Raw genomic sequence first — 127469 nt, forward strand, 5'->3', positions numbered from 1 at the left:
TGTAGTGTTCACACAAAAATATGAAAATCAAGATCTACCAGTGCCATTTGCCTCCTCACTGACACAGAGTGCAGAACTAAAGTATAACTGGTTTTAAAAAATCATGTTGGCAGTATACTGGACCAATATCAAGCACAAATACTTGGTCAGAGGCCAAAAAATGTTTATTGTTAGTCACCATACCCCACTTAAGGTACTGCTAGAGAGGAAAGGATCAGCTGGTCAAGTAAGCAACGAGAGAATTCAGAAACAGATTCTGGCTTTGCAAGGAGAAAATGTAGAGGCTGAAAAAGCCAACGACAAACTGCAAAAAACTGCATAAAAATGCCACATAAATGTAAAGGTAGCTCCTCTCGCACCCAGTATCCAATCTTTAAATGACTACATGCCAACAAAGTTAAATAAGATGAGCATATTTGGTATACAAATGGCAGTAGTCTCTATGTACAAGGATAAAGGAAAGGAAGTCTGACAGCAGTAAAACTAAGGGACAGAATAGTCAAATACTTTACAGTATAAGTGTGGAAGTAAGTCAGCTCAGTATGCAAAATTGGAAGCAGTTATCAGTGTGCTAATAAAATAAATCTCATTCTAAGTTTACCATAGTTCTAGACTCAGGCCAGGTCTACACTACAGATTGAAATTGGTATAAATATGTCACTCAGGGGTGTGAAAAATCCATACCCCTTACTGATGTAGTTATACGAACCTAGCCCCTTGTGTGGACAGCACTATGTTGATTGGAGAGCTTCTCCTGTCGACATAGTTACCTCCTCTCAGGGAGGTGGATTAACTATGATGATAGGAGAAGCTCTCTCATCAGCATAGTAGCGTCTTCACTAAAGCACTACAGCAGTGCAGCTGCACTGCTATATGTGAAGACAAGCCCTCAGATTGAGTAGTTAGGGAAGCCGGGTTAATGCTAGTCTGCTAGTATTGAGCTACTAATGGAGAAGAGATCAGATTCAGTACTATGTGGCAGATGCTGGATGATATTGCCAGTTTGACAAAATAAACAAAATTAATACTTGGGCACACCGAAAAAAAGGGTCCCTAGTAAAAGAAAATCAGTCAAAAATGCAGCAGTTACTGGACTGCTCTAGCCATAGAAAACTGCTTTAAAAGCTATCCCAGTAGCAATTCTCACTCAAAGTCAGAAACAATCACAATAAGCTGGAGCAGAGTGGATGCAAAGCATTCAAAAAACAGCATTTGGAGTTAAAAGTGCTTTAAAAGCAAGCCTGTAACCAGGAAGTAAATGTAAATAATCAAAACTCACTTAGTAATAAAGCAAAAACTCTTATGTGTAATATCAGAAGATGGTGTGGCATGGATATTATCACAACATATGAGGAGGAAAAACTGCTATTATGGGTGCATGGGTCCACTGTGGGTGGTCACCTCAAGCAGGCAGAGGCCAAAAAGAGGTTGGCAAAAATGGGGTAGTGGCACAACTGGGAAAGAGACCTAAACAAGCATCTTAATGCTTGCTTAATCTGAGCCAGACACAATCCAGCTAACAGAAAACAGAGGAGCTCTGATAAAACAGAAACTCAAAGGTCCACAGAAACAAATTCAAATCAGCTATACTGGGGAGTTGCCCTTAACACCAAAAGGTGACAAATATATGCTGGTTGTTATAAATCTTTTTTCACATTGGGTGAAGGCCTTCCCCATTAAAATATGACTGTCCTAACTACAGCAAAACAATTGGTGTACATTCTGTTCTGCAGATGGGGAGTGCCTAAAATTATTGACTCAGACAACAAGAGAAAATTTTTGGCGGGGGACAGTTGTCGAAAGCATGCACCCTGCTTGGACATCAATCAGAAGTTTCACATTCCCCATCATCCAGTGGCAGTAGGACAGGTTGAGAAAATAAACAGCACCATCAAATACTACCTACAAAGGGGTGAATGATTTAGTACAAAGGAAAATAAAGCGATGGGTGCCCATTGCCACACTAATAGCTGAGCAACAGAAAATTGGGGACCATACTGTACAGGCAATGAAAACACCCTGGTGGCCTGTACCAGAGGAGATAAGCTTGCACCCCCGGGGTCACATTTTAAGCCTAAATTAATGGTGGCTCAAATGTCTACAACTACTGTAGTCTTGGGAGTGTGGTGCTGGGAAATAAAGTTAAAAAAGAAAGCACAGAAAGATAGGAATATGGTGCAAATGAAACAAATGCTAATATTAAAAAGAAAAACAAAGGCAATGGGCTATGGGCCTAGTTTGACATGAGTAATTTAAATGACATGGGAGGCTTCGTTTCTTGGCAGACAGGAATAGAGAGGCAAATAGATCAGCAGGCTGAAAACAGGAGCTTTGTGTTAACTAAGATATGTAAATGGGTCAGTGAGCTAAAAGACAGAATGTCTGAACTAGCTAAGATTAGGGGAGGGAACCCCCTGGGAAACATTTACAAAGAAGAAGATAACAATGGACAAGATAAGTCGGGAATGTAAAGATGAGGGAAAAAAGTAGGTCGAACATGGACAGTGCATGGACAGAGGATTGGTTCCTATGAAGTAACCAAGCCAATCCCAAAATGTGTTATCCAATGTGTAGTAAATGCAGTGAGATGTGTAAATGTATATATAGGGTGAGGGTTTCTGTTTAACTTTGAATCTGTGATGTATCCTGCACCCACCCCCTGTGTTTGAGTCTGGCAACTAAATGTAGCATTGCTGTATGCCAGATAAAGATATCTACGTGACAATGTCTGGAGTTGAACTGAGTTCTTGGGAAGCCAAGTGGAAAGAGGTCTCAGAGGGAATCCCAACATTTAGAAGTCAGAGCTTTCCCATCTGCAAATTAATCCTGTTTTATTCCTAGCCATCCCATCTAATTCTGCCTCTCAGATTAATATTAAACTCTTCTGCCAAAGCTATAAATCCTCCAATTACTCTTGTGGTAATATTGTTCAGAGGAACTCCTTTCTTCTTGGGTAGAATTAGCAGACAATAATTTATCTGCTCGTATTATAAACTTAGAACTTTTGCCACACAAATTCTTATTTAGGTTAAAAAATAAACCATCATTAAATTATGCAGAATCCCTGACTTTTTCTGAGATAGTTCTTAATCTAGGTATAAACTATAGCTAGAAAGTTAAAGTTGCTACTTGGCATCAGCCATATTAAACACTATGCCACATAATACAGATCAGGAGGAGATAAGCAACACTTGGATTCTGGTCCACTGGCAGTAAAGAAGCAATGCTTTCACTTTCTAGTCAGACACTGAGGGCGTGGCTACACTTGCAGATGTAGAGCGCTGTGAGTTAAACCAGCCCTTGGAGACCACAGTAGGGAAAGCGCAGCAGTGTGTTCACACTGTCAGCTGCAACTGCACTGGCGTGGCCACATTTGTGGCACTTGCAGCGGCATTGGGAACGGTGCATTATGGGCAGCTATCTCACAGAGCAGCTCTACCCATTCTGGCGCTGTGGCTTGTGGGAAGGGGGAGAGAGGGTGTGGGGCATTCTGGGTCCTGTCCCAACACCCCGTGATGCATCGCTTCGCATATGTCAGGGTTTCGTCCCCACTCTGAACTCTGGGGTATAGATGTGGGGATCCGCATGAAAGACCCCCTAAGCTTATTTCTATAAGCTTAGGTTAAAAACTTTCCCAAGGCACAAATCCTTCCCTGTCTTTGGATGAGTACTGCTGCCACCACCAAGTGAGTTAGACAAAGATTCAGGAGAAGGACCACTTGGTGTTCCTGTTTCCCCCAAAATATTCCCCCAAGCCCCCTTTCCTGGGGAGGCTTGAGAATAGTCTACCAACCAGATAGATAAACAAGGTGAGCACAGACCAGACCCTTGGGTTTTTAGGACACTAAAAACCAATCAGATTCTTAAAAAACAGAACTTTATTATAAAGAAAAAAAAAGTCAAAGAAACTCCTCTGTAAAATCAGGATGGAAGGTAATTTTACAGGGTAATAAGATTTAAAACATAGATGACTCCCCTCTAGGCAAAACTTCAAAGTTACAAAAAACAGGGACAAACCTCCCGCTTAGCACAGGGAAAATTCACAAGCTAAAACAAAAGATACTCTAACGTATTTCCTTGCTATTACTTACTATTCCTGTAAATTTAGATGTATCATTCAGTAGGAGCTGGATTACTTGCTTGGTCTTGCTCTGTCTTCAGAGAGAACACAAAAAACCCAAAACAAAAACCTTCCCCCACAGATGTGAAAGTATCTTCTCCCCTTATTGGTCCTTTTGGTCAGGTGCCAACCAGGTTATCTGAGCTTCTTAACCCTTTATAGGTAAAGGAGGGATTTTATGCTACCCTTAGCTGTATGTTTATGACAGCATGCCAGCAATCCCTGTGCTTCCATCCACATTTGGTGCCATCTTTCAACATTTTTTGTACTTCATGCTCTGTCTTCCCTTTCAGTCTGTGGAATGGATCCCGAAGTGCTGAGGAATATGCTGATGGGTCTCGCCAGCACATCACAAATGGCAGTCGAGTTACTCCTTAAGCTACAAACTGACAGTGAGGAGTCCGACGATGATGTCGACTCGCATAACACATATGACACACATTCACGGACATGCTCACCACAGTGGAACGCTGCTTTGGGCTCAGGAAACAAGCACTGAGTGGTGGGATCACATCGTCATGCAAGTCTGGGATGACGAGCCATGGCTGCAGAACTTTTAGATGAGAAAAGCCACTTTCATGGGACTGTGTGATGAGCTTGCCCCCACCCTGTGGTGCAAGGACATGAGATTGAGAGCTGCCCTGCCAGTGGAGAAATGGGTGGCTATTGCAATCTGGAAGCTGGCAACTTCAGACAGCTAACGATCGGTCGCTAACCAGTTTGGAGTGGGAAAGTCGACTGCTGGAATCATGTTGATGCAAGTTTGCAGGGCCATTAATTGCATCCTACTCAGAAGAACCGTGACTCTGGATAACATGCATGACATTGTGGCTGGCTTTGCACAAATGAGTTTCCCTAACTGCTGAGGGGCGATAGATGGTATGCATATTCCAATTCTGGCACCAGTCCACCTAGCCTCTGAATACATTAATCAGAAGGGGTATTTCTCTAAGGTTCTCCAGGCACTTGTGGATCACCGTGGGCATTTCATTGACATTAACGCAGGCTGGTCTGGAAAGGTGCATGATGCACGCATCTTTTGGAACTCAGGCCTGTTCAGGAAGCTGCAAACTGGGACTTTCTTCCCAGACCATAATATCACTGTAGGGGAAGTCAAAATGTCCATTGTGATCCTTGGAGACCCCGCTTACCCTTTAATGCTGTGGCTCATGAAACTCTACACAGCGAGCCTTGCCAGCAGCAAGGAGCAGTTCAACAACAGGCTGAGCCAGTGAAGAATGACTGTGGAGTGTGCTTTTGGTCAATTAAAGGGCCGCTAGCGCTGTCTGTATGGGAAGCGGGACCTGGCCGATGAGAACATCCTCACGGTTATATCCGCCTACTGTACCCTCCACAACATTTGTGAAGGGAAGGGTGAAAGATTCACTCAGGCATGGACCTCAGAGGTTCAACACCTGGAGGCTGAATTTGAACAGGCAGAGACCAGGGCTATTAGAGGGGCCCAGCATGGGGCTGCAAGGATTAGGGTTGCCTTGAGGGAGCAATCTGAGGCTGAAAGCCACCAGTAATGTTTGGTGCCCTGCACGGGAGTGAAGTGCAGTGGTTCTAATGTTAGTAGGAAACCGTTTGCGCTACACTGACTTGCAGTGCCTGTTGCTTTCTTTGGCTAAGGTATCTTTTACTTAATGCAATAATAAAGAATATTTTCAAAGCCAAAATATCCATTTATTGAAAAGAAAATACGTTTATTGAAAAGAAACACAACTGCTTGGAAAACAGAAAGGGCAAGGGGGTGGGGTGGGGAATGGTACAATCAAAGATTTGTGTATGTCCTGTTATCATACTCAGCCTTCCTGTCTGTAGTGCTGTGCAATGAGTGCTGCACTTCTGGCTGGCTAAAATGCATGGTGATGGGGGTTGAGTGCAGTGGGTAAGGGTCGTAGTTTGCAGGGCTAGGTGGGAAAGCTACAGGTGTTGGAGGCAGCTGGTGGTGATAAGAACCCAGATGTTGGGGAAAGTGGCTTGGAGGTGACATGGGGGCACAAGGGAAAAAGTTTTGCGACAAGGGCTGCGGGGCCGGGGGTGGGCGCGAAAGTTCTCCGCCTGCCTTGCTATGAGCGCCTGTATCGAGTCCACTTCGCGCTCCATAACACTTAGCAGCCGCTCTGTGCTTTAGGGCCAGCGATCTGCATTCTGCTGGCAGACCCTCCTTTCACTCTCCCACCACTTCTGCACTTTTTGATTTTCATTAAGGGACTGCTGCTTCCTAATTCTTTGGAGTCTTTCAGCCGGTGATAACAAGGACGGCTGAGATCTCAAGGTTCCATCTGTAAAGCCAAAATGCAACACTTACAGAGGCAGCATTGTCCACACCAGACAGAGCACTGATTCGGCCATACTTAAAGTAGACACGCACAGTCTTCACAAAAGCAGAAATTGCCCATCCCAAAGCGAGCACACATAACCCACAGGAGCCCCAAAATGGTGAGTAAACACAGAGGCAAGGGGGACTTATTGTTTCACGGCCGTACTGTCCTCTGGGTTTCTGTGCCTTGGGGAGAGCCAACAGCTGCAGGGGGCCCCTATACTGAACACTGTCCCCACATTTTCAACCGGAGTTTGTCCTGGAAGATATCTTGCTGCTGAGGGTGACCTGGGAAGCAAGGGAGGGTCTTCTACTTCAATGCTGCTTCCGCTCTGGCCCATATGCAGCTTGCTTGTATGCAGCAATGGTCCCACACGGTACAGTGGCATGGACATGTTAGCCTTACTGGGACAAGGAGCACAGTAGCTCTGTCAAGGAACCTGCGCAAGTGGATTGCCCAGCTTCTGCATGAGACCTTTGAAGAGATCACTGAGGCCGATTACCGCGAAGTGAGAGAGCACATCAACGCCCTATTCCGCATCTAGGCATGCATGCAGCCCTAGCCCTCCTCACCCCAAGAGCCTGCACTGAACAACTTCCTTCCCAAAATAAAAGCCGCCTACCAGCCACCTCCTCTGGTGTTTGTTCTTCCCCAAGCACCAGCCGCTGTGACTGGCTACCTTCCTCCTGGCTTGCAAACAGCTCCTGGCTCATGCATCTAAGGATGCCGGGCTGTCCCCCTCCCCCTCAGCACCCTCGCTCCCGCTTTCCTCCTCCTCCTGCCTTGTTGAACTGGTCTCTGAAGTGTCCATGGTGGTCTTCGGGGTAGAGGTGGGGTCGCACCCAAGTATCATGTCCGGCTCTTTGTAGAAACGGCAGGTTGCGGGGGCAGCATGGGAGCAGCGGTTTGCCTCGCAGGCTTTGCGGTAGGCATTCCACAGCTCCTTCACTTTAACCCTGCACTGCAGTGCATCCTGGTCATGGCCCCTTTCCATCACGTCCCTTGGTACCTGCCCAAAGGTATCATAATTCCTATGGCTGGAGCACAGCTGGGACTGGACAGCTTCCTCCCCCCAAACACTGATAAGGTCCACCATTGCTCCATACTAGGGATTGCCTGGCGCGTGGAGGCATGGTCACCTGGAAAGATTCTCTGAGAGCACTCCACACCTTGCTGATCAAACAGGAAGGGGATTTTCAAAATTCCCAGAGAATTTAAAGGGCGGGTCTGACGGTTGGTCACCTGAGGGCAGGGCAGTAGAGTTCAAAGTGATGACCAGAGTGGCTAGAACAGGCATTGTGGAACACTTCTGGAGGCCAAACAGAGCACATTAATAGACGAGGGCGTCCACACTGTCACCACGGTGCTCCACTTCTCGTCGAGGTCGATTACCAGGAGTGCTCCAGCTGCGGAGTCCGGGCGCTCTACATGCCTTGCCAGTGTGGACGCCTCATGAGTTAGGGCGGCTGGGTATGCTTTAATGCACTGTAACTCGCAAGTGTAGCCATGCCCTGAGACTCACCCAACACAAGACTGAGAAACATCCACTTAAAATTGCCTGTGAATGTGAGCTACTCTGAAAAACTTAGAGAGGTGAAAGGTAATTCTACAAGGTTAGTGGCATTCTCCAGATAACTTCCTTTGGGTGGTTGGGGGATAAGATGTACTTCATCATGAAACAGAGGATTCAATACTCTAAATTCCTGGACCTGAGCATGGAATATATTCCAGAATAAAGGCCCTACACATAGCCTCCTGACCCTACCCATCACCTCCTTGGCAATGTCTGGCTCAATTAGTTATATATGGTTAAAATACAGCTGGGTTGCCAGGGATTCATCAGCGGTTGTTGCCCACAGAACCCATTCTTGTTGAGTCCACATTACAGAAGGAGGGTGTAAGTTAATGTTGACTAAGATCTTTGTTTTTGCCTTTTAATGCTTACATATTGACTAGATCTGTTCCTTCAGGAGTCATGGTCTTTAGGTTAGGAATTCCATTATGGACCTTCCAATGAAGATCTAGTTTACTTATGCAGCACTTAGATATTACACTGGTGTGGAATGTAAAAAATTCCCTTGGCTAGGTAACCAGAAATGATCATGGAAATATGGGTTTTGCAACAAGCTAACAGTGTAGACTGACTCCAAAGGTGGCTCACTATTAGAGCTGGTCAGAAAAAACTTTGATGGAAAAACTTTCTAACGGAGAATGGAGTTGCATCAAAATCAAATGCTTTGTGAAATCATGTCAATTTGCCAAAATGATCAGAGGAAAAAAAACACAAACAGTTCTAATAATGTTGAAAAGCATGTGTCTGACATTTTCTAAAGGACACATTTTGATTTTCTGTTTATAACAACTTTGTTTCAAAATTATAATATAAAACTTAAATTTTAACCAAATATTGAAACCAAATATTTCAACTGAGCTGAATTTTCTTTCATTCCTAATTGCTAATATCATTACAAAACTTTCACTCCTAATTGAAATTAAAGCACAATTTCTCAGTTTCAAAACCTCCATGAAACGGAATGAAATGAAACAGAATTTCCATTTTCTGTACAACTCTGATCACTGTGGACATTCATTCACAAGTTCATGCTTTATAATACTTTCAACAAATACATTTCAAAACTTTTGCAGGTTACATCTCTATCCCAACCACCAAGAACGAACATTCCCCTTATAGGGGGTCACAGATTTACAGAATCTGTGCTATGCCCCAGCCTACAGATAGTCTCCTGGGAGCACCCTTTTAATGTGCCAGATGCCCCAAGAGGTCAAACTTTTCCTCAAGGGTTGGCCACATGGCTTCAATGCCTCCAAGACTGCATTCCTGTTTCTCACTGTTAGCTTTGCCCAGTGGAGTCCAGCTAAGGAAAACTACTGTTCAGAGACTTTTACCCCTTTCAGGGATCAACACTTGTCAAGTTCAGGCAGCAACTCCATGCATCCTTTTCAAAACAGAGTAGGGTTTATTACTCCTTAGGTTATCAAAGAGAAGCTAAAGTTAAGAGAGAGTTCAGACTGGCAGCAGCTAAATCCCCAACCAAGCCCCACTGCTGTAGAATCCATTTTGGCTCTGTCTCCCTCTCACTCTGTACATTTGTCAGTCCCAACTGAGAGCTGTTGTGCCTCTGTGAGGCCAGTTTTTACTACAGTCTCTTGTCACCTCCAATCTATCATCCTCCTGCTCCAAGGCCATGCTGAGTTCACATGTTCTGCCTGCCAGGAGCCACCCATTGTTAAGTGTCAATTGTTCAGTCACTGGGGTCCCATTGTCTTTCTAGATCCTCCACTGAGAAGTTTTATGACCCATTCATACCATCCTAGACACTTAGGGGGCACAGACAACTCATGTCTCCTGCTCCAGAAGCAGCATTTTAACCCTTCTGCACCCACTCAATAGTGATAGGGTTACCAGGCATCTGATTTTTGACTGGAACGCCTGTTCAAAAAGGGACCCTGGCGGCTCCAGTCAGCACCACTGACCGGGCCATTAAAAGTGTGGTCGACAGTGCTGTGGGGCTAAGACAGGCTCGCTGACTACTCTGGCTCTGAGTGACTCCCAAAAGTGACCGGCATGTCCCTGCAGACCCTAGGAGCATGGGTGATCATGAAAGCTCTGCACACTGCTCCCGCCTCGAGCACTGGTTCCACAGCTCCCATTGGCCGGGAACCACGGCCAATGGGAGTGGCGGGAGCAGTGCCTGTAGATGAGGACAGTGCATGGAGCCACCTGGCCACACCTCCACCTAGGGAGATGGACATGCCGCCACTTCCGGATCCGCGCAGAGCCAGGGCAGGCTGGGAGCCTGCCTTAGCCCCACTGTGCTCTTGACCAGGACCTGCCTGACATAAGCACTGCCAGGCTGGAGCCTGCATCCCAAACCCCCTCCTGCACCCCAACCCCCTGTCCCAGGTCAGAACTCCCTCCCACACGCAAACTTTCTCCTGGAACCTGCACTCAAACCCCCTCCTGCACCCCAACCACTTGCCCCAGCCCTGAGCCTGCTCCCTCACTCTGAATCTCTTGGCTCCAGCCCAGAGCCCCTCCTGCATCCAAAACCCCTCATTCCCAACCCCACCCCAGACACCACACCCCAATCGAAGCCCTCACTCTCTCCCGCACTCCAGCCCCCTGCCCAAGCCTGCTCCCGCACTCTGAACCCCTCATTTCTGGCCCCACCCCAAAGCCCACACCCCCTTCCACAGCCCGACCCCCTGCCCCAGTGAAAACGAGTGAGGGTGGGAGAGAGCGAGTGAGGGAGGGAGGGGGGATGGAGTCAGTGGGGTGCGGGGTCTTGGGAAGGGGTGGGGCAGGGCAAGGGTGTTCAGTTTGTGCAATTGGAAAGTTGGCAACCCTAGATAGCAATTCCAAGTCATATGAATCACTCCTACGCATATGTTTCATAATAATAATATAGACAATTCCCAATTCTGTCACACAGGATCTGCCTTTAAAATTGTCTTGCATTACTCAGATGTGTGTACTGGGCCCAGGCACTTATTCATATGGTTGTGATGTGATCTGTTGTGCAGTGCAGTGTTTCTATGCCAGAAATGAAAGTACAGATATTTGTGACGGGGGGGGGGGGGGAGGAAAGACAGAAGTAGGAGAGAAGCTAGAAGCCTGATAAAATGAGTCCAGCAAGGACCAGGTTTAAAGGAAGGTTGTAAGGAAGAAGCTGGTTAAGATGGACAGAGGTGATGTAGGGATGGTGCATGGTTAATTAACCTAGAAAAGTCAGGCCCAGGAAAGGAGATTAGGTATTAACTATACTTAATTGAAAGTAACTTCAAGATAGGTCTGGAGATCTGAATCAGGCCCGTAATCCTTCTAGTTTTAGTTTAAATATCAACTGTGTAAATTCAGTTATATTTTTTCCTTTCCCATGCAATTCCTTTTTCACTTATTTCTTTGGCATAACTATGGCTATGGGAGCTCCCCTGAAAATAATAAGTAACAGAGCTTTGATATCTCCCGGTAAGAGATTACCTGCTTTATTCTTTACAGCAAACATTTTCTGAAGTTCTCTCCCCTTTCCTTAAGTCTCTTCCCTGGCTGATTGCCTCTGTCATGAACAGGCTTGCCAATTAATACGAACATTCTTAATGCTAGGTGAGGACCTCAGTGGTACTCACTAATTAGTCAAATACTCCAGACATCATTGGCAGTCACCTAGCATAATTCACTGACAGATAGTAGATGCACTATATATTTCAGCAAGGTATTAGACTACACCATGGTAATGCCAGAATACAGGATGGAGTAGAAAAGCACACAATGCTTAAGCCGCATTCCACAGCCACTGAGAAAGAAGACTACTGTCCTCAAGAGGACTACTGAATCCTATCTCAGTATGCATGGAGTACAGTGAAAACAGACATTAACAGCTGTACTGTAGGCTCCCCTTTTAGTAACCTGAAACATAAACAGTACTAAAATCCTTGTGTGGCAATGAGTCAAGCCACATGCTCCCTGCAAGACATACACTGTATATAGATGGTAGTGCAGTAAAGCCACACAAATCCCCAACAGGATGCTTGGCAATGCTCAATCTGGGAGTCAGGTCACTGTGTGATCCCTCCAGAAACAAAGGAGAAGCTACAATGGATTTCCTATTCTAATGGGGACATTACTTGAATGTTAACCTCCCCTTGGTATGCATTCCAAACCTAACAGAGAAAGTCAATAATATAGAATGTCAGTGCTCATGGAAGTAACTGAGAGGCCAAAAGAAGAGTTGAGAGTAACACTGAGGAATGCAACACATATGCCCTGAGCTCCTCAGAGGTTTGGAAATCTTTACCCCTCAATTTGTGGCTTTATGCACAGCCTGGGGACATATCCATGATTCCGTCAGACAAGTCATCTATACTATAAAATCACTGTGGCAATGTGCATGTGACCATCAAAAGCTTCAGATAAGTTTCTCTTTTTTCTCCATAAAACAGAAGCATACAGCCAAAGTGACTGCACAGTACTTTATGCACAAGTATAAATGATTTCATGCACTTCATAAGCAATATCTCTATTTAGAATTTTTAATATACAGTATTTCAAAACAACCTGAGAGTTGGTTGTAGGCTAAGAAGAAAATGAAGAGCTTGGTATAAGTTTTATGGAGGAAAAGTGGCCATTTGTTACGAGGATGGGTTGAGATAGAGAGGATAGATATGGCAGCAGAGCAAAAGAGTAGCTCCCCCGATCATGGAGACATGAACATAAGCATACTTCCAGCATAATGAAAGCTATATAACAACTTCCCATACAAAAAATTAAAACATTACAATTTAAGAAAGAAATCAGATTACTGGGGGGGGGGGAAGAGATTATAGTAGTTACCACACCCAAGGAGAGAACAAAACAACTGTGAAAGTCCAAACTAAATCTTTGCTCCTTTAGTGTCCAGACTGTTAATAATCACAGCCACATAGTAATAAGCTATGTTCTGTTTCCACTCCTGTTTTGATTCCCTGATTCAGGTGTTGCAATTGCAGGAACTTCTTCATTTTGTGAAGTATGGTAGCACGACAAACTCTCTAAACACAGAAAATAAACAAAGATCAAGGTGGTATTAAACTCCAAGGTTTTTTGGATGAATTATTATTCATAGAACAGAACACACTAACAACAAATATATTCTTATAAATAATAGCAGAATTTAAGGAGTTTAATACCACCTTGATCTGTGTTTAGAGAGTTTGTCGTGCTACCATACTTCACAAAATGAAGAAGTTCCTGCAATTTCAACACGTGAATCAGGGAATCAAAACAGTAGTGGAAACAGAAAATTAAAGCCCGCTCTTGCATAGTGCTGAGTGAACTATGCTCACAGATAGAATGAAGGGCACTCAGTATTTGAAAAGATGTTTCCAGCACCTGGAAGATTTGTGCTCCAGGGGACATATTAACAATTCTGATACATCTTTGTCATGAACACAAGATAAGAAAAGAGGAAATGGCATAATGCTAATTCATTCTGATTAAGATTACAAAAGCAACACAGAAAAGACACTACGTAGTGGCACAATGTGAATCCTTTCTTCATGACAGTGATTATTACCAGGATGAGAAATAATACACTCAGTCTTCATCTAGACTTGTGGTGAATCCCACAGTTAATTCACAATCATTTAGCCTATTTAATAGAATTCTTACACATTCATTCAGAGAAAGTATTGCTCATGCTTTTCCACACGAAAACATGTTATTCTGATTCATTAAACTCCTCGCCTCACCCAAGTGTGTACACCCACACGCACCCTTTAACTGTGCACAAATGTTGCGTGAAATGTTTCTTGAGACCAACCATCTAGATTTCTTAGAATCATCAGCATCAGATAACTTGACTTTAACTAGAAATCACTAAGTGACAGTATATTCCTGAAGAAACAGGACAGAAATTTCTTTAACCAAAATGTTCAGCAACACTATGAAAATATGCAACACTAGAACTGGTTGAATAGTTTTTATGAGTAAATTTGGCATGTTTCATTCTGCTATTATTTATAAGGATATATTTGTTATTAGTGGGTTCTGTTCTATGAATAATAATTCATCCAAAAAATCATTTTCAGCAATTTTCTATTCTTCATTTGCTATTCCCCTGTTCAGCTACCCTATGAGAGAGCAGAAACAATGCAAGAGTTAAATTTAGAAGACCATTCATATATTACAAGTAACAAAATGGACAGTCTGAAACTAGATCCACAGGTGAAATCTGATTGCACAAGCCATATGGTAAATACCAATTAATAGTCAATACGTTAGTAGAATTCAGAGTTGATTTGTGAATGATTCACAAACAGAAAGAAGGTCTAAAGCTGTCAAATAATTTGTTTGAAATGAATAATTCAACAAACTCTATAAAATATTTATTTTAAACATATTATACCACTAGAGACAATGTGTTCCGCATATCATAACATTCAAAAAGCCAGGGTCCTTTAGAAGCAGACAATATCAGAATATCTCTTGCTGGATATAATGCTGCCTTTACATCACTGAGTCATGGTCTGCTTGTTGAGATAAATGGATAAACTGCATCTCTTCACCTTTAAAGCAACGCATGGGGGAAAAAATCTCTGCCACTATGCTACGGTTCAAATCTTTGGGGAGTTCCTAAGAACTGGGAAGTAATGGACTGTTTCTGAATCCAATAAGCTTGCCATATAGCTGTTGGCTGTTTTCAGCTCATCAATAAAAAGATGAAACCATTAATGATTTTCCTTAATTTCTATGATATTAAGGGCCAAATTCTAAGTGCATGTAAATCAGCCTAGCTTTGTTGAAGGCAGAAGAACTAGGTTAATTTACTCCTAAATATTTATACCAAAATGATAACCAAAGCTGCACCCAACAAGTCTTCTTTCCAGCAAAGGTCATCAGAAATATTTAACCTTCCAAAAACAGCGCACATTCCAGATTACCTCCACAATATCAAATAAACCATTTTTACTACTCAGAAATACAGCATTGTCTTACTTTTACCAATAACACCTTAAATGGGAGGAGAGAGAAGTGTTTGTGCACCATATGCATGTAGAAAACATGCACTAACATTTTTATTCATAAAGTATGAAATTCATTAATAGTGTTATCGCAGGCATCACCAGATGGCGCTGTTACACATAGCCTTCCAAAGTTCTTTTTCTTAGCGCACAACCAAGGTTTCAGTCTTGGAAGAAATACTTGTGGTGTTAGCTCTTGGTTATACAAGATTCTGGGTAGAAGAAGCTGTGTGAAAGATTCCTGACAAAAGGGGAGATGGTTATGAGCAACAACCATTTCAGGACTGATGTATAAAGTGTAAATAAAGTAATTTATGCTTAGACTGTCCCCACCCACTCCACATCACTGATGTCTCCTCCATTGGGAAGTGAACTTGTAAGGTCCCCAAGACATCTGCTACTGCTCCGTAGAGGGGGAAGAATGGGGCACTGGTGTATGAAGCTGTACAAGGTGCCAGGACACAAAATGTTGAGCCCTTAGCCTAAGTTTTCCAAATGAGTGAATCTGGATGCCCAACTTGAATCTTTAAAAGGTCCAGTTTTCAGATGGGTTCTTTGCTGAATTGGAACAATAACATCTTTTTCAGTTTGCAGGCACTGTAAAAAAATTGTTCTGATGAAACCAAATCTGAAAATTCCAAATAATTTTGGTGATTCAAAAAAGTTTGTTTCTGGTCAAACAAAACATGTTATTCGACCCAAAGAAGAGGAGGTGCTGCTTCTGCTGCCACCACTACTGCCCACCTTATAACTTTTACCCACTCACCTGGTATGTGGCAGACCCAAGTTTGAATTCCCACTCTGGAAAAAGGATTTGAACCCATGTCTCCCCACTCCCAGGTGAATGACCTAACCATTAGGCTATAGCAGGGATCGGCAACCTTTGGGTACACAGCTTGTCAGGGAAATCCGCTGGTGAACCGGGGTGGTTTGTTTATCTGCAGCATCCGCAGGTTTGGCCGATCGCAGCTCCCACTGGCTGCGGTTTGCTGTTCTAGGCCAATGAGGGCTGCGGGAAGCAGTGGCCAGCACATCCCTTGGCCCGCGCCACTTCCCGCAGCCCCCATTGGCCTTGAACGGCGAACTGTGGCCAGTGGGAGCTGCAATCATCTGAACCTGCGGATGCTGCAGGTAAACAAACTGTTCCGGCCCGCCAGCGGATCTCCCTGAAGGGCCACATGCCAAAGGTTGACGATCCCTGGGCTATAGGTTATTTTGGAATGGGTTTTAATTTCTCTTATTGAAGCTGCTCCACTTTGTATCAAATACTTGATTAGACACTGGAGCAGGGATTTTTGGGGTCTTTCGTTCCCATGTGAGTGTCCTAACCACCACACTATAGAGTCAGTCTCACTTTCTCAGGCCCAATGACTGTTCAAGGATTTGAAGCTGTTCCATGGTGCATAAAATACTGGAATAGTCTTTAGGCCAGAGAGATTGTGAATGACTTTATAGCCTGACGGTTAAGGCACTCACATGGGAGAGGAGAGACCCAAATTCAAATCCCTGCTCCAATGACTTGTCAAATATTTTACAAAAAATTGAACAGCTTCAAAAGGAAAGCTTGAGAGAGACTCACCCCAACAGCTTGGTAGTTAGGGCACGCAAGTAGGAGGGGGGAGACTGGTTCACATCCCTGGTCCAAACCCTTGGACTGAAGGCACTCTATAGCCATAAGACTAAAACAAGATCAGAATAGTTATACAATAAGAACTGAATCTATCAGCATAGGAGTTTGTAGAGTAATAAGAAATACAGGAGGGTAACATAAGTGACCCAATCTTGGAGGCTACTTTATGATTGTCAGTGCTAATTTTCAGAAATGTTGAGCGCCCACAACTCCAATTGAAGTTGCAGTGCTTGCCTCCTCTGAAAAATCAGGCCTATTAATCTTATGGCTGACTTAAATGCAAAGGCACATACTTGTACTGCACTCCACAAAAAGACACATTTGTTTTGTTAATCTCTGCTCGGTGTAACAGTAAACCTCTTGTTCGTGCATTTGTTTTTGAGACTTTCCCTCTCAATGGAAGAGCAGTGTGCTCTCATCATTAACTTGGAGCATTCAGAGTTTACTGCCTCAGACTTCACTCCTTCCTCTCATCCCTTATGCTGCCACATGTTCCATGACAATTCATCTGGGCCCATGCATCACTATCATGATGCCTAATGCTACAAGGGCAGCAAGCCCAAATCATTACAGTGTGCATCATGTAAAGCTCCTCTCCTTTGTTATTAGTTTTTCAGTCTAAGATTGAAAGTATAAGAGCACAATCAAATTCCACAGTAAAGCCAGTGCTTACAGATTTACTGTATACTCAACTAGGAAAATGTTGAAAAAGGTTAAAGGGAAAATTGTGTTCTTACCTCAGCTGTCTTTGAAGAATACCTTAAGCAGTAAATAAAGGCGAGAAGTCTGAAAATGAATGATAAAAGTCCCAAGAAGAATTTCCAGGTGGATGTTCATATATGAAGAGTAAGCAATTTACTCTTTTCAGCTGCAATGTATCTAATAGCCTATGTGATTTGAATCCCTGCATTGAATAAATATGCACTCCTAAACCAGCACTCACTCTTTAGGGGTGTTTGATTCATAGCACTTATATTTTCATTGGGGTTCATTAAACACATAATTTATTGGTTATTAAAATGCCCTGCAGTATTTTTTCCATTATAGACAATATTAAAGTAATTTATGCAGCTCATGTGTAAATTGACACATTTTATAAAGACAAAACTTGTCATTTGTTTTAGAACAAAACATCTTTACCATCAGAAGTAACTGAGAAATAGTCTCAGCTATCTGAAGCATAATCACAGCTAAAACTGTGTATTACAATGGATTGCTCTAGACACCAAGGACTCCCTTCTCAAAATATACTGATCTGGAAAAAATCACCTATTAATCTTTTAGCCTTTGCTCAGTGTCCATACCTATTCAGATTGATACACAGAAAATAGACGGCAACCTTTTGTTGATCTGTCTATGTGATGCCACCTATTTCACGCTTTATTTCCCAATAGTCATTTCAAGTAGCACTTACGACAAGACTTCACTTTTATCTGAGGAGTGGTCAAAGATGAAGGACAAAATTAAATGAAAATAAAGGACAAACATGACATTATATTTAAGAGGAAACTCTTCTATATTTTAGGTATTGATCATGAACAAATTCAAAGCCCACTCCAAATAGTCATACTATAGTCTTGAATCCTTGGATTTGACTTGTTCTACATTACAGAAATACACTGAACTGTACTGCCAAACATTGCATTTTAACAGTCATTTTACTAGTTCTTCCTCATTTTAAAATCTTCCACTCTGGAATCAGTAAAAAGGTCAAGTATTGTTACAAGTTCCATTAACTATTAATGACTTTTTGAATCTTATTACCCCGTTTCCCCAGAACATCCCTGGTTTTAGCATTTTCCTTCCCTGCTATGTTGAGATTAGTGATACACAGTGATTACAAGATAAGTATGTAAATTGTAATTTCAAACAAGTGACTAAGATGGTTTTATGCATTCAGCTATACAATCCAGTAATTTGTTGTGCTTTTGCAGTAGAGAAACTTTGTAGGGATAATTTAACATGGTTTGTTCCATTATCACCAAGAAACACTAACAATGTTACAGATACTACAAATTCAACTACTTCTGAATGGATTCATAAAACTATTCACTTTGCTCATGTTAACTGGGTTGAATTAATGAAGCTGTGGCACTCAGTAAAAATATGAAAGTATACAGAGTCAGGAATCCAAAAATTCAATAGCAAATTATTTCGGCTGACCAGTATCTGTATCAAACTTTGCATATTTCAAAAACTTTTTATTTTCAAAAGAATGTCACTCTCAAGCACCATTTTATGCAGACAAGAAATCTCAATATCTATTTCTTGGGGAATCTTCAAAGATTTGCAGTAGGCAGCTGTTCTCAGTTTTTTATATCAAAGTAAATTGCTTTTCTCTGAATTCCCTCTTACTATTGTTTTTCAGCATACCTTTACTGTATTACTCAGGTAATAAAATGAATCATCCAAAATATAAGAAAAAAACACAGCAAATATGAACAATTAAAATCTGGGTTAAGAGACTCTAAGGGAAGTTAGGCAAGAGGCAAACATTTTAACTTTGTTTATGGTCATTAAGCATTTCCCATGAATACTTAGGATTTATACCAAGAGACGTACCCTATGGGAGAGGTCCACTTAGTCCATATTCTTTTTTACTGAAAGTCCCAAGAGGGTTAGAATCCAGACACCTTTCTTCACTACATTTCCTTAGAGGTAGATTGTTTCAAAAAGGCAAAACAACTTGTGTAAACTTCCAAGACAAGGCATCAAATTACAAAGAAACAAACAAATAAAAAAGACTTAAATTATGTCTAATCTTAAACTTCTCAAAGACTAGGTGGAGCAGTACTATTTGTATTATTACTCAGAACAAATATTTTAAATTTCTCAAGTGCCCAGCCCCACCCTTTACTGTTCCCTTGTTCTTCCTCTGACTTCAGCTTCGTAGCCTCTCAGACACAGGCCAAAACACTCAGACTTGGTGGCTAAATCCATATGTAGGCTTCTAAATTTAAGTAGCCTACTTCTCAGCAGCACTAAGCATCTGCAGTTTCAATTCAATAGGATGGCACAGCAGCTATGAAAATGAGGCCACTTAAACTGGGTGCCAAATATGGCTTTACAAATCTTAATCTAGGCACCCATGTTTGATAATTTCAGTTTCAAGACTGATTCTCTCCTCACCCTTTCATGTCCCTAGAATCCCTGTTATCTCTCAAATACAAAGGTATTCCCACAGTCTGGGGAGGATATCAATCTTCTTCCGACCCCCAATCTCCACATCCCTTTCTGCATAGTGGGGTGAGTGGAACTGAAGAAAGAAGGTCAAGTTTCAGGAGGGACCTAGACTGTTGAAGTATTAGAGGCTCAGGAATGAAAGCCTGTGGCTGGCTCCTGGGAGACAAACAGAAAGTAAGCATGTAATATTAGCTTCTTAGCATGTTTAATAAAGCTCTGTTTCTTACATCTGTGCCTGTTTTCCACATCTTTTTCTGCTTATGAAACATTCAGTATTGTATTCACTGCTTTGGACAAACAGCTTAGGTTCCTGTCTTTCTTGTATCACTTTTACAATTTAGAGCCTTTTATAACGTGAACACATACGCAAATAGTCATCTCATTTCCTCTTTCAAGGGCCATCTGCTCTGTTCTACTCCACAAATCTTGCTTTAGAATTTTAATTGTCCAAGTTGGAGGCAACCACCTGAATTCAGCTCACTGTCTTTTAGGCAACAGAGCTCCTATTTTCTTATTAATTCTCTTTAACTTTCTGTTGGCCGGGGAAGGGAGAGCTCATTCAGACCCTGCTTAAATAAGTTTTTAATCCTGCTTCCCTGACAAGTTTCAGGGATCACAACCATTCTCCCTTTCTCAATGGCTAGATGGGACAGGGTCCCAAAACTGTTCTCTGTTGCACAGTGGGATCATTATATGGAAAAGGTTGAGAATCATTGTTCTATTGTCATACCAACACCAGTCTGTTACTTCTGAATAGAACTAACCATGTATTTTACTGAGAAATGATGGGTGCAAATGATGCTGTGGAGATCTCACACTTAGATGAAGTGAGCTGTAGCTCACGAAAGCTTATGCTCAAATAAATTGGTTAGTCTAAGGTGCCACTAGTACTCCTTTTCTTTTTGCGAATACAGACTAACACGGCTGCTACTCTGAAACCACGCTTACATAATAATTTCTATATCAGATGTGCTTGTGAAGCAGTTTTGTTTTCTAACTGCCATTCTTGCAAACTCAACCAGGAAACTGGAAGTTGAGCTGGGCTCTTTCCATTTTGTGCTTTGTCACTAGTAAGCTTAGTATATGCTTAATTATGCCCTCAGTGCAACCTTTGCAACCCCACTGCCTTCCTTGGGCTTACCCAAGAGAAGCTGAATAGCATTTAGGGTCTGTCTACACTACAAAATTAGGTTGAATTTATAGAAGTTGATTTTTAGGAAGCAATTTTATACAGTCGATTGTGTGTGTCCCCACGAAGTTGGCAGAGTGCGTCCACAATACCATGGCTAGCGTTGACTTTCAGAGCGTTACACTGTGGGTGGCTATCCCACAGTTCCCGCAGTCTCTGCTGCCCATTGGAATTCTGAGTTGAGCTCCCAATGCCTGATGGGGCAAAAACATTGTTGTGGGTGGTTTTGGGTACATGTCATCAGTCGCCCCTCCCTCCATGAAAGCAACGGCAGACAATCATTTCACGCCTTTTTTCCATGCAGACGCCATACTGCTGTCAGCAGACGGTGCAGTAGGACTGCTAACCATCATCGTCATCCACTGCTTCCACTGCAACTCTGCTCTCCTGGTGTCATGAATCCACCTCGCAGGTCCTCTCGTCGTTCTGTATAAATATCTATTCTCGTGGCATCCGTCATCATCCACCGCTTCCGCTGCAACTCTGTTCTCCTGCTCTCCTGTAGATGACATACCATGGCAAGCATGGAGCCCGCTCAGCTCAACACTGCTGTTGTGAGCATTGTATATACCTTGTGCATTATCCTGCCGTATGTGCAGAACCTGCAAAAGCAGGTGAGGAAGTGACAACAGCGCAATCACGATAGTGATGAGGACATGGACACAGACTTCTCTCAAAGCACAGGTCCCTATCTTGGGACTGGACCACCTTGGCAGCCAGTACATAAACCGCAAGGGGTACTTTTCAATGGTGCTTCAAGCACTGGTGGATCACAAGGGACGTTTCGCCGACATCAAAGTGGGATGGCCGGGAAAGGTGCATGACGCTCGCATCTTCAGGAACTCTGGTCTGTTTGAACAGCTGCAGGAAGGAATTTTCTTCCCAGACCAGAAAATTACCACTGGGGATGTTGAAATGCCTATAGTTATCCTTGGGGACCCAGTCTACCCCTTAATGCCATGGCTCATGAAGCCATACACAGGCACCCTGGACAGTAGTAAGGAGCAATTCAACTATAGGCTAAGCAAGTGCAGAATGGTGGTAGAATGTGCATTTGGATGTTTAAAAGCTCACTGGCACTGTTTGCTGACTAGGTCAGACCTCAGCGCAACCAACATTCCCATTGTTATTGCTGCTTCCTGTGTGCTCCACAATATCTGTGAGAGTAAGGAGGAGACATTTATGACGGGGTGGGAGGATGAGGTAAATCACCTGGTGGCTGATTACATGCCGCCAGACACCAGGGCGATTAGAAGAGCACAGCTGGGCGCAGTGCACATCAGAGAAGCTTTGATAACCAGTTTCATGACTGGCCAGGCTACGGTCTGACAGTTCTGTTTGTTTCTCCTTCAGGAAAACCCGCCCCCTTGGTTGACTCTACTTCCCTGTAAGCCAACTGACCTCCCACCTTCGATGACCACTTTCAGAGGCAATAAAGTCATTGTTGTTTCAAAACCATGCATACTTTATTAATTCATCACACAAATAGGGGGAAAACTCGCAAGGTAGCCCGGGAGGGCTGGGTGAGGAGGGAAGCACCGGGTGGGGTGGTGGATGAGGGGAGGAGGGAAGGACAAGGCCACACTACAGTTCAAAACTTATTGAGTGCCAGCCTTCTGTTGCTTGGGCAATCCTCTGGGGTGGAGTAGCTGTGTGCCCGTAGCCTCTCCCCCTCATTCTTGGGCGTCTGGGTGAGGAGGATATGGAACTTGGGGAGGAGAGCAGGCGCTTATACAGGGGCTGCAGTGGCAGTCTGTGTTCCTGCTGCCTTTCCTGCAGCTCCACCAGATGCCTGAGCATGTCAGTTTGCTCCCACATTAGCCTCAGTATTGCATCCTGCCTCCTCTCATTGCACTCCTCCCCTCCTCTCATCATGTTCATTTAATGCTTTCCTGGACTCTGCCATTGTTTGCCTCCACAAATTCTGCTGAGCTCTTTCAGTACGGGAGGACTGCATGAGTTCTGAGAACTTGTCATCGCGAGGGCATTTTTTTTGCCTTCTAATCTGCGCTAGCCTCTGGGACGGAGATGATAGGGGGAGCGTAGAAACATTTGCAGCTGCGGGAGGAAAAAAGGGAAAGTGGTATTTAAAAAGATACATCTTAGAGAACAAAGGGAAGACTATTTCACACTGAATCAAGCAATTCACATTACATAGCACATGTGCTTTTGGTACAAGGTGGCATTTTGCCTCTTATATTGAGTGCCTGCTGGTTTTGTGCGAGACATCACAGACACTCAACTGGACAACAGAATTCGGCTTGCAGGCAGCCATGGTAAGGCAAAGGGTTTTGGCTCCTTCAACCTTCATAACATGTGGGAATGGTTCAAACAGCAGTGCCCTCCTTTCCCATACCAAGCAAAGCCCATTGGCCATTTAAAAGGAGGGGCTGCAGTTTTAGGGTGAATGTGCAGCACAACCCAATTCTCTGGGATGATCGCTTCACCCCCACACACACACTCCATGTGGCTAGTATCAGGGAAGATCCCTGTCAGCCAAACGCGAATAGGTCAGCATGAACAGGCCTCCCTGCACTGCATGGCTAACAGTGGGGATGATTTCTTTTCAGCCAAAGGCAAACAGCCCAGCAGGAATGGGAACCTCTGAATGTCCCCTTGGCGTGGTAAAGTGTGCTACCATGAAGGACAGAATAAGGCTGCCCTCCCCAGAAACCTTCTGCAAAGGCTTTTAGAGTACCTCCAGGAGAGCTTCATGGAGATGTCCCTGGAGGATTTCCGCTCCATCCCCAGACACGTTAACAGACTTTTCCAGTAGCTGTACTGGCCGCGAATGTATCCCAAGTCTTCAGGGCAAATTACTCATTAAACACGCTTGCTTTTAAACCCTGTATTATACTTACATAGGTACATTCACCAGAGCTGCCTTCTCCAGCTTCATGGTCCGGGAGCCCGCCTTGGGAGGGTTGGGAGGCTGATGAACAGTTCCTGGCTGCCGGGGAGAAGAGATTGTCCGCTTGCCTGCTGTGTGCTATCATCTTCCTGTGAGTCTTCCTCCTCATCCACAAAATCCTCATCCCTGTTGCGTGAGACTCCACCCTTGCAGGTGTCCACGGCCGCTGGAGCCCAAGGCGGCAAGGGCCAGGCGGTGCAGATGGGCTGGCTGGGGGAGGCCCACCTCCAGCCCCGCCCCTTCCACCTGATACCCTGGCCCTTCCAGGACCCAAAGCCAGGCCCCCAGACTGGTAAGTCTTCTGTGATACTTTCACCCCTGATGTATTCATAAAAGAAATTTTAAGTCTCATTAGTTGTGGGTTTCAGACACACACAGTGATCCAGTTGCAGTTGACTGCAAGATTTTGAGCCATATTCAGGCCGAGGCAAGTCTGGCTACAGGCAGGATGATCCAAGAAGCAGAATTGATAGTGTCAACAAGTCCATGTGGAGGATGAATTACAGTCATACAAGACATGTAGAAACCACCCCTTAGCCAGGAGATCTGCAGCCCATTCACTAGTGCTAAGCAGGAAATAGTTTTTCCATCCCACAAAACACTGAGATGTCCCCAATTTCCCCAAGATCTTTTTCACTGAAAAACTTCTAAACAAGAGACTCATGCACAGAATAGTAAACAGTCTGGTGGTTAGGCACTCACCCAGGATGTGGGAGATCTAAGTTGAAGTGGCTGTTCTGTCTGATTCAGATCAAGGATTTGAAGCTGGGTATCTCTCATTGCAGGTGAATGCCCTAATCACCAAGCCATTGGATATTCTGGGAGAGGAGGGGTTCGTTGGTGTCTCTTTCTGCCCTGCTCCCTCCCCCCTCCCAAATCCATCCTGGACCCAAGAAACATTTTCTGAACAAATTGTGATCAAAACCAACCCTTGTACAGGAAAAGTTTTTCCAACAAAAAAGGTAGTCAAATTTCCTGACCAGCTCATGAAAGAAATGGATGCATCAATGAAGTGGGTTCTAGCCTATGAAATCTTATGCCCAGATGAATCTGTTAGTCTTTACCGGACTCCTTGTTTTTGTGTAAATACTGTCTGCCCTCTCCTGCTGCTGAATCCCTTCTAGCTCAGAGAAAGCCCCATTGGCTCAGTAAGGTAATCCCCATTCCCAAATCCCAAAATATGAATAAGGTCTTTGTTTACATACTTAAATTAGTCACTTCACTTTTATCATTTGTTGGAAGCCCACTCTACCCAGCAGTGCAAGTAGAAATAATTTCTTGCTGGTATGCTGCATGCACAGGAGGGACACAAAAGGGGGTGGCCCGTGACCTCCATACGTGACCCCCCCATGCCTCCAGCCCAGGGCCCCCACGCTCTCCCCATCCCTTCCCCATGATCCACATCCATCCCACGTTACCTGGGGGAGGCTCTGTCCTCCTTCCTCTGCACCGGAGACTTCTGCAGTACAGACTCCAGGCAGGAGAACTCAGGAGACGCAATTGAGTAGAAGGGCTGGGGTGGAGGAGTCGCTGGCGCTGAAGGAGTTGCCGGCATAGGGCCGCTAAACCACAGAGCTCTCTTGGGAACTGCAGCAGTTAAAAGAGCAGAACGTGGGGCCACCAGGCACCCCACACTGGCAGCTCCTTGGTGCAGCAGCTGTACTGTCCCCAGCCCTGCCCTGTCCTCCAGCGGTGCTGCTGTACAGACCCCAGGCAGGAGGACTCAGGAGACAGCTGCATGGCAGGCTGGGGGCGGAGCTGGAGGTGGGCTCCTCTGGTGTCTTTCCGGAATGCCATACTAGCTACAAATATCTTACTGGTATGGTGTACCCTACCATAGCACCGTACTTGCACAACTGACTCTACCCAAATTTGCTCTGCACCAACTCCGTGCCAGTTGCCCCATCAATCCTGCTCACTGATACTGGAACCAAGCTGTCAGGTATCTGCAAGCTGGTGCTCATTTCTGAGCTCATATCATCATCATCCTCAAAGGGACTGTATAGCAAGGAAGGGAGAAGCACAAATTTAACACTGAATATTAGCTTGTGTATGGCTTCCTAATGGGGGTGTGTAGGAAAAAGATATGCATCCTGGCCAGCACTCTTCTCAGGCAAAGTCCAAAAAAAAAAACATTTTAAAAAATCAAAATGTGGGGGTTTTGGTACACTTACCTTCTGGATAAGCACTTTCACCTGTATGACTTCCATGGCACTTCAGAGAAGTCTGCCCCAGGGACAAAAAGCTTGATCGTACAATGAGCTGTGCACAGGTGGACCCCTGCAGCCACACAGATCCAATTGTAGAAAAGGGTCTTAATTACAGCCCCAATAAAAACAAAGCTAGAATACTATACATGTTAACTTATTAGGGAAAAAAGACTAAGGCAACTATCCAAATAAGAACAAACAAACAAAGGCTAAAAAGTGGTCTGCACACTCCGAGAAGGAGTTATTACTGCGCTCTCAATCTCAACTTCAGACCTTGAAACTCTATTAGCCATTTTCACTAGGAAAATTATCATATTTGTCTGTGTAGCACAAAATACAGATTAAATGCATTAAAGCAATTTTCAGATGTTATATTGATGGGAAAATAAAGTTGAACCTAATCACCTCTCATGTACTTTATTGAACTATATTGCAGCAGGTAATATACAAGGGAAAAAATATGCTGAATAGACCAAGTGTTAATTTCAGTCTCCCAAACAAAATCAGCAGGTAAGTAAATGCTACCACAATGAAACAATTCCACAGCAGGAAAATTTGGGGGTAGGGTGGCAATAACCTATTATTTTAAGCACAGAGACAAAGACTTTAAGGATACTCATTAATATGACTTTTTTTAGTGCCATCATTTTATTATATTCACACACACAATGAAATGTTAGCTGCAGCTTTGGTATACAGTCACTAAAGGTGGGAGCTAGTTAGATGAACCACATTACTCAGTAATTGGCACAAGCTGTTCTGTTTAAGGGAGATTTAGCACCTGTGTTAAGTAATCATTTACCATTCACTGAAGAATGCTGGTCTAATCTGAACACTTAGGAAGCAGGGAGAGAAACCAAGATTTTGATATAATCAAATTAAATATTAAGACTGTATTCTATAATTGTATCCCTTCATGAACCAAGCCTAAATTGGTCAGTCTTTTCATATTTATGCTGTGGATTCAAAAATCCCCGTTAAACATTGTCTACTTTTAGAGGTATTTGAAACAAGACAGCTATTTCTTTTCCTGTGGAGTTTAAAGCCAAGAGACCAACATTCCTATTGGAGCTATATGACATTTGTTAACCAACAGTTCTACTTTTAAGGATTACTGCATAACTTGTGCCAAAGAACAAGAAACCAAGATTCACTAGGATTTTAAGGGTGAGTGAACTCCTCAAAACTATTGCTAGAGCACTGGGTACTTGACTATGCACACTAACTGCCAATTTGTCTTGAATTTTGTATTTGGGGATACTTTATCATTTGTGTCATATTTCAGACCAGCTTCTTAAAGCAGGTTTAATGAGTTTACATACAGACTGACAAAGATAATTGTATGTAAACTGGTTTATATGTAACTGAAAGAAAGAAATGTCACCAAATCCACTAGTCATCCAATGTTTTCAATAGCTTTAATTTATGCTTTAGATGGTCAAAACTCATGATGAGACTGGTTGGGTAATGGACATGCCAGCAATATTGATATTTTATTCACACACACAACTGGATATTAGATACAAGCTGCTATGATATAAAAGGTTAATAGTTAAGGTAATTTAACTCCCTTTGTATTTTTGCTGATAAAATAATTGACATATTGTAATGCATTCTTGTGTTTTTAAAAAACAAGAAAGGAAACGGCAGACTGCTTGTGCTGCTCTGTGAGAGATGTGATTAAGGCCATCTGAGAACTTTCTCTCAGCAAGATGGTAGAGACAAGTAATGCCAAGTTTGAGCCAACTCAGCTCCTAGAGGAAAAGGAGGTCTTTGTGATGATTAAGTTAGGAAAGACACAAAATAAATATTCTTTCCTTTTAAATGAAATGGTTTGGTAATTGGAAGTGCCCTTCTCTGGATCACTACTTACAGCAATATTGCTCTCACATAACCAAGGGAGTTAGGAGAGGGCAGTGTGAAGCGGCAGAGAAAGATATTCAGAAAAGTCTGTTTCTGCAGAGGATTTTCCAGAACTAATACCTTACAGATGCTATTAGTGTTAAGCATATCTGTGAATCCTAGAGCTGGAAGATGTAAAAGGAAAAGAAGTTTTGTGTTCCTCTGTAAGAGAAAAGAATAGCTAGCTAGCTCTGGAGGCTTAATTTACATGAGCTATAGCTCTGCCCCAAAGCATTTCTGTACAGGGTTTTGCCATGTTGTTGTTTGGGTTTTCTTTTTGGAAGTTATATGGTACATGTACTTATGAAAGGGTGGAGAAAATGTGAAACATTATAACTGGGGAAAATGGATCACTCTAAGCTGACATATTGTGGATGCCAATTGGATAGGGAATTCAAAACAAGGAGATTTGAAGGTCACTGTCTGAATGGCCAGGGTCTCTGACCTATTATGCTAAATTTCTCTGGGTTTCCCACCCAGAGATTCTGAATCTCTTATAGAGCAAACTTTGTGAACTGGACTGCTAGCGGTGCTATAGCTGACCTTCAGAGAGAGGCTAGGGAGTACCAATGCACCCTGGTCCCACCTATTCTCTGCCTGTGGCATATAATAGTCTAGTCTCCTATACATGTATAAGATATTGTTACTTTCCTCTATTAAGGGCTTGTCCACATCATGCATAAGTCCACGCAGTGGGGTGTAAAGTCTAACTCGCACCAGCATATTGTGCGCCAACTGTCTGGTGTGAATAGCGCTGCGGCACATAAAGTTTTCTAGTGCAAGTTACTCCTGGTTCAAACAGTACTACACTAACACGCACAAGGGAACTTTTAGAACTTGTCAGCAGGGTCCACATGGGCCAGTTAGTGAGCAGCATGCTGGTATACATTTAGTTTATACCTCATTGGTACAGACTAACACGCTGTGTAGATAAACCGGTGTGTGTTTTGGCCACTGTTAATATTCACAATGTGCCTTTGCAAATAGAGAGTATTATCACAGTATTCCTTCAATTTAGTACCTAGGCATTATCACATACCTCAGTAAAGTCAGTGTCTTGCAAAGGCGTTATTTTTAATGGTATGTAAGGTGTGAAAACCTGTGAGAAAACCCTATTCAATTTAGGTTTTAATGGTGACCAATTATCACCACAACCACAGATGTAATCTTATATTATCCATTTAATCCAGATTTTATTCATAATTTTGGCATTGAATATCCTAGAGTTCTAGCAGAGTATAGGATATCGGGTTTAAAATTGGGGGCCAAAATTTTCCAAGTTTGGTTGCCTAAAACTAGGAGCTTAAACAGATTTAAGTACCTAAGTGCTTCTATTTTCCCAAGGCACTGAGCACCTACACCTTCACATTAATTTCAGTAGGAGCTTTGGAAGGTCAGTACATCTGAAAAATAAAAGCACAGTTAGGTGTCTAGCATTTGCACCGAAGTTGGAAAACTTGGGTCAAGGTGCCTGAGCTGTGAGTTTTGCAAGTACCATATCTTAGAAGACTGTAGTATGTGAGAACTTCACTGAAAGTAAAGAATTTACACTATTCTTTAGGCCCTGGTAAACAACAGTTACAAATACAAGGTCCAACACTGCTGGAGAAATCTTTTTGGTTTCCCTGCTGATATTATCAGACTACCCTTGTAGAATGTCAATGGCTAAACATATTCCATCTCCTGACCAGTATAGAACTGAGAAATTGACTTTGCCATCTGGCTTTCTTGCATTATCATCAGGTCTTTTTAATTAGGTTCAAATTGGTAATCTCCACCTTTCCTCAGCTTCTACCTTTTTCAGTAACATTAAGACTGAACTCATTTCCAGTGCACTGCAGGGTGCTCAAGTGGAACTTAAATTGAATAGGATTTTCCCACAGGTTTTCACACCGTACATATGCTAGCAAAAGTCATGTCATGCTTGCCCAGTAGTGCATATAATTCAATTTTTGTTTTATTAAGATATGAAGATGACCATTATATTAAATAGCCAAGCAACCTTAAAAACCCTAAATGGAAAAAATGGACCCATAGTTGAAGAAGTTAAAGACCTCTGGCAAGAGAGGTGGAAGGTTAAGGCACTGTGATTGTTTTTTCGATATTTTATTTCCAAAAGCAGTACAGCCTTATTTGTAAGTTTGCTTTTTCACTTTTGCAGCAATGTTTAAGGAAATCTTGTCGGGCTCTAGGTCTAGAACAGGTTAAAAATAGCTAAACACTGCTGAATGGTTATATAAAGGCTTAAGGGCGGCAGAGTCAATAAATTTCGGTCTCCTTAAAGCAGAAGCCCCTGCAAGACCACACAAACAATGCATACTTTTCTCCCCAGCTTGTACAGCCTGGCAATGAAACTGTATAGTAACTCTGAATCTGATCATGTGTTTAAAAAAAATTATATAAAATAAGCACTTAACAGAATAAGTCCATAGGGATTTTTTTTCATAGGAAAAAATCTGACCATTTAAAACATTAAGGAAAAACCCTACACAGATTGAAATCATCTTTAATTGGGACTTCCCAGAGAGTTTAGTTCCAGATTTGAACTTCCCAGCAGTTTAAGGGGTTTAGAGATGATTAAGGCCTTCTCTAGTCCTGGTAAAAGAAAATACTGATTTTATAAATTGGAGATATTTAACTCCAATATTTTCAATTTTCATTTCAATTCACAAGATATAGCATATAAATCCCTACCCACTGAAATGAGCAAACCATTCAAAATCCTTAAAAAGAGGAGGGTCTGGGGGAGATTTAAACTGAGTCCTTTTGTGTTTTTGCAAGTTCTTCAGACAGGAGTTAGACTGGTAGAAAGGGCACAAGCAATGTACTTTTTCAAGCTGCACACACACGAGACAATACCCAGGGTACACTGTGTAATCATTCAAGAAATATTCACATGCTACTGTGCTCATGAGGGTCATTTGCCTGCTGCACTGGAGTGCAACAAAATCTAGAGAACCTTGACACAGAAGTTAGGTCAGCTTTCTGCAGAGCACACAGGAACTCAACTATAGAGCTAAGCAAGAAACTTTTCCATTCAGTGGCTGAAAAATGAAGCTGGCGGGGGGATTTCAAATTTCAGGTCCATTTGAAATAAAAACTTTTTTTTTTAAACTGGCAAAACAAAAGAGCATCCCCAAATTGGTTTTGGTCCAACAACAAAGAAACAAACTTTTTCATTGACCAGAAACTAACTGTTTTGTTTTGGGTTTTGCAGTGATTTAAACTTTTTCAATGTTTGTTCAATAAAATTGAAGTAAATTCCAAAACCAAACATTTTTCTGAAACAAACAGCTTAGACATTTCTGAATTTTTTCAACTGGAAAAATTCACCATAATCAACCCAAATCTGCTTTTTTCAGTAAATAAGTTATTCCAATAAAAAAATTTCACCCAGCTCTACTCAACTATTGTCACTGTTCAAACCACTTTGGAATCAGTTTAAGTGGTCCTAAAACAACGTGTGAATACACTTTCAGACTCTCCTCTGAAGGTGGTTGAGCGAACTGTAAATGAAGTTTTATCCTATTTCTCCTTTTTTTTAAAACACGCTTTTTTTTTTTTTTGCTGTAGTTGTGCTTAAACCCTTCACCAATGGATGTAGGTTCCCACAGTATAAGATGGGAGTTGCAGAGCTTTTAGATTAGAATAAAGAGGTAAAATAATACTTAGATTCCGTGTGTTTAAAGAAACAAGTTCTTCTCGCCTAATTCCTAGTGGAACAAAATTGGCAAATTGACATAAGATAGAATTCATTCTAAAATACCACTTTTACCCAGACATCACGGTGTGCTTTACAAAAGACAGGAATAATCACTTACAGTTTTTTACAGTGGTGAGAAAATGAGGTACAGAAAGGTTAAGTAACTTGTCCAAATTGGCAAGTCACTGGCATAGCCATGACTAGAACCCGGCTTAGAGTTCCTATTCTGTGCCCTACCATTAATTCTGCAACTCATAAGCTCTTAATGCATCTTCCTCCTTTCCTTACAGTCTTTCCTTGTCTATGTATTATAGTATAAACAAGACAGAAAAGTTAACTTTAGTATAATCCAATACCACTTATGTACTGGATCTGAGCCCCCAAGAATTCGATTTTTTCTAAACCTCCTCTGTTATAAATATTCTTCCTGAAAGAAACTGTAACTCTGTGTATGTGATTAACTAGTCATTTAGACTTAGAAATCTGTGCCAGTGAAGGGTGTATTCCTGTCTGGATGTATATGGAAATCCCAAGCATGTTAGGATAGAAAAACCAGACATCATCGTCTGTGTCAGCACTTCCCATTACGCTATTTTCAACTCACTTAACCACAGTGTAAAAATACATGATGGCCACAACCCGAACCACATCACAATTTCACGCGGAATTCACTTTTCCCTTATCCTTTTTAAAGTAAGCTTAGCACTGGTGAAAAATGAAAATTTGACAGCTGTTGGGACTGAAATCCATAATTTATCCACAGAACAGTTGCAACTAACATACCTGAATGCTGTTCTTGACCAAGCAAACCTCGGGTAGTTACACCTGCCTATTCGGTGCTTGGTTTCCCTGCTGAAACTTCCAGCAATATTGCCGGTGGTACCAGCTCTGCCAATGAAGAACTTCAGTCTCCAAAGCTGTCAGGCTAATACCTTTCACGCAAAGAAAAACAAAACTCCCACATAAAGCGGCAAGTTGTTGCAAACTGTATCAGTCTTTGTTGTCATATTGTGGCCGAATGAGGTAAGTAAAGTGCTTAAAACGGTCTTATATTCATCCATCAGAGGTGTGCAGCCATGTTCATGCCCCAAACACAGGCATAAGCAGCAAGTTCCTGCTTTCACTTTCACAATTTGCAGAGTCAATGCTTCAGTGTAAAACTGGATTCAAATTCTGCAACCTCTAATACATCAAAACACAGTAGTAGTCATCCTCAACTGTTTTAATTCCCCAGTAATTCCAACTCCTGCTACATATACCCTAACATTCCCCTTTGCAGTCTTCAGAAGAATCATTTGCTTTTTTATACAATATGCCCTCTTTCTTCAAAAACACTCTAAATTACCTGCTTTCTTATCCCTCCCTACATCCAGCACTTTGGAAGGCTTCCCATTATGTCGCAGTTCTAATAGCAATAGTACTTGACACCTGACCAGTAACCACCTCCACTGAAGCCCTCCCAGTTAAATATTTATTTCCAAATTACAGCTGGAGAAATTGAGGCACAGGAAGGTCAAGGCCAACATTTTCAAACTCATCCATATAATGTCATACCAATAATATTCATAATTTTTCTCCATTTTCTTTGTCAGAACTTCGATAAGATTTAAATGAAACTTCAGTGTTTTGACCAGCTGTAGAAAAGACATTGCACTGTTGCATACCGTGACAGATTCAGAGGAAAAGTTTGCTTTCTATGGTTGTATGAGTGATTTGTTTGGAGAATTGTACGAAGGGAAGAAAAATTGAGAAATGTATAGTGGTTGTGGAGGGTATGGACCTTTTTCCTTATGTAGGGGCTCTGGTTTAGGAATACTTCTCCTAAATAGTTATACTTAGCCTCTTTGTTCCCTGTAGATCTTAAAGCACTCTACAAACACTGAGAGCTAAGCATTAGTAGAACTGTGTGAGATGGTAGAGTATGGCACCTAGCCCATCCTTATTTGTTTTCCTGTTTTCAGACCCTAATAGATTGCTTCCTGCTTGTGAGGTTTGCCAGACTGCACAGAAATACTTCATCTAGCTGAATGACCTCATGGCAATTGATCAGGGATTTTACCATTGATTTGTGGTTATGGCGGACTATTTTCCTCCACTTCACTCTATGGCAATAAAACTGAAATAGACACTGGCTATCCAAACTTCAAGCAGTGGTCTAGGAATTTCTATCACAGGAGATAGCTATACTTACAAGTTAGAATGATGCTACTGGTACAGAGTCAGAGGCCAACAATTTTTCCCGATTAGTTGGCTCCTCAAACTGAAAAGGGATAGTTGTAAGCCATCTCACATGGATATATGAGGTGAGACAGGGTTCAGTGCAGAGGAAACTGCTTCTCAAGGAAAAAGACTGATGATCATAGGCCAACTACATTTATTAGACTAACCTTTGGAAATGCTTTATACACAGCTCTCAAGGAAGACTTATGGCTATGCAGATGTACAGCCCTGCAAAGAGATGGGAGAGGGCTTCTGTCAGCCATTTCCTGGGGTATGGGCCTGATGGAGTCCAGGGAATAGCCAAGACAAGATGCTGTCTCAGACACATACCTAACAGATCCAGAATGTCTCAGAACACTGCCAGAAGCAGGGGCTCTTCTGGAAGGCAGGCAGATGCAGAGCTAGGTCTACATTTATTAGGGGCCCTCAGCACCAAGGTATTCCCTAGGGTGGCATGATGGAGCTTGCTTTCCAGCTGTTTTAGGTCAACTTCTGCTTTTCCTATGCTGTAGTCTAATTGGCTCTTGTCTACTATACCATGTTTAACTCCCCCACTCTGTCCTCATTTCCTCTGCAGGCTTCTTTACATGTGAGAGGCAACCTCATTCCTCTACTTCCCCAAACTCCTCTGATACGGACTCTTCCTCAAACCCCAGCCTTTATCTCCACAGACCACACCCGCTCTTTCCCATCCCTTTCCCCAAACTTATCTCATTCTGTCCCTCATCCTCTCACACAAACTGCCTCTCAACCGAGTCTTTCTTTTCTCACTTAGTTCTATTTTCTCTCCCCACATAGCTCTTAGGAGTTCCCCTTGTACCTGTCTTCTCCAGCTGCATACCAGCATTAACAATGTGTGGGGAAATGTGCTGCCCCAGCAATACGTCTCCAGCTCTGCAGATCCACAGAACCAGCAAGAGAACCCATGCAAGGAAACCTCTATGGATTCCCTAGGTAACCCATTCCAGTGCTTCACCACCCTCCTAGTGAAATAGTGTTTCCTAATATCCAACTTAGATCTCCCACACTGCAACTTGAGACCATTGCTCCTTGTTCTGTCATCTGCCACCACTGAGAACAGCCTAGCTCCATCCTCTTTGTAACCCTGTCCTTCAGGTAGTTGAAGGCTGCTATCAAATCCCCCCTCGCTCTTCTCTTCTTCAGACTAAATAAGCCCCGGTCCCTCAGCGTCTCCTCATAAATCATGTGCCCCAGCCCCTAATCGCTTTTGTTTCCCTCCACTGGACTCTCTCTCTCTCATTTGTCCATATCCTTTTTGTAGTGAGAGGCCCAAAACTGGACACAATACTCCAGATGTGGCCTCACCAGTGCCGAATAGAGGGGAATAGTCACTTCCCTCAATCTTCTCGCAATGCTCCTATAATGCAGCCCAATATGCTGTTAGCCTTCTTGGCAACAAGGGCACACTGTTGATGAGAAGCTGTATATGAATCCACTGTAATCCCCAGGTCCTTTTCTGCAGAACTGCCATTTAGCCAGTCGGTCCCCAGCCTGTAGCAGTGTATGGGATTCTTCCGACTGTGCACTTCTCCTTGTTGAACCTCATCAGATTTCTTTTGGCCCAATCCTCCAATTTGTCTAGGTCAGTCTGGACCCTATCCCTACCCTCCAGCGTATCTGCCTCTTCCCCCAGCTTAGTGATATCCACAAACTTGCTGAGGGTGCAATCCACCCCATCATCCAGATCATTAATGCCAGTAAGGAGGGAGGAACAGACGGCTCTATGCTGCTGCAAAAAGTACCCTCTGTTGCCTTCTCACAACCAGCCTAAAGCTGGAGGATGAGGAATCATGGTTGCATCCCAGGCTGAGCATGTTGAGTGGGGTGTGCCATTCCTCCTCCTCCCTATTATCATGCTGGCAATGGAGGGAAGGAACAGTTGAAGTTAATATGCATATCCATACCTCCCTGAAATGTGTTAGGCATCAACTATTTGGTCTGTCTCCACCTTCATTTCGTATTAATTGTATCACAGAAATATCTAATTAGAATCAAACCCCATTGTGCTAGGCTGTGTACAAAGACACCAAAATAGACTCTGCCCCTAAAGTGTTTACAATCCAACTTTAAGTCAACTTATTGCAAAGGCTCTGACCAAAACAATCCCTCAGTCAGGCTACTCAGGGAGGGAAAGATTATGGGACTTAACAATTTACAGGATATGCAAAAGAATAGCCCAGGCTAAACAGGGATGGTGGAGCTTTGCTCTAGCTCTAAGTGATGTTTAATGGTGAGGGAAATCAAATTCCACATTACAACAAAAAAGAGGGACCAAAGAAAAGTCTTGCTGAGATAATTATGTAATTGCATAGGCCTGCTAGTACACAGCTTGGTCAGTCAATTTCAGCCTGGTTTATGTTTAAGATAAACTCTTTTAAAAAAAATTGACAGGTTTCAGAGTAGCAGCCATGTTAGTCTGTACCCGCAAAAAGAACAGGAGTACTTTTGGCACCTTAGAGACTAACAAATTTAGGCAGTCTCAAAGGTGCCACAAGTACTCCTGTTCTTTTTTCTAAAAAAAATTGTAGTTCAACACTCTACCCTTGCCAGTTTCTTTTTAAAATAAGAGCATAAGACTACCGCATCTCTTACCTGTTTTTTATCCCTGCCTATATCCATTTGCTGCTTTACCGCCTCAGTCGAGCGCCCATTGCCAGAAAACGTAACCACAAGCAGTTGCTGACACCGATGGAGATGTGTACCCTGCTGTTCCTCCCTGGGAGACCTAGTGCAGTGCATGGGCATTCCTTGTGAGCATGGGTAGTGCTCCAGTCCCATATAGTTGGCCATATTGTCAAGCCACATTCCTTCCTAGAAGTGGTTGGGAAGCTTATAATAAAAGTCCTGGAAAATGCCGATTTGTCAAAAGCTAAACTTTTTGTGGGACCGTATGAGTTTTGATGAAATTTTAGTCCGGAAAAGTTTCTCAGATCCAGGACAGAACTGTTTGTCAAAGAGAGAGAAAGATCCACCATACCCCTGAGTAGCCAATAGCCCAATGACCAGGACATTCCCTGAGGATGAGACACAGATTCAAGTCCCTGCTCCACCTGATTCAGACCAGGAACTTAAACCTGAACTTCCCACACCTCAGAGGAGTGCCCTAACCACCAGGCTATTGGCTGTTCTGGATGGGGGTCAGGATGTGTGTCTGGTTTTTTCATTGGGGGTGGGGGAAGGATCTAAAAGGTCTGCTTCATCCCAATCAGGAATGGGACATTTTTCAAAATCTCAAAAGTTTTCACAGAATAGGAAAGCCATTTCCTGGCCAGCTCTATGCCTTTCCCAGACAGTCTGTATTGGATAATGTGGTGAGGTGTGGTGTCCATATGCTGTCCACCTTTTCAGGCCATTGAGGAACAGATGGTCTCCGATTAGCTAGTGATGAGGTGCTAACATAACTGACCTGTCACTTAAATTTCTATTTTTTCCTTTGTTATTGCAAACAGCTTGTATTAGAAATAGCGTAAGAGAAAAATCCGGTACTTTCAAACAGAGTAAGAGTTTTTGTTACCTCTAACTGTGGCAAATACAAATAGGCCTGGACAGCATGCTCCCTTGCTCACATCTGGGAGACACCATGTGAATATTTAGCTTTATGCAAATAGGATAAAGCCATTGCAAGGACAGCCTGCACACCTCTGGATCAGATGTTGAAGAGGAGTGAATAGATGATCATAATGATCCTTCTTGCCAACAGCTTCCTTAACCTTTAAGCCAGCTGTTAATCACAGTATAATTTACTTTATCTGTTCTCTGAATCCACAGATTCTTCACTACGTACAAATTTCTATTACAAAAGGCTTCCTTCCTGTTAGAAAATGTAATAAAAAGATGTATCTTTTTCTGCTTTGGGAAAGAAGAGACATTTGCATAACTACGTTATTGGATACAAAATTACCTCAGTCTTCAGATAGGCTTTGATAAACTCTCTTAGAGTATTGTGAACGCTATTTCATTTTTATTTTAATTACAATGAAGTACCTGTTAAATGAAAAAAAATCTTACAATAGGAGACTCGCAGACCAAGCTCTTTCCCTTCAGGAACCAGTTTATAGCCAATCCAATTTTATACAGCCCAAGCCCTTTTTATTAGCATATTATCTGTGCAGGTTATTCAGTCAGTCAGCTGTGCACTTTCCAGAGATAAAGTGACATCATTTCTCCTGTTGTGGATGCTATACTGCTTCCAATTTTTGTATAGATAAAAGCAGGTCGGAGGGGAGGGATCATGAAGCTGTATTTTCATCTTTGACTATATTAATGTCACAAATTTAGATTCTTAAGATCTTTTATGGGATTTTCTGACAGTCTGGAATACGTTCTACATAAAGGCATAGAGCTGAGTTACCAAAAATGCATAAGTATTTGGAAAGATTTAGATACATGAATAAACTAACTGAACTAGAACTGCCGAGCATTTTATTACTACTTACAAAGAAAGCTTATGTTTATTATAAGGACTTCCTTTAATGTATGGCAGTTTAACTGTTTCATAAGATTTTAAAGCAAGCAAGACCAAAGTAACTTGTTGCCACAAATCTGAGTAAACCACAGTACGCTGGAACCTATCAGACTTTGACAGGCACACAAGAACATATTGCTTGTCAATCCGAAAAAGTAAGTTGGCGTCACTGTTCCCTTTCCTTTCACACACTGAAATAAAAAACTTAAATTTTAAGTTCTACCCTCTCACCCAAAGTCCTGAGGCATGAAACATGGTAAATATTGGATAGAATGATGCACAAACAAAAACTGCTTTTTAATCTTTTATATCCAAAATTACAGACTGTTGGAGACAATCTTGTTAAATGCTGGATGAGCGCGATTTCCCAATTTCAGCATTGCTTAGGACCACCTGTCACTGAACTGAAAACCAAGAACTAAAAATAGTAGCCAAACTAAAAGCTATTGGTCATACTCTTCTCCCTGCTGTGACCTCCCCTGAAAGTTGGTGTCCTAAGTTGCTAGACATTTTTTTAAGACAAAATTACAACCCTTCCTTTGATAATGGCGTGTGCTGCATCTAGCTCTGAAAACATCTTGCAATTGGCTATGTATTGTGTAACTTTTCTCCAACCATTCTTGTCAACAGGAAGCCAGTAATAAGGTGGATTGCTGTTGGAGATTGGCAAAGCCACTTGAATATCACCAGCACGGTCCAGACCTCTGGCTTAAACTCTAACTCTAAGCTAAAATTGTTATTCTATATGAAATTCACATTAGTTTTATTTTTGCACATCTTTCCACCCCCTTGTTTGGAAATAGAAATGCAAAATATACCATGAAAGGTTTCGGGGAGATTCAATACAATATTGTAGAGTTTGGAAGCTCAGATACTTCAATTTAGCTGTTTGCTGCTGCTTAATTGTGAAGCTCTGGAGGCTCACCCATCGATCACTAGTGAGTAAACAAGTCTCAGCTACTCTGAGTTCTGAAGTTCTCTCTGTCCTTTGAGTTCTGAGGTTAGTTGGGATTTCTTGTACTGTGTTCAAACACACAATTCTGATGTGTCCTCTCCAGCACCAGGTACTGAATATCTAATTAATCCGCTTCCCAACTCCTGCTAACTGCAGGTATTTGGTTCCCCTTTAATGACTGAGTTATTGGCAGCAATTATTTTACTACCTACTTAAAACATTTCTGGTTCACCCAAAAAATACCACTGCTATTTTATCTATAAATACTATAAATGGCAGCCATGTTGAGATAGACTAGAGGTATTAATCCTTAGGCTGTCACGAATGTCTACAAAGTGCTTTCAATAATATTGATTTGGCTGTCAAAATGGGAAAAATGTCAACATCTCAAACTATCCAATTATAGTCTAGAAACCACACTACTTCTTGCAGGGGAAACAAAAGGTCGGTTTCTTACCAACTCTAACATAACTCACTGTTGTGTGCTGAAGTGAATACATTAGATAGAGATGCAGCTCAATCCAATGTCACCTGATTCAGGCAGGAAAAAAGTTCCTGGGGTAAGAAAATGCCAGTGGTGTTCAACATAACAGAAGGAATCCTCTCTGGCATCTTTGAAGTACATTCAAGCATTGCAACAGATTTTCCCTCTGAACAGTCTTTGAGAATATGTCTACACTGCATCTGGGAGGGAGCAGGAGCAGGGGTGAAAGTAATGGGGTACGGGCTGGTACGGTGTACCGGTAAAAGGTAGCCGCCAGGACCAGCCCATACCACTGAATTTAAAGCTGCCACTGACGGTGGGGGGGCAAAAGAAGTAGCTGCCCTGGGGCCACGATTTAAAAGGGCCCGGGGCTCTGGTCGCCTCTGCCGCTACCGAGGCTGTGCCAGCCAGAGCCCTGGGCCCTTTTAGTCACCGCTGGAGCCACGGGCGGCGCGGCCCAGGGAGCACAGATGGACTGGCTGGGGGATGCTGACCCCCGCCCCGAGTCCCACCCCTTCTGCCTGAGGCCATGCCCCTTTTGGGGGTCCAGAGCGGCCCCATACTGGTAAAATCTGCATTTTACTTTCACCCCTGAGCAGGAGGCTTGTTTTAGCAGGGCTCTCACTAGTGTGCTAAAAATAACTGTGTAGGTGCTATTTTGACATTGCATCTCCGGTTGGAGCTCAGGCTCCCAGGCATCAGGGAAGAGGAGGGGTGGGAAGTGAGCTAGCTCTACAACAATAGGCATTATGTTGCACTGCTAACAATGACTGAAGTTTGAGTCTCAAGGTGAATCCTGAGCGTACAGTACCAAGAATGTAAATAGTATCTATGGCGGGGGACTGCTTAGCACTGATCTCTGATTGTCTTTCCTTAACAGACAGACAAAGCAGTATGACTAAGGTCCAGAGAAACTGCGTACAGACCTCCATCATTAGGAAAGACCCTGTGATGGAAGAAAGGAGGAGGGGGTGGTGGCAGTGGGGAAATGAGTTCCTTGCCTCTAATTTCCCCCACTACAAATGTGTTTTCATAAATACATTTTTGTATTCCTTCTGACCTTCTCGGTCTATTGTATGGACAGGCAAACCTGAAGATATTTTGCTTCAGGCTTTGCTGTTGACAAAAATGTTGTAAATGATGTCTATAATTTACAAAAAGTTCAGCCAATGGAATATTAACATATATTCACATATCAAAGAAATGCGTCCAAATCTCACAAACCATGTTAGCCTCTGCCAAGCATGGCATAACCACTTAAATCACTTTAAATGAGGGCTATAAAAATTAGTCAATGCTTAATAAGTGTATTCAACCCATGTTAAGAAAAATAGCTACTTGAGTCTATTTACAAATATAATCCCATTTCAAGGTCTCTGTCATGGCCCTTGGATTTCTCCTTTTAAAAGGGTCTACTCAAACCAATTTATTTTGATAACTAACTTGCCCCATATTTTCAGTCACTAACATTCTTTGGTCAGTTACTATGATGCATTTCCAGCAGTGTTCTAAATGACCACTTACTGTTATGGCTCTAGGGTGACCAGGCAGCAAATGTGAAAAATCGGGATGGGGAGAGGGGTAATAGGAGCCTATATAAGAAAAAGATCCCAAAATTGGGACTGTCCCTATAAAATCAGGACATCTGGTCACCCTAGAGGGCTCAGGCAGGTGATAGTGCCTTTAATGTAAAGATCACTAGCTCACTTCTGCCCCTTCAGTAAAGGCTGAAAGTCATGGCTACCCAATGGCTGCTTCGTACTCTATGTGAAATGAATTGATGGTTTCAGTCCAGTTCCTAGTGGTTATATCCACATCACAAACCTTCAACAAAGTTGGCATTGTTAAAGGCATTCTCAGAAGATGATTAAGGAATGAATTGGCACAGAGAATGAATTGCCCTGTCACACCTAGAAATCAAGAGTGCAACTCGGTGGCAGGCTGATATGGAAAAACCTTGTCCTGATGTCCCTTTCCTGTATATGCTCTAAGAATACACTAGGAACAGTTTTCCAGGCCCATCAAACCAACACTTCTCAGCAGCACTACATTCTCTTCATTAATTTTAAAAATCTCATCTTTGTGAGATCTTCCTCCAGTAAGTAAAGATTCATCACTGGCACCTACAGGAGTTCCATAAAGAGGGGTGTGCGTGGGGGGGGGGGAGTGGATGCCAGAATAGACAGCACTGTTGATCATGCATCAGGAGTCTATCAGTGAACTGCCTGGCTTGCAATGAAAGTGTGTGACTGATCTGAATGGAGACTTATGCCAGAAAAACCTATAGAGGTGTCCCGCAGGCTCGTCCACTGTGAGCTGCAGGGGGCCGTGCCGTGCCTGCGGACGGTCAACATAAACAAAATGTCTCGCAGCCCACCAGTGGATTACCCTGATGGGCCACATGCTGAAGGTTGCTAACCCCTGTTCCAGCTGATGACACAATGCCTCTGCAGCAAAAAAAATTCTTTTTTCCTACTTCCACACCACACTAGAGAACTTTGTTCTCCATTGCCACTCCTCGGGTCTGAATCAGCATCACTCCTTTCTTAGAATCTGCATCTCATTAACAGTCTGTGTTCTGAATTATTTTCTCCCTCAGTATCTGAGCTTATTTTCCCAGGCAGAATCTTTTATTACCTGACCATTTTTCTAAATCTTTTCTATTATTTCTGTGTATTCACTTGTATCTGCCACACTGTGAATTTAATTAATGTGCTGTTTACCTCTTCTTCCAGATCATTAATAAAGATGTTAAATAAGACTGGGGCTACTCTGATGTATCATGGAAGTAGGGGTGGACAACTTCCCCTTTTCAGCTTAATACATTGCCATTTATCATTACTTTGTTTATAGTTCTTCAGCCTGTTTTCTTTCCATGTGACAGTGTCTGCAAGAACTGCCCTCCTTTTCATGGTCACTAACAGATGATTCCTGAGTACTTGTTTCTTTGTCAGATTCTACAGCACTGTCACTGTGGCAAATGTAGCAGTTTCCCCTACAGGCAGTATTTACTGCAGCTCTTGCTTTTTCTGCCACATGATGCTAGTTTGGAAGGCAGTTCCCTGACCAACTCCCTCCCCCCCCCCAATTATTTCTTTATTTCCTATGCTGAATATGGAATCTTCCAGACCGTCTTTTTATCTGGTCTCTCTCTGTCTAATACACAGAGCTTTGTGCATCTCCAGGAGATACTTCCACTTGGGAGGAAGTTAAACTGATTCTCCACACCGCTTGCTAATGCCAAATTGAAACCCAAGTCAATTCCTTACAAAATTATAGCTGATTAAGAAAAAAAAGCACAGAGTCCTCTATCCTCACTGAAGTGAGGGTAGTACCCTTTCACTACCACTTCTGGCATATCCTCTCATGAAGGCTACTTTCTATGTTGTTGTAGCTGTGTCAGTTCCCAGATATTGGGAAGGGAAGTCATACCTTTTATTGGACAAACTTGTGTTGGTGAGAGAGACAAAGTTTCAAGCTTCTCCTCAGGTCTGGGAAAAGTACTCACTGTCACAACTAAATACTAAAGAAAACCCAAACAAAAAGTTTAGCATGACTACTTCCCAGGAAGCATAAATCATTGAAAACCTAGGTTTCATTGAGATGGGCTTGAATTTTCATCCAGCTCTCATCAGTTAAATTAAAAATGTAGACATATTAAAGTTGAGAAGACTATGCTGTAGGGTGGAAAAGGGCCTGGTGACACCAACTCAGCAGATCCATGATGGAATGTCTTTGGGAGCCTTTGCAGGTACCAGAGTCTTGTGTTGGCAGCTCCTCCAGGGTGGCAGATTTCAGAGTTAAGATACAGAGGATCAGTTCAAACCTCTTAAGATATTGTTTCAGGCTGTGTGCACACAGGCAGTTGTACTCCGGTCACATTTTCAAACTTCCTTCTCAGCCATAAAGGATACAAACCATTTAAAAAAATAAAAGTTGAGATTGATTTAATAGAAGCTTGTCAATTTTGAGACAGTCTGAATTAATGATAGCCTTTGAGTGCTTTTAATATATCTTTATAAGTTTGTGCTAACGTATTTGTAGCAGACATAGTAGTCTTTTTAAATTCAAATACTTACAGGCTCTGCAACAAGAACAGGATTAGTCTTCCATCTTTGCTCATAAAATGCCGTCTACCTAGTGTAATATGTGAGTGAAGGTTTGAAGCCATTAGAAGGAAGTAATCTCAGAGAAGATCCCTAGTTTCTGCACTATACCCTTTTGGGAAAGATTGTCCATCTTTCTGCCTTGACAGTAGCACTAATTAAAGCATCATGAAAGTGAACTTTATGTTTAAGAAGGCATTTTTATTCTAACTTCCAGATTTACATCTTCAGTTTTTAAGAAGAATGAGCTCTTGGTTTGCAACATCTCTTACTGTGCTCTTTCAAAAATGTTGCAGCTGAAGTCCAGGGACTTAGGATACAGAAGTCTCTCCAGCTGTTTTGTGTGAATAAAAAATAGTGTTTGCACGTTTAGAACCAAATTATGGTCCTATTTAAAAGCAGTGGACAGTTGATGACGGTGGGACTAGATGTGTCCCTGAGAAAGCTGTTCTTTTGCTTGTTTGCCCTCTGACTCAGATGTTCTTGTTCCGGAAGTTCTCAGTGAGGACCATATGTTTTGCACATGTGTGAAAAGGATTGAGAAAGTTGATGGAAAGTGAATACAATTTAGGGATAAACTGGCTCTGCCACAATCCATGCATTTGAAGTGGCATAAAACTGTGCTTCCCCAGGAACAGCTCATATGTGGAATGTGTGCCTCTAACCATATGTCTGTATAGCAGTCACAGGATGTGACTGCAGCTCAAGAAGAAGTATCTGAGCAAGCTAGATCAAATCTAGCTCAAGTACCGGAGCAGTGAAGCCACAATAGTGCACGTTTCAAGGCAAGCAAGTCCACCTGGGACCCTCGGTACAGTCCATACTGAAGGCCGTGCTGCCACAGCTGCACTGCTCTAGTACCTGAGCTAGCAAGAGTAAAGCTTCCTCAGGTCTGTCTCCTTGAGCTGCAAATCACTCCACATGACAGAAGTCTAGATATACCCTTAGAGGTACAATTACCTCTGCTTCTCTACCTTTCTCTGCTTCTCTCTTGCTCTCGGAGGGGAGGCCTATATTCACAGCAAATTATGCCCCCACCACCTCAGCTTCTTGCTCACCTGCTGTTTTCAGCATGATGATGGTGGCTAAGCCATGATCCTGTTCTCTGGGTAAAGGGTTAGCAATTCAATAGTGGGTGCACATGGCTCTCTTACTGCTATGGAACCAGCCACAAGTCCAAGTAGCCCATGCACAGGCACTGGTAGTTCTTACCCCACCTTATGCCCATTGTACAAACAATACAACAGTGATGCAGAATGCTGCCCACACCTCCATCAAGTTCAGGCTGTAACTGAGCTAGCTAGTACCTCAGCTGTGCAGCAAATCCTTCCAAACCTCTGGCTAATAAAAAATTAACCAAAATACAAACTACTTTATAAAAAAAAAAAAACACCCTCAAATGAGAGATTGTTTAAAGATACCCATATGACATTTAACACGTTCCCGCTATGAACTCGGAGTCCACCAAGAAAACACAATATCATCCAGAAAAGCCAACTCGCCCCAACACTACTTTTCCTCAGTCCTTGTGACGGTCTATGGGAATGAGGAGCTCTCCAGTCTTCCTAATTACCATCCGTCATGGGACAAATCAAGAGCAATCATGGACAGTGACTGGAGCCTGGCAGCAGGTCACAAGATGTCCACTAAAACCCTGTTTTCTCAGAGCCATTGTTAACAGAGACCCTCCCCTCAGATGCTGGTCTCCAGCCCCCTCCCCCCCCCCCACACACACCAGTTTTCTCCAACTGCCATGGAATCTTGACTCCACACAACTGAGCATGCTTTCTGTATTGTGCAGGTTCATTCTGTCCCACTGTCTGTCCCTTTCCCTACAGCTCAGCAGGGGAAGGGGGTTTCACAGATGTAAATCCAAGTTACAATCTAGTCATTACTCTGTATATGTTTGGTATATTTTTCCTTACCCAGTTAGGAGACATACTGTGATTTGTGGAAAGCAGGAGGAAACCAGGCACTGTCCCTTCCACCACTCTTTTTCTTTTCCTCCCCAGAGAGGCCTGCCACAGTTATCTCATACTAGTGCCCTCCAAGGTAGCTAAGGGAAAAAAGAAGTGCAGGATGTCCCTAGTCGCAGCAAAGTTAGACAGCAGAAGGAAGCTCATGCTGAATGTCTAATCTGCCACCAATTTAGGCCATAGATTGGGCCCTGAGTGATAGCTGTAAGTGTGCTGGGACTTGTGTAGCTTTAAGGCTATAGTGCTGTCGGGTTTATGCTGCATTCTGCATTTTCTTACAGCAATCAGTCAACTTTGGTGCTGCCTTTACTGCTGCATAACTATCTAAAATGTATTAACATTTCAATCAGATTAATAAAAAAAATTGTAGAGCTCTTCCCCACAGCTTACTGTAACCTATATGAAAGAGTTATTTAAATTGTTCATTGGTAATGGCAGAAATATTAAGATAAATGGACATACTAAAATGTCTAATCATGCTCTCTTTTATGGGCACTATGTTGATCTTGACAGTATCAATAAATGTCTCGATGGGTACAGTTGTACCTAATGTTCAGCAGATACTTTTTTGGAAACAACTGGGAAAAAATCAAATCTACGAGCACAAAGAGGCTGATTAAATGTAAGCGAAAACTAAGTTTTAGAAAATAACATTGAATGTCTATAATTGAATGATTGATTGTAAACCACTAGCTTCTCAGTTCCTTCAGAGCCGGGATGAAATTGCACCTTTCAGAAATATTAGGAAGTTAACCAATCTGTTTATTTGAAAAAAATACGGGATACATGAAAGCATTACTACATTATTTAAATCTAATTTTAAAAGATAATTTATATGACAAGACCTGCTATTTGTTAATCAGATTCATTGTTGTGGAACTGCTTTAACACAGTATATTTTTATATAATTTAGTTTTTTGTCTTAGGAAATGAATTCTTCTATCTCCAAATTACAAGTTTTTATTTGAGAGAGAAAGCTAACTTTCTCCCTTTCAGAGGCTACCCAGAAATCTTTTGTAAAGGGAGGGTAGAAGGCAGTTCTCCACATTGCCTTCTATTTGCATTTCCACTTCACGTATTCTTCTTCTCTGCATTATTCCAGTACCTGTTTTTGACACCTTTACAATGCAGTGAGATAAGTGCCAAAAGAAAAGAGGTGGAATGGAAAGTTTTTCCAGGCTGCTACCCATCCAATGTCTGTGTGTCAGAAAATTCAGTCAACCTCCCCCAGTTTCCTACAAAGCAAATTCCCTTCTCATCACCAAGGAGAACTTAGGGCAGCACAAACAAGATATGCAACCGGGGCAGGGGGAGTGGATGATAGAGGGGAGACTGCGCAAACTAAACAATCATTTGTTGGTATCAATGCTTGACAGAATGAAATTGGGTGGATTAGCCAAGTCAAAGTTTATAGTTTTATGAATCAATTTAGGTGAAGATGAATGAGCCAGACCGCTTCATTGCAATCATTTCTTCTTAACGGGGATATTTTTCCTTCAGTCATCATAAAAATTCAGTCTTAATACTTATACCCAATCTTCTTCTTTGTGAAATTGTAGCAAGCAGGATTTTCAGTTGAGGAAAGGCTAAAAAAGTATGTAATTTAAATCCAGTAGCACTGTTCTCTTGCTATCACTGGCTATTTAGTCTCTAAATAACAAAGACTGGGTATATTCCATTCTGCCAAACCAAATTATTTGACCCTGTATTTGTTTAGAATAGATTATCTGTACAGATATTTACTGAACTGGTACAATTCAGTGTCATAATAAAATATTACTGCTAAGTGTCAGCCATTAGAGTGACAGAAAGGACACTGTTTAAATGAATTACTGCATTGTGTTTTTGTTTTATTTAAAAATACTATGTAAAGCTAGACAGGGAGGCATAAGAATAGGCTTATGGATGCTACCGAATTGAAACTATTTAATCATGTCATTCTAACATCTGGTAGCTGACATGGAGAGTGTTTGAAAAATCAGTGAGCTTGATATTAATTGATATGGATATTAGCAAAAACTTGGAGGATAACACTCTAGGCACTGTCTTGATTTTATGTCCATGAATAGGTAAAGGGACTTACAGCTTTTGGTTCCATTCAGGTTTTCATTTAGATATTTTAGTTGAAAAGGAATGCAAAAATCCAATAGCACATGTATATTGCAGATAGGGAAAAAATATCTTAGAGTTTAATACAGTTGCCCATCACGAATTATCTGAATGACTTCCACATAAAATCAGTGGTAGCAGGGAAGTCCCTAGTGGACTTATTGAAGTCTCTAGCACTTTTCCCCATTTTCAGAGTCAAGTCTCTGAGTGAAAGGATGAAACAGCCAGGAAAGGATTGAGAATTGCCCTCCTATTCCAAGATTCACATGGGGACTTAAAAGGGGCTTGCCTTCTTAGCAGGATCTGAGAGAAGCAAGGGGCAAGGTGTCTGGGGATTGCAAACCAGTGTTGGTCAGGGAATTGCTTTGTTTTTGTGTAACTGAGTGTCTGAACAATAACGGATGCTGAGCATATACTTGATGTACACACTGGCGTGGTGCTGTCTCTTTCCTGGTCTGATGAGAGACACCACCACCACCCCCAGCTTACACACTCTGGTAGGTTTTTTAGGTGTTTTTTTAAATAAGAATCTTAAATTTCTGTTTCTGAGAGGGGCAGAAGGAGATGGTTGTGTGAAGTGTTATGACAAGGCTTTGTTACAGTAGACAACCATCCTATACATTGGGAAACAAGGAACTTAGAACTCTTCATTCACAAAGTGCTTGATTAGAAGAGAGTTCATGTGGAAAGTTTTGCCATTTTTCCTAAAGATGGTAAGACTCTGGATTAACCCAGTCTCTAGAAGTTTGTTTCATAGCCACATCTTCTCAACCGAGATGATATTAAAGCCCCTACTTCTGCCCCTCTGCATGTGCCCAGACTGCACAATTTGACCCAGAATGAAAATAGTATGAAAGTCATACCAAAATCAATATGCACTAGGTTCAAAAGACTAAAATCTGCTCAAATATTGTAAAATGACTAAGTTGAAGAAAGTAGCAATCTCTACAGAAAAGCCAAGATTGAATAGGCCATGATGACCCTTATGGAGACAGTCCTAAGGCAGTGGGAAGAAGTCGTCTTTGATAGCCAAAGCTTGGAACCAGAAGCAGCACTAATAATGTTTTGAGTGTATGATAGGAATGTCTGATAGCAGCAAGAGCCATTGGATAAGGAAAGTGAAGGGCTGAAGAAACTGGCACCTTCCAAGGCAATTCTCACACTTGAAAATATTTTGAACACCAGCATTCCTCTCTCTCCACATGGATGTGGAGTTCCTCCAGAGCTCCTCTAGATCAGTGTTCAAGTAAATCATGTTGTGTTTTTCCTCAGACACAAGGCATATCATAATCATATAACTGATATCAATCCACATTAATAATTTCAGGATTCAGCAACATAAAGAAGGGAAGAAGCTCCATGAGAGAAAAGATAACCATTCAGGGACTCTCTCTAACATTCTGTATCTAAACTGGTTTCAGAGTAACAGCCGTGTTAGTCTGTATTCGCAAAAAGAAAAGGAGTACTTGTGGCACCTTAGAGAGACTAACCAATTTATTTGAGCATGAGCTTTCATGAGCAACAGCTCACTTCATTGGATGCATAAAGTGGGAAATAGTGAGGATGTTTTTATACACACAAACCATGAAAAAATGGGTGTTTATCACTACAAAAGGTTTTCTCTCCCTCCACCCCACTCTCCTGCTGGTACTAGCTTATCTAAAGTGATCACTCTCCTTACAATGTGTATGATAAACAAGGTGGGCCATTTCCAGCACGAATCCAGGGTTTAACAAGAACGTCTGAGGAACAGTCGGGGGGAATAAACAAGGGGAAATAGGTTACTTTTTATAATGACTCAATCACTCCCAGTCTCTATTCAAGCCTAAGTTAATTGTATCCAATTTGCAAATTAATTCCAATTCAGCAGTCTCTCGTTGGAGTCTGTTTCTGAAGTTTTTCTGTTGTAATATCGCAACTTTCATGTCTGTAATCGTGTGACCAGAGAGATTGAAGTGTTCTCCAACTGGTTTATGAATGTTATAATTCTTGACATCCGATTTGTGTCCATTTTATTCTTTTACGTAGAGACTGTCCAGTTTGACCAATGTACATGGCAAAGGGGCATTGCTGGCACATGATGGCATATATCACATTGGTAGATGTGCAGGTGAACGAGCCGCTGATAGTGTGGTTGATGTTATTAGGCCCTGTGATGGTGTCCCCTGAATAGATATATGGGCACAGTTGGCAACGGGCTTTGTTGCAAGGATAGGTTCCTGGGTTAGTGGTTCTGTTGTGTGGTGTGTGGTTGCTGGTGAGTATTTGCTTCAGGTTGGGGGGCTGTCTGTAGGCAAGGACTGGCCTGTCTCCCAAGATTTGTGAGTGTGATGGGTCGTCCTTCAGGATAGGTTGTAGATTCTTGATGATGCGTTGGAGGGGTTTTAATTGGGGGCTGAAGGTGACGGCTAGTGGCGTTCTGTTATTTTCATTGTTAGGTCTGTCCTGTAGTAGGTGACTTCTGGGTACTCTTCTGGCACAGATTGACAGCATCACTTTTTGTAGTTATGCAGCAACATACAGCACAACTGACAGGATGGTGTGGGACGTTTAAATTACCACAGCATAGACTACAGCAATTTTTATGGCTAACTAGAGGATTTCCACTCTCCAAAGCTGTCAGTCGTGTACTTCAAGTGTTACATTCTCACACAATCTGCTACTGTCATTTAAATTTGTTGATCTGAAAATATAAAAAAAGTAAAACATGTTAATGCAGATGTAGTAATGTAAACAGATGTAAACATTTTAATAAATTGTTCCCATGTATAAAATCACAATCTACAGAAAATACAATTTAAGAAACTTTGGGATGCCTTACACTATATAGTTTAAAGCCCAGACTGTGTTAGATGAGCAGGAATACCATCAAACTAGTATTATGTTCACAGCATATATACAGAAAAGGTAGAGCTTTTATCGTTTTTAAATCTTTCTGGAGGATTGTATATAACACTACTTTATTTCTTAGAATCTAGAACCCTTCCTAGTACACAAGAATCAAAACCAGAGAGACACAAAGCAGGCCACTTCCTAATGCAGACAGGCACTACTCATCCCAGTGTACTCTACTCCGACATCTTGAAGACTGGCTCTTTGCAGACTGAGGACACAGATTGCACACTTTCCTCGGAGTCTACTAGCCAGCAACCAGGAAACCCCTAGGATTCTAAAGGGATAGCTGCTTGTTGTTTTAAACATAGGCTTCAGTAAACCACACAACTAGCAACAAATTCCAGATGAGGGGGAAATGGACTTTTCTGTTGATTAGCTAGTATAATACATGGAGAGGCAAAGTAGGCAATTTGAGATAACTAGGATCCAGCTTCAGATATCCAAGTCAAAGCCTTGCCTCGCATTCAGCATTTTGGCTAACCTTGCTCAACAGATGAGAAGCCACATTCTGCAACCTATACTGTAAGTGATTATGCAGAATTAAAGAGATTTATTATCCATGATTAGGTTTTACACATTTATTTCCAGCACAGCCAATTCAATATGTCTATTGCTAGGTTACTGAGCTAGAACACAAATAATTGCATACAGGTGAAAAATATACATTTCTTGTCTCTATTTTCTGCTGCCCCACCTTCCCCCATGCAAATCAGGACTGATCGCTCTTGTTGGTTAGAGGATTTTAAGCATATGTGGCCTGTGACAACTGTGGAAGAGGCCCTGATCGGACTCCAGAGAACCAGTCATAATATTCCGTCTCCCTTTCTGACAGCATCTCAGATCACCAGTGATTTTGATCTTGCCTCCCCTTGTTACCAGGTGCAAGTGTTTGCTGCTTCATGCAGAGCAACAGCAGCTAGGGCTGTAGTCTTACTAGCCGAGAGCCCAGAACCGGCTCCATGAAGTGAGGCAAGCTAGTACAGACATGTGTGATGCTCTCAGCTGAGAGGAGATGGGCCACAGAGGATGGATAGGGAACAGTGATCTCATTCTGCACAACAGATTGTGTAGAGGAGGGAAGGGCCTTTGATGGTTGGTAGGGGAGTGGGTGTTTGTACCAGGTACAGGAGGTACAGTTTCACATTGAGAAGTATACAGAACAAGAGTTTATTCTTTTCACTCTCTTTAGAATTCCAAGAATTGATGTAACTGGAAAGTATATAACAGAACATGACATTACATGACCTTAGCAGCCAGTATGCTATATTTGGATTGGAAATATGTGAAAGTACACATGATAGTTAGACTCTCTAAAGAAGAGTTTTTGGTAGATGCAGCAGTATTTGCCTACTTGTCATAAATATCCCCTGAGAATTGAATCTTATGCTTTCTAAGTTCATATCCTCATGGGCTATTGTCACCAACAGATCTTGGATTTGGTGCTTAACTATGTAGGAAAAACATGATCCAGTTGTTCATACCTCATTATCTGCCACAAGGACCCCAATAGGTCATCATACCAACAATGACAATCTTTAAAATTTCACTGTTCTTGTCTTACACTGTCTCCATGTCATTTAGTTTCCTCCTAGAAGTTGAACAAAACAACAAATGCTTTTAAATACACATGCGTTGACATTTAGAAACTTGGGACCAAAAAAAAAAAACCTTTAAAAACTAGAACTGTCCAAGCTACTTGTGAAACTAGCTATGGGCAGAGGCTCAGAGCAGCACTGGGAACATAGCACCTATCCTTAACAGTTAAATGGGTTTTAATTGTACATTATTTAGGACACACTCATGATCGAAGTTTCTGGTGATGTCATGATTTAGTATATTAAGCATTTTCATCTATCTATTTATTTATTTGGCATACTATCTCACATACTTTACTACTGCAATATTTTAGGATTCTATTCTGCAAGGAAGAAAGAGTCAGAGTTCAATAGTTTTTGGCTGTGGACTCTGGGCAAGCTCCTATAGCTCACCTGACGTAAAGCCATACCCTAACTCAGGAGGAGCGGATAGCCCTTCCACACTATTCCTGTGGCACAGAGACTTTAGCTTTTGATAGAACCACCTAGACTAGTACAAAGTTGTACCTCTTCCACTCTATGCCTTTATACAGACAGCAGCCAACTTCTCAAATCAAGGGCACAACCTCAGTCTTGGGTGGTTTAGTTTCTCTGTTGCTGCAGTATAAACAGTATTTTCCTATTGAATGTATTGTAAGTTGTCCAAATTGCCAGCTGCACTACAACCAGCCTTTTTTGGCAGCCAAAAATTCTCTTGTTTTCCATGTCTTCCTTTTATCCACCATGAAGGGGCTCTTTTTGCTTTTTGGGCACACAAACAGGGGTACTCAATTGTTAAGAGGCATGAGTCACCAATGCTTCAAGTATGTCACTGAGAAGAGCATTCCAGCTGCAAATGATGCCACTTGCCTAATTATGCAGAGTGCCCATATAAAGCAGTTAGTGCTTGGCATCTTGACCAAAGTGAGATGATCCAACCAACTAATACGCACAGTGCCAAACTAAGATGGACGTGAGTGCAGGAAACCAGAGGGGCATGCATGCACATCAAGTATTTTTCTCATTTAAAGTCTGCTTTCCCAGCGAGAAGCAATCAACTTTTTGCCCTAAGCTGATGCACCTAGTAGTAAGGGATAGTGCTACTCTTATATCTGTTTTCATAACTGGATGATGAAGCACAGTCACTTTCCAGAATGTCAAGATAAACAGTTGCAGAAAGCTTCACAGGATAAAGAGACATCATAAGAGCTTATTTCTGTCTCCATTAGCTTCGGTAAAACTAGGTAAAATAAGTTGCTCATGTTTCAGAGTAACAGACTGTCAAGGTTCAGATCCAAAAGCCTAGTGGGCACTTTTAGTTGTGTGTGAGAAACATGAGGAGACTTGGCGGGGGGGGGGGGGGAGGAGGGACAGGGTGGTGTAGTGAGATATGTTTGCCTTTTATTTCCTAGCTCAGGTCAAATGGCAAGGTTTGTCACCTTCTCTAATACCCCATTTTGTGCTGTTAATCTTCTGCTTTTTAAGAACAGTAAATTTCATTCCAAATGTTTTAAAGGAAAATTCCATACGAATTGAATCTGCACAAAAAAAAATTTTTCCAACTTTTTTTTGAGGGGAAAAGGGATCAGGAGAGCAAGTGGAGAAATCATTGCATTGCTACCAGTAAAACGGGCAAGACACACAGCAGGCCTATTTCTACTCTGTTACATTGATGTAAGAATAATTCCACTGAAGCCCAATACCTCTAACAGGATAAAGCCACTTCAGTGAGTTTTAACCCAGTAATCTAACTAGAGTTAGTTAAAAATGCAAATTTGGAGGGTAGGGGGGACAAAAATCCCTAGCTTTCTGCAAATGTTTTTGGTATGGTCAGTAAAGCTTTTTCACTGAAAAACAAAAACCAAAAAATGTACTTGCTTTTCTAGAACTGCCTTTGAAGAATTTTTAGTTTTTGAAAACTAAAAAGGTAACCAAAGATGTCCAGTTTTCATTAGCAAAATAAAAAAATTGATTTTTTTCATTGTCAAAAAGTCAGTTTTAATTTAAGAGGCTTTCAATGAAAGATTCACCGGCTCAAACCATAGCATTCACTTGAAATGGTAAGTAGATACAATAGCATGCCCGAAACATGATAGGTGCTTGACACACAGGTATGAAGAGATGGTCCTGCTTCAAAGAACTTGCTCTCCAAGGGCTTCCTCACACAGACTTAATGCTCAGCAAGCTAGTGTGTGAATGTACAGCACTCTAGCTTATTGCATGCTAAATTTGCCATGTGGACCATCCTCACTGCACATTAAAAGCTCCATATACACTGATATATTGCAGTTTGAAATAGCAATAAATCAAAGCATGCTACTGTAAGCAGAGTCCACATGATCAGTTAATTCATAGGAGGCAAGTGCCCTGTACATTTACACCACAGCTTGCTGAGCTAATCAGCAGTGTAGACAAGCTTAGTCCTGCTCCTGCAAAAACTTACGGGACAATCCTTAGGTAGTGGAAATTGTCATTGGGCCGTTTAATTCAGTGGGCCTATAACAATTTACACCAACTGAGGATCTTTCCCTTAAGCTTAAAGACATGCTTACAACCTGTAAGTAGCCCCATTGACTTCATTAGACCAGACTTTAGCATGTGGTTAAGTCCTTGCAGGATCTAGAACTAAATGCTGTAATATCTAGTTATAGCATGAAATAAACATGAAGATAAATATCAAATTCAAACACTCGTTAGCTACTGAAGGACACTTGCTTTTGAAAAGCAAACCTCAATAAACACAAAGAAAAGGAGTACTTGTGGCACCTTAGAGACTAACCAATTTATTTGAGCATAAGCTTTCGTGAGCTACAGCTCACTTCATCTGATGCATACTGTGGAAAGTATAGAAGATCTTTTTATACACACAAAGCATGAAAAAATGGGTGTTTACCGCTACAAAAGGTTCTCTCTCCCCCCACCCCACTCTTCTGCTGGTACTAGCTTATCTAAAGTGATCACTCTCCTTACAATGTGTATGATAATCAAGGTGGGCCATTTCCAGCACAAATCCAGGGTTTAAACACATTCTTTCTTCCCAACTCTTTGTGTGTGTGTGTGCACGTGTATGTGAGAGAGAGAGAGAATGAATTAAGATGACACTTTTCACTAGAAAAACAAGCAAACCATGTGTTGCTTCATGAAGTCTCCTGTGTTTTTGTACAGATGGGAGGCAGAATCTATTGTGTGTGTAAAGGCAACTGTTCACCTGGGGGTGATAAAGTTCCCCAAAAAAGGCTAAATTCATGGAGTTGAGGCAAAATAACTTTAATTCTGAAAGTGGTATCTAATTAAAGGTTAGGGTGGTTGGGGGTTGTTTGTTGTTTGTTTGTTTTTTGTAATTACCTGTGAATACATCCAAGCAAGCTATTTAAATACTAATCTGTGGCAAGTACAAAGTTTATTCTATTCTACAGCACCATTAAAAAGCTGTCTTCCCAATCACAACACCTCTTGATGTGTGTTTCTTTTTTAAAGGGGAAATTACATATGTTGTTTCAGTGAAGAAATTGGTTGTAGAGAGTCTGCTCTGGAAAACCAGATTATAGTCTAGACAAAAAAAAGTCAGGATTTATACCACTTTCTATCCTTGAAGATAGAGCATTTTCAAATAGATTTTTCTCAGCATGTGAAAGGTTGTTAGACACACGGTCTATGGGATACCAAATACAGACATGACAATACACTGAGTTACAAAAAAGTATTTTCATCTGTACTGTATTCTAGTATATACAAAGTCTTGTCAGTTATCAGTGGTATCACAAGTGGAAACCACCAATGCATTTTGCACTAATTGGCTGGCTGTCACAGCAGAAAAGCTAACAACTGAACAGGCATGGAAACTGACCTGCACTCTCCCACCTAGTAGTGACCCCTGTAAGATAAGACTAAGGCACATTTTCTTGTTCCTCACACTGTAGAGAGACTTCCAAAGAACAGGTTTAGCACAGTCTTGTAAGTTTAATTGTACTCTGGCAGCATCTAGGGGCTGTAACCAAGGAACATGATGTCCTTTGTTCTATGCACTGTAAAAACATGTTGCAGGCAGACTGTCCGTGCCCCTAAAGAGCTCACAACTTCAGCTTAAGACAAGATCCAACTGTGGATGCCGCAGACGCAGGGAGGTGAGGTGAGGTGGAGGGAGGAAAGGTAAACAGCAAACTAGTGCTTACCTGGTCGAGGATGGAGATTTGTCATCTTTCTCAGTTTTCTTTGTAGCAGATAGGTTAAACTGGTGCTTTAAATCAAAAGTTTTTTTTCTTTTTCAAGGCAACAGAAAGTTTAAGTGGATAGCTATGCCCAATTCTCCATGTTCAAAATTCCTAAATGCCAATTCAGGATATTTTTTTGACCTCCTCAAGCTGAACAATCTTAGGTCCCTCAGTGCAGAGCATTCCATGCTACCTCTCTAGATGTCATTTTAGGCCCTGGCCTCCCTCTACTGTAAACGCCCAGGACTTGAAGTTGTGGGGTAGCCCTCTACCATAAATCAAAAACTGCTCTACTCCACCTCTTCCTTAGTATCTGTTTCTAATCTGGCTTTTTCCTCTGGCTCCCCAACAAACAAACTTCTCCCAAAAATCTTTCTTTAGCTTGTCTCTAGGTCTTCTCTCTCAAGCCCTCCCAGATTGCAGTTATCCTAGATAACTGAGGAAATTTTAACCACAAGTCTAGGGTCTCTAAACCTTTCCTCAGCTCCCTACCTGGAGAAATTACTAACAACCAGCTACCCCCAAGGCTTCTGTCCTGGCTCCCCAACAGACAAACTCTCACAAGTGTTGTCTCAACCCCATATTCTCCTATACTGAGCAAGGAGCTTATATATTCCTCCATCACATGATCTGTCACCTGACACTTTCAATCAGACCTTGCCTGTTCTTGGTCATGTGACTTGGGTGTAAAATAGGTACAGGCAAGAGATGGGACCTAAAAGACCACTCTGACAGAGCACATTTTGCATAGTATGTAGCACCAAAAATGAAGTTGATCAATCTAGGTCTTTTCAGGACCACTTCAGTTTCTATATCCATTTCTTTTGGGGGAAAAAAGAGCATGCAGCAAATCTGGGGGGAAAGTCATATACTACAGATAGGATAATGTTTCAGGGGTTCAGGTCAGATAAGCTGTGAAGAAAATAGCTTTTCCCCCAGTCATTTTTCAACCGTTTCTATACCCTCTCTAATATTTGGATCTCTCTTTTTTATTTGTTTTTGGGCATTTTATACAGTGCTTATTGCCACTGTTCAAATCCCTAGTACAGGGGTCCCCAAAGTGGGTCCCAACCCCATTTTAATGGGGTTGCCAAGGCTGGCTTAAGACTTGCTGGGGCTCATGGCTGATGCCGAAGCCTGAAGGCTTCAGCCCTAGGTGGCAGGGCTCAGGTTAGAGCCCTGCTTCAGCTTTGGCCCCCTGCCAGGGGCGGTGGGGCTCAGGCTTTGGCCCCGCTCCTCCTCTCCCCCAACCCAGGGTGGCAGGGCTCGGGCTTTCCCCCGCTCCTTCCTGGGGTCATGTAGTAATTTTTGGTTTTGGAAGGGGGTCATGGTGTAATGAAGTTTGAGAACCCCTGCCCTAGTATAATCTCTTCTATAGTGTTCCAGTCATAACATGTTAGCGGAGGGACACAAGACAAACATTGAAGCTAAGGAAAATCTTTGAAAGGTAAGTAATTGAACCTGCTTTTGAAGGATTGAAAATGTAAAGCTTGTTCCCATGGCACTAAGGAAATTATGGCTACCATTAATTGCTGAGGAAGCTCAAGGATAAAACAGCAACATGTAACGTAGTGTACTGGACTGGAAGTTGGACCTATTCCTGACTCTACCATTGATCTCCTGTGTTATCTTGGGCAATTAACTTCACTTCTCTATGCCTTGCCTTGGTTCATTTTGACTGTAAGGCCTGGATTTTTAAAGGTATTAGGTGTTGCAACACTGAGGATCACAGCACCCAACTGATTTAGGAGCCTAAATATCATTTGCAAAAGGGATTTAGGCACTTAGACTCCTAAGTGCCTAAATCCCTTTTGCAAATGATATTTAGGCTCCTAAATCAGTTAGGCATTGTGACAATGCCTAAATACCTTTTAAAAATCTGGGCCAAAATTCTTTGGGATGGGACTGTCTCCTACTATGAGTATGTACAGTGCGTTACACAATGGAGCCTTGCCTTCCAGGCACTACTGTAATATCAACAATTTACATGTTACAGGATCAAAAAGCAAAATCATAGTAGTACTAGATTAACAGCCACACTTGGCTGAGAGGTTTCAGGTTTTCCTTAACTCTAATGCTTAGGTTATGGCTGCCTTGGTCAGTATTTAAAACAGCACACTATCTGAGATAACTGCCACATGGCAGTTCTGAACCTATGAATGCACAACACAACATTAATTGCATTGCAGCTGTTTGGTAGTTCTCAACATAAAACTTACTGTGATTGACTTAGGTTTGGATCTCTATATCTCCCTGTGTGTTTGTACAGTATCTAGAAATAGGAGAACTCATTCCTTATAGGGGCCTCTGGACACCACTGCTATAGTTAAGGACTATAGTTAAGGTTGCCTAACACTTTCTGTTATATGTCCCTGTTTACATTTAGTTCTAACTTTGCCAAACTTTAATGCTTTGGGCTGAAATTTCCATGCCAGGTGTCTTCCTCAGGCTGAAATATTTTTAGAAAGTTTTTAGCAAAAACAATTCAGCTGTTTTCAAGAATGAGGTATGAAAAATTAAATGTTTTTTGCTAGTGTTTTAAAAAAAAATAATCCAGTAACCATTTCTACGGAAAGCTTTACCACCTCCATCAGAATTTCCCTGCCTACCTTGCCTGCTTGGCCCAATGTGATAGGCATGCTGAGAAGCCACCTACTGGATCAGCCTGCCCCTCCGCGCCCCCCCCAGTCCAATGATAAGATCAGCGGTTCTAAAACTTCATTGGACCGCGACCCCCGTCTGAGAACAAAAATTACTACATGACCCCAGAAGGGGGAAAAGAAGCCTGAGCCTCACCGCCCCGGGTGGGGAAGCCAAAGCTCAAGCTCCACCACCATGGGTGCGGGGGCCAAAGCCGAAGCCCAAGGGCTTCAGCCTCTGGCAGGGGGCCTGTGATCTGAGCCCCACTGCCCAGGGATGAAGCTGAAGCCTGAGCCCCTCCACCCAGAGCTGAAGCCCTTCATCCCCAGGCAGCAGGCCCTCTCAGAGGTCCAGATAGGCCCAAGCAACTTTCAGCTTTTGAGGCCCCTAGCCGTAATAAAAATAAAAAAGGCACCAAAAAAAGTGAGGCATAATTTCAATTTTTTTATTTAACAAATGCTTTTCTAGCCTTTTTCTGTGCAAGTCAATGCACTAATTATTGAGGAAAAATCTAGCTTTGGTGCAATGTCACAGCTGATATTAAGCATGGCGAGCCCCTTCAACGCTCTTGTCCCATAGTTGAACAGTGATAGTTCTTTACCTGCTTAAACATGTTTAAGGTCCACTCACCTGAAGCCACTGATGCAGGCAAACTGACGAAAATACACAATGCAATTGTGATATTAGGAAACGCCCCAGAGAGTCCAAGTTCGAGTATTTCTTGAAGCAATTCCTTTGGCTTGCAATCCAATTTAAAGTTCATGGAATGCATTTGTTTGAGGAAGATGACCTCATCACTGAGATCTTTTGAGATTTCTTTGTTGTACTGTTGCTGAAACTGTTCAGCTGCAGAAAGTAGATCTTCATTACTCAGTCTGTTGAACTGCCAAAGAAACCCAAAAAGGGTACAAATTAGTTGTAAGTGACTCAGATCAATGTGTAAGACCTGACTGAATAGAGTCAATGATGACAAGAAAAGGAGGACTTGTGGCACCTTAGAGACTAACCAATTTATTTGAGCGTAAGCTTTCGTGAGCTACAGCTCACATCCGATGAAGTGAGCTGTAGCTCACGAAAGCTTATGCTCAAATAAATTGGTTAGTCTCTAAGGTGCTACAAGTCCTCCTTTTCTTTTTGCAGATACAGACTAACACGGCTGCTACTCTGAAACCTGTCATTATGCAATGATGATAAGGAAGACATTGACCCTATAATGCTGCTCGGCATTGGATTCAGTAGGTAAGTTGTGATTGGTGGAGAACTCAGATGAAATGCCAATATTCTGTGCTACTAATTTGGACTCACATCCCATTATTCACGAATCTGTTGAATGTCATTGATAAAACTTTCAGTGTTGTCCCTCTCTACATCAAGTGTAGAACTGTGTGCTTCAATTACCAGATTAGTTTGGTGGATCATTATAAGCAGCTTCATCCACAAAGATGACATCAGAATGCATTCAAATTTGGACATGTGCTTCTGAATAGACTGAATTCAGTTAGATCCTGTGCAGTGAGATTGAGAGATTAAAGCTCATTTAAAGCCTTTCTCACTGAATTCAAATGCTGAGCAACTGGTTGAACACCATCAATCCGTGCAGACCATCTAGTTTTGGACATCCCATGCAGTGAAACAGAAAGATATTGCTTTAGAATTTCCCATCTTTGTGGACTGCTCCTGAAGAGATTGTACATTTGCTCAACAGCTACAAAGTAGTTGCCTCCTTGCATGATTCAGCACAGTCAACACTTACAAGGTTTAGTGTGTGGTTTCCAAAGCTGGAGAAAATACAGTCTGAATTATGCTCAAGCAGAACTGCTTGTACACCTTTGTACTTCCCAGCCATATTAGATCCATTGTCATAGGCTTGACCAATGCAGACTTGAAAATCTAACTTAAAACCTTCTAGAATTCCTAGTACTTGATCAGCAATTTCTTTTGCAGTTTTTCTCATGAAATTATCAAACAAAATAAACCTTTCTTCAATTGAAAATTTTGAGCTGCCTACAATCTTAACATATCAAATAACCATAGTAGTCTGTTCCTTGTGAGAACAATCTGGAATGGCATCAACAATGATTGAAAAATACTTGGCATTTCAAATCTCATCAAGAATTGTTTGTACGAATGACCCACATAGCTCAATAAACTCGTTTTGTATGCATGTGGAGAGATAATGGACTTGCATGCACTTTTGACTCTCTTGCAATTCTCAAACACATTTAACATGCTCCAATAAAAATGGGTCATATTTGCTGAGGAGCTCAGCTATGTCTAGAAAGTTTCCATTTGCACGATCACCAGTATGTTGACTGGAACCAAAGAAAGCCAATCCTCACTCAGAAAGAAAAAGGATGACAGTCAGGCTGCGCTCAAGAAGTTTTTTCCAGTTAGTTTCTGTAGAGGGTTCAGTTAAGAGTAAATTCTCAACTGAACTTTCAGCTGATGCTGCCCTACTGGCTGATTTTCCATGCAACATAGTTTTCTTTGTGTGATGCTGAGCTCTCGCGATGGTATTCGGTCTTTCAGCTTCCTCCAACCTCTGTTGATGCTCCATCCTGATTGATCAGAGAGAACTGATGCATTTGCAGCACTTTTTTGTTCAAAATGAAGCAGTGTGCACAGTACAGAGATTGTTTTTCCGTACTCCAGCTGTACGGGGAGACTTTGGCAAACCACTAAAGTGCCTGAAACCACTATGGCTTATTGCTAAAAGCAGCTAAGTCAGCAGGTTGTAAATTAGCCAAGTCAGCAGGCTTAACTTAACCAAGGCAGGAGGGGAAGGGGGTTCTGGGTGCCACAGAGAGGGCAGCTTAACCCCGCGTCCTTCCTGATAAGAATTGTGTTGAAGTTGCTGACACATGCATCTTAAAGAGCAGGATGTGCCCCAGGAATGTCTATTGGGGCCTCAAGGCTGCAAACTCTGGGGAAAAACCCACACCTGGTTAATCAATAATCAGAAGGAACCTCTCACTTGACCATTGAAACTGCTTACTTAACAAGTTTGCTTTAAGGGACGTCATTCTATTACTAATGTATAAATAAGGGGGAAAAGTTTGAGGGGGACTGTTCAGGACTGGACTCTTCCTCTGGATGCATCTTGTGTTCCCCGCTAGCAGACAGGCTGCCATTGTGCCACTCAAGAGCCACACTCAGCTTTGGTAATTCTCAAGGGTTGAGGGTGTCTTACTAACCTGTTGCAGACCTGTATATAAGTGCTTGAGACTAAGTAAAGTTTAGCTTTAAGTGAAAACACTCCTGTGTTGTCCTGTTTGTGCCAACCATCTATCAGTTGGATAGCCATGTCTATCCTGATTTATTTCCTGACACTGCCTCGCACAGAGTAAAAGTTACAAAGAGCTTTAGGTTGAAAGAACCACAGATTACGCAGCATAACCAGTCTCTTGTGCAGGTCTCACGATTTGGAAGAGTTTGTTTTTTTGTCAGCAGACAAGTAGGGAAGGCATGATTATCAGCATCTCATGGAATGTTACTTGGAATTTCAAAACAACTAATTTGAAGAAAAGATTGCATTTGGGAAGCATTGCTCTTGTCAATAATTCCAATGTCAGTCACAGTCAAACCTGTAATATTCATGAATTGCTCTTGCTGTGTAAGATCTACATCTTCCTGTTGCTGTTGAGTTTCTTGATCATACACAGGATCTTCTGCTGCATCTGTTACTGTTGGCACATCTCCTTCTTGACTACTATCCTCATGTTCAGGTATTGGCATTGAAATATCACCTCTTGTAGTTGCAGAGTTTTTCATTATCTGTAGCATTGTTTGTTGGGTAAGGTGTGTTTTCCAGTGTTTGAGAAATGAAGTTATTGGCTTTGAGCTCTTAGCTGCTGCTTCACTCAGTTGTTTTTGCTGTCTCTTGCTTGCACCACTTTCAAATCTCCCCTTCATAGTGATCTATCTGGTTAATATGTAGCCTATCCACACTTGAAATATTCTGCTGTAAATAAGTAGTTTATCTACACTTGAAATCTTCTAATGTAAACAGATACACAAATGCTGAAAAGACTTAAAATGAAGGAATACTAATTAAGAACATAAAATGAAACAGTCAGACAGGTTATTTTCCTTATCACTGAATCAAAACTCAAGCCCACAAGGTATAATATAACAGGCTGAGCTGAAGACAAAGAAATTTGAGAGAGAGGGAAAGGGAGGGAGGATTAGAATGTATGAGTAAAAACACGGATACAGACCGAGGGATAATGTCCAAATATGTCAAATGTGTGTCCTCACAAAACTCACTGTACAAGATTGTCCTCACAAATTTTCACCTTGAATCTGGGCCTATAGACTACTAAAGCCTGTGACGATGGCCAAGCTAGGGCCCAACCAACCAACAAACCAGTCACCTCTTTTAGCAACCATATGAAGATGATAATGAGGAATTCTCACACATAAATAATTCCTTAGTCAACTAGATGTAAAACGATAAAGACACTAAAATGTAACAATTCTCTACCTTTCAACACGCACTTGATCCAGCACCAGCCAATAGTAGTGGTTTGTTTATATAATCAGCTGATGTGAGAGGACATGTTAATCATGGTCTAATCTTGTGCCTTCAGAACAGATATATTTTTAGTAGTATGCATGAAAATTTTTAACTCTTTAATATGACAATCTATATCAGTTAACAAAAAAATTATATCTTTTACCAAATCACATCTCTTATTTGCTGATAGGGATGTGCATAAAAACAAGTTGCAAAATTTATCAAATGCCAAAATATTAACACGTGTCTAAATTTGAGGCCCCCTTTGAGCTTGATGCCCACTCCAAATGGCTCTCCTGCCCTCCTCCTCCCCCAATTGGCCCTGCTAGGCAGTGGGGTTCAGGCTTGGGCTTCAGCCCTGGGTCCCAGAAAGTCTAACCCAGCCCATGCGACCCCATTAAAATGGGGTTGTGACCAGTGATGTAGCCAGGTGGAGAAAACAGGGGGAGCGGAGATTTAAAAAAAAATAATAAAAGGCGCCACTCACTAGTACTCACCTGGCAGTGCTCTGGGTCTTGGGCGGCAGGGCAGGCGGCGCTCTGGGCCTTCAGCAGTGCTTCGGCGTCAGGTCCTTCACTCGCTCCGGTCTTCGGCGGCACTGAAGGACCTGCCACTGCAATGCCGCCCAAGAGCGGAGCGAGTGAAGGACCCGGCGCGCCGCCGCCCCGGACCCGGCGCGCCGCCGCCCCGGACCCGGCGCGCCGCCGCCCCGGACCCGGCGCGCCGCCGCCCCGGACCCGGCGCGCCGCCGCCCCGGACCCGGCGCGCCGCCGCCCCGGACCCGGCGCGCCGCCGCCCCGGACCCGGCGCGCCGCCGCCCCGGACCCGGCGCGCCGCCGGGTGAGTAAAAATTTAAAAGGCGCCAAAGAATTAAAAAGGCGCTACTTCTGCTCAGTGGGGGGTGGCCGCTGCCCTGCTCCCCCTGTAGCTACGCTACTGGTTGTGATCCACTTTGGGGTCCCGACCCACAGTTTGAGAACTGCTGGATTAGAGCATTCACTCAGGATGTAAGAGACAAGGTTCAAATCCCTCCTCTCTATCCGATGCAAAGCAAGGAGTTGAAACCAGGTCTTCTACCTCCTAGGGGTGTGCCCTAACCACTGGGCTATGCAAGGGTATTTTAGGATGGCTCTCACACTCTCCTGCCAAAACTGTTTCACTTCATAGGAAATACTTCCATAATCACTGGCTCTGAGAGAGAATCACTCCATAATGCCGTGGCTAGGCTACTCACCTGGGAAGTGCCTGCTACAAAGTGGGCAGCAGAGGGATTTGGACCAAAAATGGGAGAAGCAGCACCTCCCTGCCCCCCTCTTTTTTTTTTTCTTGAGAAAGGGCTGACCTGGCTTTAGTGCCCAAGTTCAGGAGAAGATTCATAGCTTTGAATCTTGAGCAAGGATTGGGATCTGCCTCTAGTCCAGAGTTAGGCACCTAGCTTCCTTTTGAGGGGTAGTGCTAAGGTCACTTTCCTCTCAGCTGCAGTTCCAATTGACTAGCTTAAGTGATTCCCCTCTCACCATGCAGGCTCCTGTGAATCCCATCTTTAGGCATCTAACTCTTCCCATGCGTTGTATAGGGACCTTGGGAGCCTAGTGGAATTCACAATCCCAAGTTAGGCAGCATGCATCCAAAAGTTACACTTGGGTACCCTTTATGAATCTAGTATGGTGTGTCTGTGTATATTTACTCCTCCTCTGGGTCACTTGTATGCTGAAAATAGCATTTTTTCTAACATTAAACATTTTTAACAGAAATAGGTGATTTTTTTTTACTAGAATCAAATTCAAATGGCTTTGTGCCATATGATTTATTTTTTGATTAGTTTATTTAATGTTCTCTCTTCCTTGATGAATTATATAAAAAAGAATTCCTCTTTTTGATTAGTTCTTGTCTCTTGTATTTGTGACGGTATCAAAGGAAAATTTGTGGGCTCCTACATAACAAAATGTTGTTAACAATAAAATAGCAGCAATTTACTGATCTTCTGTAAAACACTTTCAGAATGTTCTGATCATTTGATTGGCAGAAGATTTAAGTAACACTCAAATATGCTGGTCTCACACACATCCATGAATGAGCTAGCAATAGGGATTCTGTGGTCAGCCTGCTTCCAAACAAATAGGCATGAGCATCTAGTGCTGGTTAGGGATGACTACACAAGCAATTGTTTACAGCAGCAAAACATTTAGTGGCTGTAGATTATCAGAAGGAGGACACTTTACTCTTCTGCTTAGGGCACGGAAAACCCGAGAGACAACTCTTGGTGGGCAACAGACTGCTTTCCCTTACAGGGACACTTACTAAATATGTGCAAATCTAGAGATCAACACACATGCAATCCCTACAGTCCACATCAGAAAGATTCACTTCCTGCTCACCAGTGCAGATCCTCTGTTTTTTAGGCCACAGGCCTCTTGCTATGGGAAGGTACTGCCATTCCATCCATTTCCCACCACCTCCTCTCAGCTGTCTGATTAGGCAATACTCTTCTGAGCCCTCTAGCAGCACTTATGGAAAGCTCTACCAGCTCCTGGTAAAATCTCTTCTTCCACAGAGAGGGAAAACATGACTCTTTCCACTGCCAATGATGTCCTCCAATAACACACTCTCTTCTTCTCCATCTTCTTCCCTTCAGATGTCCCTACCCCCCGCCTCTCTAACATACAGCTCCTTCCCCCCCCCCCCCCGCACCCAAAACCAGTTCACTCACGTTCTCACCTTTCTTCAGTGACTGCCACTGTAATTATTCTCCCCCAGTCCATGCATCATAGATGTGTTCAAGCTGCCCCCGCTGAATTTTGTGTGGTTCTATACAGTCCGAACAGAATCCAGCCATCCTCTCTGGTCTCGCAGGCTCACTCTTGGGATACAGACTCCCTGTCTAGTACTTTTCGCAGAAGTGGGACCCCACTGTCTAGCTGCCTTGGTCCCCAAGATCAGGGATGAACTCCCCACCCTCCAACTCTCTCCCCAGTAGCTTATCCAGAGCTCCACTCTCCTAGATACTGCAATTTACAGTGTTATGCTTTGGGGACGCACAATACTTACTGTAAAGAACTCAAGAGACTTTTCAAAATAACTTATTAATCACACAGTACACACTTCATTCACACACAAAGCCTAGACAATTGTGGATCCATGCAAAATAACAAAACCTGCATGCTACCTCCCTCCTACATCCTTGCTACTCCAAGAGCTCTTTGGATTGTTGGTCAGTCATTTCACGGTCCCAAGACTCTCTCCTCTTACTCAGCCTTCAGGTTTTCTCTCCCTGCCCCTGCAATAAGATCTCTCTGGCTTGTTCAGGTCCAGTAGTGAAATGGTTCCTCTAGCTCAGAGACCATGGGTCTTTTTAATAGCAGCTTCTGATGCTGATTTCTCTGCTCTCCTTTTCTGATGAACTTCCATTTCTCCAAGCCCCACATTCCTCCTCCCCTGCCACCTGCAAACAACCTTGGATAACCATCTTCCTTTAGCTTGGCCAATCTCTTTTTAGCATATTCATTTTCCCAAAGTCATTCCATGTTAATGACTTCTTTGGTTGTCCTTTAGCTGCTTCCAGATGGGGCACGATTTGTGACATAGCCCCTGAAACAATGCACAGAGTTAAGCATAGAGTTAATAAAATTAATCAGAATTCATAAGTGGTACATGGACAGACTTTCCAAGCTATCACGTTCTCCAACCCATCTCTGCCATTTGTCATCCTCCCTTCCACCAGTCACAGTCCCAGCATTGTTTCTCCCTGCCCTTTCATAATAAGGCACACATTAACAGTGAGCTTTGGAGCAAACTACCAAGCGAAGTGGTGGATTCTCTACCTCTTGATGTCTGGATGCTTTTCTGGAAGATGCACTTTAGCCAAACACAAGGTATTGTGCTCAACTGGGTGAAATTATATGGCCTGTGATACCCAGGACATCAAAATAGATGACCTAATGGTTCCTTTTGCCCTTAAACACCCTGTATCTGTGTATTGGTTAATGCCCCAAATCCTGCCTGAAGCTCTTTCCTCCTACAAGGTGGTGTCTTCCACATGTGCCCAGAGATGACTAATATATAGAGAAAAATGAAGGGACCAGGCTATGAGGGAATGCATGATTTTGTGTGTGTGTGTGTGAGAGAGAGAGAGAGCTGCTATACGAGCTACTGGTTTGGGAGGATTGAGGCTGAGGGGCATAAAGAATTCACACAGTCATATTGGTCTTTGATAGTTGGTATTGGAGTACTGCACCAAGCGCACCTTGGCTAGAACTCAGAATAGGGCCTGTTATGTCTACACTGATGTAAAGTGCCAATTGTGCTATTTACCATATCGTTAGATCAATGCAGGTATTCATTCGAATACAGTGAGACATTCCTATGCTTGAGCAAAGCAGGGGTCTGAATGTCCTCAAGTGCTGACCCTTCTTTGAAGGATGACTTCAACTATTGATATATTTGCTACACTAGGGGCACTGTGGCTCAACTGAATGTCTGGATATGAGAGGCCCTGTGTCAGACCCATTTCCCTAGAGGGTTGTCAAAGCAAAGACAACTGCTACCATCTCTTTGATTAATAAATTTTTAAGGCCAAGAGGGACTGCTGTGATTGTTTTGTCTGACCTCCTGCATAACACAGGCCATAAGAGTATGCTGTATTAATTCCTGCTTCAAGTCATAGCTGTGCTTGAACTAGAGCATATCTTTTATAAAAATACCCAATCTTGATTTTAAAATGTCCAGTGATAGAGAATCCACCACAACTCTTGGCAAATTGTTCCAATTGTTAGTTAACCTTACTGTTAAAAATTTGCACCTTATTTCTAGTCTGAATTTGTTGAATTTTAATTTCCAGACATTCCAGTTTTGACCAGATGGGGGAACAGATAACTTTCCCCAAACATGATGCACCACTTTTTACCTGTCATGCTTCCTGCCAGTCATAGAAAGTGAATTAGAAATACTCAAGGAAGGAGAGCTTTGAGAATGAAGAAGTATTGAAGCTCTCTCAAAGACTATCAAAATAGCCTTCTCCCAACCACTGGATTGCAGATGCAGCATCACAAAATGTCAAGGTGGACCTGGGCCTTAAAAGGAGAGAGACATTTAGTATGTCATGCTAATTAATATTTACTTTTTGTAATCAGAGTATTTCCTATACATAGATTAGGAAATACAGCAGTACAGGAAGTGCTTTTAAAAACAAATTGATTAATGTAAATAGAACAGCACAAAGTGGGACTGACCTCTAGACCACAGGAATTTGGCTGCAAGACCGTCATTCTCCTTGCCAGTGTCATGTGACCCCTCTTCTATATTTTCTTTTGCTACATTTTTTTATGGAAAAACATTTTTACTGCATGAACTTTTGTCTCTTTATAGCGAAGGAGGGGGCGTTCAGAACTTTTCTAGCTCGTTCCAAAGTAGAAATGCTAATGTGCTGCTATGGTTTTGCATTACAATTTAAACTCTCTAGTTTAGGAAAAAATCTGCAATTTACTTTCTCTTTTAGTTTAAAAACAAACAAACAAACAAAAAAAACCCTGAAATTTAGGTCATAGCTTTCTAGACCTAAGTGGCTGCTATGTAGCTTTAGGAAGACCATTAAACTATTCAAGTATAAATAAAACACCAAACTTCAAGAGCTGGAAGGTGCAAAAACAGGTAGCGGTGGTCATAGTTTCTCCTAGTGGTGTTAGGTCTCCAGGAATTGCCGTTCTATTATGATCATTACACTTTGGAGAATCACTACCGTCATATAGGCTATGTGCGTTCCATGCTGTATCCCTAAACTTAATAAGCAGATTGACTCATTCGGGATACTGGCTTACAGAATTGAAGTGTGTTTGTTAGTTACTCTTCTCTCTGTTTATCAAGATGAGATTACTCTAGTTTCATCTTTTTTTAAGCTCTCACTATCCAGCAATTGCTTTATCGCATGTGGCATATTCTGTAGCATGGATCAGCAAACAATAAACAGCTGTACGTCGCTGGCATGCAGCTGTTTTGATTTTCTATTGGCCAAGAGACACCAGATTTTGGTAGGAGGCCCAGGCTTGATGCTAGAAAATGGTCCATTATCACTAATCTCCAATCCCTGCTTTTGAGCAGAGCCAATACTCTCGATTTATATCTCACAGTCAAAGCTGTTGTCTGATTTTTCTATGGTTCTCTGCAACGATGTGCCTAGAATTAGATGAGTGCAGATGGTATCATAACATTTAGTCTCTACATGCACCTGCTGCAAGTTCTCTTCTTCTTATCAGATTCCTGGTCTCACCATTTTGTTCAGATGAGAAGGAAGTTGTAGCCCTTGGGTTTTTCTATCCAATTACTTGTTTCACACATTTGCAGCCTGCACTAGTGCTAATCCATACTTTAGAAGATGTGTAGGTTTATTTTTTATGGTGTGAACTCTGACACTGGAAAGATTCCCAGCAGATGTATTAGCAGCAGCTAATGCTGCTCTGATGTTTGACTGATAAGCCATAACCGATTCTGAGAAATGGAATCATGAGTAGCTACAGCAACCTTCTTGAGACTTTCCCCTCTTTCACTATGCAGTAGTTGTTGCTTTGTGTTTTTTTACACTTGAGCATTTTTTACAGAACTTAAGCCTACAGCATTGGGGTGGGGACATCAGATTCAAGTGAGATACACAATATATAAAACAAAATGTGTAGGAAACGTTAAAATGACATAGTTGAGTAACTTGTCTATATAGTCAGGCCAGCTTGGTGGTTCAAGTGTTGTAGCTCACTCTGTTTGTCCTATAGTCAAATGAAATCTGTAAGTATAACTAGACACTACTCAAACAATATAATAAATTGTATTTTCTTTAGTTTGAGTTATGGCTTCTTTGCTGGCAGTAAAGCTTGTCATGCTGTAGTAGAATGAACATGGATATATTCCCAGTGTTGCTAAAACATGAGGGTTAGGGTGTTTCATTGGTAGTAATCAAACTTTGAACTACTTTAGTGTCTTTCATCAGAGAATATCAAAAGCATTTTTACAAACAAATCTAGCTTCTCCATACCTCTTGGAGATAGTTAAGTATTATCTTCATATTCTAATCAGTAAAAAGACAGAAGAAAAGGATCCTGACCAAGGCTAGTAAACAAGTCATTGGTTGATGTGGGGATAGAACATGAGCTCTGTTTTTCCAGGCCTGTAATTGTAGGACATAATCTTTTCTCCTAGGTAGGCATGGTTAGTGGAAGCCCTTTGAAGTATCTAGTCAGAAACCTCAGTTACCCGCTTGATAAGAGTATGTTTCAAATACTGGAAATGTGCATAGAATATGGGCTGATTGATACTTTTGCATACATTAAAATGAAATATGCTTAAAGGGCCAAGCCAAAACAAATTGCAATCTATATTCCTACATGAAGAAAACCCATAGCTTGTACAGATCTCTATCATATATTAAGGATATGATTTTTCAAAGAGTAGTTGCGGCATGAGAACCAGCCTGCAGTCTTGTAGAACTCTCTGAAAAGTGAAAGAGTATTTGTGGCACCATGTCAAGGTTCCGTCCCCACTCTGAACTCTAGGGTACAGATGTGGGGACCTGCATGAAAGACCCCCTAAGCTTATTTTTACCAGCTTAGGTTAAAAACTTCCCTAAGGTACAAACTTTGCCTTGTCCTTGAACCATATGCTGCCACCACCAAGCGTGTTAAATAAAGAACAGGGAAAGAGCCCACTTGGAGACGTCTTCCCCCAAGCCCTACACCCCCTTTTCTGGGGAAAGCTTTATAAAAGTCCTCACCAATTTGTACAGGTGAACACAGACCCAAACCCTTGGATCTTAAGAACAATGAAAAATCAATCAGGATCTTAGAAGAAGAATTTTAATTAAAGAAAAGGTAAAAGAATCACCTCTGTAAAATCAGGATGGTAAATACCTTACAGGGTAATCAGATTCAAAACATAGAGAATCCCTCTAGGCAAAACCTAGAAAAGTGCTAGTCTGAAAAGTGTTAGTGCTTGCCAACAAGGGAACTTCTGTAGGGGCCTACAGAGGGTGCTGTTTTCCTGAAGCCAGCAGAGCAATGCCAAGAGAGCCTCAGTCCCAACTCAGTTGACAAAACTGGGAGGCAATAAAAAAGCCTGTGCTGGAAACCTGGAGGGGGCTCCCAGTTGTCCAAAGCATAGTAGTATAGATGCAACAAATGATCCACATTCCTCTAATGGTTTAGAATTTCCCAATGTCTCCCTTAAATTAAGTATCCTAAAAGAAGAAAGGAAGCTTCTCATAAGGAAAAGACCTTTACAATTTAATAGGGATGAGACCTCTAGATTTATATAGAAATTATTCTAGACACTTATAGAATTTGAAAAGGATCATCTTCTAATAAGGATTTTTTTTAAAATGTATCCTATATGGAAGATAGAATTCTATAGGTCAGTTAGACTTTCAATAAGGAGAGCGATTATTTTATGCGTGTATTTAGCACTGGTACGACCATTCTGGAATACTGTGTCCAGTTCTAGTGTCCACAATTCCAGAAGGATGTTGAATGAATAAATCCCCTAATGAATCATGTGTCAGGCAGGTAGTCCTTAACCCTGTACTGGCAGTTTTATCTTCTTGCATTGGCCTTAGCAGGGGTTTCTCTTCTGCTTGTAAATTAAGTTTAATAAAGTTAGAAGAAAATAGGACAGTGGGAGAAGTTGTATAACTATTGAACCATAGATCCACACCAATCAAGTTTCTGAATGAAAGTGTTAAACTTTTTGGAGAAAGTTACTTTCATCTAACTAGTAGAAAGTCTGCTTTGCAGTGCTTTTTAGATCATTATTTCAGAAAACTAACAAAAGATCTCACTAAGAGAAGAATATTAAATATTACTTCCACACATTGCTTGCAACACCACACACACACATTTTTGAAACTCAATAATAGCTCTGAGTGTTTATTACAATTTCAAATATAGCTGTTATGGCTAAGTCCATATTTCCTTATGTGCCTTTTCCTGAAGAATGTTTCAGACTTCTTGTAACTAGGAGGTGAAAACAAAACCATTTAGTGTGAAACACAAATGAGTATTATGTTAAGTAAAGGGATATGGTGGGAGTAGCAAAAACATGTATAGCTTTAGATGTACCACACTGCTGTAAGAAAAGGAAACAGAAAATGTGCAAAAGAAATGTCAAAACAAACAAACAAAGGAAGCTGGGAAGGCAATAAGTGAGAGAGAAATCTGGGTTGCCTTGTTGTGCAATTCTAACACTTCATCACCCAACTAAATTATTATTAGAGAAAAGATCCAAATCCCAACACATTTGTCTCACAGGAGGATAGGCCAGATTTCCAGGCAGGGACAAAGACTGTGTAAGTATGTCTGCATTTCGTGTCCCTTGTAGGAGCAGCAATAACCTCCAGGACAATTCAGGCACCCTACAATACGTATCCCAGCACAAGTCAACTTTGAATTTGGGGAACTGGAAAAGATGCTGGAGTAAAGCAGGAGAGTAACCACATACTGGACCCCACGAAGGGGAAGAGATTGAAAGTACAATAAAGGGATAGAGCATTTTGGAACCCAAATTTATAATGTTTAACAAATGTTAGAAAATATAGTATTTTGCATAGAGGATTACCAAAGAACTAATAAAGGTGTCATAAATATAAAGGGAAGGGTAAACCCCTTTAAAATCCCTCCTGGCCAGAGGAAAAATCCTCTCACCTGTAAAGGGTTAAGAAGCTAAAGGTAACCTCGCTGGCACCTGACCAAAATGACCCATGAGGAGACAAGATACTTTCAAAAGCTGGGAGGAGGGAGAGAAACAAAGGGTCTGTGTCTGTCAGTATGCTGCTTTTGCCAGGGATAGACCAGGAATGGAGTCTTAGAACTTTTAGTAAGTAATCTAGCTAGGTATGTGTTAGATTATGATTTCTTTAAATGGCTGAGAAAAGAATTGTGCTGAATAGAATGACTATTTCTGTCTGTGTGCCTTTTTTGTAACTTAAGGTTTTGCCTAGAGGGATTCTCTATGTTTTGAATCTAATTACCCTGTAAGGTATCTACCATCCTGATTTTACAGGGGTGATTCCTTTACTTCTATTTACTTCTATTTCTATTAAAAGTCTTCTTGTAAGAAAACTGAATGCTTTTTCATTGTTCTCAGATCCAAGGGTTTGGGTCTGTGGTCACCTATGCAAATTGGTGAGGATTTTTACCAAACCTTTCCCAGGAAGTGGGGTGCAAGGGTTGGGAGGATTTTGGGGGGTAAGACGTGTCCAAACTACGTTTCCCAGTAAACCCAGTTAGAGTTTGGTGGTGGCAGTGGATATTCCAAGGACAAAGGATAAAATTAATTTGTACCTTGGGGAAGTTTTAACCTAAGCTGGTAAAAGTAAGCTTAGGAGGTTTTCATGCAGGTCCCCACATCTGTACCCTAGAGTTCAGAGTGGGGGAGGAACCTTGACAAAAGGTATCACAAGATCTTCTGTCTGGCTTTTAATAACCAGCAATGGATGAAAATTAGCCTGAGTTAAGATGTAGGAAATATGCTATACAGGACAATCTAACATTGGCAAAGAACTAAGGATTTCTATCATAGTCTGAATGTTATACTAGTTGAAGTGCATAGTGAAAGGTTTTCTTTAAAATAAATATCCATTTTGAAGTAAATGTATTGCTTCTGAAAGTTGCTGCACTGGCACCTTCTAGGTATGCACACAACAGAGTAAGGGCAGTTCATGTTTCCCAAAAGATTTCCTTAAGAAAACTGACAGGATTGAAGTATCTTCTGTCTGGCTTGCCTAATGTGCATGCATTTTAGTCCTCCAATAAAGACTAGCACAAATCACACGGGAAAGTACTCTAGACATGGACAGACAAAAAAGGAATAAGTGCCAACTAGTTTATGCTAAAATGGCTGTCAGACCAACAAAAACAGGACATGAGTGCACAAGGGCACTGACAATGGGCATGAGAACATGTTTTAACCTTCTGGGCAGTGGAGGTTTATGGAATACTCATGTCAAATCTTGCAACATCTAGGGGAAGTCACTCAGGATGTAAGTAAAGAGTGAATAAATAGGTTCATATCTATCAAGTAACCTATTCACGAGACTATTAAGAAATGTACTGTAAGTTGTAAACTGTAACTCATAAAAAATGCAGAGAATAAATCTAAGTCTGCTGTGGAGTGGAGGGGATTTTTAAAATGCACGGTAAGTCAATTTCAGTGCTTCTGAAAGTGAAGTACTAATAGCAAAAGTTTGGATTACCACTAAATAGAGGCCACTACGCTGAAGATCTTTAATCACTTCAAATCACTGTGTTGCTTTTCAAAAACAAGCCACCCCAATGTTGCTTTTGGATTTGTGACCCATAGGAATATAGAGATTTTACAATTTACAAAGTTCACCTGAAGCCCTTTGTCATTGCAAAGCTAAATGAATCCTTAGATAAATAAGTCTCTGACAGTTAATACCTACCAAGGTCAACCTTACCTTCTAGACGTGCAGCTACACTGGATGTCAGACTCAAGAGGGCAGCAACATTTTGGAAAATAACTTTTCCAAAGACACACAAAAAAGTTTCTGGATAGAAAGTGTAAATGCCAAAATGTTAAGTGGATAAGGTAGAAGGGCAGGGGTACACAAACTGTAATTCGCCTAAAGAAAAGGAGTACTTGTGGAACCTTAGAGACTAACCAATTTATTTGAGCATGAGCTTTCGTGAGCTACAGCTCACTTCATCGGATGCATACTGTGGAAACTGCAGAAGACATTATATACACAGAGACCATGAAACAATACCTCCTCCCACCCACTCTCCTGCTGGTAATAGCTTATCTAAAGTGATCATCAAGTTGGGCCATTTCCAGCACAAATCCAGGTTTTCTCACCCTCCGCCTCCCCCCACACAAACTCACTCTCCTGCTGGTAATAGCCCATCCAAAGTGACCACTCTCTTCACAATGTGTATGATAATCAAGGTGGGCCATTTCCTGCACAAAGAACCTGGATTTGTGCAGGAAATGGCCCACCTTGATTATCATACACATTGTGAAGAGAGTGGTCACTTTGGATGGGCTATTACCAGCAGGAGAGTGGGGTGGGAGGAGGTATTGTTTCATGGTCTCTGTGTATATGTCTTCTGCAGTTTCCACAGTATGCATCCGATGAAGTGAGCTGTAGCTCATGAAAGCTCATGCTCAAATAAATTGGTTAGTCTCTAAGGTGCCACAAGTACTCCTTTTCTTTTTGCGAATACAGACTAACACGGCTGTTACTCTGAAACCTGTAATTCGCCTGCGGCAACAAAATGCCAAGGCGTGGCCCTGAATGCCATGACACCAAAACACCACTTAGATCCCTGATTTCCTCTTTGTACAAAAGCCCAAGTCTGGCTTGTATTTTCTGACAAACTTTTATTTTTAATCCTTGACATATATCCCATCCCACAAATTGATGATGAGTGGCATTAAGCCCCTCTGGCTTCCCAGGGACTGGCTTTATTATGATTTCTTGTTGCCCTATATTTTTCTCACTTCTAAATTCTCCATTGACTTTAATTATTTTTTTCCTCAGGCACTCAAACCAGACAAGTGATTTTTATTTTAAAGTGACCTTGCTCATCTGGTGGGTTTTCTCCAGCTCTCGTGGCTCTCTTCTTTCTTAGTTTGCTTAAGAAAAGAATAGGGGTTAGAATGGACATTGAGTTTAGGTAGGAGAGCTGGCTGCTTGTCCTTTACTACTTTTTTAAATAGAGATTACAGAGAAATTAAAACAAGAATAAAAAACAGATACTACCCAGAGAGAGAGCATTCTTTCTTCCAGTTTGACATGATATGTTCAAATACCTTAAGGATAAAGTATGTCAGTTTGCATTTCATAATGCAATGTGATGTGATGCAACATGACACACCAATTGTTTTATGACAGAAATGCGAAGAAAAAAATCCTTTTCTTTCTGCTGGTAAAGAAAGCATTTTAAGTAGCAAAACACCCAGACATAAGACCATAAGAATGGCCATACTGGGTCTGGCCAAAGGTCCATCTATGCCAGTATCCTGTCTTCCAACAGTGGGCAATGTTAGGTGCCCCAGAAGGAAGGAACAGAACAGGTAATCATCAAGTGATCCATCCCCTGTCACCCATTCCCAGCTTCTGGCAAACAGAGGCTAGGGGCCCCATTCCTGCCCATCCTAGCTAATAGCCATTGATGGGCCTGTCCTCCATGAACTTATCTAGTTCTTTTTTGACAACATTTTCTGGCCAGGAGTTCCACAGGTTGACTGTGCATTGTGTGAAGAAAATGCTTCCTTTTGTTTGTTTTAAACCTGCTGCCTATTAATTTCATTTGGTGACCCCTAGTTCTTGTGTTATGAAAAGGCATAAATAACACTTCCTTATTTACTTTCTCCACACCAGTCATGATTTTATAGACCTCTATGATATCCCTCTTTAGTCGTCTCTTTTCCGAGCTGAAAAGTCCCATTCTTATTAATCACTCCTCATACGGAAGCTGTTCCATACCCCTAATCATTTCTGTTGCCCTTTTCTGAACCTTTTCCAATTCCAATACATCTTCTTTGAGATGAGGCGACCACGTCTGCACACAGTATTCAAGATGTGGGCGTACCATGGATTTATATAGAGGCAATATATTTTCTGTCGTCTTATCTTTCTTAATGATTCCCAACATTCTGGTCACTTTTTCTTGACTGCTGCTGCACAGTGAGTGGATGTTTTCAGAGAACTATCCACAATGACTCCAAGATCTTTCTTGAGTGGTAACAGCTAATTTAGACCCCACCATTTTATATGTATAGCTGGGATTAACTTTTCCAGTGTGCATTATTTCTAAATATTTGTGCGGCAAATTGAAAAGTATTCAATATTACAGGGAGTAATGCTATTTTGATTAACCTCTTCGGTGCCACTGATTCTGTGCACTCAGGGAGTCACGCAGTTTTCCATGCTGTATTCTGTAGTATACAACATTTCTGAAGAATGCTGAACCATGTTTGTAGGGCCTTGGGGTGGGAGGATGGATTTTAATTCTAGGCATGCACTGTATGGGCAGACCAATTAAATAGCCATAAACATTCAAATTAGACTTCTAACAAATGGAAGCTTTCAATCTAATCATCTTGAATATTATAAAATAGTCTGCAAGGAACCTGATTTGATTGCGGTGGGGGGGGCAGGAGGAGGGAGACTTTAAGGTAGGGTTAATCCAATAGTTGAGTATTTTTAGGTAAGGGTTTATAAAAACTTACTATGAATAGGCATGTTTCAATAATTTATATATCTATGTAAAGTGGGATTTTGCTATTGAACTGTGTGCGGAAACAAACCCCAAAACATTGTATAAGAAGAAGTGAATGAAGGAGACTAAACACAAACAAAACCAACCAGTCTACGTGGTCAAGATGAGTGAAAGGCAAAGAGTTAAAAACCAATTCTGCATCCCCAATTCAAAATTCACTTTACACTCTGGGCTACACTATTTGGTTGAGTGAAGTGAGGTCTTACACGCAACTTAATGGCATTTCTTTGTGGGCATGTGTAACCCACATATCTTCTGGGGTGGTGGTGTATCCCATCTAGTGGCACCAAGACCACTTAGAGAGATATTAATGAGTCTGCTCTACAGCCTTCGCTAACAGCCATATGGCTTTTGGCTCATGCGTTTAGCTCCAGAGGTCCTAGGTTCGATCCCGCCCACCAGGATCTGTCAGTGTTACAAGAAGGGGCTTGTCCAGGATTTCAACTGGTAAGTCTCTGAAGCTCAGGACATGCTTCCTCTGCTAGGGGAGGTGTGTAACCTATACATTTTCTGGGTGTGGTGTTCTGTGCCATCTAGTGGCACGAGACCACTTAGAGATTAATGAGTTTGCTCTACAGCCTTAGCTAACAGCTGTATGGCATTTAGCTCATGCATTTATCTCCAGAGTTCCCAGGTTCGATCCCGCCAACCGGGGTCTGTCGGTGTTACACATGTCTTCACTGCAGAGTTAAACCAGGTTTTCCTACTATCCACATACACAAACCTTTTACCTGGGGTTTACATACGCTTTCAACCCAGACTTGCTTACCTGACTGGATGTATAGGTTAGAGCCCAGGTTTTTCTTCAACACAAGCTCTAGCCCACCTACTTTGCGGTATGGATGCAGGCTCTGAGCCAGATTACAGAATGTGAGTGCTGATAGTCCTCCAGTGAGTTCCCACAGTCTCCTAAGGCCTGTATTTTTCTGCTTTTCCAACTATTCCCTTCTTCTGCACTGGAAATCACCTACCAGATTATATAGATCTGGTCAATATTTAAACGCCACATTCCACATGATCTGCTCCATTTCTACATAGCACTCAGAGAGATGCCAACTAGAAGATCCTCATCTCAGCATGCTACTAGCTGATCAGAGGCTCACACCAGGGTCCTGGTGGATGTCTGGTGTGTGGTCAGTAAAGTCTACAATTTGGTACACCTGAAATCTATCACTGATAATCATCACTTGTATAAGGATCTATGATTCTAACTCTCCAAATGGCAGGCTAGTGGATAATTGGAATAAGTCGATGGTGATTCAGTATAGAAAAAGGAGGGAAAAAAAGGAAGGCCATAAGCTGCAAGGCAGAAGATGCCAAACAGCAAGTTTTTAACTTACTGTGAACCTGATAAATTTGAGTAGGTGCTCAGCACTGTCCAAAGCACAGAGCCTAATGCCATGCATTCCCCACCCCACCACCTGCATTTGTTAAACTTTTGAATAACTTATTTGTAGCCCATTTCACGACTTTGCATGATTTACATACATGATGTATCCCTGTCATATAATATGATAAATTTGCATGCTAGGATCTGTAAATCTGTGAGCCCAGCATGCCCCAAGCCTAGCAGCCCAGGTGGTTGCCTGGGTCACCTGCCCTTAAATTCAGCCCTAGATAAAGAGAGAGAATTAAGGCACACCCAGGAGATAAAAGTTACAACTTGTAGCCTTGCTGTGATACAATTTTCTTTTTCTCCCTAAACAACAACAAAGTAAGCCCTTTTATTGCCTGTGCCAGGCCTTTCTACCTCATTTGGAGCAAGGCATCCACCCAGGCCTCTTGAGGTGAGGACTGTGAATCAGGGAAAAGGGACAGCAACAACTTGCTGTGGGACCTGCAAAAGGACTCTGGCCAGAAGTTGGACCAGCATCTAGAAATACAGAGGGAAATGCTGGAACAGGACAGAGAGAGGGAGGAGAGAATGGTGGTGGACTACACTGAGCACAACAGGGCAACAAGGAACCAGGACTGAAAGCAGCAGAGTGAACTATTCGAGTGGCTACTTAGCCTGGTAACCAGGAGATAGCAGGCCCCTGCCCCTTCTCAGGCCACCCTGATGCAGCAATTTTCAATGAACATTGTTCCACGCTACCACATCCTGAAACAAGTGGACAGTTCTGGGTAGGAAATGGAAGTGTGCATAGGAAGATGTACCTTGTTCACACTACCTCCATGGGGGCAGAACAGTACAGTGGCAATGTGCAATTCCATTACCAGTGCTATAACACTGATTAGCCTTGTTTTTTATTTCTGCATTGCACTTTTTCTTAACACTTGCACTCGGCTGCCTGTGGTGATTTTTTTGTTTAATTGTTGTTTTTTAAAAAAATAAAGTATTTGGTTGCACAATCCACTGGCATGTGAATGTTTGGGAAACAAAGGCAGAAAGTGTAAACAGAAGCTTTTAATAAAGTCTCCCAATAACAGTAGATATCTATAGCACAGATAAATAACTACTCCACATCACACTTTCCTCTACAAACCAAGGATTTAGGCTCAACTGTCATTTAACATTATGGACACTCATACCTGAGCTTGGCTAACCTGAGTTCCCATATCCAGGCAAACTCTGCAGTGAAAACATACCCTGTCAAGTTTCAGAGTAGCAGCTGTGCTAGTCTGTATTCACAAAAAGAAAAGGAGTTCTTGTGGCACCTTAGAGACTAACAAATTTATTTGAGCATAAGCTTTCGTGAGCTATGAAGTGAACTGTAGCTCACGAAAGCTTATGCTCAAATAAATTTATTAGTCTGTAAGGTGCCACAAATACCCTATCAATGTTCCTTCCCCACTCTGAACTCTAGGGTACAGATGTGGGGACCTGCATGAAAAAACCCCTAAGCTTATTTTTACCAGCTTAGGTTAAAACTTCCCCACGATACAAACTATTTTATCTTTTGTCCCTGGACTTTATTGCTGCCACCACCAAGCATCTAACAGGGAAAGAGCACACTTGGAAACGTCTTTTTCCCCCCAAAATCCCTCCAAGCCCTACACCCCCTTTCCTGGGGAAGGCTTTGCATATGAGCTATGTCATTCAGGGCTGTGAAAAATCCACACTCCTAAGCAACATAGTTAAGCTAACCTAACCCCCAGTTGACAGCGCTAGTTCAATGGAGGAGTTCTTCTGTCCACCTACCTACTGCCGCTTGGGGAAGTGGACTACCTACTCTGATGGGAGAACCTCCTGTCCACATAGGTAGTATCTACACGGATGCACTACAGTTGCACAGCTGCCGTAGTATTTCAAATGAAGACAAGCTCTTCCCTTATGCAGCCATGCAGCACAAGCCGTGCTCTGACCCTATGCTGACAACACAGGTAATGACTTTTTTCTTTAATTGACTATCTGGACAATGTCTCTTGACAGTCTCTCAGTGAGAAAACTGTAATGGTGCTATTCAAAAAAAAAAAAAAAAAAGTTGCATTGACTTGACACTTTTCTTTGGTGAGGCCATTAATCATTGTGGGTTAATACTGTGCTTATTATTCAAAATTCAGGGGAAAGGCTGATGCCACAATTATCAAGGGAAGAAACAACTGTTCTATGGATGCTGAATCTGGTTAAATGAAGCTTTAGGTGTGATCAAAGAGCATTACAAGATTGGTGCCCAGCTAGTGTCATTCTGCTGGTTAGTGTGTGTTTTTATTCTTTAAGATATTTTTAAAATAATCAGAGGTCAAAATGGCATTCTTATAATCTGCCAACCTATTCAGCAAAGAGCTTCCTGGATACAAAATCTTGCCTATATTATGTTCTGTGGTCTCTTCCTCAAAGATGCATAAACATACACTGCGACACCATGTTAGGTATGTGTCTTACTCCATACCAACAACAAAAATAACTTCAGCTGACATGCTTTTATAGCAGTTTCACTGCACTGTTTGAAATAAACTGGGTGAGAGGTTACATTTTATCTCTTATAATATACAGAAGTTTTAAGCCTTCAGTACCGACATTCATTATTATATATCAATGATTAACAAAATTTATATCCACAATTTTTGGTGACCCTGATTGTTCTCCCACCAGTCCTCCTTGCTATGTAGATGTAAACAAAATTAATTAGCCATGCTGAAAAGCAGGAGGGGAGAACAGCATAACCTTACATGCGAGTGGAGGTTCAGGGTTAAATAAGGGATTTTTTTTGTGTACAATAATTGTAGGTGGAAAAAAAATCACACAAATTTTGCAACGTTGTGTCAACGACTTTGTTTTTGTCTCTTTCTCTGCCCTCCGTCCGTCCCTTTCAAGATTGCATAAAATTAGATTTAGATACACAGAATATGAAAGGTTTGCATGTTCCATTATGAACATTGATCTCTGTCCAAACATTAACTTGGAATATGGACATTAAAATTTATAAATCTACATTTATGCTTTAAAATAGAAAAACTAATTTGCACAGACCACACCATTTTCTCAAATAAGCAAAATGTGAGGTTTGAGGATTTGGAATTGTATTGTAAGTATGTCAGAGTTTATGTGACACTTTTGCCTTGGACACACCCAGACTGTTGGAGGTATTGTGCTCATTCTACCCTAACCCAATGCAGGAATTAAACTTTGGACTGAACAGAGTCATATAAACAAGGACACTAGAAAACAAAGGGGGAGGGAGACAAAAAAGGGGTGTTCATGGGGGTTAGGAGTGTTAGGTGAAAAGGAAAAATAGAACCAAAAAACATGCACTGCATTAAAACACATCTTTTTCCCACCAGAATAAGTGTGAATGACCACTGCATTGTCTTTTCTTATATGCTTAGTTTAAAAATAAATTAGTTCATCACACTTCTTTCAAGTTCAATGGTCTAAAAAGATACCAACTCAAAAGAGTAATACTCAGCTTTGTTGTCTCTGTAACAGACTGATGGCCTTAAGCTTGCCAAAATGAAATTGAATACGGATTAAACTCCAGTTGTTTGCTAACTAACTACTAAAACACAGGGTACATGCATTTGAAAGGGAATTTTGTTCCAGCACTATTGTTTTTCTTAATGTCATAAAAACACTTTACTAGAAATAGAGGAAAAAATAGGAGGTTATTACTGGAAAAAAACAGCAAGACCGGAGCAAAATATACAGCCTGTGTGTCTTTGGAGGTTTGTATGAAGCCTAACAGAGGTTTCCAAGTTCAAGTAATTAATTTGTCTTTGTTTATCCTTCTGCTACATTTTCATGCTTATGTATCAAGCTGATTTTATTAGACTACTCAGCAAATAATTTTAACGTATTTTTGCCAATTTGTCACGACATTTCATGTGAAGGAAAGATGTTTGATTTTAGACTCACTCCCAAATAGATTTATTGTATTAAAAGGAACAGATTTTTTGTTCTATTAAGTGTAGTGCTAAACTCCAGCGAAACAACTTTAAGTTCATATAACGGGCTTGTCTAACGTCCTATGAACTATTAGCTTTTTAGTCAATATTTTAAAATATTACAGGACTAAGATGTTCAGATGAGGGTAAATACCTTTATCCCAGGATTTAGGAAAAGAAACAAAGTTTAGGGCTCTAGACTATACAGCTGCTGACTGTGGAAAGAGCCATAAGCATGAAAGTACATGTATAAGTCCTTTTTGAATATGCGCTGTAAGACAAAACACTGAGTTTGTTTTCAGTTTCAAAATGAGATGTACCAGAATCAAAATGGAACAACACTGGGCAGCTCAAGTCAATGAAGCAGTTTTACTCAGCTAATGAATGAGTTCATAGTTTCTTTGTACCTGTGGGCTGCATGCAGTAATCTTTGTAAAGATGTTACATAATACACTAATAGAAGGGGTGATTAGTTGAGATATGCAAGGCTTTAGCACTGGAAAACTAGAGGAGATTTTTTATTATTATTTCACTGTTACATTTCCTTCCCATAAACGAAAAATTCTAACTTACAGAGATTCATTCAAGTTTTCTTCCCATAGTAAATTTAATATATATCTCTTATAATTCAAAGCACAGAGATTTTAGTTTTGGCATAGTAAAGATAATTTTAAAAAGTCAAATGATGAAAAGGAACAGGACAAGTGATCCATCTGCCGAGTTCAGAAATGAGCAAAGAATCAGGATGAGATGGATATTTTTCCTAAGGAGGATCCTGCCAGTTACTGAGACTAGTTAAATCCTCAGTTATAACACAATTTGCAGTAATGCTAATGAACAGAAACAGAATAGCAGCAGCATCTGCAATATATTGATAAAGATGGAAAATAAATTGGGGACAAGATATTTTTTTCCTCCAGTTCCATTTCGCTCAAAATAACGGCTATACACAGGAATCTCCAGAATGAATATTGACCCCCATCTCCTTTAATGAAGACTGTGGAGAGAATGTGAATACACTTCAATCTCATCAACTGATTCAGCTGTTCCTGTGAAATGAACTTTTAAACATATGGTCACACAAACCAATCTATATGCAGAACAATCCCTTGAACAGCATGAGAACAGTTTGGGATTACATGCTAGGGCTCACACAAGTGGATTTCCACAGATATAATACAAATGAATAAATTCTGTAGCCTGACACTTGCAGTAACAATAGTGAGGATTCCTAGCAAAAGTTTAAACTGTTCCACATGGTTTTGAATGTTATGATTATTCTTTTTCTAATGGAAGAGTAGGAACCTCTCTCTCAACTTCTTCGTGTCTTCATTAAACAAACACAAACAAAGCCCAAAATCATTGTTACCACATTGATTGTAAAACAACATTATAAAAAGCAAGCAACATTCAAAGTCCATCAATGCCGGCTCACATAACTACAGGCAGTACCATACAAACTTTAACCCATCATCCTTACTCTGAAATCTAGTTATTTTCTAGCCTTTTCCAAAATTGTACCCCAGTGATCCAATTTATGCTAGTGATTTCTGTGATTGGATTTGCCAGCTTGCGCCATAAGACAACCTGCTCTTAGATTGCCTAAATTTCTTAACGTCTTCCAAATACTGTAGTCAGTATGTCAGACAGCTTATTGATAATCCCTTTTTAATAAAGGGGTGGGGGGGGAAGAGGAGTAATCGCTAACGCTCTACAACAGAGGAATTGCTTTTCAGAATCTTGTTCCCTTGCTCTGAAAAGTGATGGATGGATGGATGCAGGTCCTTTCAACTATATACAATGTTTGTACCTTAGTAGAATCTACTTTGACAAGAGGGTAGGCACTCTAGCCCTACTTCTTCTACCTGACAGCATTCTGAAGCTACTAAGTGTGTGTATGGAGGAAGGGTGGGTGGGTGTGTTCTGCTTATTTTTATAGTTAGTTTGAAACCATGGTCTCCTAGGCCAGAAACCATATTAAAATGTCTGCTAAAGCAAAAGGTCAAGAAACTGTCTTGCCCTTATGGGAAGACATTAATAATGATTCTCTGTTCGCTTAGGCCCAGATCCTCAAAGGTAATTAGGCACCTAAATCCTCTTGAAATCAATTATCTGGGCCTTAGTTACTGATCCTGGAAGAAACTCTGGGCAGATGAACCCCACACCCACTCATAACCCCACTGAATTCAGTAGGGTTGTGTACAGCCACAGGGATATGCCCACATAGTCTCTTGCAGGATCAGGTGCTGAATGAGTAACATCCACCCGTTGGAAAGTTAGATGGTTGTTGGCAGGCTGAAGGTACAGGGTCATGGTAAGGAAATATGAATGGTTCAGTAACTCAAGTATCACAGAATTAGGAATACCACTAAATTCATTATTTGAGTTAAGAGGTCTTTTCTAAGAACATTAATATACATGTTAGAAACAAATGTAAATTGTTCCACCTTGGTTACTTTACTACTTCTTGCTCTCACCTTCATGAGAAGCACTTGCATTTGTAGCCTGTGGTTTGAGGTTTTATTATTTTGCTGCAAAAGCATGAAGGACTATAAAAAACATGTTTCTTCAGCAACTCAAAGTCAAAAGAGTAGAAACCTGCTGAAATTAGACTAGTCTGTGAAGATAATTGTAGGTTAACAGTTGTGCCTATCTTTATTGCTTCCATTAGCATACACAATAAGGCCATTGTGGCACTTTCTGCTCACAGCACATAAATAAGCCATGTTGTATACTTGCTTTTAACAAATACTGTCTATGAAAAACATGGGTAGGAATGACCAGATGCTTCAACCATACGATACCAGTGTGGCAGGGTACAAAAAGAAACTGGGTATTTGTATGGTACACCTGGTGTTTAGGATGCCTTTGCAAATGTCATAGCTACAGCATCTGGCTTTGTGCTGGTTTTTTTTCCTTTTTGGAAAACCACAATGCCAAGTCCTCTTTTTTTTTTTTGACAGTGTAGACATACCCAAAGGAAGAAAAAGCAAAGATGTTGTCCCTGAGAGAATTTTCCTATAGGAACAAAAGGAAAAAAAATAATGTAAAATATATTACAGAGAACAGAAAAGGAGAAAGGACGACATTAAAGTTCACAAAGCCTTTGCCAGTAGGCAATCTCTGAAAAGGAATTTTCATAGTGGCATTCAGACAAAGAACATAAGGAGGATCTTATGACAATTTATTAAGAATCTTTTTTTTACACAGCATTTCTAAGAGGCTCTATTAAGGTTTTGAATTCAGTGCTGTAGACCAATTAGTCAGCTATGCGCTGTGTTTGATCCAGCTTTTATTGCATTCAGTGATTTTAATCAACTTTTAAAGGGCAGACTCTGACTAACAGATTCTGTAGCAATTAGATCAGTCAATAGACATCTTTTCAAAGTTTTTATGGATTATCATTATTGGACACTGCAACACAGGCAAGTCAAGAGCAATTTACACATGGATCCTGCTCCCCTGCGCAAAATACTTACTTGGATCAGACCACAGAAACAGGTTGCGATTTGGACTCAGAATTCTGATATGAAGAGTTAGGGGAGTGGAGCTAGCATGGAGCAGTTTGTTTCAGTTAGCCAACTTTTATTCTGTAACACACACAGATTCATCTTATCGGATCAAGTCCCAGCAGACAGAGGAAAGAAAAATTGACCATTGGAGAAATTTGTGTTTTAGATTAGGCCACATTTTAGTAATTAGTTTTTTTATTTTTTAGGGGTCCCTGACATAAGAATCTCAGATGAAAGGTGATATTTGTTGTTTATATTTTTTTGTTTAGATAAAGCAGGGAAGTAGAGGAGCATACAGTTGATTGATGACAGCAAAAGGGATAACTGCTCTAGGACTACCTCCCACAGAATAACTAAAAGTAGTGAAGATATCTGATCTCACGCTACTTGATTTCCCTACTTTGGTCTGTTTCTGAGGCTGACCAGCTGTTATGTACCTCTGCCATAAATATAAAGGGAAGGGTAACCACCTTTCCGTATACAGTGCTATAAAATCCCTCCTGGCCAGAAGCAAAATCCTTTCACCTGTAAAGGGTTAAGAAGCTACGGTAACCTCGCTGGCACCTGACCCAAAATGACCAATGAGGGGACAAGATACTTTCAAATCTGGATGAGGGGGAAAAAAGCTTTTGTCTGTCTGTGTGATACCTTTGCCAGGAACAGATCAAGGATGCAAGCCCTTCAACTCCTGTAAAGTTAGAAAGTAATCTAGCTAGAAAATGCATTGTGTTTTCTTTGTTTTGGCTTGTAAATTCGCTGTGCTGGAAGAAATTTGTATTCCTGTTTTTGTGTCTTTTTGTAACTTAAGGTTTTGCCTAGAGGGATTCTCTGTGTTTTGAATCTGACTGCCTGTAAGATTATCTTCCATTCTGATCTTACAGAGTTGTTCTCTTATCTTTTTTTGTTTTTCTAATAAAGTTCTGATTTTTAAGACTCTGATTGGGTTTTTGGGGTCTTAAAAATCCAAGGGGTTTGTGCTCATCTTGTTTATTCTCAAGCCTCCCCAGGAAAGGAGGTATAAGGGGTTGGGGAGATATTTTGGGGAAATAGGAACTCCAAGTGGTCCTTTCCCTGTTTTTTGTCTAAAACACTTGGTGGTGGCAGCGTTTTACCTAATCCAAGGGCAAAGACTTTGTGCCTTGGGGAAGTTTTAACCTAAACTGGTAGAAATAAGCTTAGGGGGTCTTTCATGCGGGTCCCCACATCTGTACCCTAGAGTTCAGAGTGGGGAGGGAACCTTGACAACCTCTTTTTCTCTTTTGCCAATTTGTTTCCTCAGTTAAACTTAGGCTGGGTCTTCACAACCAACGTATGTTGGTATAACTACATGACTCAGTGGTGTGGACCTTTGAGCCAACTGGTCAGTCCTTGTAGTACTGGAAAGGGAGGATCTGAGTTCTGTGCCTGCTGTCACTCTGAAGTTCCAAGTGGCTCTGTTGTGCACCATAGCAACAACTATTCCAAAGATGGCTTCAGATTTGTTACACTATTGCTTTATTGACTTCCACGTATGTCTACACAGCAAAGAAAACCCCACAGCTGGCCCATGCCAGTCAACTTGGGCTCACGGGATTTGGGCTGTGGGGCTGTTTCATTCTGTGTAGTCTTCTGGGCTCAGGTGGAGCTCGGACTCTAGGACCCTGAGATCTATACAGTGATGAAACAGTCCCACAGCCCAAGCCCGACAAGCTCAAGTTGGCTGGCATGGGCCAGCTGCAGGTTTGTCTTTACTGTGTAGACATACCCCTAGTTGCCCGTATAAGTTACAATGATGGCAGTGATATTCCATAATTTGCATTTGAATGAAAAACTGCTGAAATGTATCACTTATACCACACAGAAGCTGAGAACCTGGAGAGATGGTTCTTATATTTAGCACCGCAATTAGCAAGGCATCTTGCACAATTTAAACTTACAGGGCTTAACACCCCTCCCCTCACCCCAATATACTTGGCCTAACTGAGAAACAGCTAATGATTTCAGTCATAGATACTCTGATTTATGATGAACCAAAGAAAAAGGATGCAAGATTTAAAAATGTAAGGGTAACTGTTACCTACAGAATGAGTTATTCACAGAATACAAAAGCAAACTGGTCATCTTTGCTTTCTATAAAGGACATACAGGTATATAAATCTGGGCCTGTAGATATCACCAAAGCACCAACTCTTCTAACTTGTCCAGAGACATCCATTTCCATAATATGGCCTGGATCCTGCAATAAGCTCTGCACAGGCAGACTCTGATATCCTCTTGGAGCCACATTGAAGCTAAAGGCATCCAGGGTCTGCCTGTGCAGAGCTCATTGCAAGATCAGGGGCCAAGGCAGTTTCCAGGAATTATGATGTGAAAAAGTAACATTGTAGTCCTGAGTATATAAAGAACTGGATAAAATGTGGGATCCAGAGTGCTGATCCTAGCTATGTGACAGTGTGTACTATACATTTGTAGAAATTGCACCTGAAATTTATAAGGGTATTAATGGCCTGTCATCTCAAAGTCAGACTTTGTGGCCTTATACGGTCTGTGAGGGTTTTATCTCCATTACGAAAGACCCAATTTGTTTTCTTGCTGTATATTTTGAAAGTTAATCCTTTTGAAATGTTTGACCTTCTTTGAAAGCATTAGCTGTAAAGATCTAAAAGTATATATGCAGACTAATTGTTTAATTTAGTAGTTCATTATGTAAATAGTGCCAAAGGTTAAATAATGAATGTTTGTTTTGTCCATATATCATTATAAATAATGGTGTGCATTAAGGAAAACCTATAATTGTTTAGATCACCACTTTTTAAAAAAGAACAAAAATCCAAAGTGTATCTTTTTTTCCCCACAAGCAAACAGTTCAAAACTACTGGTGTATTTCCATCTTTCAGTAAAAGTTAGGTTTATGAAAGACTTGTTACTTCTATACTAGGATTTTCTTACATCAGCTTTGCTTTATATTTGATTTCTTTTCCCCATCCAGTTGAGCAAAATTGATATTCAGAAAAGAGTTCTTAGCATGTGACAAGATACTTGGCTGCCTTTTTCTTTCCAAACACAGCAGACAGGAAACTGACATGACTAAGCAAGTTTTGTCTGTTCCTCCACAAATCTCTAATACTGGATATGTGAAGAATGTGAAAGGGATGAAAATCATTCCTGCAAAACTTTATAGAATTTGCTGAAAGCTTGAGTGCATCAGTGAAATAAGCCCCTGGACAAGTCTAGCTTTCTGACTCTCCCATTCTCTCTTTTCCTGGCTCAGGCCATGATCTTGCAATGAGTTCTCTGTGCATTGTTTCCAGTAGGGATCTCTGTGGGCACAAGGGTCTGTCTATGTGCTGCTCTTTGCAAGATCCAAGGTCTTTTTTCATTTGGTGAATAAAATAACTTGAAATTTCCATCCCCCACCCTGCTTGTTTGATTTAGAAATTGAACTCTGTCTCCGTTTGTTTAACTGCATGGCTAGAGAAATGGCTTATGACATCAGAGGAGCCCTGTAAATTAATTCTGATGAACCGTGTGAGAAGCAGTGGGGTGGGGGGGTTATGCAGACAATGAACATTTCAATCGTTTTGTTTTGTTTTTTATTCAAGCACTTGGTAGAAAAGTTCTCTTTGTAAATGATTCAGCCTTTTTCCCCTCCTTCAAATAATGGCTAAGAAAACTCAAAATCTGCATCTCTAGGTCATCCAAAGAGCTCTCCAGCAAAAACATGAAAAATAAGAACAGTCATTACTCATACTTTTAAATGTATGCGAGATATATAATGAAATGAGGATTTTTAAAGAAGACACCCTTTTGTGTTTACTTCTTCAGGTTCTGTAAACATAGATAACTTTTATAGGGGTAAAAGAATTAAGAAGCAATAAAACAAAGTTATATTTCTTTCTACATGATCTCTACTTAGATAAGTGACAACCAAAATATTTTTTACAGGTGAATTTCTCAATCTCAGCAATACTTCAGACACACACTGGCTTTCCTTCAACATCAAGCCTGATGTTTTTACCTCTCCCTTTCTTAGTGTACCTACAGCTTTTATTGTGTTATAATATAACAGTTATAATTTATAGTTAGTATTATAACATATAGTATTTAATGTGACTAATGTAAAAGGGCATTAGTATTTACTGCAGTTAAAGCAATGAACATTTTTCTCTTCCTTTAGAGTGTTTTGATTTTCTTAAAGTATTCCTAGCATTAGAATAGAGAATTTTGTTCCATACCTATGTCCTGTTTTGTTGAATCCCCATTAAGACTCCAGTGCCCTAGAGCACTTGGAAGTACGCACTGATCTTCTGCAACACTAGTTTCATCTCTTCAAGACTGAAATTGATTTTCCTCATCTTGGCATGCAAAGGTACAGAGTGTACCCACTGATCCATAGCTCAAGTGTGTACAGTGGGTATCAGCAGCAGTGGATGAGGAGACAGTAACTTTGAAGGTTTTGCAAGCGACAATGCAAAAAGAAACAGACTATGGTGAGGAATTTATCTTGCAAAATGCCATGCAGTCAACTTATTCCACTGCTACTGGAACCTATTGTCCATGTTGCTAAGTAAAGGGTAAAAATGGTTTTCTTTACTTGGAAAGAACATAGACACCATGGTAATATATTCTTATAGTGCACTAACATAAATGGATAGATAGAACAGACCACTGAACTCAGTAGTGAGCACTGGCGTAATTTGCTTCGTGCTACAGTCCACTACAAAAGCACTAAATCTTCCCTTTGCACACTAAAATCCTCCCTTTGAACAAGAGGGGAGAAAGGAACATATCTGTAGCTCCTTCCCACTATTGCATCATCACATCATCCCCTCTGTGGATCTGGGAGGGGAGAGTAGCTTTAAAAGCTAGGAAAGCTGGAATCCACTTAAGTCAAACTTTCAAACTCTCCCAACCTAACACCGTTTTACCACAGCTCTTGCTTCTGACTTCCTGAGCACATGCCCCATGCAATGTATATAAGCTGCAGAAGAACAACCCGGGGAATTACAGACCAGTCAGCTTAACTTCAGTACCCAGACAGATAATGGAGCAAATAATGAAGCAATCCATTTCCAAACACCTAGAAGATATGATGAGATAACTGGCTCTGTGGATGAGGGGAAAGCAGTGGATGTGGTGGTCCTTGACTTTAACAAAGCTTTTGATACAGTCTCTCACAGTATTCTTGCCAGCAAGTTAAAGAAGTATGGGCTGGGTGAATGGACTATAAGGTGGATAGAAAGCTGGTTAGATCATCAGGCTCAACAGGTAGTGATCAATGGCTCCATGTCTAGTTGGCAGCGGTATCAAGCGGAGTACCCCAAGGGTCGGTCCTGGGGCCGATTTTGTTCAATATCTCAAGGATCTGGAGGATGGCGTGGACTGCACCCTCAGCAAGTTTGCAGATGACACTAAACTGGGAGGAGTGGTAGATACACTGGAAGGTAAAGATAGGATACAGAGGAACCTAGACAAATTAGAGGATTGGGCCAAAAGAAATCTGATGAGGTTCAACAAGGACAAGTGCGGAGTCCTGCACTTAAGACAGAAGAATCCCATGCACTGCTACAGACTAGGGACCAAGTGGCTAGGCAGCAGTTCTGCAGAAAAGGATCTAGGGATTACACTGGATGACAAGCTGGATATGAATCAAGAGTGTTTTGTTGCCAAGAAGCCTAACGGCATTTTGGGCTGTATAAGTAGGAGCATTGCCAGCAGATCCAGGGACGTGATCATTCCCCTCTATTTGGCATTGGTGAGGCCTCATCTGGAGTACTGTGTCCGATTTTGGGCCCCACACTATAAGAAGGATGTGGAAAAATTGGAAAGCGTCCAGCAGAGGGCAACAAAAATTATTAGGGGGCTGGAGCACATAACTTATGAGGAGAGGCTGAGGGAACTGGTCTGCAGAAGAGAAGAACGAGGGGGGATTTGATAGCTGCTTTCAACTACCTAAAAGGGGGTTCCAAAGAGGATGGATCTAGACTGTTCTCAGTGGTACCAGATGACAGAATGAGGAGTAATGGTCTCAAGCGGCAGTGGGGGAGGTTTAGGTTGGATATTAGGAAAAACTTTTTCACTAGGAGGGTGGTGAAGCCCTGGAATGGGTTACCTAGAGAGGTGGTGGAATCTCCTTCCTTAGAGGTTTTTAAGGTCAGGCTTGACAAGGCCCTGGCTGGGATGATTTAGTTGGGGATTGGTCCTGCTTTGAGCAGGGGGTTGGACTAGATGACCTCCTGAGGTCCCATCCAACCCTGATATTCTATGATTCTAAGATAATAAGGTGATAAGTAACAGCATGGATTTGTCAAGAACAAATCATGTCAAACCAGCCTGATAGCTTTCTTTCACAGGGTAACAAGCCTTGTGGATAGATGGCAGGTGGTAGATGTGGTATATCTTGTCTTTAGTAAGGCTTTTGATACTCTCTTTCATGACTGTCTGTCTCATAAACAAACTAAGGTAATACAACTAGATGGAACTACTATAACGTGGATGCATAACTGGTTGGAAACCATTCCCGGAGAGTAGTTATCAGTAGTTCACAGCCAAGCTGGAAGGGTATAGTGAGTGGGGTCCCACAGGGATCAGGGTCTGGTACTGTTCAATATATTCAGCAATAATTTAGATAATGGCATAAAGAGTACACTTATAAATAGGGCCCTACCAAATTCATGGCCATGGAAAATGCGTCATGGACCATGAAATATGATCTCCCCCCCCCCCCCCCCCGTGAAACATGACACCCTGACGGGGGTGCCTACCCTGCACACGGCTCCAGATGCTAGTCCCAGCTAAGGATTAAGACTTCCTCTTCCCCTGCAGGGCCCCGCTTCCAGGGTGGGTCACATCCACCTCTAGGATATCCCCCAGCTCCAGGAAGCTCGGCAGCTTGAGCTGTCACCACTACCACCTCGTGCAGAGAGACTGCAGCTCAAGCTGTCACACCCCCACCCCCACTGGGGAGGGAGACTGCTGAGCAAAACCAGACCTATGGGAACCCATCCCCACCCCATACCCTGAGACTCACGTTTCTGAGCTGCTGCTAGTGGTGGTGCTGGCTTTAGAGCTGGATGCCCAGCAGCCTTCCTCTCTGGCTGGCCAGATCTGAAGGCAGTGCCCCTGACAGCAGCAGGACAGAAGCAAGGGTGGCAATCCCATGATCCCTGTACAATATCCTTGCAATCCCCCCAACCCTGACCGCATTTTGGATCAAGAACCCCAAACCCTTTGTAACCAAGAACCCAGGGTTACAAAACCCTGAAATTTCAGATGTAAACTTCTGAAAAGTGAAATTGATTGATTTTAAAATCCCCTGGCTGTGAAATTGACCAAAATGGACTGTGAATTTGGTAAAGCCCTACTTATAAAGTTTGTGGATGATACCAAGCTGGGAGAGGTTGCAAGTGCTTTGGAGGATAGGATTTAAATTAAAAATGATCTGGAGAAACTGAAGTAATGATCAGAAGCAAATAAAATGAAATTTCAATGAAGACAAATGCATAGTACTCTACTTAGGAAGGAACAATCAGTTGCACACCTACAAAATGGAAAATGACTGCCTAAGAAGGAGTACTGCAAAGAGGGATCTGAGGGTCATAATGGATTACAAGCTAAATATGAGTCAACAGTGTAACACTGTTGCAAAAAAAGCAAACATTATTCTGAGATGTATTAGCAGGAGTGTTGTAAGCAAGACATGAAAAGTAATTCTTCTGCTCTACTCCACACTGATTAGACCTCAACTGGAATACTGTGTCCAGTTCTGGGTGCCATATTTCAGGAAAGATATGGACAAATTGGAGAAAGTCCAGAGAAGAGCAAGAAAAATGATTAAAGATCAGAACATATGACCTATGAGGGAAGATTGAAAAAACTGGGTTTGTTTAGTCTGGAGGAGAGAAGACTAAGAGGGGAGATAACAGTTTTCAAGTACATAAAAGGTTATTACAAGTAGGAAGGAGAAAAATTGTTCTTGTTAACCTCTAAGGATAGGACAGGAAGCAATGGGCTTAAATTTCATTAAGGGCGATTTAGGTTGAACATTATGAAAAACTTCCTGTCAAGGTAGTTAAGCACTGGAATAAATTGCCTAGGGAGGTTGTGGAATCTCTATCATTGGAGATTTTTAAGAGCGGGTTAGACAAATACCGGTCAGGGATGGTCTAGATAATTCTTAGTCTTGCTTTGAGTGCAGGGGCCTGGACTAGATGATCTCTCGAGGCTCCTTCCAGTCCTCTGATTCTATGATTCTATTCTGCTGAAATAAATACATATATTTATTCTCTCTATTTATTTATGTAACCCCTGAAATAAATATATGTCTGTATTCTCTTTCTACTTGAAATCCACAATCGAGTATTATGGATGATTAAAACTGGTGCACATATTGGTATGTGAAGCATCCATGTGTTTAAGAGGTTCTCCTCTTATTTTGATAAGTGTGTCATGAACACACTTTTCTACACTGGCAAAGAACTTTCATAATAATACAGGTAAACAGATGAAATCTCGATGAATAATGCTTTTTGACTTTACAGTGGCTTGAATATGAAAGTATAGCCCCTGCAGCTGTGACTGAAAAGTCACCTCTCTACATTTTAAGTCACTACCTTGCTGAAGTGGATGTGAACTTTCTTTCTAAAAGGTAAATGTGTGTTTTGTTGTTTTTTCCAACTGATGCATAAGAAATGTAAAATTTTTAGAGATGCTAATAAACACCTAGAACTCTAGTTGATGTCAACGGAACATATGGGCGTTCAGCACCTCTGAAAATCAGGCTCATAAAGGTTAATATGTTTGAGATTTGTCTGTTACTGAATGAGTTCCCAACATGCTTTGTATCAAAGGGCACATGTAAAATATTACTGTGGAGTTTATGCAGACACACTTATCTTATAAAAACCTAGTGCTAGTTACGGATCATGTTTTCCAAAGTCACTAGCTACAAAGTTGTTGGCATCATGCTCTCTTGATTTTAATCAGTGTTCTTTCTAGCCCCAACTCTGTCATTTTAAAAACTTAGCTTCTTTCTTCATACTCAATAATGTACTGGTACTTTAGCTATAGGATTTGACAAAACTGGTAAAGAATTTATTAGAGGAAATAGACGTCATGAAATGAGGAAGAATTGCCTATTCCATAATAGAATATAGGTGTAATCCTTCTGCCGGGTATTGGGAGCAAAAAGAGTTGGTTCAGTTTTCTAGGGGTTTAAAGACTTAAATTAACACCTGCTTGAGCTCCACCTACAAATCTAGGCAACTCTATACACCACCCTGATGGGTAAGGAGAGCGGAAGGTGGGGTGGGAGCTAAGGGGAAGAAGCAGAATGAGGGCAGGGCCTTGGGGCAAAGTGTGAGCAGGGCCATGGTGCCGATGCTGGTGGCCCCCCCCCCCCCCCCCCCCACACTTCTAGGGAGCTTCACTTCTAGCACTCCAAAGGCTGTGGGCTGGAATTGGCCCTCCTGCATGTCCAGCTCTTTTGGGGCAGGCTTAGCCTTCCCAAGCCTCTTATATGCACTGCCCATTCTCTAAGGCTTCAGACCAAAGGGCTTACATAAGAGTCAAGAACAAAGTTTGGATTAGTCAATTCCACAGCACAGTAGGTACCATTAAGCCAGTGAGGAGGAAGATGAGGGAGACAGTGAATAGATAATACGAGCTGCTAAATGGCATCTCTCAAGTGTTGACAGAGTTGCTCTAGACCGTACCCCTTGTTCCTAGATGGGCTGTTCTGAGGGTTAGGCTCAGGAAACTTCATCCTTTAGGCATATCAAGGGCTCCAAAATCATGTGGCTAAGGATCCTTTAATGTGTTCAGAGGAGTTACACATGGAGTTCCAGATTGTTCCTACAGATCTGCACAGAGAGGAGACCTTCAATGCTCAAATATCCTCCACTCCTCACAGAGGGATGGTGGTCTGTAGGGCTGGACAGAAAACAAGAATTCTATTTCACAGAAAAATCAAGGTTTTGACATGTGTTTCTGTTCTGCATCAAGATGAAACCAGGACCTTTGAGATTTTTCATGAAAAAACACAGTGAGAACTAACAGGCTAGTGGTTAGGGAACTCACCTGGGATGTCGAGACACAAGTTCAAGTCCCTGCTAACTGATTCAGCTCTAGTCATTGGTCACTACCCCACCTTCCCAAGATCTGCTAGATGCCTTTTGGGGATCTACTATCCACACGTGGAGGCGAGTACCCAGCAGGGACATACCTCCCTCCAGACCTCTGGTAGATTCCACAGACTAGGTAATATTGTTCTAGGCTGGTACAACTTTCTATGCAGAGATTCTATACTGGAGGACCCAGTCATTTTAAACTGGTGTGCAGTAGTGGCTGTCCTGGAGTCTCTAGCAATATGGGTATGTTGAGGATATGTTACCTGAAAGTCAATGGAAAAAGGGGTCCCCAGAGGTGGAACGGATACAAATGGCCTCTGCAGAGAAGGTCCAGTACCTTCAAGATAATATTGAAGGGTTTGTGGTTTGTTTGCTCCTTTACTCAATAGGAAGGGCGTTCAGATCCTGCCTTCTCAAAGAGAAGAATTCTGAGGAAGGACAATGGGAGGAACCTTCAGAGTTTTCCTTCCCTGAGAGGGTGGGTGTGGCTTCAGTGAACTGGAACTGAACATTAGAAAAAAAGAGACGTCTTTTCACCTGTGCTCAGTGAACCCAAGGAGTGTCCAAGCATTCATGGTGAAAGTTTTAAAAGTTAGTCCCCATTAGCAATTGTGAATTATACTGCCTGCTGTTAAAATACATAAGTCATTGGACTCTTATATTTATAAATAGTTAAGTGGGATTGATCTGAGCAAATCTTATGTCTGTTTTCCTCACATTTCCATTTCTATGAGGAATCTCTCACATCCAAGTGCACCAACTACTCAACACGCTGGTAATATGTTATAGTCATTAACCAAAGTTAACCAGATAGGCATTTTGGTCATGTAATTATGTGGTTTGATACAGTGCAAATGTAAAATCACTGTGATGAAGTCAGTATGATTCCAAAGGGCATATGAAAACCATAAAAATCTAATACAACTTTGAAGATTGGGACTACTCAAGGAGCAATTAGGTGCTGTCCTGGAAAAATAGTATAGAAAGGAAATGAATTTCAGTAAAACATATGGGTGATTTTTCTCAGCATTTCTTCCTTTATAACCAAGATGCAGTTTTAACAAAACATAGCTTTTAGAGAAAAGACTGTGCCAATTATTTGTCTTGCTTGCAGTAACTTAGATACATTTTAAAATAATGTAGTTTTTGATAAACACAACTTCAACGTGACTCTTGGGGAAATAATCTTGATTGCTGATCCTGCTCTCCTAGTGCTTCAGGCTATAATGACCAGACAAAACAGTTTTTCCATTCCATGCATGAAATGCGTGAGAGGACTAGATTTCAATGACTGGCAGATGCTTTGGCAGTAGTTAGTGTGTTAGAACAAATGCAACATGGAGTCAGACTAAGGTGTTAAGACAAAACAGTGATGAGGCTTGTTCAAGTACCTGGATAAACTTAAGAATGGGCTTTGTCACAGTTTCCTTGCAGAGGCAAACAGTTGTTTCATTGGGCCATCCTGACAGAATATGAGATGTCCCTTAAAGACAAAGGGCCTGTCACAACAGAAACATTTCTATGTGCTCTTTTGTAATGAAATTAATAGACTATTTCAGCTTTAATAAATACAGAGCTAGTAAAACAGACTTACTTTGAATTTATAACTTGTTAGATCTATTGCTTATAATGATTAATGACAAATCACTATCTAAGGCTTGGGTTATTCATCAGCAAAACAGTGTGCCCTTAAAACAGGTGCTGGGGGAATTTGAGAACTACATAATACAAACTTGTAATTTACCCATAATAGAGCTAACTGTGGGAATTCCCAAACCAACTGGAAATATTAAGACCTTGAAAATAGGAGTTAACTTTCCATATGCATATTTTTCCATACATATATTTCTCCATTCTTTCTTTTCTCCCAACCACCATGGTGTTGTCTTATAAGATTCAAGTCTCAAATAAATGTAGACAACACAGAGAATCCCATCCTCAGGGAAAAAAAAAAACGGGGATATTATCTGAAAAGCTAGAACATGAGAGTTCTTCTTCCAAAGTTTTGCCTTGGCTGTGGTTGAGAATGTCAGCTAGCAGAATAATGGAAGCCTGTCTTAAAGCTAGAAATTGGAAACTCTCTCTGGCCAAGACGTAAGACTAGAGGAGCAAAACGGTATATTAATCATAAAACTCATTAGCTGGTGGCCCACCAGGAGTCCACCAATGGCAGGTTTAGTACTGTAACAGTATAGCTAGCATGGCATCTATAATCTGACTAAGAGGCAGTCATAATGCACTCTCAGAAACAAAAAATAGCCTTAAAAGTGAAGATAGGAAGACGCCATAGAGACACTGTAAAGAGTATCTCTGGGGCTCCTCCGGTGCTGGGCTGGGACCCCTCACCACACCCAGCTTCCACCACAGGTTTGGCCTAGTACAGGCCACAGAATCTTAGTCCTAGTAGCAGCCCCACTATCATGTACTGCTTATTTTGCTTCGGGGTGTGGGGGAGCAAAAGTTCAGGTCAGCACAAACCTAGCCCCTCCTGGGGTCAAGAAAAAGCTAAAAAAATCCAAGGCTCCACGTTACTTCAGGGATGTTTGTGTAACAGCTTTGTTGGAGTCCTTATGGCTGGGTAGCCAAGTCAGTCCCCCTATCAGGTCTTGCCCTGGGGTTCATGGACACCTTGCAGAGGTTTGTGAGGAGAGGATTCTGGTGTGGCGGGCTACTCCTGCTATTTCAGGAGCCAATCTTCTCAGAGCTTCACCCCTTGCATACTCCAGCTTCCTCCTTTTAAAGTCCTCCTCCCTATAGCTATAGTGCATGATTAGCAAGGCCAGAGGGGCAGGGCTACCTTACCACACACAACCCCCCAAGCCCTTTCCTTGGCAGTGCAGGTTTTATAATACACCTCATCACAGTTTTTCACTTTCTATAATGGTGGTAATAACATAAAGGGTGAAGGTAAAACTGTCACAAAGAGACAGTTACAGTTCAGCACCTGACAGGATTTGCCCTGCTCAACCCTCATTAAAAACAAATGTGTGCTCATCCCAGGTTACTAATGGTAGCCCTCTCTGACCTGTGTTTGTCCACTAAATGAGATACAAATATTTCATTCCTTCCCTCCCCCCATTAAAGCTTCCAGTCTTGTTTATAGATAAAACAAACACAATATAACAAACCTGAAGTCAATGAATAAGGTAAGCAGAATTTAGTCCAACAATAGCTAAAATCATGCAAGAATACACAAGAATCTTTAGCATTTACAACTGCCATTAACATATTAGCCAAAGCACATTGCAAAGGTGACGCGTGGGAGTAGGGTTGCCAACTTTCTACTTGCACACAATGGAACACCCTTGCCCCACCCCTTCTCCAAGGCCCCACCCCCTGCTCACTCCATCCTCCCTCCCTCTGTTGCTCACTCTCCCCACCCTCACTCACTTGCTCATTTGCACCGGGATGGAGTAGGGGGTTGGGTTCCAGCTGGTGGTGTGGGACTGGGACTGAGGGATTTGGGGTGCAGGATGGGGCTTCGGGGTTCAGAGTGCGGGAGGGGGCTCTGGACTGTGGGTTGGGTTGCGTTGCAGGCTCTGGTTGGGGTACAGACCCTGGGGATCAGACTTTGGGGTGAAGGAAGGGGATCAGGGCTTAGGCAGGGGGTTGGGGTGTGGGAGGAGGTCGGGGTGCAGGCTCCAGGTGGAGCTCACCTCAAGCAGCTCCTGGATGCAGCGGCATGTCCCTGCTCTGGCCCCTGCACAGATGTCACCCCCGCAGCTCCCATTGGCTGTGGTTCCCAGCCAATGGGAGATGCAGAGCCAGTGCTTGAGCAGGGGCAGCATGCAGAGCCTACACATAGGCTACCCCTACATGTCGGAGCCAGAGGAGGGACATGCCGATGCTTCCGGGAGCCACGCGGAGCCACGGCAGGCAGCGAACCTGCCTCAGCCCCACTGCGCTGCCGACAGGACTTTTAACGGCCCAATCTGCAGTGCTGACTAGAGCCACCAGTGTTCCTTTTTGACTGGGCATTCCGGTTAAAAACCGGACACCTGACTAGTCTACATGGAAGGGGGCACACAGTCATATGCCCCCAAAGAGGTGCTGCTTGGCTTGGACTGAGCATGTTCACATGGACTGAGCATGCTCAGTAACATCTGCTGAAGCTGCTGCTCTCACTCTGCCCCCCCCCCTTGCCCATCAGCAGGTACTGGTTTTCTCTGCTGCATTACTTTATTTGATAGCAGCAAATGATTAATGCCATCAGCCTATCATGTAAATGAATAAATTTCTATATAAATTGTGTTATGAGAGATGCAAAAAAGTGTCTCCTAAGGTTTCATAAATGAAGTGAGCTGGTGCAGGGAAATTCAACTTGTACTCCTTTCTGTACCCCCAGAGGGATTTCACCCTTGGGGAAAGCCAGGCAGTGCTTGTACTACTGCCACTTCCAGGGGATCTGTTTAAGAAAGGGGACTTTAAGACCCCTGAGTAGAACCTATCTTGGTCACGCTCATACTCCTAAGATAGAACCACCTATTTCTGGGCTGCACTGGGTGCAGCCCTGTGGCAAAGGCAGCATCGCGCACATCAACCTACAGGCAATAAGCTTATCAGTGCAAACCCTGCACGGAAGAAGTTGGGTACAAGGCACTCAATATTACTCTAGCTGGAATGAATTCTGATAATTGTATATTTCCATTTACAAGTTCTTAAACTTTTACTTTCTTAGATGTCATTAAAGACATTCAAAAACTGCCAATTCCTTCCCCTCCTCCCCCCACATTTTGAATTTTTTTGCCTTTTTGCAATTTTTAGTTTTTTCACAATAAAACAATACCAAAATATTTTAGCTTTTAAGAACTGTTTTTAATAACAATTCAGCTTTTTGTTAAAAAAAATTAAGACCATCCCCAGGCCTCCAACTCTTCCCAAGGAGCAGCCCTGGATCTTCCACCAGAATTCTGAATAATTTTCAAAAGATTCAGATATAGAACATAGCATTTCAGCTTTATGTGAAACAAAAAAAAACAACCCCTCTCTCTCACCAAATATGTAAGCAACCTGAATATTTAGAAGAAATTTCAAACCTCTTTCAGTTGACACCATCTGTAGAGGAAAGGTCATGACCTTAAGTATATAATTTCAGACAATGAAAATAAATATTAATTTAAAATATTTTGTTTTCTTAAGTGGGCACATAATTTCCTTTGGATTTATGGTGATAATATTTAATGCCTCTCTTAAATGCCATATCTAATACATTGTCATTGCTTTAGGCAAATGAAGAGCTGCAACTTCTGCTTTTCTGGTTGATTCTATTCATTTTGTTACATCACCCATCTCAACATGTTCTCTGTTGTCCTGCTCCTGCACCTGTCTCTCCTGTAGATTGTAAAGACTCTGGGGCAGAGACTGTTACATGTCTGTATAGTGCCTACAGTGATGGGACCCTGACCCACAACTAGGGTTCCTAGGTGCTATGGTTATATAAATAATACTCCTACCTTGCAGTGATGGCTGATGACTTTTTTGACAGGTGAGGCACAAATCACAGAATAGTTATTTCCACGCCCATCCAACGTATGATGTAATAGCTATTAAAATCTTACCTTCTTTATAGTGAAGAAGCAGCAGGCAGACCTGGGAGCTGGAGCCACCACTGTTGGCTCCTCATGCACACACACACAGCCCGCCCCATTAGGGAGGGGACCAGCGAGGCACAGGCCTTATCCTCTGCAAAACACCTGGAGCCAGGGCTTAACGGTTACAGTCCTGCTGTGGGCACACCAAGCTGTGGTTACCACAGAAAGGCCCTTGTAAAGTGACTCCTGGACGTGGTAAATGACCATGGTAACAAGGCAGCTTTGTGAGGCACTATTAACTATACCAAGATTTGAGCCTCACACTGCACTACATTCTTTGAACTTTCTGGTGTTGCAGTTCACTTCCTGAGAGAGTGGGTTGAGATATTTAAATCAAATCACAATTTATTCTTAAATATATATAGATTTATCAGTTTAAAAAGAATATGCACAATTTATTGTGTAGCTTTTGGGAATTCTTGGCTAGGCTGTGCCTTGCTTGCCTGGGCTGACAAGCCATCACCGCTACCTTGTTTATTTAAATGTATACTCCTTATCACCGAAGTGGAAGATAAATTGATAATTAAACACTATGTCAAGTTAGGGAAATGTCAGAGTGAAATTCTTGTTGGAAAAGTTATCTTCATTTCTTTTTTCTTAATTCCTTTCATTCAAAGCACTCTCTTCAGCTATCATCAGAGCAACTTCCTGGCTTTTCCCTCAGAATCTGAGCATGTTTTAAAAAAACATCAGAAATGAGCTGGACTGGCTGTCGATGACAGGGCTGTGAATTATGCATTGCCTTGCAATCTAGGCCACAGTGGAAAAAAGGGCTGAATCTCGGGATTTAAAATCAGAGATATTACAAAATGTGGCCAAATGTGAATGATTTTCAGGGTGCCACACCGGTCGGAACAGGGAATTACTGAGGAGTGTCTTCAGACCAGACAGCAATCTTCTCCCATATATGCAGGGACTGATGCAGTTGAACAAACTGTTCATGATTCCTGTCTCACTATTGCATGAGAATCTGAAGAATATTATTAGGAGAGGACTGTGCTGCAGATTCTTACCAGCGCAATGGCTCCTAGTGATTATTACATGCGATGCAAGTTAAAAGGGCTACTTTAACTTATGTCAAGACCCAATCTGGCCTCCAAACAGCCCCAGGATTGGAAGCAGGGGAAAGAAAGGTGACTTTGGACTTGCCCCACTCCTCACCCGCACCAAGATATGCCCTGGTGCAGCTGAGGATCGAGCTCTAAGGGTTTAGCTCAGTCCTACCTGTAACATGAAGATATTTACCAGGAATATGTGTTTGAGTCTTAATTCATTAATACTTACAAAGTGCTTTGAGATCCTTGATGGAAGAAACTATAGATGTAATAAGTGTAATCATGAATATTGTCTGCTATTTCTTCTCCTTCATTTCCATGCAAGGATATTTTGACTGCCAAGCTTTCTGACACAATAATCTCAGATAAGGAGAGTCCAAGGTTACAAATAATCAGATACTTAAATGACTAGAAATCACAGAATGATAATATAGAAGTCTGGATCATGTGCTATATTTTACCAAATGAATTTCCCTAGATTTGGAGAGTTTCAAGATAGAGTCCCAAATGCTACAAAATATTTGTGTTTAAAATATTTCAAACAGAATTTTTTAAGGTATCTGGATGGATATGAAATTACTCATTGAATTTGGATCAGGGTTTCATTAGCCCACCAATAATCTTTAGTGCCACACATGGCTGGTCTAAGCTGTCATACTGAGCATAGTGGTTTAAAGTGGTATGAAGAAAGCATGTGACTACTAGAGAAGGGTGAAATTTTTCATGTAAAACCTTTTTTTAATAAAAGATGTAGATTTAAATCAGCTAGAACAATTTGCAAGTTTGGGTCTGAATGTTTTCATTTAAAAAAATGGGGGGAAATCCCTAAGAATCTAAACTTTTTAAAAAAAAATTTTACATAAAATGTTTGGGGTTTTTATTCAAAACTTTTTTCAAATTTTACTTTATTAACCTTCTAAAACATAAATTAAAGTTTTATATTGTGTTGAACAAAATGTTTTGTTTAACCAGAAATACTAATTTTCAGCATTCTTGGTTCATAAAAAATTTTGTAAAAATTTAGTTTTGGATAACCCTGAAACGATTTTTTAAAATTTTCTTATTTTAGCCACTGAACCAAAAAATTAGTTATTCAGACAACTGTGGTGACTATACCTGCACATAACCAAGATAACTCTCAAAATAGCAATCAGCTTTTTTTCTCTTATTTTTCACATCTTTATTTCCTTAAATTATTTCCAAACTATATTTCTCCCTAGATCTCTATCTTGCCCCGTTTTTTCCTATGGAGCAGAAAATAACTCTTTAAAAAAAAAATCTCTAGTGTAGAAATTTGCAACTTGTCCATTCTTTCTAATAGAAAATGCTGGCACATGCTTTCTGCATGTTGCTTTTACCCCTTTAAGAAATGCACCTATAGACATGAACATTTATCTTTGAATACACATTTGCCTTTGGATATTTTTCTCTTCTTTACAAGCCTACTACAGTTTTCGAATAGATATTTTGCATAAGATGCAGAAAGTAGCCATGTATAACTGATGTCATACAACAATGGGACACTGATAATGTTCATGTTCCAGTCAGCTGAAGCAGTTGCTACTGGAATGGAAAGAGGATAGATTATATTTTGAATGCCTCTTAGGTGAGCTCTAAGTACTAGGCTGTTTGGTTTGTTATACCCTTTTTTCAGTCAACTGAATCTTCCAATATTGACAGTGCCAGTAATCTTCTAGGAATGAGGAGGGACTGGAGCTGTTTCAGAGGCAACTAGGATTCTAATGGAACCAAAGAGAAGTGGAATCAGAGTAAATAAATGTTAATTGAGTGGGCCAACTCCTTAGTTACACAATTCCTACCAAAAAATGGTCACATCTGAAGCTGCATCATTCTTTCAGTGAAGTCCTGTTACTTGCTCAGTTTTGCAGGTTTATTGGCTGAGTGAACTCCAAGAAAACAGGAGCACAGAAGCTTCTTGCAGGTTCCCAGAGCCTTGCCATAATTTCTAGACCACAGAAACCAGAATCAGCACATTCTTGGTGCATATGATTGAAAAATAAATCACATCCAGTCAGTCCAAGTAACATTCGCACAATTCAGTATAAATAGCAAGAGTACCAAAAACAAACTCCAACAATAACATTTACAAACGGGTCACTGAGTTGCTAAAAATAAATAAATATAATAAAAGATCCTTTTCCCACTAGTAGTGGGTAGCATGTATTTTTCCACTGCCTATTAGTAGTCATCCATCACTGTTTCTAGGTTATTGATATTATGTCCACCACAACATGGAACTGACTCAGACCCCTGTGATTGCTCATATGGAAGAACATACTTTAGAAATCAGTTTAATACAGAAGAAATTATTGTTAAACTGAACGTTCACAAAAATTTAGGACCTGACTTTCAAATACCTGGGCACACAATCATGCATGCAAAACTTCAAGAGTAATTACCAAGAATGAGTTTGGGATTTTGCACATGAAAATGGCTACTTAGATTCATAACTGGGAATGGGCACTCCTAGCAGGAAAATATGTGTTTTTTCCCATTGTAGTTAAGGGCTGGCAGCTGTGTACTTTCCCTCACATTATTTGCACTGGTCCATTTATTATTACCATTTTAGATGTACTCAGGGATTTTGGATTTTTTCAAACCAAATACCTGTCCAGATTTTCATCCTATTTTATATTTCTGACTTATTGATTACAGTCTGCCTGTTCCTTTGACACTGCACAAGAAGTGTTGTGTAGAGAGCATTGCTTCTACATAATGTACATTGGTACTATGAAAGATATTGCTTGGGAAATAAAGTGGGCATGAATCATTTTTATGTCCCTATTTAAAACAAAAAAACAAGTAAATCAATTATTTTTTAATATACTTAATTATCTTTTAATGTGTCTCAAGTCACACCGCATATGTACTATAAAAAGGCACTTGGTATGGCCCTCTGAACATGTCATGTACATGCTAATGATGAGAGATGAGACCACTTGCTCTTGCCAAATTTAGAACCGGCTAGCAAAACACGTGCTAAATCAGAGTTTTACTGTCATTGTTAGAGGGTTGGGTTTTTTGGCTCTGGTAAAAAGTGAGTTTCTGAGCGGCCACATGGAGGCAGGAAACAAGAAGTGCACAGTATTTCCAGAATCAGGACAATTCCTTTCAAACAAGAATATTTATGTTTACAATTTGATTTTATTAATAGCTTATGGGGAAGATACATGTAAAAACCAAACTTTAAAAAAATTGTTAAACCCCAGAAGGTTTCTCATTGCTACCAATTATGCAAAAGAGTAAGACTATATTTACTCTATGGTTTGGATCCTAGGGTTTGGTGGGTGTTGCATTCACTAAAGAAGATACAATTCCCTTTGATAAGACGCTCACTAAATGAGTTTGAAAACCAAACACAACTGCACTATGATTAGCATTCTGTAAATCTGTTCATTTACACATACTAAAGGATTTGGGCCAGATTACCTCATGGCATAACTCTACTGACTTCAATGGATTTTCACCAGAAGGGAATTTGACCCCATATATTCATTAAAGCCTAGACTCTGTGCATAAGTAATTGTATATAGTTTTGCTTCTACATTAGTTGAGGTCTTTATTCTGAAAAGTTTGATGTAAGGATTTGTCAAATTTCTGTACTATGTACCTTTGACAGTGCATAAAAAAATCAAAGAAATGCTTAGAGCTACCAAATTGCTACAAAGGTATCAAAGAAATGAGCCCTTTAAAAGAGTGAATTCATCTACAGGTGGTGGTTGAAAGTGTTTGCACAGCTCAGCAAAGGAGCGTGTTAACGTTACTTGTCACATACATTCTGTCAGGCCCTCAAGAGTTCCAGAAAACAATGTTGGTAAAACTTCCTCAGCCATCAGGGTGCACTTTTGCTACTGGTTCTGCAATAAAATTATAAGAATGCATTATACTCACAGGTTACTGTATTCAAATGATAATTTTTGCTTGCTTCTTGCTATTTACAAGGCAATAATCAGCTTCATGTGACTCATCACTTTGTGGGAGTTTAGTGCCAAGGCTGCTTGCACACAAAGGGAAATTACCTAATTATACTAAATTTTACAAATCAAAAAGTGTTCTCTTTTTAACTGTATACGTTTATTTTATATTCCATTAGCAGGGGATGTTTTCCTGTGTAGCCACTTAGCAGGAACATTTATGTAAAACAGTTCATTTTAATTTCTGAAGGAATCAAAACTTAAACAGTTTGTTTCCAAATAAAATCTCTCTGTTTTTCCCGCTCCCTACAATCTGATTAAGGAAACTGTCATTTACTTATCTAGTGTAAGCAGTGGTTCTGCGTTGCATCTTTTATTGAACAGCAGTGCTAATGGGCAAAAAAACCGTCAGGCACTGACTTATATACTTAGACTTACACTGGACTACATTCAACTGAAGAAAAATATTTTAAAATTAATGAGAAGTAAAAGAACTTACTGAAACAAATTTAAATAGGATTAATTCCAACAGATTGATGGAAACAGACAGGGCTTTAAAATCAGCACTTCTTTGAGGAAAGGAGGGCCAGTGGCGAAACTTTGATAAAAATTAAAGTTTCTCTCTCTCCAACATTAATTTTTCAGGAACTTGTTGCAATCCAATGCAGACAATTCTGCACTAGGCAGATATTTCTGATGTAGTCCCTTCTAGCTGAACTGTAAACTGTCACCTTAATCTCTGGAGAATGTCATGCACAGTAAAACTGAAGGAGGGGAAGAAATCAGGAAAATCACTCCTAATTACTGTGGTATCAATTCTGAACCTGATCAGAAGCACCACAAATTCACCCTTACTTCTGATAATGGCAGCAGACCCACAAGGCTGCCTGGCTTCTTGATCGACAGCACTGTCTGATTCGTGAAAATGCCATGGTTTCACTAAACAGGATTTCTAGATTGTGTGTAAGTGGGAGGAGATGATAAAGGTCTTTTCATAACTTAATAACCAGTTACAGAGTTCTGTTTAGTCAGCTTGAATGCTTCATAAAATTGGATTTTTATTAATTTTTTCACCTAAATTTCCTCTCTATGCATTTTTACAAAAGATTATGACATAAAACACTGGTTGAAAGCTAACACACACCTAGAGAAAGGCAGTCTGCATACTTTAAGATGCTTTATGGGCTCTTGTGAACATTAGAGACTGTTTATACTAACCACCTACTAACAAAACAAGACAAAATAAATATATATTGTGAAACTCACTGATATTATTCACTCTGTATACCACTTTTCTCTGTATTTGTTTGAATACCCTGCAAAGCCACTGTGGTTTTTTTTAGGCCGAAAGCAGAATTTTTCTTTCCCTGTTTGCCTTGATACTGTGGGACCACAAGGAAGGAATTTAATTGCTGGCCTATCCAACATTGTGTCAGTGGAAAGACTGTCCTTCCCCCACTACTTTAGGGAAAACTCTGAGGCAGGTTGTTTCATGACTGGTTGGCAGGTTCACAACTCCTTCGATGGTGTCCTGGCCAAATTCCAATCTCATAATTACATTCCACCTACCTAAAATTCCCCCAGCAGTTTAATTTGGACACTATATTATTCCCCTCCCCATTTCCTGAACTGTTGTGCAGCATTGCTGCTCTGTTCTGACTCAGACATGGGTGAAGTAACTTCTGTGAGTGTCTAAATTCTGTTCTATTTTCTTCACTGCTTGTGTTAGAAAGGCAAGCAGGACTCGGCCCACTGGGCTGAGAGTGGTATACATCATTTGAAAGTTGTTCAGCAGAGCTGGTTGGAACTTTTGCTGAAACTGAATCAGTTTCTATTAAACTAGGGAGGGAAGGGGAGAAAGAGAGAGACTCTGTTGCTCGGTGGTTATGGAACTGGCCTGGGATGTGGGGGAGACAGATACAAATTCCTGATTTGGAGTGATCTGAGATAAAAAACTCTGTTCTAAATCAGGCAGAGCAGGTACTTGAATTTGGATCTCTCCCATCTCTGGCCAGTGCCCTGACACATACACACCACCCATGATATAGACACAAAGACACATACACACTTTCTTCTATTTTTGTGAAAATGTTTGACAGGTTTTGGTTTTGTTCCAATACTGATCAAAAACAAATACTGAAACCTCAAAAGTTGCCATGAAACAGCATTGTTATCCTCCGATCAGCTCGATTATTCAATTCTGTGTTCAGGAAGTTCACACTTGATGAGAGGTGACTTAAATAGCTGCTCCAGTTTCTGTCTCCTTGAGTAGGACCTTCTATTCATTCAAATTTTAAAATGATTTTAAAATCAATGGAAATTGATACTAAGCAGTTGCAGAATAATAATTCTTGAGGGCTGAACCAGCAGGTAGACACAAAGAAAGAGTAATTTTTGTTTTGAGATTCTCATTTCAGACTGTGGAAGAGCTGTCATTTTCAAAGTTCCTTTTTGGAAGGTAAAAGTAGTTTACTACTAACTTCCACAAATATTTCAAACACCTATTTTCAAAAATCCCTTAGGGAATTAGGTGACCAATTCTCACCAAAATTCAATGGGAGTTGGTCACCAAACCGCCTCAGGTGCTTAGAATCACCCTCCTAAAGCCATGGGGAAAAAGGCAATGAGGAAATGGACAAAACAAGGCACCCTGGTATATTTAAGAGGAATGGATAACATCTACAAGCATGAGTTTGGACAAATGGAGAATCAGAGAAGTGTGAAGGAGATATAAAAATGATAAAAGGTAGAGAACAAAGCAGGAAAGGCAGGGAGAAGACAAGAAAAGAGGAAGAGAGGCATAGGCACTGGAACTAGGGATTCTGGGCATGCTGCTGCACCCCCTGACTTGAAGTGGTTTTAATTATTTACAGTTTGATTCAACAATTCAGCACCCCCATAATAAAAATTGTTCCAGCACCCTGAAGAGGGGGTGAAAAAATGGACTTTGTGTCTTACTTAGAACTTCACTGACTCATTATTCTGGCCTTGTCTTGTGGTGACACCATTTATTCAGCAATTTCTATGTATTTCATTCCCTGAAGCAAAGCATGTGGTGGTGGTTGGATACATTGTAATAAGCTGAATGATAGATTTTGTGGATAAATAGTTTGGGTTGCTCAGTGATTGTCAGTCTGTTGTGATGTATATTCATAGAGAACATGTTTGTTTGCCTACTGAGGAGAGAGAATGGAAAGAATAGAGAAAATCAATTTGGGCTCAATGACCTGCATTGGTTATTTTAGTAAGTGACTTAATAGTTACTGTAAATTCTTGTGACACTCTCATGCCCCATTCAAAAGCATTTGATTGGCTTGATGGCAGTACACACAATACAGCCAAATTACACATTTTCCCTCTTCTGTTAGTGGCATCCTCCCAAGAAAGCAGCGTGACATGTGATGGGTGTTCAGTGAGCCTGATAGTGGCTAATAGCATGGGACTGGGAGACAAGAACTCCTGAGTCCTAATCCTGGTTCTTCTCCATTGACTCATGTACCCTTGGAGATTGTCACCCAGCCTTTCTCAGGCTCTAATTCAACTCCAATATAAGTCATTTGGAGTCTTTCCAAATCAGACACAATTACTTTATAGATCAAATAGGGACAATGTAGTGTGGATTAGTTAGTTTACCAATGCACTAAATGTGTAAACTGTCATATGTGCTAAATACTGTGTTGACTAATACATGCTAGCTAGCATATATATATATGTGTGTGTGTATTATCTACACCATATATATTTATATAAATATTAGCGTACATTAAGCACCCCTAAAATTAAGAACAAATATTGTAACAGTGATAGAGCCTAAACTGGCCTATAGTGTACAATAATCCTGTTCATTTATGCTAAGTATCCCATAATTCCTTGCATTTGCTGAAGAAAGCATTTTGTATACACAGATAGGAAACTTGGCAAAATGAAGATACATTTCATTCTATGTCTTCGTGTAACCTAGGGAAGTACTTTCATGGACCAATACCTGGAATACTAGTATCCAAAACTACGATAAGGAAGAAAAGGAACAATGTGTTAGGGAACTGGGACAAACTGATGGGTTGGATTTTAGTGAAGTGTTGAGATCTGTAATTTGTAAAATCATCATATAAATAATACCAGCTGAAATGTGTAACTTTGGAGCACACCTGCATAAATTGAATGTAACATCACTGCATAAGATGGTTTCCTGGAGACTGCTATTGCATAGAACTTTTTTTCCTGTACTATATTATTATTGGCTTAGAGCAATAAACCTGACTGACATTGGTTATTTGAGTTCTTGAATATATTTCATAACAGCCCAATGTGTGCTCAAGCAATTGATTATACAATTTATACAAATTGGTGAGTTAGCCAGGAGCCATCTAGCCAAAAGATCAGTCAAACCAAGCAGTACAGGGTTGCTGCCTAACTGCTTGGTGGGGGATAATGGTCATTAAGTAGTGGGACACTAGTTTTTGTTAATTTAACTTACACTCGTGCAGATGGCCAGGCCAGGCTGTGGGGTCGGGGGTGGAGTTCTATAATAAGCAATACTATGGCAAAATGCCTTTTTTAAGTAACTCATTTTATAGATAGTGCATGATAAAGCACTTTAGGCAAAATGCCAATATGTTAGGAATTCCTAGGCAAAAAGCCACATTTTAATCTTATGTATACTTAAAGCACTTACTTTGGCTAAATGCCAGACATAAAATAAAAAGAGAGGAAAAGAATTCTCTCTCGTGTAATCCATTTGGCATGCAGGCAAAAGGAAAAGGCACTGGGGGAACACATTCAGGTTTTGCAGGAGCGCTGCCCTCCCAGAGCCACACATCCTGGTTTCCAGCTGCCCCCACCCCCAATGCTCTAACCCAAGGAACCCCACTCCCCTCTCAGAGCTAATAATATAACCTTCTTTCACAGATATTTTTCCATACATGTCAAGCATCTCATGCCCCTTTCACAAGCAGTATGATTGACTTGATGGCAGTTCATACCAGTTGGCAGTTTTTCAAAGAGACATTATTAAGGGCACAAGAGCAAACTATCCCACTGTGTAGGAAAGATAGGAAGTATGGCAAGAGACCACCCTAGCTTAACCAGGAGATCTTCAATGAGCTAAAACTCAAAAAAGAGTCCTACAAAAAGTGGAAACTCAGTCAATATAAAAAATAACACCAGTATGTAGGGAGAAAATTAGAAAAGTCAAGGCACAAAACGAGATCAAACTAGCCAGGGACATAAAGGGAAACAAGAAAACATTCTACAAATACCTTAGAAGCAAGAGGAAGACCAAGGACAGAGTAGGCCTGTTACTCAATGAGGGGGGGAAAGACAATAACAGAAAATGTGGAAATGGCAGAGGTGCTTACTGACTTCTTTGTTTTGGTTTTCACCAAGAAGGTTGGTCGCAACTGAACATCTAACAGTGAATGCCAGTGAAAATGAGGTAGGATCAGAGTCTAAAATACGGAAAGAACAAGTCAAAAATTACTTAGACAAGTTAGATGTCTTCAGATCACCAGGGCCTGATGAAATGCCTGCTAGAATACTAAAGGAGCTGACTGAGCCATTAGCAATTATCTTTGAAAAGTCATGGAAGACATTCCAGAAGACTGGAAAGGGGCAAATATAGTGCCCATCTATAAAACAGGAAATAAGGACAACCCAGGGAATTACAGACCAGTCAGCTTAACTTCTATACCCAGAAAGATAATGGAGCAAATAATTAGACAATCAATTTGCAAACACCTAGAAGATAATAAGGTGATAAATCACAGTCAGCATGGATTTGTCAAGAACAAATCATGTCAAACCAACCTGATAGCTTTCTTTGACAGGGTAACAAGCCTTGTGAATAGGGGAGACATGGTAGATATGCTATATCTTGACTTTAGTAGGGCTTTTGATACAGTCTCGCATGACCTTCTCATAAACAAACTAGGGAAATACAACCTAGATGGAGATACTATAAGGTGGGTGCATAACTGGTTGGAAAATCATTCCCAGAGAGTAGTTATCAGTGGTTCACAGTCATGTTGGAAGGGCATAACGTGTGGGGTCCCACAGGGATCGGTTCTGGGTCTGGTTCTGTTCAATATCTTCATCAATGATTTAGATAATGGCATAGAGAGTACACTTATAAAGTTTGTGGATGAAACCAAGCTGGGAGGGGTTGCAAGTGCTTTGGAGGATAGGATTAAAATTCAAAAGGATCTGGACAAACTGGAGAAATGGTCTGAAGTAAATAGGATGAAATTCAATGAGGACAAATGCAAAGTACTCCACTTAGAAAGGAACAATCAGTTGCACACATACAAACTGAGAAATGACTGCCTAGGAAGGAGTACTGTGGAAAGGGATCTGGGAGATCATAGTGGATCTCAAGCTAAATATGAGTAAACAGTGTAATGCTGTTGCAAAAAAAGCAAACATCATTCTGGGATGTATTAGCAGGAGTATTGTAAGCAAGACATGAGAAGTAATTCTTCTGCTCTACTCTGCACTGATTAGGCCTCAACTGGATTATTGTGTCCAGTTCTGGGTGCCACATTTCAGGAAATTGGAGAAAGTCCAGAGAAGAGCTACAAAAATTATTAAAGGTCTAGAAAACATGACATATGAGGGAAGATTGAAAAAAAAATGGGTTTGTTTAGTCTGAAGAAGAGAAGACTGAGAGGGGACATGATAACAGTTGTCAAGTACATAAAAGGTTGTTACATGGAGGAGGGAAAAAAATTGTTCTTCTTAACCTCCGAGGACAGGATAAGAAGCAATGGGCTTAAATTGCAGCCAGGGCGATTTAGGTTGGACATTAGGAAAAACTTCCTAACTGTCAGAGTGGTTAAGCACTAGAATAAATTGCCTAGGGAGGTTGTGGAATCTCCATCATTGGGGATTTTTAAGAGCACGTTGGACAAACACCTGTCAGGGATGGCATAGATAATACTTAGTCCTGCCTTGAGTGCAAGGGACTGGACTAGATGACCTCTCGAGGTCCCTTCCAGTTCTATAATTCTATGATTCTATGATACAGACAAATTATATGTTTTCCCTCTTCTATTAGTGGAGTCCTCCCAAGTAAGGAGTGTGAAATGTGCTGAATGTTCATTAAATGAGACTTAGTGGCTAATAGCATAGGATTGGGAGCCAATAACTCCTGAGTTCTCATCCTGGTTCTTCTCCACTGATTCATGAGCCTTGGGGATAGTTAGCCTCTCTCAGGGTGTAATCCAACTCCAATGTAAGTCATTTGGAGTCCTTCCAAATCAGACACAATTACTTGATTGCTCTCTATAAATATATCAGAGGGATAAATACCAAGGAAGGAGAGGAATTATTTAAGCTCAGTACCAATGTGGACACAAGAACAAATGGATACAAACTGGCTATCAGGAAGTTTACACTTGAAATTAGATGAAGGTTTCTAACAATCGGAGGAGTGAAGTTCTGAACAGCCTTCCAAGGGAAGCAGTGGAGACAAAAAACCTATCTGGTTTCAAGACTAAGCTTGATAAGTTTATGGAGGGGATGGTATGATGGGATAGCCTAATTTTGGCAATTGATCTTTGACTATTAGCAGTAAATATGCCCAATGGCCTCTGATGGGACGCTAGATAGGGTGGGATCTGAGTTACTTCAGAGAATTCGTTCCTGGATGTCTGGCTGGTGAGTCTTGCCTACATGCTCAGGGTTTAGCTGATCGCCATATTTGGGGTTGAGAAGGAATTTTCCTCCAGGGCAGATTGGCAGAGGCGCTGGGGGGGTTTCGCTTTCCTCTGCAGCGTGGGGCATGGGTCACTTGCTGGAGGATTCTCTGCACCTTGAAATCTTTAAACCACAATTTGAGGACTTCAGTAGCTCAGACATAGGTCAGGGGTTTGTTACAGGAGTGGGTGGGTGAGATTCTGTGGCCTGCGTTGTGCAGGAGGTCAGATTAGATGATCATAATGGTCCCTTCTGACCTTAAAGTCTATGATTCTACTTTATAGATCAAATAGGGATAATGTAGTGAGGATTAGTTAGTTTACCAATGTGCTAAAAGTGTAAACTGTCGTATGTGCTAAATACTGTGTTGGCTAATATATGCTGGCTAGCATATTTATAGCTATATTAATAACTTTAACAAAGCCCTGGCTACCTAGGTTTTCACATACACCAGTACAATGAACATCCTGGCCATTTTACAGCCAGTGGGGAAACAGAAGTACTATTCTTCTCCAAAAGCGCAGGCCCCTCTAAAACCTGAGCTAAATCAATACAGGATTTGTGATACACTCTTCAGATAATTACAGGAGTATTTAAATATTCAATTCTAGAGCTCCCATCATTCATGGTATCTAGGCAGAGTAGTTCACATGATTGAGTACTTAACATTAAATGTAAGAGGAACAAACCACAATGCTTACCTGCTGCTTGCTGCATTTAGACACTGTGAATAAATTGAGCAACTGTCTTGTCAAGCTTGAACAAAATAGAAGTATTGAAAACGTTAGGCCTCAAACTTCCGTATGCTTTAAAATGCAAGCCTTGCAAAAACAAAACTTATGCTTGTGGCTTGTCGTCAGGACGCGCTGCAACCAGACAATAATTTATGCTGACTCCTATGTACTTATCAACCCCAAATTACCTACATTCAAAATCTAATTGGCTACCGAAAATAAATAGGCCTCAATTATACGAACAACTAACCATTGGACATAAAAATTAAATATGCATCAATTATACAACTAGGGCAACCACATAAACAATGTGGCCCACCCTGATTGGTTGGTCTGTTCTAAAACACGGCCATCAGATCAGATAAAAAGAACGAAGGCACAGGTGTTTTCAGTACCCACACCCCCTGAACTGAAGGGACGTGCACTTCTCGACTGTCTGTACCTGGCCGGTGTGGAAAGCGGCTGATTGAAGGATAACGTATTTTTGGACAAATGCAGGGTAAGTCTATGGAGTAAAGAAGTCTGGTCACTCGAGCCGAATTGATCATAGCTTTATCGATACTGTAGTATAAAATCAATAGTAGCTGGCTGATGCATAATAGCTTTGCATGTATTAGTGCTTGTCTTTTAAGTAGTCCGAGCAAATGCATGTAGCGCTGTCGTTCATCAGCTTTATGTTGCCTTTGAAATAGTTTGTCACCAGGAATATAGAGCTGGTGAATAATAGCTTTACTTATGCTTGTCTTCAGGTCTTTTATTATGACCTGCCAGGACCAGCATATGTAGAGTCACTGTTCAGAAACTCGCAAATGGTCCACAATATTACATGTACTTGCGCTTGTCTTCAATATAATCTGCCTTTTGTATTAATTCTTATTCAGTGCTGGTGTTTGGTTTTCCTTTTCTTGTTTTGTTTATGCTGTTACTATAGTCGAAAATCATTAAAAGCCTTTCTTGAGGAATAATTAGTAGTTCTTACTTATTTTATACGGACACCACTTAACCTCATTACATCTGTGTTGGGTGGTGGGAAGTAGCGAACACCCCGGGGTGAAATAGGACCCCGAGGCATGCCTCCTTCTTCCTTTATCTCCACAGATACATGACATATCTAGTCAGTTAGTGAAGGATAAAGGATTTCATAGTTTTAATCAGTTGGAAAAGCCAGGCAGAGAGATGGCCACGCTTTGAAAGATCCAAGTTTACCCAAGTATACTTAGAGTGGGAACAAGTTACAGAGATATGGGAATGCCCTGCCTTCAACTCCCACAAACTTCACACAAACAATGGAGTTGCAGTGTCCTGGATGAGCATAGGTGGCACAGTGGGCTAGAGGTGGAGAGGACTTTTTTATCCTTGGTCTGTTCCATTTAGGATTTTCCATGTAGTTATCAGCACCAATAATTTCACCTGGCAGTCAAGTAGCAGCCTGTGCAGAGAATAAAACACAGGTGTAATGTGTTTTCCTTGAAGAATAACCATTATCACCCACAACCAGGTATTCAGCTGATGCTGTTAGTGAATGTCCTAAGACTCTGTTTGAGTTTCAAGTATGATATTCCAGTTGGCTTTGCTTGATCCTACTTTGAAATTCTCAGATGGAGAGCATTCTAGAAGTACAATGTATTCTTTACAAGCATCAGTGACTTACGTCTGACATACCTCCTTTTGAGATAGGAATGTATTTTATGCTTATAGTTGAAAACTGAAGCACAGTGAGGTTAAGCACTTCCATAAAGTTACACAGGAGGTCTGCAGGGAAAAGCAAGACTAGAACCCAGAACATTTAAGTCTCAGTTCTGTGTTCTTTAGATCACTCTTCCCGTCTAATATATCATCTCTAGAATTATCACACATAAGGATGGCTCTTCCAAAAAATAGCAACAATTCAAGGTAGATGGAATATATTGCCTAACAGTAGGCCTCAGGGTTTGTTCAGAGACATCTCTTCTTTACCAAACCAGTTTGGTCCATCACTTCTATTCATCCCTTCTGGCATACTGACAACCTGTTTATTGACCGTCCACTAGGTCTCCTGTTGTATATCTAGCACATATAAAATGAGCAGAGGCTTGTTGTTTGCAGTGTTGTTGTAGCCATGGTGGTCCCAGGATATTAGAGAGATGAGAAGGGTGAGGTAATATCCTTTATTGGATCAACTTCTGTTGGTGAAAGAGACAAGCTTTAGAGCTTACACAGAGCTCTTCCTCAGGTCACATATTCTTCAGAGGCATATTATCTTTTACATGTCCTTTATAAACCCTGTGCTAATCTGTCAAGATTCTTTTTCATTTACACAAGTAACTATAGAGATTAGGAGGTATTGGATTATTTTCTAGCAGTAGACAAACCTAAAAAAAAATATGGTTTTGACCAGATAGGCGCTCTCAAAACTCAGATGTATATCCAAACTATAGTGGTTATTTTGCAAGAATGGTTCTTTGGGGGAGATTTTCAGTACATCCAGCTTCTGGGCAGGCTGGAATGACTGCCAGTAGAACCTCCCTTGCTGTATTTTGGCACTTCCTCCACCAACCATTCCAGCAGGTGGAAAGGCAAAAACAAGTGAAAAATATTATTATTAGTTTAACTGAACTTTATTGAACTTCCTAAAATCTTTCGGTTCAGTTTCTGTTTGACTTACCCATTACATTTGGATCTGTTTTTATTTATCCAAGTATATTTGCCCAGCACTAACATTGCCTCTTTCCTTTTTGAATTATTGCAGATGCTTGTTAGTTACATCCACCCCACAGCTGCCTTTTATAACTAAGGATCTGTTTGAAAAGGCCTTGGGCATCACAAGGAAAGTTTCACCAGCAGCAGATTTTCCTGGTCATGATGAACACAAAACAGTAAGAAAATCTAATTTATTTTTTGTGAAAGTTGGGGAGTATGAGGAAGAAATATACCACGGAACCGCTATTCCTATGCATTCAACTTTCCAAGTAAAACACACCACATGCAGTACTGTATAAAGAACAACAACATAAATACTTAGTCCTGACTTCCATGAAAATTTAAAATGCATTGGTTCTAGTTAAAATTGATCTTTGAGAAAATAGATATTGGTTCCACCCAAAAGAAAATATTTAATAAATAAAATGCACTTCTCTGACCACTGTATATTAAGTGATAAATATACTGATGTAGGTGAGTGATCCAAGTGGTGGTTTCAATAAAATTGTTTATCATTGTTTCACTTAAAATGGGCACAGGCTGTAGAACAAATTGGCTGGCATTCATATGGATTGATTGTGAAAATATGTGATTCCTGCTTTTTCCAAGCTAACAACCTGTCTGTCCCCAGAATTTTAGATTCACAGGTCCTATGGAGTGAGTACTAGGGAGAGAGGAGGGGGAAGATATAGTCCCCCTGTGGGGCCCCAGAAAAGGTTTAAGGTGGAACTGATCTTAATTTTTCCCTCTCAAAGTGAATTTTAGAGGGTTTGAAGAAAAGTGTTGGACTGATAACCTTGGAGACTGAAGTAAGTAATATATTCATGTAACAGGTATAGCACAGGCTATGGTGCTGCATATGTCCCCACCAACATGCACGAAGATCAAACAATCACCTACACTAAGATTCTCAAAAGTGAGTAGTGATTTTGAGTGCCCATTTTTAGACACCTCAGTGTGGCCTGATTTTCAAAGACTATATGGTGCCTGAATTTGGGAGACCAAAATGACTAGTCACTTTTGAAAATCTTATCCCTAGTCTAGATTCTTAACTGGTATTTTCATCAAGGGTTTCAGTGTCAGCGCATCCATTCAAATATTTGTAATTCTAGAAAGTCAAGCAACATTAATAATTGTGGCTGGTTATCAGGGTATTTAAAGGGACCTCTCTGCAATATGTAGCAAGTAAATCCTGAATCTAATTATAATCTACGGCCAGTGTCTATGCCTATGTCTATTAAAGCATTTATTTACACTTAAAGAGGAGGAGCTGATTGTATTGATCTCTCTTACTTAAAATGGCTTGGGATGATCAATTTTGGGCTGTAAACGTCTGATGTTTTAAATGCATTAACTTAATACCCCCTTTAAGTATTACCAGTTGTCAACTTTGTTAACCTATGGTGTGAAGCTATTTCCACAAAATAAAATGGCAATGGATAGCACAAAGATGAGGAGGAGGATTTAATAATGTTAAGCAAAACAAATCTTCATCTTAGCCTATAACCTCTGTTTCTCCAGGGCAATCTTGTGTATAAAGTAAAACTTCTGACTATGCATTTTTGTACATCATGTAGCAGCAGAAGCCAAGTAAAAAACCTCTACCTTGACATAGCTCCCTCTGTTGTTTTATTTTCTAAAGCATCCATTGCCCAAAAAAATGAGCTTCAGTACAAAATTAAAATAGTAGACTCAACAGACAAGAAATATAGGTCATTCAAGCAACATGGGCAGAGAAAATAATCTAAAACCATTAATGAACAGCAGAGGAGAAAAAGACAGAAATGAACTGATATGAACTGAAATGCCTTACTTGCAGAAAGCTTTGAATACAGCTGCAGACTTATTCATCAGACATGCATAGGAAGGGAGTTCCACAGAGATGGTTCCTGAACTGAAAAAACCCTGCCCTCAGGCAGCTTCAGATGGAGAAACAGAATCTCTGGTCAGAGGGCAAGGATATAGCCATACAATCACAGCTGTCTTGGACCAGCATAAGGGGAGAGATGGGTACTCCAGTACCTTGGATTTGGGTTATTTAATGTTAAAACAGTGACAGAACTGGTTGAAGGTTTGCTTTCAAAGTACTTTTAGTAGAAGATGTGAAGTATTGATGGTGCATCTGTGTGCTAAAATAGCAATGGTGAGGGATCAACACAAAAATGTGAGGCAATGGAAAGTGGAAAAAATTAAACTTACAGGGTTTGAATTAAAACAATGTCATGTGAAAGTTGGACACAATGTGGGGAAGGCTCATACTCTAGTCAAACATTAACCACTTGACTGCTGCAAACCTGCAGATAAGGTGCATCTGCTGTATTGCTGAACATACTGCACCATGTATGTCTGGAACCTGAACATTGCATTGATTGCAGTTGAATGCATCAACACAGCAGATGCAGTGCAGCAAAGGAGTTAAATATTGTAAGAGTCTTCACTCAAGAAAACCTATTGCTTATCCAGCTCCCATTTGAGTGGTTTTTTCCTTCTTTGTATATCATGGAAGAGAGTGTATACTCTGGTGGTTAAGGCAGAGGGATGAAGGTCAGGATCCTTGTATTCTAATTCTGTCTCAGACACTAGCTCACTGTAGCTTTGGCCAAGTCACTCAAAATTCCTCTACCTTGATTTGTCTATCTTGGGTGTAGGAATAGTTAATGCTTTTTAAAAGCCTTATGAATTTTGGATGAAAATTATGTGCAAATTGTATTATGATCTGCTAGAAAACTGCATTTGCTTTAACCTAAAATCTTATATACTGCTTACTAATGTATGTATCTGCATATTGTTGAGTTATACCCTTTTTAGAATCTCTGTAGAGCTTCATTAACCAATCAAAATGACAGACATGACATGTAATGAAATATTTATACATTCCATGTTTTGGGGGCCCTCTGGAGTCCAACTGTAAGATCCAGGATTCCCCATTTTCTTACCAAACTCTCCCACAAAGTCTCAGCAAGGGATCAAATATCCTTTGGCAGAGTTCTGATTTTTTCTTCCAACCTCCAACACAGCTGCTTTTTTCACTGAAAAAAAATCAAAACATTTCTGTAAGTTATTCACTTCATAATCATATGTATTCTTTAAACATGTAAAGGCACACATTGTCCAAAATGAAAATATGCTGTCCATAATAAGTCTGACTTGCACTTACACACATGCACAGGTACTCACGCTCCTAAATTTCTCAAAAGTGAATGAATTTGCCTACCATTCCACATTTCAGATCCTTGGTATACAAGGATAACATTTTCCTACAAAGTCTGGGGAAAATCAGACAAGAGGTATAGGAGGTGTGGCCATCAAAGTTAAGTTAACAAGGAGTCTGGTGGCATGCATCTGAAGAAGTGGGTTTTTTATCCATGAAAGCTTATGCCCAAATAAACCTGTTAGTCTTTAAGCTGCCACCGGATTCCTTGTTGTTTTTGTGGATACAGACTAACACGGCTACCCCCTGAAAGTTAAGATAGGGTTTTATTTTGGGCAGAGTTTTCTGACTTCAAAATGACTTGACCTAGATATGCCCAATTTACTTTACTCTAGCTGGAGTTGGTGAGTAGTGTCTCTTACTAATTTTAGAGAGGTATTGAGATAATTAGCTGTATTCCTATACAGAAAGCACACCTGGCTAATGTGCACATAAAGCATGCATAGAATTCTGCATGTTCTGGTGTAGATTTCTTTTTTTAATTTCGGCCCCATGGCCTCATAAAGCAATATTGATCTGGAGATCGGAAGAGAGAAGCCACATGTGGAGGTGGGAGCCAAAATGAAAAAAAGAACGGGGTTCCTCTCTGTGCAGTTTGGGAGCTCTGCCTGCGTCCTTGTATGCATTTCGCTTCTGAGGCCTGTCATTTCAACGTCCCAGGACCAGATCCTCAAAAGTATTTAGACATCTAACTTCCATTGACTTCAGTGGCAATTAAGTACTTAAATACCTTTGAGTATCTGGATCCCAGTGCCTTGAAATAGCCGCTGGAGCATTTTTTAGAACCTATGTCTTTAAACTGCAGTTCAAGTTGCGTAGATGTGGCAGCAATATTTCGGGGAAAAGAAAAATGATCTTTTAAGAAATCACAGCTCAGGGTTTTGGGGACAGGTTTGTGATTTTTTTCTGTTTTAGAAGTATGGAAATTCACTTTGGATCCACTAAATTAATTATATATTTCCAAATACTTTATTTAGATATTACTTATTCATTTTCCTTTATATTGTAAAAGATAAGAGTCCTGATCAGTAGCTGTACACGTATTTGCAATATTTAAACATACAATGATTTATAACATCAATTACTACTACAGCTCCATCTTTGCCATGTAACATCCCTAATTAATGATGGCCAGGGAAAGAAAAGACATAAGAATTTGCCATCCCCAGTCCCCCAGCCACTCACCAACGTCAAAATCCCACCCTCTCCTTCTAAAAGACAAAGAGAAAGGATGGACTTTGCCATGTGAAAATATATGATTAAGGTCATGCAAACAACCTTAGCATTGCCCCCATACAACTGCCAGTCTGCCATATTACACCCTACCTTCCTTATTTTGTAAGATGTGGTCTTATGAGTACTTTCCCTGAATTAGTTCAGTTACATTTCCATAGGACTTTAAACTTCCATAGCTATGAAGGCGACATTTTACATTCAGGAAAAGCATGTATTTGTTCTATCGGTGTATAGAACATAGTAAATCTGAACTACAAAACATTTTTCCCTTTGTCATAGAGTCATAGACTATCAGGGTTGGAAGGGACCTCAGGAGATCATCTAGTCCAACCCCCTGCTCAAAGCAGGACCAATCCCCAATTTTTTTTGCCCCAGATCCCTAAATGGCCCCCTCAAGGATTGAACTCACAACCCTGGGTTTAGCAGGCCAATGCTCAAACCACTGAGCTATATGGAGTACGATCCTTAGTCACCACACTAACCTGTGCTTTTACCATATATATCCCATAATTTAAGGATTTCAGACTTGGAGATTTGCATCTGTCGATGGACTAGCTATGGTGACATGTACTGTACCTTTTGGGGAGAGTGGGGACTGGCTTTCCTTAACATGCTTGATTTCATTGAGGAGATAAAATGCATGCATCTCTTTGGGGCTGTTGATAAATTACATAACACATTGTAGGGGGTGGTCTTTTTGCATGACAGAGTGTTGGTTGGAGTATTACAAAGTGCTACAAGTGGGTGGGTGGGTCTTGAAAATCACCAAAAAATGTGTTATGTAATTTATGGACAACCCTTTTCTGCTATCTATGTATGCTCATAAAAAGGCAGGCAGAAGTCCTGGGAGTTGGTAATGTATGCATGAATCAAATTTAGTTTAATAATACTATAGTGTGGAATTGTTATAAGATTCAGAGAGAGAGAGAGAGAGGTGATAATTCTAGAGAACACTGATCATTTGATGCTGCATGACCTTGGTAATAAGGCTAATACAGAGAGGTTATTATTGGGGCAGGGGTACAGTTATAGGTATTTGGGTAAAAGTAATTGTGCATTTCCAACTTAAGGCTTCTGTGACCTTGGAATAATATATAGACATCTATTCATTTTGTAATTGGCCTATTATGATAGTACATAGGCACCATGAACACCCTAGCAGATGGAGCCCATAGGCCCACGATTCCCCATTTGGGTGATGAGACAAAGACTGGGTCAGGTTTCTGTTCATTTTGGAAACATTTCACACTGCCTAAATCATTTCAGAGTCAAATGCTTGTGTTCTCTTAGGTTGCACTAATTGGTTCACCCTTGTTTGTAGTCAAAGCTCAAAGGTACACTCTTCAGGTCATCAATCTACTGGAGAGCTGTGTCTGATCTACAGACATGAACAGAAATCTTTGTATTAAGCATTTTAATCTAGAGAGAGAACACAGGGTGTTGTATCAAGCTTCAGATGTAGTACTGTGCATTATGGGACCAATAGATATGTACTGTGTTAAAACTGGAAATGAAAATACTGTAGTATGCCTACAGCTGGGGTTCTCAACAATTTCTGGCTATGACAGTTGAGGAGAACTCCCCTCATCCCACCTCACTTTTGCTTTGCATCAATCTGAATTTTAGATTGATATGTTCTCATGGCAAGAAAGTGTGTTGCTTTGATAAGGTGAGTAAACTGCCATCGTAAAAGTGCTATGCAAAATTACTTAGTGGCTCTTTAAAATATGAGCTTGAATTTAAGGGTGCCACTGCTTCTTACCTTACTTGCCATTAGAGACAATGGCATTGTTCTAGTTAATTACTTATGGCAGGGTTGGTTGGACTCATGTGATGGTGTTACGGGAAATATAAAATGGAAAATGACTTAGGGGACTTAAATAAGATGCTTTAAAGTACATAGCAGATCCCCTTATTCTGGGTGACTTCTAAATTTGATCAGTGGTACATAATCTGTGATTGTGTAAAATTACATACAACCCTGTGACAAGTAAAGTAAAATTGTTTTTATGAAGTTTGCTTAGACTTCCTTGATTGTGATTATAGAGCAGTATACTGTGACAGATTTTTGTTACCAATTTGCCTGAGGCATTAGTAGATCAGGCTGAGGCCACAGGATTGATAAGGGAGGAGATGAAGTAACACACCAAGTGTTTAAATTTTAAAGCTTTATTGATAAAATAATAAAATAACAGCGAAGAGTGATGGGTGCTCCCCAAGTCATTTAGAGGAAGGAAGAAAGCGTTAGTGTCCCCAGCCCTAACCCACTTTTATACTTACACATGCTCTACCCAAGGCTGGCCAAGCCTGGGTGTAACGTAAGAAGAAGAGGGGGAAGGGTGGATGGGAGTTCTGTTCTGGGCCCAGGTCGTCCGGGGTTTGCTGTGATTTCTGAATTGCTCCAGCTTTTAGAAGGGTTTTAAGTTCTGGGCTCCGTTGTGGGTATTTCATTCCATGACCTCTGTTCCTGGTGCTCTTTATGCCAGTCTACACCAGTTTTCTGTGGTCTCCTTGACTTTTCCAAAACACACCAGTTAGACTTTGTTGTCCTCTTTGTTTTTCTCCATGTTGGCCTTCGTTTTCCTCTCTTGTTATGGGCTGGCTCTGCGGGTTTGTTCAGTTGATCTCCCTTTCTCACAGCTTGCCGGTGGATTCTGGGGCCCCCTCTTTCTTGGCAGACAGCTGAGAATTAGATGTGTTGTGTGCCTTGAGCTGTCTGGAGTCAGCGTCTTATCTTTGGGCCTAGCAGGAGCATGGAGTTAACCCATGTTTTGCTCTTTTCCATCTCCCCCTCCAGCCCCCCTCCCCGGCCTCTCGTGACCTGCAAAGGAATCCTCCACTTCACACTTACTTACACCTTTGACCCTTCCCAAAATATCCTGCAATGCTTGCAACAGCATTAGCTATATACAATGCTAATCTGCCTTCCCCAGGGGACTCCTTGAGGGAGGGGGCCATTGGGGTGTGACAGTATGCCTCAATGAATGGGGTGCTGATGAATTAGAAAGATTGAACAGTTACTGATAAGATTCTTTGATCTTTGAAAGCACTAAACCCTTTCATGTTCATTACATTACCATACACATGCAGACATGATATAGCAATGTTATAGATGTTCTTTTATTTTTTTTTTTTAAATCCAGCTTTTGAGTACCACAGAGCTCTTCTTTGGGACAGATCTGTGGAGCTCAAAAGCTTGTCTCTTTCATCAATGGAAGTTGGTCCAATTACTTCACTCACTTTGTCTCTCTCAGGGTTTCACTTTGTCAGGGGTAAATTTCACACATACCAACTGAAATAACAGCAAGAGGTGTCCTTTCTCTATAGAGGTTAGGGAAAGCTATGCCACAAATTTTTTGCTGTATGGTTTCTTTTTCCTTTCGCCACTCCCTTTAATAGCCTCAGAAATAAGTTCCTGGCTGTACAGCAGGCCTGAGTAGCTAGATAGCTGAAAAGGGCTATTTCCCCCCATTCTCATCTCCGCTCTGCTTTCACTCTTTGTCACTTGTTAATGCTTCTGTCAAGGTTCCTCCCCCACTCTGAACGCTAGGGTACAGATGTGGGGACCTGCATGAAAACCTCCTAAGCTTATCTTTACCAGCTTAGGTCAAAAACTTCCCCAAGGTACAAAATATTCCACCCTTTGTCCTTGGATTGGCCGCTACCACCACCAAACAAATACTGGTTATTGGGGAAGAGCTGTTTGGAAACGTCTTTCCCCCCAAATACTTCCCAAAACCTTGCACCCCACTTCCTGGACAAGGTTTGGTAAAAAGCCTCACCAATTTGCATAGGTGACCACAGACCCAAACCCTTGGATCTGAGAACAATGAAAAAGCATTCAGTTTTCTTACAAGAAGACTTTTAATAGAAATAGGAGTAAATAGAAGTAAAGAAATCCCCTCTGTAAAATCAGGATGGTAGATACCTTACAGGGTAATTAGATTCAAAACATAGAGAATCCCTCTAGGCAAAACCTTAAGTTACAAAAAAGATACACAGACAGAAATAGTTATTCTATTCAGCACAGTTCTTTTCTCAGCCATTTAAAGAAATCATAATCTAACGCATACCTAGCTAGATTACTTACTAAAAGTTCTAAGACTCCATTCCTGTTCTATCCCCAACAAAAGCAGCATATAGACAGACAGACCCTTTGTTTCTCTCCCTCCTCCCAGCTTTTGAAAGTATCTTGTCTCCTCATTGGTCATTTTGGTCAGGTGCCAGCGAGGTTACCTTTAGCTTCTTAA

At 41.2% G+C, this 127469-nt stretch overlaps 1 long non-coding RNA gene across 1 annotated transcript; it reads left to right on the plus strand.

The window, feature by feature from the left end:
* Positions 1–26919: 26919 nt before the first annotated feature.
* Positions 26920–121467, plus strand: LOC122461814. Its single transcript, XR_006284013.1, has 3 exons — positions 26920–27257; positions 118822–118948; positions 120415–121467. It is a non-coding gene; the product is annotated as an uncharacterized LOC122461814 (long non-coding RNA).
* The last annotated feature ends 6002 nt before the right edge of the window (positions 121468–127469 follow it).

The sequence above is a fragment of the Chelonia mydas genome, chromosome 9, assembly GCF_015237465.2.
Source record: "Chelonia mydas isolate rCheMyd1 chromosome 9, rCheMyd1.pri.v2, whole genome shotgun sequence".
NCBI lineage: Eukaryota > Metazoa > Chordata > Testudines > Cheloniidae > Chelonia > Chelonia mydas.